This window comes from Bos mutus, chromosome 1 (genome assembly GCF_027580195.1).
Source record: "Bos mutus isolate GX-2022 chromosome 1, NWIPB_WYAK_1.1, whole genome shotgun sequence".
In the NCBI taxonomy this organism is placed as follows: domain Eukaryota; kingdom Metazoa; phylum Chordata; class Mammalia; order Artiodactyla; family Bovidae; genus Bos; species Bos mutus.
Genome location: NC_091617.1, coordinates 138,593,809 through 138,737,987, shown reverse-complemented (window position 1 = coordinate 138,737,987; position 144,179 = coordinate 138,593,809). Strand labels below are relative to the sequence as shown.

At 43.7% G+C, this 144,179-nt stretch overlaps 1 protein-coding gene across 3 annotated transcripts; it reads right to left on the bottom strand.

The window, feature by feature from the left end:
* Window positions 1-39,252: 39,252 nt before the first annotated feature.
* Window positions 39,253-94,092, bottom strand: IGSF5 (immunoglobulin superfamily member 5). 3 transcript variants are annotated; one of them, XM_005894605.2, is made up of 9 exons: window positions 93,731-94,092; window positions 89,862-89,941; window positions 80,392-80,709; window positions 74,033-74,332; window positions 58,220-58,357; window positions 54,778-54,802; window positions 53,136-53,236; window positions 51,936-52,009; window positions 39,253-42,038 (listed from the first exon to the last, which is right to left on the bottom strand). In XM_005894605.2, exons 2-9 carry the CDS (start codon window positions 89,920-89,922, stop codon window positions 41,943-41,945), a joined length of 1,113 nt encoding a protein of 370 aa, XP_005894667.2. In that variant the 5' UTR covers window positions 89,923-89,941; window positions 93,731-94,092; the 3' UTR covers window positions 39,253-41,942. The 3 variants fall into 3 exon arrangements, with proteins under 3 accessions (XP_005894667.2, XP_070232501.1, XP_005894668.1); XM_070376400.1 differs by lacking the exon at window positions 58,220-58,357 and having other exon boundaries at window positions 93,731-94,088; XM_005894606.2 differs by lacking the exons at window positions 58,220-58,357; window positions 74,033-74,332 and having other exon boundaries at window positions 93,731-94,066.
* Window positions 94,093-144,179: the final 50,087 nt, after the last annotated feature.

Genomic DNA, 144,179 nt, shown 5'->3' with positions numbered 1-144,179 from the left:
AGCAGTAGAGCGTGGTGGCCAGCTGCCCTCCATTTATGGAAGATACTGGAGGAAGCTATTATCTGTGGTGACTCAGCAGTCAGCCCCAGCAAGACAAAATAAAGCCTTCTCCCCTTCAGAAGCAGACAAGCGGGGCTGGGATTGTAGCCGAAGGGACTGGATCGGGAGATGATCTTCATTTTTAATTGTCTCAGCCTTACCTTTCACATCAGTTTGCATAAAAGAAATAACTTTTTTCTCAAGCTCCCCAAGTCCCTAATCACTTGCATACAAATGCCACCTTCTGGCCCTCCAACTGGCCGGCAGGTCAAGAAAACCTGAAAGCATACATTGCCTGGGGACAGTGAGAAAATGTTTCCACTTCCACTTCTGCACTTTCCACTGGCAGCTAACTTTTAATTAAAAGGTAAAAAAGACATTAATTATCGGTTAACAAATTTCAATCTCTATTCAGACAAGGGAATTAATGTGTTTAAAAAAGACCTCAATAATTATTTCTTGCCTTTTAGAAAAAGGGTGATGATAAAGTATATCTCTGCCTCCACTCTTCCCTTCTGGCTTCAGGAAACCTGGGTGCCAGGGCAGCCATTCCCAGCTCCTGGTGGAGGGCTCGAGATTTAAAGACCCCACCGTAGTGCCTGACTAGCTCAGTCAGTAGATCGGGAGGCTCTTAAGAGCCCCATTGTAGAAAACTTCAGGAGGAAGGGCACCACTCCCCCAGCAGAAAGGGAAGCTGTTGGTGGGGTGGTCACCTTAGGAAGCTGGTCCCACCTAGACTCCCTTCCAGACCTTTATTTCTGCTTTGCTCAGGGCCCATAGAGCTTGGCTTTCTATACGCAGCTAGGAAGGCCACACAGTCAGCTCCACAGTCAGAAGTTGCTAGAGGGCTTTCCTTGGGTGCTCAGTGGTGAAGAATCCACCTGCCAATGCAGGAGACAAGGGTTTAATCCCTGGTCCAGGAAGATCCCACATGCCAAGGAGCAATTAAGCCCATTTACCGCAGCTACTGAGCCTGTGCTCTAGCGCCCGGGAGCCGAAACCACTGAGTCCCCATGCTGCAGCTACTGAGTCCCCATGCTGCAACTACTGAAGCCTGCATGCCTTAGAGCCTGTGCTCCAAACAAGAGGAGCCACTTCAGTAAGAAGCAGGCTCACTGCAACTAGAGAAAAGCCCTCACAGCAATGAAGACCCAGCACAGCCAATAAATAAAAATAAAGAAGTTGTTGTTGTTCAGTCCCTCACTGTGTCCAACCCTTCACGACTCCATGGACTGTAGCACACCAGGCTTCCCGGTCCCTCACGATGGAGTTTGCCCAAGTGCATGTCCATTGAATCAGTGATGCCATCCAACTTATTAGAGCTCAAAGAAAAACCTTCCCAAATAGGAACACAAGGCCAGCTCTTCTCTCATCACCTTTCGGACCTCACGTGGCAGGGCTACCCAGTGGAGAGTGTTGCTTCTCAACTATGAAGCTGATGGAGCCCTGTCAAATGGCAACATGCTGAGAGGCCATCCACACCATGAATAAATTAAGACCAGGCTCGTATATAGCAAAAACATCTTTTTTCATCTTTTTTCAGCTCCTCCTCTGGACCCACAGCACATTTTGAGGTCACAGGACTGAGGACTCCCCAGGGCTCAAGCTTCACAGACCAAAGGGCTGAGGAGGAAGCTTTGCAAAGGTGAAGCCAGAGGACAGCCACCCACTGGGGTCAAAGACGCGTCCTTCCCTTGGAAGGAGAGAAATGAGTGCAGCTGTGAGTGGGTCCTTCATTGTGGAGCAGCCCCCTCCCCTTGCCAGCTGCCTGAGTGTCCCGTCCACCTCCCCCACCTCCACCTCCTCCAAGACTCTGCCTTGCGTCCTCCGGCTGAGGTCCTCACATATCCACAGAGCCACCACAAGGCAAGAATACTGGAGTGGGTTGCCATTGCCTTCTCCAGGGAATCTTCCTGGCCCAGGAATCAAACCTGAGTCTCCTACATTGCAGGCAGACTCTTTACTGTCTAAGCCACCAGGGAAGCCCTCTAACCATAATCACCTCCCCAAAGCCCCACCTCCAAATACCATCACATCACAGGTTAGGACTTCAACATGTGAATTAGGGATAAGGGTGGACACAAACATCCAGTTCATATCAGAACTCTGCTCCACAAGTAAGCTGTGTGACTTGGAGAGAGCCAAGTGACCCCTCGGAGCCCTGCTCTCTCCTCCTTCAGTCAGTTTGGGTCTGACCACAAGCTCTTGGTTCACTTGGATGGGTTTAACAGAAAGGGGCTTACTACTGAGATGGTGTACCCAACTGTAGGCACATTTAACAAAGCAGCAGAGGAAGTTATCCACCAAGGCCAACACTTAAGGAGACTGTGTCAGCATCTCCCACTGGCTAAATGGAGCAGGGAAGCCTGGTGAGTGGGCTACATGGGCAGCTTCCAGGCTGAGCAGAGGGTGGAGAATGACTATCAAGGGCAAGTGGAGGGCACATGGTGGGTAGGAGGTGGGTTGAGTGGAGACGTGTCAGTATCCACATTCATATCGCTTTGGTATTCAAGTCATGCAAATGGAGTTCCTGTTCAAATAGATTAATATAAAGGAAAATTTAAACATTCAACTAGGTCAGTCACTGGGACACAGTGGGACCCAGAATGAGAGAGACAACAGGGTGACTTGTGGAATTGCATCCATCTGCCCCTCCCGCTCATTTTTACAAAGGGGGCAGAGAAGAGAGCACTCTCTCCATGTCCCAAAATAGAATCAACAGTTCAAAATGGAATCAAAATGGAAAATCAGAAACAAAGAGTGGTACATAGTGTGGGGCTGTGTGTCACTTTTTTATATTCCCTGCAGCTGCCACTGCACAATCACGGGGGAAGATTTGGAGGTAAAACTATCTTACTGGAGCTGCATCCTCCTCCTTGTGAGCAAAGAGAGACCTGTTCACAGCCAGCAAGGAGGCACCTGTAATGGAAGCCAGTCCTGGGAAGAAGCCAGACACGCCTGGGCACAGAGATGCCAGAGCTCATTGTTTTGCAAGAAGGCATGACGAGGTCCTGTAATAGGAGTGACGTGACGTGACGTCACTGGGTGATACCAACTACGTTGTCGCCAAGAAGAAACAGCACTTACCTTGGCGGGGTGCTGGCTTTACAGGTGAGCTAGGAAGGCAGTCACCTGCCCATCTGGCTGGCAGTCAGACTGAGCCAGAGGGGGATGAGTCTGCTTTCCCGTGCACCCTCTGGACAGTGCTGACCCTCCCCTCGTGGCCTCGGTAACAGCAATCTTCTCCACCAGCATCCAGATCAATCTGGAGTCTCTCAGAATCCAAGCTTCATGAAGGGACCACACCGAAGAAAGACCATCCTCTTAAGAGTAAGGGGGCATCTCCTGAAATCCACCTGACCTTTCAGTGAAGAAACCATATCTGCATCTCCATCTATTGCGGTTTCAGTAAAACATGGTCAAAGCCATGTGAAGCTTTACAGCCCCTCTTCCCCAACTCCGAGACCCTCTGGAAGATAAACCAGGGCTTCCCAAAGCAAACGAATGTGAGAAAAAACACAGTGCTCCCAGACCTTGGAGATAGATATATATCTCATCTGAAAAGCGTGACTTCAATGTGTACTTCCTTTCTACTGTTCATGCCCTATATCCTTAAAACATCACTTCATAAAAACTTTATCATCTGTAACTTTGCATACTATCTTCTCCTATCATAAAAGCATTTTTATTGCAAAGCTCTCAAATTATTTGGGCAGCTCCCTCACACAAGACACACACACACACACACACACATCCTATCATCTTGTATAGATAAATGTGAGGCTTTCAAGGCCAAGTAGCATCCTAAATGTGGGGCTTGCATCCTGGAAGCACTCACGAGATCTTCATAACTCTTGAACAGAGACTATACTGTTGCCCGGAAAATCCCATGGATGGAGGAGCCTGGTAGGCTGCAGTCCATGGGGTCGCTAAGAGTCAGACATGACTGAGCTACTTCACTTTCACTTTCCACTTTCATGCATTGGAGAAGGAAATGGCAACCCACTCCAGTGTTCTTGCCTGGAGAATCCCAGGGACGGGGGAGCCTGGTGGGCTGCCGTCTATGGGGTCACACAGAGTCGGACACGACTGAAGCGACTTAGCAGCAGCTAGGGTGGGGGGCTGAGAGGTGTATTCATTCATTCAGTGTACAAGGAATTAGTGCACTACACTCATGTAAATGATACGATATGTACTGGACACACATGGTGTGGAAAGCCATGAATTAGCCTCAGTTCAGTTAAGTTCAGTCGCTCAGTCATGTCCGACTCTTTGCGAGCCCATGAATCGCAGCACGCCAGGCCTCCCTGTCCATCACCATCTCCCAGAGTTCACTCAGACTCACGTCCATCAAGTCAGTGATGCCATCCAGCCATCTCATCCTCTGTCATCCCCTTCTCCTCCTGCCCCCAATCCCTCCCAGCATCAGAGTCTTTTCCAATGAGTCAACTCTTCACATGAGGTGGCCAAAGTACTGGAGTTTCAGCTTTCGCATCATTCCTTCCAAAGAACACCCAGGGCTGATCTCCTTCAGAATGGACTGCTTGGATCTCCTTGCAGTCCAAGGGACTCTCAAGAGTCTTCTCCAACACCACACTTCAAAAGCATCAATTCTTCGGCGCTCAGCTTTCCTCATGGTCCAACTCTCACATCCATACATGACCACTGGAAAAACCATAGCCTTGACTAGACGAACCTTTGTTGGCAAAGTAATGTCTCTGCTTTTCAATATGCTATCTAGGTTGCTCATAACTTTCCTTCCAAGGAGTAAGCATCTTTTAATTTCATGGCTGCAATCACCATCTGCAGTGATTTTGGAGCCCAAAAAAATAAAGTCTGACACTGTTTCCACCGTTTCCCCATCTATTTCCCATGAAGTGATGGGACCAGATGCCATGATCTTCATTTTCTGAATGTTGGGCTTTAAGCCAACTTTTTCACTCTCCTCTTCACTTGCATCAAGAGGCTTTTTAGTTCCTCTTCACTCTCTTTCTGCCATAAGGGTGGTGTCATCTGCATATCTGAGGTTATTGATATTTCTTAGTAGTTGCTTATAGAATGTACTAGTTGGGTCTTCATTCTAGGAAAGTCAACTTTTCATTAGAGACAGTAGAACACCCACAGACGACTAGAGTACAAGATTAAAATTGCCAAATGACACTTGTAGATGGACATTGCTATGTGGATTTTTTTTTTTCTGCAGAAGCAAGAAAAACTTCAAACTTACAGAAAAAGTCAAAGATTACAACAAACACCTTTGACCCCATTTCACCAATTAAATCTTTCCAACATTGGCATTCCCTCTCTCCCCCTCCTTCTTTCTCTCCCCCTACTTATTTATCTATCACTTGAAAGCAAGTTGAGGTAGGATGTGGGAGGGAGGTTCAAGAAGGAGGGGACCTATGAATACCTGTGGCTGATTCATGTTGATGTATGGCAGAAACCAGCACAGTATTGTAAAGCAATTATCCTCCAATTAAAATTTTTTAAAAAGCTAAAAAAAAAAATAGAGTTGATACTTTACAGCTTTTTAAAAAAAGAAAGTTTAAGTCATCATATTTCATTCCCAAATCTTTTATCCCCAAATATTTCTTCTAAAGAAAATGATATTTTCCCCCATAACTTGACTCTCATTGTCACATCCAAGAAATTTAATACTGATAATGGCATCACATATATAATCCATTTCAAATGTCTCAGGAGTTCAAGACCCTGTCAAGGATTATGCAGTGTATTTAATCTTTGTGCCTCTCTATCTATCCTTCGCCTAGAACAGAGCCTTTGTCTATGTTTTTATTTTGCATTTTTTTTTTTTTTGCAGCATCTTTTTTGAGTTCAGGCCAATTGTTTTGCTGATTGTCCTACAGTCTGATTGAGTCTGACTGTGTCCTCAATGTTAGATTCAGGTTAAAATAAATACGACTGAAATGCTAAATATTTGATGCTCTGCCCTTCTTCTTGCATCAGAGCAACAGCCCGTGATGTCAGCTCCTCCCACAACCTTGATGCTGATAGATGCCAGGGCTGTGAAGGGAAGTTTCCCCTTGTGATTAATAAATAACCAAGGAGTGTTATTCTGAGTCTTTGTGTCTATCCAATAGCCCTGTAATTTTTCATCCCATGACTTTCACCCAATTTCATTAGAGCGATAATTGCAAAATAAGGGTTTCCAAGTTCCATCATTTGCCATCTAATTCTGTCTCTTCCTTTTATTTTGTTCTGTCTTGCTTTTGTCACATGGATGTGAAGGAAGGGGAGATTCTGCCTCTAACTGGGGTAACAATGGAGACCTCAGGAAGGATAAGGTATTTGGAGATGCAGGAGGAGACTGAAAAAACCACCAGGGCAAACTGTTGCTGGTTTCTTGGGGTGACAAGAGGAAGCCAGGGTCTGGGTCTCACCCTGTTGAATGGAGCACTCAGTACACCTGGTGCTAAAACTCATCCCCAGATACTATGCATCTCATCCGGGCTGAGTACCCCCACCCACCACCCACACAGCTGTAGGGCATGTGTGCTCGATAAAATATCTGAAAACATCAATGTGACTTGCAAGTTTGGGGAAATACACATTTTTATAGTAAAACAAGTGAGAATAAGGTAAGAATGTAAATCAAAGGGGTAGATGGGAAACTGTAATAGATTATAGGGACTTCCCTGGTGATCCAGTGGTTAAGACTCCATGTTTCCACTGCAGGGACACAAATTTGATCCCAGGTCAGGGAACTAAGATCCTGCATGCCATGCAACAAGATAAAATAAAATAGGAGATTACCCCAAAATGTTGTGTTTTGGCAAGTCCTTCTGGGTTATCCCCCAGAAGCTCAGGGACACATATCTCTCTCTTCTATGAAGAGAACACTGAGAGGAAAATTTGGGAAACACTGTTCAAAGCCAATGACACAGGAAAGGAGCCACAGACCTCAGAAATCAGGGAGGAAGAAAGAGAGAAGACTATACAACAGCAGGTGGAAAACTAACAATGTTGATTTCCTGTTTTGAAATCAATATTATGGTCACGAGAAGGGAGGGATACTAACAACAAAATCTTTAAACATTTTGGTCTCTATAATATCCATATTGACAGTTGCTGTTGTTTAGTCACTAAGTTGTGTTGGACTCTTTGTGACCCCATGGACTGCAACACACCAGGCTTCCCTGTCCTTCACCATCTCCTGGAGTTCACTCAAACTTGTGTCCACTGAGTCAGTGATGCCATCCAACCATCTCATCCTCTGTCACCCCTTCTCCTCCTGTCCTCAACCTTTCCTGGCATCAGGGTCTTTTCCAATGTGTTGGCTCTTCACATCAGGTGGCCAAAGTATTGGAGCTTCAGCTTTAGCACCAGTCCTTCCAGTGCATATTGGTAGAGAGGGCTTTATGTGGTCTCCTTTGTGGTATCCTCCAAATACTTCATGGAACGTGTTAGTAAAGAGAATACAGGTTCTAACTGTTTTTTTAACTGCTTGATTTTGGGGGTTTTATTTTAGGGCTCAAATTTTATATTCTGCAGAGAGACGAACACTCAAGAAAGGAAACCTATCGAACCGAATAAGCATTCCAAAGACTTAGGAGGATTTGGAGGCTGCACCATCATTTCATAAAAAGGAGAAAAGAAATTAAAGCTTTAAAAAGAAGAGAATGAAGTCACTATTTTCACAAAATTTTTAAAAACCCCAACTCAGAGGGCTCAGATTTAGCTAAGCCACCATAAAATGAAAACCAATTAAAGCCTGTAAGTGTACATTTTTATGAAGTAGAAGTTATGCTAATTTTTATCATTACAAAGTAGGAGACTTCTTCGGGTCTGTCTGTCACTTTTAATTTGGGGCACTCTTAAATATTTAGTTTATTGCCTCTTTGGAACTAAAGTCTGGGAAGATAAAACTTTCATGGTGTTAAAAAGCAAGCTCCACTCTCACCGCTGGCTGTGCCAGTGGAGCATGTTAGATAGCAGATCTCTCACTCATGGAGTTTACATTAACAATCCAGGGCCTCTACTGCAGCCTGAGACCTGCTTATTGTGCCCCTGCGCTCTTCCCACTGGGGACCTGTGACGGGTCTCGGAGGATGGCAAGGTGAGTGACTGAGTGCAGAGCCCCACCCACCTCCACACCAGCCAATTCTGGAACCATCGAAGCTGCATCCTTTCTGATTAATCAGTTTGTAATTATGCATTTGTTTGTCTGTCTCCCCAACTGGACTGGAAGTTCCAAGGGGCTGGAGATCATGCCGCTAGTCTAAAGGATTAACCTTTGTTCATAGAATATTGCTTATATGTGGAATATATAAAAATGACACAGATGAACTTATTTGCAAAGAAGAAATAGGGACACAGATGTACAGGGAAAAATGTATGGATACCAAGGGAAGAGGGAGGGTGGGATACATTGGGATACTGGGATTGACATACATACACTTGTTGTTGTGATGTCTCTGCTTTTCAATATGCTGTCTAGGTTTGTCATAGCTTTCCTTCCAGGGAGCAAGTGTCTTTTAATCTCATGGTTTCTCAGTCAGCATCCACAGTGATTTTGGTGCCCAAGAAAATAAAATCTGTCACTGTTTCTACTTTCTCCCCTTCTATTTGCCATAAAGTGGTAAGACTCAATGCCATGATCTTAGTTTTTTTAATGTTGAGTTTCAAGCCAGGGAACTCTACTCAGTGCTCTGCAGTGATCTAAATGGAAAAGAAATCCAAAAGAGAGGAGATATACATATACATATAGCTGATTCACTTTGCTATACAGCAGAAACTGACACAACATTGTAAAGCAACTATAATCAGGTGAAAATTAATAAATAGAAAAGTAAAGCATAAATATTTATTGAATGAATACATGATGGTTCCCACGGAGGAGTCATTGTGTCTCAGAGTCTTCCTCCCTGACTGGTCATCAGTTATTTCACCAAATGGGGAGGCTCCAGACTCTGACCTCCTATCAACTCAGTCATTCATCCAGCTCACATTCTCTGAACACTTCTCATGTCTCAGGTGCTGTGAGGGTTGGAGGGTGTAGGGAAGGGGCTTAGAATAGAAAGATGAACAAGATGCCAACAAATGTGTGAGCTCATCAAGGAAATCAAAGCCTGCCTTCCAATAATTTTTCTTTTCAGGGGTAAGCACACTGAATTTTTTACTCTCAAAGCATAATATGAAAACAGAGAAATTATAAACTTAGGAAGGAAAACAAAAGAGGTAGGAGTCTTGATTCACCAGGATCTAAGCCCAAGAGGACAGGCTCTCTGACGTTACTGCCTATCCCCCAATTTCTCTCCCCTCCAAGCAGCAGTCATTAATAGACCCCCTAAATGCCCTATATGCAGAGACCTCAAGCAAACAAATAGTAAATGGGTTTAGCTTCCAACACCAACTCCTATTGGCTGGTAGTGTCTGCCTGGAGCCACGGGTACCATATGCAAAGATGAAAAAGACCACCACCCATTAGTGATGCAACAGCCACCATGGGTGCCATATGCCATATTTTTGTCAGTGCTGCACTAGGAGGTGGACATTCATACAAGGCAGACGTGGAGGAGATCAGAGGAGCATTTTTCTGACCTTGCTTTAGCCCAGCATTAGGCATACAGTAAGTGCTCAAGAAAACTTTAGATTGAGTAGTCTCTTTAGATTGAGTAGGTCACTTGGTGAAGTGCATGTTACACTTTCTGTACCATTTTGTAGCTGAAGAATCTATGGGAAGTTGATGCCTTTGGGTGGAGACTGCAAATACCCTTTGTTCTGGTTCTCATCTATGATTATCTAACATTCTCCTATTAGACTCATACAATAGAGTCCAAGACATACCGGATTTAATATATGCCCAAGAAGACTCCCTGTGTTTTCCCATGTCAAACAGCCCTTACTAAACACTGTTATGATCATTCATTTATTCATCTGCAACTTCTCCAAAGATAGTGATGATTTCTAATTCATTTTTGCTTCATCAACTCCAAGAAACCATTAAGTAGTTGGACCAGCATGGGACCTGTGGGGACAAGCCAAGTAGCTTGGGGAAGTACCTTATGGAGGTAGAGCTGGCAGGACTTGATGATGGATTTGGATGTGTCAATAATGGAAAGAGAAGAATCAAGGATTACTTCTAGTTTTTTTTTTTCTTATTATAGTGATGGATCAAAAGTTCTGTTTCAGATTTTTTTGGTCTAGAAGTCTAAAAGATATTGAAATAGAGATGTCAAGGGGGCAGTTGCATATATGAGACTAGAGCTCAAAGAAGAATTCAGGGATGAACATAAACTTGGAAGTCATTAACATTTAGATGGCCTTAAAAGTCATAGGACCGTAACAAACCACCTAAGGGGAAAATTCAAATGAAGGAAGAAGAAAGGGCAACCACCAGCAGTTCACCAACATGTCATCTGGTAAAAACCAGCATTAATGAAGGCAATTTGAGGGAGGAAGGAAATTAAGAGAATGAATCATTTTGGAAACTAGAGAAGAAAGAGTTTCAGGAGAGAGAATGAAGTGGTCAACTGGATCTAATACCACCAAGAGGACCTGTGAGGAGACCCATGTGGATCTCTTGGATCCCGACAAGATGGAGCTCATTGGTGACCTTTCCATGAGCTGTTTCTCTGCTGTGCTGGGGACAGAAGCTGGACTGGATCAAAGGAGAACTGGGGAGGAAGGACTATGATTATAAAGTGCTATTATTCACACAGAGCTTGGCACAGAGTAAGCTTTAGTGAATGAGAGGATGTGTCTTTAGCCATAACAGAGCATGGCTCCTGTGCAGCTCCTTGTGAGCCCTAAGCTATATGTTGCTACAGATGGACATTCTAAAGTTAACTTGCACTCCAAAATGTTACTTCATCCAGGAAATGGGTATCAGCAAAGGAACTTGAGCAGAACAAAGTGTCTTTTAATTTTAAAAATGTAAATTTCTATTTTTGAATCATAGTAAAAAAAAAAAAGAAACATTTGATCAAAACTACTAGAAGACTCATGATGTAAAAGAAGGAGCTACAGAAGCTTGAGTCCTGCTGTGTCAGCTAGGTCCTAAAACGTGGGTGGGAGGAAGCATACAGTGATTTGAAGGAGCTCTGCAGGTCAGGTAGACCCAAGGACTCATCTCTGTAGATGAAGTTGTTCTATGAGTATTTTTTTAATATCACATGTTCTGATATCTCAGCACTTCAGTAACGTCATCAAAAATGAGAGATGCTAAATGTGTGACTTAGTTGGCAGGTCATGCTCCGTGACCTCTCTCGAAGGCTGTAACAGCATGGGAGTAGATCATTCTGTATGTCGGAGGAGAGGAGAAGCTTCTTCCAGTCTTCATTATATTAAAAAACTATGTACATTCAGCAGAAAACCAAAGAAGCAAGCAAAATACTACAACCTCTTGCAACTCTGAGTCCCCAAATTCTGAAACAGCAGCTGATCAGCCACGTCAGATGCTCTGCCTGTGTGCCTTTCCCCTTGGGCTCTGAATCTACTGTTTTGAGACATAAGCAACATGCTAGCCCAGTCCAGCTGCACTGCCTTCCAAGCTCTTCAGAGGCCCTTCACCCAGTGAGCCCACTGGCGTGCCGATCTGTCTGGGAAAGAAGTCATCATGTAGAAATTGAGAGCTTCTATCTCCATTCCCTTTCTGAGCACTTGAGGTGCAGATGAGATGAATTCACTGAATCAAAGACTCAGATGCTCTAGCTGCAATCTGCTCTTTACTCTTTTTAAGGTTTTTTTGTCTTGTTTGTTTGTTTGTTTTCTTTTCTCTTTATTGGAGTACAGTTGCTTTACAATGTTGTGCTAGTTTCTGCTGCACAACAACATGAATCAGCCATAAGTATAAACATATCCCTTCTCTTGAAGCTTCCTCCCACCCCCCATGCCACCCTTCTAAGTCATCACAAAAATATGCTGAGTCTTTATTATGCACCAGAAGTGTTCTATCCAGCAAAGCACAAAACAGCAACATGCAAGACAAACTTTTGTGGCCCCTTGTGAAGTTTATTTTCTAGTGGCAGAGACAAGCAATAAACCAGCAAAGGAATGAGACTATAATACTCATTTTGAATACCAAGAAATGCTGTCAAAAATAATATAACAGGTGAAGAAACAGAGGTGGCAGGAGTGGAAGATGGGATGATTAGAGATCTGGCCAAGCAAGAGTCCTGCCCATGCAGATGCCTTGTTAGCACTGAACCAGATGAAACGAGAGGACAAACCTGGTGAATACCTGGAAAAAGAGCAAAGATTTCAAGGAAAAGTTACTGCAAGGATAAAATCTCTGAGGTAGGGATGATCCTGGTCTGTTTTAAAAAATTGCAGGATCAGTGTGTTTGGAGCAAAATGAGACAGAGAAGAAGCATGAAAGAATTTAAGATTCTTGAGTTACACAGGCATCAGATATGTAGAGATGTGTATGTCGTGATAAACAATTTGGATTTTTCCTACATGTGTTGAGAAGATTTTAAAGCAGAAGAATGGCTTTGGAGCAGAATAATGGCATGACCTGGTTTCTATTTTAAAATATTACTTTGGTTATTTTGCAAAGTAAAAGCAACTGGATGGAGGTGCCTTTGATAGGGTGATAGTAACAAAGGTTGTATTAGTTTTCTTTTTTCTTTTTTTTTTAATTTTATTTGGCTGCACTGCACAGCATGTGGGTCTTAGTTCCCCAATCAAGGAATTGAACCTGTGTTCCCTGCATTGGAAACTCAGAGTCTCAACCACCAGACTACTGGAAAGTCCCAGTGTTCTTTTTTTTTTTAACTTTTTATTGTGTACTGATGTATGGCCAATTAACAATGTTGTGATGGTTTCAGGTGAACAGCAAAGGGACTCAGCCATACCCAAACATGCATGCATTCTCCCCCAAACTCCCTCCCATCCAGGCTGTCACATATATCATTGATCAGAGCTCCCTGTGCTGTACAGAGTAAGAGTAGGTCCTTGTTGGTTATTCATTTTAAATATAGCAGTGTGTACATGTCCATCCCAAACTCCATAACTATCCCTGGCAACTGTAAGTTCATTTTCTAAGTCTGTAGGTCTCTTTCTGCTTTGTAAATAAGTTCATTTGTTTATTTCTTTTTAGATTCCACATATACGGGATGTCATATGATATTTCTCCTTCTCTGTCTGACTTACTTGTCTTAGTATGATCATCTCCAGGTCCATCCATGCTGCTGCAAATGGCATTATTTCATCCTTCTTAATGGCTGAATAATATTCTATTGTTGGAAATGGCAACCCACTCCAGTGTTCTTGCCTGGGAAGTCCCATTGACAAAGGAACGTGGCAGGTTACAATCCATGAGGTCACTAAAGAGTCGGACCTGACTGAACATGCACACGCATCACATCTTCTTCATTCATTCTTCTGTTGGTGGGCACCTAGGTTGCTCCCATGTCTTGGCTATTATAAACAGTGCTGCAGTGAACACTGGGGTGCATGTATTAATATTTTTTCAGATCATGTTTTTCTCTGGATACATTTCTAGGAGAGGTCATATTAGTTTTCTATCCCTTCTGTGACAAGTCACCATAAACTTAGTGCCTAAAACTACACTAATCTATTGCCTCACTGTTCCTTAGGTCAGAAGTCCTATATAGTCTAATGATGCAGTCTAATGAGGTATTAGCAGCATTTCATTCCTCTCTGCTGGCTCTAGTGAAGAAATTATTTCCTGTTCAATTAAATTGTCAGAATTTACTTCCTTGTGGCTAAAGACCCAAGGTCTCTGTTTCCTTCAGGCTGCAAAATGAGGGCTGTGCCCAGCTTCTAGAAGCTGCTACATATTTCAGCTCGTGGCCTCTCTTCTTCATTTTCAAAGCCAACAAACATGGTTAAGTCTTTCTCATAATCACGTCTTTCTTACCCCCTTTTACCTTCCTCTTCCAATTGTAAGGACTCACATGGCTAGATTGGGTTGCCAGATAATCTAAAATAATCTTCCATCCAAGGTCTGTAAATTTAATCACATTTACACAGTCCCTGTCGCCATGTAAGATGGCATCCATGTGTTCTGGAGAGGGGGCATTATTCTTTCAATCACAGAGGTGGTCACAATAGGTGGATTCCAGATTTAGTTGAAAGATATTTCCAACAATACAATGGAAGAAAGATGTAAAGAGGAGAACCAAAACCAGATGGCCTGACTCTAGGTGGCATCACTTGCTTAAATGCGAAGCAGTGGGCTTGGGTAGTAAATTGGGTAACAAGTCTGAAGTTTAGGGGGAAAGTCAAGGACAAATATAAAAATGTGGATCAGCTTATACATGCTTTTGAAGCCACAAGACTATGTGAAATGTGAACTACCTAGGGAGCAATTTTAGACACAGAAGGAAATCAAATGCTCAGTCCAGAATGAACCAACATTTAGACATCACAAAAAGAGAAGAATTGTAAACAAGAAAAATCACGGGAAGAGGAGTTAATAAAGCAGGAGGACGAGAAGGGAGCCTCATGGAAACCAAATAAGAGACTTCAAGGAGGAAATAAGCAATGTACCAAATCCCACCAACCGGTCAAGCAAGGTGAAGGCTGCAAGTGTCCATTAGATTTGACAAGATGGTGATTGTTGGTGACCTTGACCACTGTGATCTTAACATGGAAGATAAAAGCTTGTTGGAATTAGAAAGTGAGACAGTGGAAACTGTAATTTGGGCAACTCTTAAGAGTCGGACACAACTGAGCAGCTTCACTTCACTTTTGAGGAGTTTTTCTATAAAGATCAGCAAGTTAACCTGGTGACAGGAGTGGGATAAAACAAGTCAAAGCAGGACAATGTTTTGGTGTGGGATCCAGTCAGCATGTCTGCTGTTGGGGATGATCCAGGAGAGAAGGAAAAATTGATGGTGCAGGGAAGCCACCTACCATAGCCAGAATAGAGAGGATCCAGGGCACCCTGGAGAGGCTGGGTTTAGACACAGCAGACCCTTTATCACAAGAAAGAAGGCCAAGGGCATGAGTCAGGCAGAGGCTACTGCTGGGCTGGCAACTCACTGGGGGAAATACAAGGCAGTTCTCTTTTGATTGTTCAGTGAAATAAAGCAAGATCATCAACTGGGAATGCTTATCCTTCAGCAAATATTTACTCCCCCCAACAGCTCCATCTGAGGAGTGTGTGTGTTAGTCCTCAGTCATGTCTCACTCTTTGTGATCCCATGAGCTGTAGCCTGCCAGGCTCTTCTGTCCATGGAATTTCCAGGCAAGAATACTAGAGTGGGTAGCCATTCCCTTCTCCAGGGGATCTTCCTGACCCAGGGATCAAACCTGAGTCTCCCACATTGGCAGGTGGATCCTTTACCATCTCAGCCACCAGGGAAGCCCCCTTATCTGAGGAATACTTTTCCATCACATTGTGACTTACTTTGGCCAATGCAACTTGAGTGAATGTGAGGTGAACAGAACATTGAAATGACCTTGCCCAGCTCGACCTGGTCTCTTTGTTTCTTCCACTGCTGTGAAAAAAATGTTTCCTGGTCCCCTGGAGCATGAAGAGACACGTGGAACAAGCAACCAAGCTGATCCAGAGATTGTGCTGTGGGCCATGGGGACTTTGTACTCACTTGTTATACAGTAAAAACTGACTGATACAGAAAGATATCAGCAGTTTCAAGGAGAGAGGACAAAGTATGAAATGGTTCTCTCTGGATGTGAAAGAAAGAATTGACCAGAGGAAGTAACAGGGTAGCTGGGTAGTACTGAAGGATTTAGTGAGGTTATGTAATGAATTCAAAGCAGGACCAGTTGTCACTGCTGACAATTGTTTCTCACACATTTGGTTGCTTGGAAGCAGGTGTTAGAGTCAGAAAATTTACTTTAGCCAAGGCTGGAGTTTTGCCAAGCAAAGCCAAGAAAGGCCAAGAGCTGAGGGTGTTTACAAGGGAGTAATTATGGTTAAGGACCAAGAACTCTAAACTGGGTTTTTAAAAAAGAGTAATGCTCAGTGAAAAAGGAGGACAAATAAACGGATGGTCCCAGTATAGACTAAGCATTGTGAGGACATAGCACTCAAGTAAGTAAAGATAAGAAGTGTGGTGTTTGAAAGGAATATGCTTAGAATTAAATTGTCAGAGATCTTAGACAAAGGAGCAAGTGGCTGAGGTGAAACAGGAAACCTTGCATGTGAACAGTGAGGAAAAGAAAGAGCTAAGAAGCCTTTGTGTAAGGATTTGATGTGAATGTGAATCAGCAAGAACCTAGAGCAGAGATGAAGACAATGTGAAGTGTTCAGTATCTATATTTGCTCATATTAAGTTGGTGGGAGATATGAGTTTTCAGAGAAAGAACAAATTAATTTTACTCACCTATCATAACCACACTCTCCTCACATGTCAATCCTCGCCCCTGGGGTGATACAAAGAATGCTACATCAGATGTCCCTGAATACATCCTGCAGTTGCAAGTGGAAATACGCGTCTGAGCAGTTAAATAAGATGGCTTGTATGGTGGCCCTCTTCCCTTTCTTGAAAAATAAAACAAAACTCATCTCCCCTCTAAGGAAAACAAAGAGTTGGACAGGAAAGTGGTAAGACAGATTTTACGCAGAACTATTGCAAAAAGGGAGATGTCAGTACCAGGCTCAACTCTGAGTACAGCATGGGCAATTGGGAGTCACAGCCAAGGAGCAGGTAGAGGCAGTGGAGGGATAATGACTAAAAGGAATCATCGGGGGCCAGGGGAGTTCTGAATAAATTAACCTCTCAGGACTCTTGCTGAAGGCAGTCTGGGATGATCAGGCATTATCTGGGGGGCAGTGGAAAATGAGGAATCTGATCATATGTCAAGGAAGGGGGCTTCTGGTTAAAATAACTTAGCAAGTTTCTTGCCAAAACTGGCTCCTGGAAGGAACTGAACAGATGGATCTAGAAGGTGCAGGAGCCTGAATAAAAATGGTTAAGGAGAAGATCTTTGTCACTCCCTAGGGAAATAAACTCACCTTGGAATGTATCCTGAAATTCTTTCTTAGGAATGTAAATAAATGACTCCAAGGAGGAGAGGAAGTGAATGTCTCCAACTTTAGAACCCAGGGACATGCAAAGCTCCCAAGTCTCACCCCACCTTGAAATAAACACACCCCTCCAGGGAGGCAGCTCTCTCAGGAAAGCCTTTCATTTCCTCATCACCCTTCATCTTCCAAGCATTGATCTTTAGCATAGCTACCAAATTTCATGAAATTTGTTCAAAACACTGTACAAAAATGTAAAAATATATTTTCTACAGTTTCCCAAATAATAAGAAGGAACTAAGTGTTCAAACCTTCAGTGAACAAGAAAGATGGTGAGAAGAGTGTGGTGCAATGGCTGATTTTATGTGTCAACTTGTCTGGGCCAAGGGGTGCCCAGACACTTGGTTAAACATTATTCTGGGTGTGTCTCTGAGAGTGTTTCTGAATGAGATTTTTTTAAGTATATAGGGCTTCCCCAGTGGCTCAGCAATAAAGAATCTACCCACAGTTCAGGAGATGCAGAACACACGGGTTCAATTTCTGGATCAGGAAGATCCCCTGGAGAAGGAATTGGCAACCCACTCCAGTATTCTTGCCCAGAAAATCCCATAGATGGAGGAGCCTGGCAGGCTATAGTCCATGGGGTTGCAAAGAGTCAGACATGACTAAGCAACTAAACGACAACTATATAAATATATATATATATTTATACACATATATATGTATATATATATATGTATAATTTTGCTGTACAGCAGAAATTAACACAACACTGTAAATCAACTCTACTTCAATTAATCAGTTCAGTTCATTCAGTCACTCAGTCGTGTCCGACTCTGTGACCCCACGGATTGCAGCATGCCAGGCTTCCCTGTGCATCACCAGCTCCCGGAGCTTACTCAAACTCATGTGCATTGAGTCAGTGATGCCATCCAACCATCTTATCCTCTGTCATCCCCTTCTCCTCCTGCCCTCAGTCTTTCCAAGCATCAGGGTCTTTTCAAATGAGTCAGTTCTCATTAGGTGGTCAAAGTCTTGGAGTTTCAGCTTCAGCATCAGTCCTTCCAATGAATATTCAGGACTGATTTCCTTTAGGATGGACTGATTGGATCTCCTTGCAGTCCAAGGGACTCTCAAGAGCCTTCTCCAACACCACATTTCAAAAGCATCAGTTCTTTGGTGCTCAGTTTTCTTTATAGTTCAACTCTCACATCCGTACACGACTACTGGAAAAACCATAGCTTTGACTAGATGGACCTTTGTTGGCAAAGTAATGTCCCTGCTTTTTAATATGCTATCTAGGTTGGTCATAACTTTTCTTCCAAGAAGCAAGCGTCTTTTAATTTCATGGCTGCTGTCACCATCTGCAGTGATTTGGGAGCCCCCAAAAATAAAATCTGTCACTATTTCCACTGTCTCCACATCTATTTGCCATGAAGTGATGGGACCAGATGCCATGATCTTAGTTTTCTGAATGTTGAGCTTTAAGCCAACTTTTTTACTCTCCTCTTTGACTTTTCATCAAAAGGCTCTTTACTTCTCCTTTGCTTTCTGCCATAAGGGTTGTGTCATCTGTATATCGAGGTTATTGATATTTCTCCTGGCAATCTTGATTCCAGCTTGTGCTTCATTCAGTCCAGCATTTCTCATGATGTACTCTGCATATAAGTTAAATAAGCAGGGTGACAGTATACAGCCTTGACATACTCCTTTCTTGATTTGGAACCAGTCTGTTGTTCCATGTCCAGTTCTAACTGTTGCTTCTTAACCTGCATACAGATTTCTCAGGAGGCAGATCAAGTGGACTGGTATTTGCATGTCTTTCAGAATTTTCCACAGTTTGTTGTGATTCACACAGTCAAAGGCTTTGGCATAGTATATGAAGCAGAAGTAGACGTTTTTCTGAAATTCTCTCACTTTTTCGATGATCCGATGAATGTGGGCAATTTGATCTCTGATTCCTCTGCCTTTTCTAAATCCAGCTTGAACATCTGGAAGTTCATGGTTCACTTACTGTTGAAGCCTGGCTTGGAGAATTTTGAGCATTACTTTACTAGCATGTGAGATGAGTGCAACTGTGCAGTAGTTTGAGCATTCTTTAGCATTGCCTTTCTTTGGGATTGGAATGATAACTGACCTTTTCCAGTCCTGTGGCCACTGCTGAGTTTTCCAAATTTGCTGAGATATTGAGTGCAACACTTTCACAGCATCATCTTTTAGGATTTGAAATAGCTCAGCTGGAATTCCCTCACCTCCACTAGCTTTGTTCATAGTGATGCTTCCTAAGGCCCACTTCACTTCGTATTCCAGGATGTCTGAGTCTAGGTGAGTGATCACACCATCGTGATTATCTGGGTCATGAAGACCTTTTTGTACAGTTCTTCCATGTATTCTTGCCACCTCTTTTTAATATCTTCTGCTTCTGTCAGGTCCATACCATTTCTGTCCTTTATTGTGCCTATCTTTGCATGAAGTGTTCCCTTGGTATCTCTAATTTTCTTGAAGAGATCTCAGTCTTTCCCATTCCATTGTTTTCCTCTATTTCTTTTCTTTTTTTTCCCTCTATTTCTTTGCATTGATCACTGAGGAAGGCTTTCTTATCTCTCCTTGCTATTCTTTGGAACTCTGCATTTGAATGAGTATATCTTTCCTTTTCTCCTTTGCCTTTCATGTCTCTTCTATTCACAACTATTTGTAAGGCCTCCTCAAACAACCATTTTGCTTTTTTGCATTTCTTTTTCTTTGGGATGGTCTTGATCACTGCCTCCTGTACAATGTCACGAACCTCCATCCATAGTTCTTCAGGCACTCTATCAGATCTAATCCCTTGAATCTTCAATTAATACATATATATTTAACAGGATAGGAGAAATAAGTGTATATGTGAGAAAGTGAGAAAAAATTTGAATGAGTAGTTAGGAGTAAAGCAAGTTGCTCTCCCAGTGTGAGTGGGCCTCATTTAATCTGCTGAGGGTCTGAATAACATAAAATACTGAGTAAGAAAGAATTCCTTCTCTCTACCTCATTGTCTTTGAGCTGGAATAGCCATTTCCTCTTACCTTCAGACTCGAATCCAGACAGGATCTTATAACTCTCCTGGTTCTCATGCCTTTGAACTTAGACTAGAACTTCACTCTCAGTTCTCCTGGGTCTGCAGTTCTCCTACTTCAGATCTTGGAACTTCTCAGCCTCCACAATGGTGTGAGCAAATTCCTTATAGTAAATACACATAAGTATTTTAGAATACATATATAGTGAATTTTAGTGCATGTGTGTGTGTGTGTGTGTATAAAATATATACTATATATTTAAAATAAAACATTAAATATTGAATATATATAATGTTATATTATAATAATACATTTTATTATAGGAGATATAAATATACAAATATATTCATTGGTTCTGCTTTTCTGGAAAAATCCAAGATTAATATACATGGTAATGGCAGTTACCTCAAAAGACCAGAAGTTTTTAAGGAAGTAGGGAGAAAATGGTTAGGAAGAAACAATGAGAAGCAGAAAGGATGCTATCCCACCTCCCATCCTGTGCTCCATGGGGAATGGGAAGAGAAACAGACACCACAAGGACTCCAGTGTCCTCAGGAGAGAGCAGATCTCATTCTTAGAAAGAAAGGAACTTTCTGAGAAGAGATGAGGTTCAGGGAATTTTGTGGATGACAGACTTGATTCCAGAGGACACAAAGAAAGGTTCTGAGTGGTAAGGAAGGGATAGGAGACTGAACCCTATTAAGGGATATAAAGAAACTTACAGGACACAAATCAGACAGGGAAAAAACAGACCACTTTAAGGTGGTCTTAAGCCTTTAGCCTTAAGCCTTTAAGTGCCGAGGACCAGCCCCGGCTGATCCAGGGTATTCGAAGGGGAGATGGCGTCGGCGACTATTTATTTATTTATCAAAGATATAAAGAGTAATAGAATGAGGATAGCTCAGTAGGAAAATTCAGTGGAGAAAAGAAGCTGAGTAGCTTGGTTTATGTGGGAGACCAATAAAACTTCAAGACAAGAAGTTTGCACCACTTACGTAGGCCGCAGGCGCCCTCTCGAATAGCGGAAGGTGCCTCACCCTAGACACCTTCTCGAGTGGGTCTTAGAAGCCCAGGCATAATTAGTAAGCGTGGTGGGTTCCGCGCTCCAGATGGAGACTCAGCTGGAAGTTAAAAGAAAGAATGACATGGGGAGACCAAGCGTTGGTGAGCAAGGCCCGTAGCTTTATTTTTAACAGGGGCTTTTATACCCTAAGTTACACATAGAGGATAATAGGGGATGCAAAGTCAGCAGTCTTTGATTCTTATCAAAAACCAGGGTTTCTTTCCTGCAAATTTATCGTATACAAATGGTTTAGGTGATTTACATCATCTTCTGGCCAGAAGGCCTACTAACATTTTATGACTCTTGACAAAGACTTATCAACAAAGACTTATTTTCTCTAAGAGTAATTATTTTAAGGTTTGGCGCCATCTTCCAAAGATAAAATTGCATTCCTATAGGGCGGATGTGTAATGGGTTTACAACAAAGGAAAGAATTTATTACCTTAAGGGTCTAAAGTTACTAAAACCAAGGCCACTACTTATTTTTTCTACATACCCACTATTAATTAATACATATTCAAGGATACAATTCAAGGGATGTGAAAACTTGGCAATAAACATTGACTCATCAATGAAATCCTTTACTAGTTTATTCTGACAGTTTCTAACTCTCTGAGAGGCTCTAAGCTATTTGAATATCTTAAGCTTCCCGTGCCTCTCGAGGCTGGGAGACTGTAAACAATCGTATGCATAGCTGCAGGAGTCCGGGTAAACTTGTCAGGCGAGTTAGAGAGCCATCAGAGGGGTTTGGATTTAAACACTCCTAATTGCCCAGGAACTTTATTAATTGGAGCTGTAAGTTAACTCTTTGACAGAGAGAGCAAGATGGTGGTAGGGGACAGCCCCCAGTAAAGTCAGAGGTGAGAACACAAAGCAATAAAGTAGGCAGACTATGGTTTTTTGGGGGGTAGATGCTCGAGAATATCCGGGCGGACTCCTGAGGCTCGATCCCGCCTTTGCGTATGCCGAGCCTCCTTCCTCATGACCTTTGTCACGAGTGGAATGCCTCACTGGCTCCCGGCATTTAAGGGCTTAGCCTGCCCGTGGAGACTGACCTAAATGAGATGAATATATAAAGCGATGACATGACCTCTGATGGCCTTTCAGGAGAAGGTGACTAAGCAGCTCTAATTCCATCCACAGGCCAAGAGTCTGGAGAAGGGAAGTCTCCTTAAATATTTCGAGGAAACGTGAGCCCAGGAGAGGCCGCTCCTCCAGCAGGAACCACTGGCTGTGCCCTTAGATGGGGCTGCAGGGACTCTGACCACACAGATTCTGCTCAGGTCACCAGTGAGTAGCCTTACTACCAAGCAAATGGGAAGTAAAACTCAGCACCTTCCATTACAAAATGGAAGATGATTCATGGTCAATGTCCCCTGAAGAGAATCTGGCCATACAAAAGCTCTCCCTGAGATCCCCATGCCCCACAAATCATGGAAGACCAGGCCCAAGGGTAAGTCCTTGGTAATGTTTCCCACCCTGTCCATGCCAAGTTTTATCCTGTTTCTCATAGGAACCAGTTCATCCTAGACCATATGTCTGCTTCCAGAGCATCTCTTGGGCTACATCCAGGTCCATGGGCAATGTTTCTTCCTCTTCCTGCAACTTCTCTCCCCTGGGAGCCATCCCCACTCCCACCATGAATCAGTACACCATCCACCACTTCCTTGACTTTGTCCAGCCTTCCCTTGGGCTTCCTCACTTCATATACCATCTCTCTGTTCATTCATTCAACATTATTAACATTGACAACAACTCCCCTACCCTCTAACAACAACTTTTTCTAGATTGCCTAAACAATGTGTTCTTTGAAAACATGTGTGATGGACTGTTGGTCACAGTTCCATGCCTGAGTCATACTTGGAGTCCCAGTTCAGCCATCCTTGACCCCCACTGTGATCATTATCTCTTCCTAAATGTGAAAAGCCCTTGAGATACATTTTTTTCCAAAGCCCTTATTGCTATTTGACACAACAGCAAAATCTTCCAGCCCCTATTTCCCAAAGTCAACTGTCCTCACTCACGACCTTGCTACTTGGTAATGAGGCTAACATCTCACTTTTTAAAACATTCATTCAAACTTTTACACAATTGATACTACATTATTTAGTCTCTCACTTCATCAGTCTGTTCTGTTTTAATCTTTTAAGAAAGCATCAATCACATCTTTATGCCATGTAGTGTCACATTCAGACAGATGTTAACTATTTCTATCTTGATGAAATAAAAACTTGAGTAGATTTGTACTGGGACTTCCCTGTGGTCAAGTGGCTAAGACTCTGCTCCCAAAGCAAGGGGCTGGGTTTGATCCCTAGTAGGGACTTCCCTGGTGGCTCAGATAGTAAAGAATCTGCCTGCACTGCAGGAGACCTGGGTTCAATCCCAGGGTCAGGAAGATCCCCTGGAGAAGGGAATAGCTAACCACTCCAGTATTCTTGCCTGGAGAATTCCATGGACTTGGAGCCTGATGGGCTACAGTCCACAGGGTCGCAAAGAATCAGACACAACTGAGTGGCTAACACTTTCACTTTCAGGAAACTAGATCCCTCATGCCACAAAGAAGATCAAAGATCCTATGTGCCAAAACTAAGACCTGAAGAAGCCAAATAAATAAGTTTAAAAAAAAAAAAAGTACACTGGTGATAACCCAACACATGACCAACTGCAGCCAACGAGCTCTCACCACAGTCTTCCATTTGGTCATTGAAGCTTAGAGTCATGCATTTTCCAGAGAACAGATTAGCATTTTGCATTTTGCAAGTGGCTCTTACACCTGCCCACGTTGACCCTAAAAAGATAAACAGGTTTAAAGCCTGTCACATTCATTCATTTTTAGGTCTAGTTACTCCCATGGGCCTTGGAGAGAACCATTTGTGTCTCAGTGACAAGGGAAGCACACTCATCAATACCTTTGGGGGCGTCTTCATTCATTTGTTTCCTCAGAACTATCACAATCAAAGAGCAGCTGCAAGCTCTGCACAATTTCTTGGCAGTTTGCCAAAAAAGCAGAAAGACTTGGATGTTCAACTCTGGGGATCAGAGATGTATTCATCAAATCTGAGATTTTCTGAGTCTTCCTCCTCTCCTCCTCCCTGATCTTCACATGTTTGATTGTGAAGTCAATCAATCAACAGGAAAAGGAAAAGGGAGATGAGGCTCCTTAGCATAGATGCCTTCCAGTGCCCCGTGTCCCAGCTCCTCGACCCACTGTCCACCCATCTGAGGAGTTAGGGGAGCCCTCTGACTCATCCTGTGCTTTGCAACCCTCACTCCTCCTGACTCAGGCAGTCACTTTTTATCCTTTCCTGTTTGTGCTTCAGGGTCTTCTCAGAAGCCGGGAGAGAAGGAGGAAGAAACTAACCCTTCCATCGTGGGGATAGAGTAGGGGAATGAGAACTGCAATCTCCTGTCGTTCAGGGGGAGGGGTCTTTCCAGGGGCTCCTCCAAGGAGCTCCCAGTCTGGCCCTTCCAGCTCAGCAGCACCTCGGCTGGCTTTGTAATTGAGACTGGCTTCCCAGGTGGAGCTATTGGTAAAGAACCTGCCTGCCAAAGCAGAAGATATAAGAGATGCAGGTTCAATCCCTGGGTCAGGAAGATCCCCTGAAGATCCCACTCTAGGATTCTTGCCTGGAGAATCCCATGGACAGAAAAGCCTGGAGGGTTATAGGACATAGGGTCACAAAGAGTGAGACACAGCTGAAGTGACAGCATGCATGCATGAAAGTGAAAGTCACTCAATCATGTCCAATTCTGCGACCCCATAGACTATACAGTCCATGGAATTCTCCAGGCTAGAATACTGGAATGGGTAGCCTTTCCCTTTTCCAGGGGATCTTCCTAACCCAGGGATCGAATCCAGGTGTCCCCCATTGCAGGTGGATTCTTTACCAGCTGAGCCACAAGGGAAGCCCAAGAATACTGGAGTGAGTAGCCTATCCCTTCTCCAGTGGATCTTCCTATCCCAGGAATCAAACCGGGGTCTCCTGCATTGCAGGTGGGTTCTTTACCAACTGAGCTATCAGGGAAGCCCATGTTCATAGAGTTTATTTCAAATAAACCCTGAGAGGATAACCTCACAGGACCATGTGGCAGTCTGTTTTAGATCCAGTGCAGTTATGATATAATCATCTGTGTGTGTAATGAAAAATAATAAGGTTGGCAGTCCATTTCCCTACATGGTGAACCGGGGTCTCCTGCAGTGCCTGGCAACATCCATACCTGCATATTGGCTTCCCCTCCCCTGCCTCCCTCTCCCCACTCCCCAACTCCTGACTCCTAGAGTCACCTTCTTTGGCTGTGGAAGAGACTTAAACTAAAACTCTATCCTTCGCCCCATCAGTTTTGTGTAGTCAAGAAACTGAGTGAGGCATTAACTGAATTTATGAGCCAATTTTAAGTGACAATATTGGATTATCTGAAAATTTCCCTAATTCCTTGAAAAGCCCTGGCCTGTACATCAGTTGCAATATAGCCATTCTTTGAAGAAATATACAGTAGACAGACCCAAAAGGCAAAGATGTTTCTGTCTCTTAGATAATATTAGCTCTTATGAGAGACAAAATGCAGGTCCACAAGGAGACCATCATAAGCAGCAGCCAATCTTAAAACAAGACTCTGACAAGCCAGTGAGTTGAAAATTCGATGTGGACAGTATCTCATTCTTTGTGTCCTAAAGAGCCTTGGAAAAATCAATGAATGCTTATTGACTGACTCTTCAGCTTCAATTGAAGATAGCAAATTAAAGGTTCTGAAGCAAATTTGGTTCTCCATTAGCGGGATAATTCTGTAGTCCTGGAGAAGTCTAAGAGCAAGCCAAGGGTTTATCTCAAAAGTCAGATCACCCAGTGATGGTAAGTAAATCCCCCTTCAGCTATTCATTTATAAATTTTATCTATCTCTTGCTTATCATGTTTGCTAATTCACATGGCAGAAAAATGTTTTACCAAACTTTTCCCCTATTTTTTAAATGAACACAAATCATGTCACAACAACAAGTATTTAAATAATAGTCCTTTCTTATTAAGATATAAAAATATACTTTGGAAAATGTCTATTTTAAAAGATATTTATAGAGTTTAAGGAGGAATTCCTGTAACTCTAGAGTGTTTGGTTGGGGGTGTTTGGGGGTTTTTGTTTTTGTTATTTGTTCATTTGGTCATGTGTTTGCTTCCTGATGTGTGAAAGGGATAATCTAAAACAAAAGGAGAGATAAATATCAGAATTAGGGTACGACTTTGTTATTGGTAAGCTTAAAGATACAAAATACATAATTGTGAATTATGGAATACCAGTGTCAGGATCTGACATAGATTTCCAAAAATTATTTAAAGGAGGAAAGTTTATTTGAATATTTTAGGTTTACAGATGACAGAAAAGTCCATTCAGAAGAAAAGTTTCTGTAAATAGTCAGAAGAAAAGCAGATGACTTTTAATGTGAGCTGGGACACTTACAGGTAAGTACAGCATGTGTACAAAGGGGCTGTAATAGTCCACTTAGTCTGCATACACTAGACCACAGAAGGGGTAGCCCTTACCACAGAAATTTATTTTCTCCCAGTTCTAGAGGCTGGGAGTGAGACAGGCTGGGACCTGGGACCCTTTGCGGCAGTGCTGAAGTGTTTGCACCTGGACATACCTCTCCTTGAGAACAAAATAAAAGAAAACTGTATGGGATTAAAAATAGCCATGTGTACGCACAGTTGGGGCAAACTCTGGACCCTAAAGATACAAAGAGACCAAAAAACCACACTGCTACTTTTAAAGAGCCCAGAGCAAAAGCAGAGCACTGTATGTGCCCCTTGCTCTGGACACCACCTAAGGAGTGGGCAGACCCCTAAGCCACCCCTGCAGCCTGATCCCTGAACAAACCTCTACCCTCACCAGGTATAAGCAACAAGCTTGCCACCCCTCTCTCAGGGAGAGAGCAAGCAAGGGAAACTGTGGTTTGTTCTCGTTCCACCCTGCTGCAGCAGCTGCTGCTGCTGCTAAGTCACTTCAGTCATGTCCGACTCTGTGTGACCCCATAGTCAGCAGCCCACTAGGCTCCCCCGTCCCTGGGATTCTCCAGGCAAGAACACTGGAGTGGGTTGCCATTTCCTTCTCCAATGCATGAAAGTGAAAAGTGAAAGTGAAGTCGCTCAGTCGTGTCCGACTCTTCGAGACCCCATGGACTGCAGCCCACCAGGCTCCTCTGTCCATGGGATTTTCCAGGCAAGAGTACTGGAGTGGGGTGCCATCACCAGAGACCCCAGCAAAGCCCTGCCTGAATTTCTTGTGTGGCCTCTAGTCAATTTCTACCAATTGGGAAAGGTGAAGAACCCTGGATGGTAACAGAAGTCCAAGATCAAAGTGCCAGGAAATGTGATTCCTGGCGACCTTTCCTCCTGGCTTGCAGACGGCTGCCTTCTCACTGTGTGCTCCTGTGGCCCTTCCTCTGCTAGGTGTGCTCAGAGTGAGAGAGTTCTCTGGTGTCTCCTCCTCCTCTGGGGACACCAATCCATCAGATTAGGGCCCCACCCTACAACCTCCTTTAACCCTAATTAGCTCCCAAGGGCCCCACCTCCAAATACCATCCTGTTAGGGTCAAGGCTCCAACATAAGAATTTTGAAGTAGACACAATTCATCCCATGAGAGGGGCCATGCCCTTTGATACAATAATGTATCTTTTTAGAATCTATCCCTGGAGGAGGTCACTGGCAACCCACTCCAGTATTCTGGACTGGAGAATCCTATGGACACAGGAGCGTGGCGGGCTACAGCCCATAAGTCGCAAAGAGTTGGGCATTGCTGAAGCGACTGAGCACAGAATCTATCCAAAGGAATGATTCCAAATTATGTAAAAACATGTACATAGAGAATTTTCCTTGCAATAAGACATACATAACTAACCTAAAATGTGCAACAACAGTAAGGGACGTAAGAATGACAAAGCCAGAAAAAGAAATGTTATGTAACCATTAAACATGGCAACTCAAAGATCGTACAGCAACAGGAAAAATATTTATAACGGTAGGTGCTTTTTTAAAAAAGATGAAGGATCAAGTAACTCCGGGATTGAATTGGCTTTGGGTTTTCTCAGTTATTGTTACCATTATGAACTAATTTGTACCCCCCTAAAAAAAACACCAATTTGAGGAAGCCCTAACCCCCAGTAAATCACAACATGACTGCATTTGGAGATGAGACTTTTAAAGAGATGTGTGTGTATATGCATCCTTGTCACTCATTCATGTCCAACTCTGTGATCCCACAGACTGTAGCCCACCAGGCTCCCCTGTCCAAGGGATTCCCCAGGCAAGAATACTGGAGTGGGTTACCATTTCCTGCTCCAGGGGATCTTCTAGACACAGGGATCAAATTCATGTCTCCTGCATTGCAGGCAGATTCTTTATCATCCGAGTCACCAGGGAAGCATTTGAAAGAGGTAATAGAGGTTAAATGAAGTCACAAGAGTGGACTCTAATCCAATCTGACTGGTGTCCTTAAAAGAAGAAGAAGAGGTGCCAGGGATGCTCCTGCACAAAACAAAGACCATCTGAGGGCACAACGAGAAGAAGGCCATCTGCAAGCCAAGGAGCGAGGCCCCAGGAGAAACCGTCCATGCTGACAGCTGGATCTTGGACTCACTGCCTCCAGAACTGTGAGAAAATAAAGTTCTGTGATTCTAAGCCACCAAGTCGGTGGTACTTTGTTATGGCAGACCATAACTGATACTGGTACTTGGTTATGGCAGACTGATCCCATTACGCTCACGGAACCAAAGATTTGAAAACCCCTAAGATGCTCTGTGCTCAGGTAAGAGCTGAAGTGCAGAAAGGTTTTCCTCTGTGTTCAGGCCCTGTCCTCAGTTTTCACCCAACCCTGAATACCTGCCTCTCTGAGTTTCCTGAGCTTCTGGGAGTTCTTGCTCTCTCTCCTGCTCCCTGTCCTTGCTGGGCTGGCAGGTGGTGATTGAACATCTTCATCGCCCAGCCCACCATCAGCCTCAGATCATCCTTTGGGCTTGGAACTTGAGGGTGGAGCTTTGTGGGTATCCCTGATCCTCCTTCCCATGAAGGTCCAGCTGCTCTGCATCTGCAGTGAGTCCTACAAGAGTGCTCCCTGCCCTCTGCAGTGACAGGAGATGCTAGTGGTGTCAGTGTAGGATGCTGGGCCCAGTGCTCTCTCCACCTGTCTCAATGGACATGAGCTTGAGCAAACTCCTGGAGATAGTGGAGGACAGGGAAGTCTGGCATACTGCAGTCCATGGAGCCACAAAGGGTCAGACACATCTTAGTGACTGAACAACAATAACTCCCAGGTAGAGGAGTTGTCTCTCCAGGTAGTGGGTCTGTCTTCTTTCTTTCCTTCAGCATCAACTGGTGTGTACCTACATCTTGGAGGCTACAAACCCCACTGCCTCCTTTCTTATCTGGAGAAGGGAATGGCAACCTACTCCAGCATTCTTGCCTGGAAAATCCTACGGACAGAGGAGCCTGGCATGCTATGGTATGGGGTCACAAAGAGTTGGGCATGACTGAGCAACTGAACACATCGATTTAAGGCTTCAAATGATGGATCAGGCATTAGGGTGGGGTTTACTGTTCCCCTCCCCTCACTCTGCCCCTGCATTGGTATCTAACATAGTCTGCAGGCCTGCATCACCAGTTGGGCTTTCTCCAGCCTACACCCAATCTGCCTGGAGAGTCTCTGATGGAGTTCCATAGGAGAGAGTCTGGGGGTGGGTCCAAGTCCCATTAAGTCTAGGGGTCTCTTTGCTGCCATGTTAGTCCACACTAGGTTTGTAGCAATTAATTAAAAATTTTGCTGACTTCTTTGGAACACTCTGATGATAGGAGTGACTTCATCTCTGTTCTGAGGCAGTACTTGTGACTGGAGGGAAGAACTTTGCCCCTTGAAATTCAGGCTACTCGATTGCCCCTATGATGAGTTCAGGAAAAACTACAACTTTGTGGCTTATCTGGCTTCTTCTCCTGAAAGTCTGAGTTTTGTTCTTTCCAGCTTTCTCCATCCTAGGCAGAAGGGGGACCCACATCCAATTTTAAGTGATGTGTTTGCTGCATGTAAATACTGAATTCAGCACCAGAAGAAATAAGCTTTGCAAACAAGACAACATCAAGTCCAGAACTATAATTACCACGAGGATCTTATATCATTGATAATTCTCCAATACTCAAAATTATTCCAAGGAGAATGTAAACAGTTAAGAAAAACAACAGATGGGAAGAGCTGAAATGCATACAGCCACTATGGAAGACTGTATGGAGATTCCTTAAAAAACTAGAAATGAAACCAACACATGACCCAGCAATCCCACTCCTAGGCATAATTGAAAAATTATGGAAAAGGAAACCAAAATCGAATAAGACACATGTATCCCATTGTTCATTGCAGCACTATTTACAATAGCTAGAATATGGAAATAACTTAGATAGATGAATGGATAAAGCAGTTGTGGTACATATACACAATGGAATATTACTCAGCCATAAAATGGAACACCTTTGAGTCAGTTCTGATAAGGTGGATGAACCTAGAACCTATTATACAGAGTGAAGTAAGTCAGAAAGAGAAAGATAAATATCATATTCTAATGCACATATACAGAATTTAGAAAATGGTACTGAAGAATTTATCTACAGGGCATTAATTGAGAAACATAGAGAATAGACTTATGGACATGGGGAGAGGGAAGGAGAGGGTGAGATGTATGGACAGAGTAACATGGAAACTTACATTACCATATGTAAAATAGATAGCCAATGGGAATTTGCTGTATGGCTCAGGAAACTCAAACAGGGGCTCTGTATCAACCTAGAGGGGTGGGAGACTGCAGGGAGGTTCAAAAGGGAGGGGATATATGTATACCTATGGCTGATTCATGTTGAGGTTTGACAGAAAACAACAAAATTCTGTGAAGCAATTATCCTTCAATTAAAAATAAATTTAAAAGAAAAAAACAAAAAATACACACACTTTTATGTTCATAGCAGCACTATTCACAATAACCAAGACATGATAACAATCTAAATGTCCATCGACAGACGAATGGATAAAGGTGTGGTATGTAAATACAATGGAATACTACTCAGTCATAAAAAAGAATGAAGTAATGCCATTTGCAGCCACATGGATGGACCTAGAAATGATCATACTAAGTGAAGTAAGTCAGAGACAAATATCAAATGATATTACATGTGGAGTCTAGAATATGACACACATGAACTTATCTATGAAACAGAAGCAGACTCACAGATTAGAGGACAGACTTGTGCTTACTAAGGAGCAGAGGGGGATGGACTGGGCGTTTGGGATTAGCGGACGCAAATTGTTATATATAGAATGGATAAACAATGAGGCCCTACTACATAACACAGGGAACTATATTCAATATCCAATGACAAGCCATAATGGGAAAGAACGTATGTACGTGTATAACTGAATGACTCTGCTGTATCACAGAGATTAACACCACATTGTAAATCACCTATACTTTAATCAGATAAATTTTTAACTAATTAAGGTGATATGAAAGGGAAGTCATTTATAAGACTACAAAAATAAGGCCTGGTAGGACCCCTAATGGCTCAGCAGGTAAAGAATCTGCCTGCAGTGCAGGAGACATGGATTCAATCCCTGAGTTGGGAAGATCTCTTGGAGGAGGAAATGGCAACCCACTCCAGGATTCTTGCCTGAAGAATCCCCATGGACAGAGGAGCCTGGTGGACTACAGTCCAAAGAATCGCAAAAAATTGGACACGACTGAGCACACAAGCACAGGATTATACCAGAAGACATCTGAAGTCATCAGGTCCCTGAGTCCACGCTGAGAATTACCGGGATGCAGCAGCTATAAATCCAGACGGATCCCTGGGCATTGTATGAGCAACTCAAATACTCAGAATAGTGGTGCTATTGGGGATAAACTTTTCCAAAATGGCAAACAAGTCTTGAGGAAGCTCCTCCCTAAACCAACTTTAATCTTCTGTTGATTGTCAAGGTAACTGTGTTTATAGAGAAGTCAATGTACCCTACATGCATGATAAATATACTTTATGATTGTATTTATTGTGAGATATTTATAATGAAAAACAGGCTCAGGTTAAATTAATCACTGGATATATGCCCAGGAGCAGGAATGCTGTATCATATGGCAACTTTATTTTTAGTTTTTTAAGGAACCTCTAATTTTAGTTTTTAAGGAACCTCCATACTGTTCTCCATAGTGGATGCACCAATTTACATTCCCACCAACAGTGTAGGAAGGTTCTCTTCTCTCCATACCTTCTGCAGTATTTATTGTTTGTGGATTTTTGATGATACAGATTTATCACTTATGTAGAATGTCTGATGGGACATTTGAACATTTTGCAGACTTTTCCCTAGTGTTGTAGAAATCTAGAAACCCACCTTCAACTGAAAATCTCCAGGAATGTCAATCACTAAGAAGTTCAAACATTGTACCTACACAAGAAGAAGGGCCACACCTTTGACCAAAGAGGCCACAAAACTGAAAAGAGCCAGGCAATGTGCCCAGGGTCACAGGGCAAGCTGGCTGCAAGCCCAGCCGCTTCTTTGCAGGCTGTTTCCCCTGCACCAGGCTTTTGGAGGTCTCTCGGACACGACTGAAGTGACTTAGCAGCAGCAGCAGCAGCAGTCTCCAAAAAAAGGAAAATTTAACTCAGTAATGACTCCCCAAAAATAAAAAAAAAAAATCACAGCAATTACCTTAACTGTGCATCTTTGAGCCACAGTTTGGTGCCTGTGTCCCCTTGACTGGAGATACTGTGGGACCAGCTGAGCCAAGGAAGGGAGAGTGGCCACTAACATGGGCCTTGAAGGCCTGGAGGTTCTGAAAACAAGGTAAGCCACAGCAGAAGTGCAAAACCAATTTCCATGTGCCCAGGCTGCTTCTGAAATGAATCATTCATTTTGCAGGGGTGTATCCACCATGTGGAACACGCCTGCCCTGATAGGAAAGACGCCAGGGCCACAGGGAGCTGGTGGGTAAGGAGCCAGCCCACCTTCTCGGAATTTAACGGGGAAGTAGCCAGTCCGTAATTAATTACACAATTACGTCATTAGTGCAATGAAGGAGACAGCGAAGGTGACATATTAATTGTGTCGAGGCATTAACGCAGCAGGGAAGGAGTCATCAAGGAAGTTCCATCAAGGAAGCAGGAAGCTCCGATACAGAATGTTGTTGTTCAGTCGCTCGACTGGGTCCAACTCTGCGACCCCTTGGACTGCAGCATGCCAGGCTTCCCTGTCCTTCACTATCTTTTGGAGTTTGCTCAGATTCATGTCCCTTTAGTCAGTGATGCTAGCTATCTCATCCTGTCACCCCTTCTCCTCCTGCCCTCAATCTTTCCCAGCATCAGGATCTTTTCCAATGAGTCGGCTGTTCGCATCAGGTGGCCAGGATTGGAGCTTCAGCTTCAGCATCAGTCCTTCCAGTGAATATTCAGGGTTTATTTCCTTTAGGATGGACTGGTTTGATCTTGAAGTCCAAGAGATTCCCAAAAGTCAGAATAAGGGCTTAATCATCAGAATTCCACCTCCCATATCACAGAATATGTTGGGGAAGGAAAGGCCCAGAAGAGGAGAGGTTGGAGGGTCAGAAAAGAGGCCCTAGGCAGGACTTGTGAGGGGAAGCTGAGAAGCCCAGGTGAGCACAGCCCCTGCAGTCAGACCACAGCAGAAGAGTGAGATGTGAAGCAATAGTCAGCAGCCACATGACTAGAACCTGGGAAGAAACACAGCCTTTCTCTCAGCTCTAACACCCCAACACAGGTGTCCTGTAGAAGCCAGCAACCTTCCCTGCAGAGCTTTACACACCTGCCAGGACCCAGAGAAGCAGGCAAAAAGGTCATGGGCAAGCCAGATGAGCTGCAGGTCAGGCAGCAGGCCAGCCTGGGCAGGGGTGAAGTCCAAGGGCACCTGAGCCCCACCCCACCCTTCTTCGTGCATCGTCACTGGGCCTTCATGTCCGCCTCCCAAATTTCAGGAATCTTTCTGTGCGGCCAGCTCCCATCCAGAACCACAGCAGCCAGAGTAGCCAACTAACAGTGCAGAAGCTTCCACAGGCTTCAGCAAAGAGAAGCTGAAGGATCAGCTGGAGTTGCATAAAGTGAAGGAAGGGGGGAGTGGATGATCCGAGTAGGTACAAAGGCCCTGGGGTGGGTGGACCCATAGATCCCTGTGGTACTTTCAGCACTGCAGTGACCAGAGTGTGGGGAGTGGTGCCTGGCCAGGGAGGGTTGGGGGAATACCCAGCTGGGCCTCGGAAGCCATGGCAGGGTTTGAGATTTCATCCTAAGAGCAGTGGAGAGGCAGGGGAGAGTCGCCCAGGACACACAGCAGGCAGAGAACCTACCCTGGAGTCTGAAAGGCCTGGGATCAGAAGGCACACAGGTCTCTCTGGGACTGTATCTTGTGACTTCACTTGGCTCATTGGGACCACACTGGACTAAGCGAGGACTCACTGACATAACCCAGGAAAGTGTCCTTGTGCGGAGGCAGGTCAGCACACTGCTGATTCAAAGGACCACAGAGGGACTGTGTCGGTCTTTGCGGGCCGAATGGGCTCGGTCACAGCTCTTTTCAGCTCTGTCATCAGGCCTGAATGTAGCCACAGAAAACACGTCCACATTGACTCGCTTCTGATAAAACCTCGCTTGTGGACACTGACACTTGAATTTCACATAATTTTCACCTCATAAAACATTATTCTTCTTTCCATTTTTTTCAACCATTTAAAAATGCAAAAACCATCCTTAGTTCGTGGACCATATAGAACTAAGTAGCAGCTGAACTTGACTCAGGAGTTGTAGTTCACTAGCCACCATGGGGGACACAATGCTAGTGTCTCTCCCTTAACCTTGCTCTTTACACAGACATGTACAGACACCATATACACCCACACATACAGACACAAACGTACACACAGGCACACACTGTCAAAACAGCACAAACAGCACTCACACACACAGACACATCAAACACTCAGGTCCACAGACACAGAACACACACATCATTCTCTCACGTGCACAAGCACAGAACACACACGTAAACATGCACGTGAACAAAAACAGCACACATACGTACACACCATAGAAACACACAAACAGCACACACACGTCATACGCTCACATGCATAAACAAAGAACACAAACAGATACATTCACATATACAAAAAACAGCACACACACGTACACACCATACAAATACGCACACACAGCACACACACACACACACGTCATACAGTTACATGCACAAACACAGAACACGCACGCACACACACACAACTGTGAAGAGGCTGCTCTAAGCCTCCAGGCTGACTGCACCGCTTTTTAGTCCAGTCCAATTTGTCCATTCTGAGTGAAACAAACTATACTATATCAACTGTAATTTTTTAAATTAGTTTTTGATTTAGACAATCATGTGCTATTCTTTGAACTACCTTAGACTTTATCAGCCATGAAATTGGAGCATTACCAAGAGTTGCTAAATTAAGTTACTCTGTGAAACATCCTACATTCTTAAGGTTTCTGTAAAGAAATATAATCAATACAGTCTGTGCTACATTTCCCCCATAGACGTTACTATAATCTTATAAATTGTCTGTTTTGTCAACCCAATACAATTATGAGGCCAGGCACGAACCTCTCCGTCTGAAGCCACAGGGTGAGCGATGATTCTCACAAATCTTCCCACCAGCCTGCAGGGTCAGAATCTCATTATAGTCTTAGAAATAACATGTCTCACTCAACAAAAGAAGACGATTGTGGGGTTGTTTCAGCTCTGGACCCAGGCTGCTGCCTCAAATTCTGCCTTTCCCAAGTTGAGAACCCAGGGCACCTGCTTCATAAATGTTAGACCGTGAGCCTCACCCGAGGCTGCGGCCTGCGGCATGATTTACAGGCTGTGCAGGGTGAGAATTAAATATTTACCAACTGCAGGGGAACAAGATTCCTTCCACATGCTGCAGGGATGAGGAAAGTCTGCACGCACTTGGAGCAGGGTGACCTCAGTCCTAAGAAGTGGACCATGTCAGGTGAGGACAGGTCAGGGGAGTGGGGAGGTGGGCATTTCCAGAAGGGACTTCAGGAGTTCACCATTCAATCCCTTTGTTCTACTGATGCATCACCAAAGATAAAACCTACTAAAGTTCAATGCAGCCAAATTCCTTTCCTCCAACCTGTGTCCTCTTGGGGTAAATGGATTCACCCCAAGAAGAAGTGGAACCCTGCCAGGCACAACATCTTTCCCTGTGACATGACAAGCACATTCTTGATGCCTCAATTTCTGTTTCCTAAATGTTAACAGGTGTATTCTCCCTGCCTCTCCCATCCATCAGCCACACTCACCCCTCTCCATCCTACGTGGATGCCAGCAGCAAGCTCCCTGAAGTCCTGGCTCTGGTCAGGCTTGGTGAGCAGCAGAGTGAGGAGACCGTGTCTTTGTTACCTGACTCCTTCCTGGTCAATTGTCCATAGCTTGGCTGTGTCCCCCTACCTGTGCCCCGGCAACTGTCAGGGGTCTTCTCTGTGCAGGCCTGGCCACCTCTCGTGCCCCGTCAGTCCTGTGGATGGTGATAGCTCCTCTGACCTATATGTCCTACAAAGGCCTGCTGGATCACCATCTATCCCATTCTACTTGCCTGAACCCATTCACCTGGAATAGCCCATCTCTTCCTCCGTCTGAGACCCACATTCTCATCTGGGTCTCACCTGGGTCAGTCCACCCACAAAAAGGACTGTCCTACCTCTTTGCATAGGACACATGTTCTATCTAAGGGAATGTTGTTGTTGTTGTTGTTGTTTAGTCACGAAGTCATATCCGATTCTTTGCGACCCCACGAACTGCAGCACGCCAGCCTTCCCTGTCCTTCACTGTCTCCCTAAATTTGCTCAAACTTATATCCATTGAAGCCGTGTCTTCTGTATTGGCAGGGGAGTTCGTCACTGACTGAGCCACCAAGGAAGCCCCTCCAAGGGCATGATACACACTTATATGGTAGGTTCAGATGCTGATGCAGCATATCCTGTATCCTCAACAGCATCCATTCACCTTCAGGTCATCACCACCCAAAACCCAGCATCCCAGCTCTAAGATCCCTAACAGTGTTCCAAGATCAGGGCCACAAAGAGCACAGGAAGTGCTTCTGTTGGACCTCTTCAATTATCTTCGATGTATTGACATTATGACTTGAGTCGTTGTTGTTGTTGTTCAGTCACTAAGTCCTGTCTGGCTCTTTGCAACCCAATGGATTGCAGCACACCAGGCTTCCCTGTCCTTCACTCTCTTCTTGAGTTTGCTCAAAACTCATGTCCATTGAATCAGTGATGCCATCCAACCATCTCATCCTCTGTCATCCCCTTCTCCTCCTGCCCCCAATCTTTCCCAGCATCAGAGTCTTTTCTGATAAGTCCACTCTTCACATCAGCTGACCAAAATATTGGAGCTTCAACTTCAGCAACAGTCCTTCCAATGAATATTCAGGGCTGATTTCCTGAATGAGTTGAGTCCTACTTTACCAGCTGAGCCACCAGGGAAGCCCTAAGTAAACAAAGGAAGATCCTTAACTCCCTGGGGCAGGCTTGGAATCTGACAGTGTAACCAACATCAAAGAACCCTGGAAGGATGGGCAGGTGTGGTCTCCCTGGGTATCATTTTATGACTCAAGGCTCTGAGGGACACTTCTTTAAATGCATCTGTAGCTTCATTGGTCTTTCACTGGCAGAGAGGCATATGTATCTTTCAGAGAAACATCCTTGGACACGATGCTTTAACTTCTCTCACCCCTTCCCCTGAGCCTGCTTCAGCTCTGTGCATTGCAGGAGTGAGAGAAAGATTTATCACATCAGCACAATCCCATTATCAGTTGAGAGCTGCCCTGGGGTTTGCAGGATTCCTAAATAGAAACTGGCAAGTACACAGACATAGCACTGAGAGCAAACACAGATTGCATGTTTGTGTAAAACAGCTCATCCTTGACACACCAAGGTCATTTCCAAGTAGAAAGCTCTAGGTCAGCACTACCCAAAAAGTTTTATGCAGCAATGAAATCTGTAATCTACACGTCCGACACAGCAGCCACTAGCCACACATGGTATTGAGCACTTGACATGTGGCCACTGGGATTGAGGAAATCAATCATATTTCATTTCAAATAATTTAAATGCAAATAGCCACATGTGCCTATGGTATTGCATAGGTCAACTCTAGATAGTTCTGTTTATAAAATGTTTATACCTCTTGTAAAATAAAAACTAGTCAGGGGACTTCCCTGGTAGTCCAGTGGCTGAGGCTCCATATTCCCAATGCAGGGGTACCTGGGTTTCCTTCCCAGTCAGGGAACTAGATCCTCCATGCTGCAATTAAGACTGAACACAGCCAAATAAATAAATAAATTTTTTAAAAAATAAACTAGCCAAGGATCCCTTTGAGAAAACTTACTCATGGAATAAGCTACTGTTAGAACCTATTTACTCATAATATAGGAAAACTTCCCAGAATCCAATGGATGAAAAAATATTATAGACTGATTTACCAAGCATGTAGCAAGTTGGAGATATTTCTATGGAAATCATTTGGCATCATTCTCCAGAGTTTAAAACTTAAAGTTCAATTGTATTCTACATGCAACCCCCCCCAACTCCTAAAATAACCACAAGAATATGATTCTTATAGCAGGCAGATGGCAAATATTCATTATACCTCAATATGCTATCTTTCTCAATATTGAACTATTTGATGTCAGTATTTACTTAATGCCTACAGAATGCTAGATTCTATAAATGTTACAAAAGGCATAAAGGACATAATATTTGCTTTGTCCCAGGATCCAAATTCTGTGGCAATTTAAGGAAAGCAAACCATGAAGTGAAAAATACAGAATTCACTCATCAAACACCTCTGCTTAAAGGGTCTCATGAAAACTCTGGTCTTTCTTCTTTCTCATTCAGGGATGGTGGCGGGAGACAGAATCATGTTTACAGGAAGTAAAGAAGTCTTGATAACAAACAAAGAGTCTCATTTTTAAGCAGTTGTATTGGCAATTAATGTTTCTCATTAAAAACATTTAATGTTTCTCATTAAAAGTTCTCTCAGGAAAGTGATAGTAATATTCATGGCTTTCTGAAATTTTGCACTTTCAGTTTCACCCTTCAAGAACATAGGTGACCAATTCCCTCACATTATGGACACAGTCTTATAAGAGGTATTTTTTTCAGGATCCTCTAAGTAGTGGTGATATTCAAAGTATTTGACAACCTGAAAGATTGAAAGCAGGATGAGAAGGGGATGACAAGATGAGATGGTTGGATGGCATCACCGACTCAATGGACATGAGTTTGAGCAAGTTCCAGGAGTTCGTGATGGACAGGGAAGCATGGCCATGCTGCAGCCCTTGGGGTTGCAAACAGTCAGACATGACTGAGCAACCGAACTGAACTGAAAGCAGGAAAGCCACCCAATCAGAATGGACAGGGTAGATGAGCCAACCAATCAGAATGGTTAGTCTAGGTACGCCAACAAATCAGAATGCATAGTGCATGGGAACCACCCAATCAGAAAGGTATTGTATGTACATCAACCAATCAGAATGGATGATATATGGGAACCAGCCAATCAGAACAGGTACAGAGCAGAACACAGTCCCATGTTGTGCCAGCAAATCTCCCTTGAGTTAGTCATCAATTCATAGAAGAGGGTCTAGGGTAGGGGCTGAATGTAATTTAAGATTTTAAAAAGTATTTTATATCATGATAATATACAGATACACATCATTTTATTATGCTTTGCTTTATTGTGCTTCATAGATATTGCATTTACAAACTGAAGATTTGTGACACCCAGCAGAAGTCTATCAGTGCCATTTTTCCAGCAGCCTTTGCTCACTTCCTGTCTCTGTGTCACAGTCTGGTAATTCTCACAGTATTTCAAACTTTCATTATACTTGCTGCGGTTGTGGATGCAAAACGTTGCCTGCCGTATCAGCAAACAAAGGATGCCGTGGCCATCAAGCCAACAGCCACTGCAGTCGGCCCGAAGGTGAGCCCTGAGGGGACTCAGGATAGGAAAGAACACGATCCTGGCTCCAGACAGCTGAGGTGCACAGAATAGGAATGATTTCAGCAAGCACAGGCTCTTGTATCTCCCCATATATAGAAAAACACTGAATTGCTTAACTTGAGATGTCTGGTTTTCTTTAATTAACAGTCATCTTTTGATGACTATCTGGTCATTGTTGCAAAAACTCTTACATATCCTGTCTCTTCCCTTACTTCTTGGGAGTAATCCCTCGGAGCTCACTAGGAGTCTGCCTTCCAGGCTTGATGTCTTTAGAAAATTTTCCAAATAAAAAAATTCTCAGTTTTTAGGTTGGGCAGTTTTTTTCAATTGATAACCTGTGATCAGTGATTTCTGATGTGACTCTTACAGAAAGTTTGCAACTCACTGACCACTCAGATGGTGGCAAGCATTTTTTAGCAAGAAAATATTTTTTTAATTAAGATGTGTGCATTGTTCTTTTAGACATAACACAAAGGCACATTTAATAGACTACAGTATATGTAAATATAACTTTCACACGCTCTGGGAATCAAAAAAAAAAAAAAAATTGTGTGACTTGCTCTACTGCTGTGGTCTGGAACCAAACCTACAACATTTCTGAGGTCTGCCTGTACAGACTTCTTTGTGGATGGATTAGCACACAGGAGTGTATGATAAAAAACATCATCATCACAATGTATTTGTGTCTTTTACCAGGTAACTCTAAGGAATTTACTAAAATCCTAACACTTCTGAAAAGTCAAATTCTATCTTGACAATAGCATGGTTCGGTCTGGGGGGCGCAGGGCAGTTACTAATTGCTAGCCATCATAGTAATCTGCATCAACCAGCGCAGAGCTCAGTCAAATCATAGTCCAACCTCTACGTTAAATATGAAGACATGGGGTTGTCAGCAAAATACACTGAGAATCTCTACATGAAAAATGAAAAAAGAATTTTTAATAGAGGTCTCCTGTTTTGTTTCTTGGAAAATGCTTGATTCTTAAACTCTATGATTATTTAAACCATTTAAACAGTAAAGAGTTAAGAAGAACAATAAAAGGTTTTTTGGTGTCTTCCCTTTTATTTATGAAAGAATGTATTGCCCATATCCAGTTTTTTCATAGCTGGAGATACATCCCCCAAACAGCAAAATCCACATCTAACTCATCTGAGGACGTGAGAAAAAGATTGATAAGGGAGCAGATAAAAATGAATGTCTTCATGTCAATATCCAATAATAAGATATTTCTCAAGGTGCACTTCTGCTTTAGAATGTAATATTATTTATAACCTACAACTTAGGATTTTTCTGGGCAATTTCACTCATCTAATGGATCCTAATGTTTAATCCTCTTTTTTTCCACAGATAATATGCAATAATAACCATATAGTAAACATACATAAATATTATCTTCAAGAGACTGTAGATAATAAAGATGTCTTCAACGTCACAATGGGATGTAGACATATCTGCCATGTGCTGGGTTAGCAAGCAGGAGTGTTGAGTGATGAGAAGCATTATCATAATGAATGTGCAACTTTTACTGAGTAACTATGGAATTCGCTGAAATCTTGAAATATTTTAAAAGCCAAATTCCACTTTAGAAGCTGGGAAAATGGATTCCTTCTCTCAAAATAAAATATCCATTCTGATGATGACAACATTGCTTCTTCCAGGTCATGCTGCAAAGTGGGAGCCCAGCATTAGAATGACAGCAGTGATGACATCACAGTAAGCAATGATGACGTCATGAGCAATGAGATGTAGGTCCTCAGTCAGAGCCATGTGAAGCCAAAGGGATGTCTGTACTATACCAGAGTCACATTCCTGACCTTCTTAGGACTGGCCACGTAAAAGGAAACCTGTGGGTGATTTGCTGGGCCCAGCTGGCGGCGATCAGACTCCTGAAGACAAAGAAAAAAAGATGCATTGAGTTGCTTGAGATCACCATAAAAGGCACATTTGAGAAGAAAGCTCTACTCATCAGCAAAGGTAAAATGAGGATGCAGAAAGAAATACCAATTGTTAGCATGTGTCCTTCCTTTATGATTTTCAGTACAACACTCTAGACATTTCCCAAATTCAGGGCCTAAAGAGAGATCCAATTCAAAGAATCTAGAATGTGTATGAAGGCAAATTACAGCAAAAATTCACAATTTTGTTTTTTAATATTCCTAAATCTCACCATTATGTGAAAATATAGAATATTTTCAACCTTCTTTAAATAACACTCTCCTTCCTAAAGGAAAGGAGCAAAATTGATGAACTGACTCCATGTAGATCACCCATCTATCTCCTCAGACAGTTTTCCTGGCTCTTACATTCCCCTTCTGAAATGCACTCCCAAGCAGATCACTCACTCCTCCAAGGGGCCAATGCCTGTGGAAGAGTAATTCCCTGTTAGAATACATGCAGTATATCTGTAGAAGAACATGATCTGAAAGGATACATGCATCCCAGTGTTTATTGCAGCACTGTTTACAATAGTCAGGATATGGAAGCAAACTAAATGTCCATCAACAGAAGAATGGATAAAGAAGAAGGTACATAATACAATGGAATATTACTCAGCCATTAAAAAGAATGAAATAATGCCATTTGCAGAACCATGGATGGACCTAGAGATTGTCATACTGAGTGAAATAAGTCAGACAGAGAAGGAGAAATATCATATGACATCCCTTATATGTGGAATCTAAAAGAAATGATACAAATGAACTTACAAAACAGAAGCAGACTCACAGACTTAGAGAACAAACTTATGGTTGCAGAGGAAAAGATAGGGGGAAGGGATAGCTAGGGCGTCTGGGATGGGCATGTACACACTGCTATGTTTAAAATGGATAACCAAAAAGGACCTACTGTATAGCACAGGGAACTCTGCTCAGTGTTATGTGGCAGCCTGGATGGGAGGATGGGTTGGGGGAGAATGGATACATGTATATGTATGGCTGAGTCCCTTCTCTGTTCGCCTGAAACTATCACTACATTGTTAATTGTCTACGCAGGTGGTGCTAGTGGTAAAGAACCCACTTGCCCATGCAGGAGACCTAAGAAATGCAGGTTCAATCCCTGGACCCAGAGGATCCCATGGAGAAGGAAGGGCATGGTCACCCACTCCAGTATTCTTGCCTGGAGAATCCCATGAACAGAGGAGCCTAGCAGGCTACAGTCCATAGGGTTGCAAAGAGTCGGACACGACTGAAGTGACTTAGCACACATGCATACACCAATGCAAAATAAAAAGGTTTAAAAAAATAAAAAATAAATTACATGCAGTGTATTTTCCTGCCCATCCTGAAGATATTGGCTCAGACTGCAGGGCCCTGGAGCTGCATTTAACATCTTAAATAATGTAACTGGCCACCATGAATAATTAAGGTCACAATGGAACTGCAGCGAGTCTTGGGGATGGCACCACTCTGACTCCCGGTCTTAATTCATTGATTCTCGGTCACACAAGGAGAACCTTGTGGCTGACGGGGGCTGCATCGTGCCACAAGGATGGTGCTTCTGTTGTGATGATGCCTGGGGTTTTGCTGTTGTTTGTCTTTTCCCCATGACATGGTTGCACCAACCAATGTTGTTTTCTAAATTTATCAAGAGTTTATTTCTGTTGGTCTCAGCACAGGAGAGATGAGCGGGGAAGACATAACCCAGGTTTCGAATTATTCATAAGCTCATCCCCCAAAACTAACAGACTTGGAAGGAAAGACAGAATTGCCTGAAATAACCAGAAAAAAATGGACTGCCAGTGAGTCAAGGAGAGGAAAAGGAGGATTGTTTGTTTTAAATATTCATCATGATGCGAAATATTTGCAAACCCCATGGTTTTGTATCAAAATAAAAGAAGCTTTCCTTTCTCATTGACTGCAATTTTCAGAAAGAAATTTCTGACTTTATCAGTTTTGTGCTAATGAATTAATGGACAGTGACACCTACATTAACTGTACCTCACCAACAGAAATTCTTGTCTGGAAAAGAACATCAGTGTTATATGTCTTAACTGGAGATTCAACCAGAATAGAAATAATCAGAAAGAAAAGTGTCGTGTTTTGATTAATGCAAATTTTGAAAATCAGTCTCGTTTTTACCTTCTGAGTCTTCCTAAAATTCAGTGCATGATCTGGGATTTCTACAGCCTAAAATCCTCTTTTATTCATTCATATTGAAAGCGTTGTGCCTTCGGACCCACATAAAACATGGGAGATTTAAAAAGTGTTCCCCAACTACGATGCCTCATGGTTATGGAGTACGTCAATGTCAGGCCACTTCCATGTGACCCCCCTCACAGCCCCCAACAAGCATCTTGAATCCTCTGTGCTCTGCAGCAAGCTCCCTGCAGTGGGGTCGTGAACACGGGTCATTTTGAACGCACAGATGTAAGTGAGTCTCCCAAACTCGGGGATGATGTCCCCTTAGGAACGATGCAATGCATGTCTGTTATGTTTTCACGCTGAACCACAAATGAATTTTCCTCAAAGCAGATTGCCCAGGAGCGCAGTAAAAGTGTCCATTCTTCAGCCATATCTCCCAGAGATTCTGGCCCAGAAAGTCTGGAAGAGACTCAGGAGGGAGCATTTTAACAAGCCCCTGAAGTGCGTCTCTGTCCTGAGGACCACTGCTCGGTCCGCTGGTACCCAGACTAACGTGTTTCTAGGTGCCGGCTTCATCTCCACACTCAGCGAGCATTCCTCGGGACCCAGAATACGGGAGAAGCACTCCCCACTTCTTCCAGCTGTGGCAGTAATAAGGACTCTCTCTCTCAGCCCCTGGTAAAGAGTTCCAAGTTTGGGGGGACCCGGCAGGGCAGTGGGCTGAGAGGTGGGGATGAGCATGGGAGGTGCTCCAGGAGGCCACAGGGGGCCACTTCCCTTGATTTAAAAGCCTGCGACTCCCAGTGGACCTGACCTACATCAGCCATGGCCTCTGGTAGCTCCAGAGCACAGTGGCTGGCCTTATGTGGAGGCAACCTCCAGCCCACGGCCTGTCCCCAGTGACACTGCCGCAGAGCTGAGCCCTCCCTGCTTCTGAAGTCCTCAAGGACCGTCACCACTGAAAGAATTGGAGGCACCTGGGGATCTGAAAAAAGGGCTTCCCCACGACAACTATGGCGACCTTCCCATGGCAGTGCGGGCCTCCGGTGTTCTGGACCTTAACAGGGAGGGTGTCGAAGGAGCGAGGGGCTGGTGCCACGGCAGATAGGGTTTTACCCCTTCCTGGACAAAGGAGCCTGGCAGGCTACAGTCCATGGGGTCGCAAAGAGTGGGACATGACTGAGCGACTGTCACTCACCCACTCACAGTATGAAGAGGGTTTCCCTGGTGGCTCAGACAGTAAAGAATCTGCCTGCAGTGTGGGAGACCCGGGTTCAATCCCTGGTTTGGGAAGACCCCATGGAGAAGGAAATGATGACCTACTCCAGTACTCTTGCCTGGAGAATTCCATGGACAGAGGAACCTGAGGTTAGTTCATGGGGTCGCAAAGAGTTGGACATGACTGAGTGACTAACACACACACACACACAAAGTATTAAGGAGCCAGGCTCCTGTTCAGTAATTGCTGAGCGTAAGGTGTAATTAAATTCACGCCTGGTGATGCACGATGAGGACACAGCATGTGGATGCTCTCAGCAGCCTGGGGATAGAGATACAGATGGTAGAACTCTGGGTGGGACTGAAGGGAGGGTGAGACTAACTCCCCAAACAGCCTGCTCCTCGGCGCCTGTGCTCAACTCTGAGCAGGTGTGGTCTCAGACCCCAGGGCCTCCTCTCCTTGTAGCGGGGTCCACATGATGCCAGCAAGAGTGCTGCTGCCTCTTTAGTCACTCAGTCATGTCAGCTCTTTTGCAACCCCATGAACTGTAGCCTGCCAGGCTCCTCTGTCCATGGGATTCTCCAGGCAAGAATACTGGAGTGGGTTGCCATTTCCTTCTCTAGGGGATCTTCCTGATCCAGGGATGGAACCTGCATCTCCTGCACTAGCAGGCAGATTCTTTACCACTGAGCCACCTGGGAATCGCACGGTGTGCAGGCAGCATCGGTCCTGGAGAGCGGCCCAGTAAATCCCAGCCCAGTTCGGTTAACATGAATGTCTTGGGACTCTGAGCATATCATAAGTATTGCCCAGGGTGAAATGACAAAGTAGCCAAGTCAATCTTTGGCAACATCCCACTCTCCCCACCTACAAGGTCATTTCCGTCTTAGGCAATAACCCCTTCAATCCAGCCACGTGTCAGAAACCCCTCCACTGGCTCTAAAATGCAGAGATGCCCAGGCTGCCCCACCACCAGCTGGACTGAGCCAGAAGATCCACGATGGGGGGGACCAGGAACCTGGGTACCCCAAAGGCCACACCGATGACTCTCCTATGCACTGCACCCAGGGCCCTTCAGGCTCCCCCTTCCCTGGATCATTTGAACAAGACAGTCTTGAGGAAGCCCTGAGGGACCAAAATTAGAAAGGAGCAAGATGACCATTTGACCTGGAATCATGCACCTGTCTTCAAGGACCCGAAACAAAACATTGCATACTCATCTACTCCGGTCAAATAGTATTTTTGTCCTGATTGTATTGTGGTGAGCAGTCTATAAGCACTCAGGCTCCTGGTGTCACTTTACTCGTGACAGCGTAATGCTGGGTGTTCTCCAGTAGAGGGAATTAGTGTTTAATGAGCAATCCAGAATGCCATGCCAGACTGCACGGAGTCCACGGCCTCCCACTACCTAAGACCTCCTGAAGATGTGGAGGGTAAGTAAGACATCAGCTGAGATGAGAAGACGGAGTGGGGAGAACACACACAGGTAGACTCATGAGATGCTGGTCTAGTCAAAGGCAAGATGGCCCTGCTCTGAGACCCGCTGACCCAGGGCAGGAGCCTCAGCTGCTCTCACATACACGGCCTATCTCAATCCATGGGACAGGCATCTGACCCAACCAGCTCTGTGGTGAGGAGCCCGGGCCACACTTTTGCTGCAGGCTGACTCACAACCTGAGATCTCTCCGTTTAACTCACAGGCTGCTCAGGACCTGAGCCTAGCTCAGATTTTCCTTACAATTGTGTCATCCATAGTCAACCACCCTGAAGTCTAACCAGCCAGCTCTTGGGCAGGAATCTCACTGGTCACTTACTCTGGGCCCCTGGGGTGGGTGGCGACCCCCCGACAGCAGCACAGACAGCAGAGTGAACAAACTGACTCACAGGGAGGCCCAGGGAGAGGAGGGCAGGACAGAAGGACAAGGGACGGGGCTCTGACTCTCAGCTGCCTGTCCTGGGCCCTCCAGGGAGCAGGGGTCACTGCACAGGGAGAAAAGTTACAAGGAAAGAAATCACAGTGTACTGTCCTTGCTCTGTGGCCTAAGAAGTTCTGAGGAGGGTCCCCACCCCAGCAGAGTGGGCGACGTGGCCACACAGACCAGCTGCAGGCCTGGCTGTGGCAAGTTCTAAAGGAACCTCTCACTAAGGGTGGCCTGGACCTGCTCCTACAAGCTGTGGCTTGACCACCTGGTGGGTCTCCAGGGGCCAGATGACCACATGCAGGACTGTGTCCTCTTTGGAACTAGGACATGGGAGGGAACTACTGAAGGCCCAGGCCTTTCCTCTATGGACCCTCTTCTTCCCGCCCTCCTCCTCTTTTGATTAAGTTGGAGTACAAGAGTGTCATGCTCGTTTCAGGTGTCCAGCAAAGTGATTCACCTGTACATATACTTTTTCAGATTCTTTTTATAGATTATCTTACCCTCATAGGTTATTACAAAATATTGAATATAGTTCCCTGTGTTCTACAGTAGGTCCTTGTTGGTTATCTATATAGAGTGATGTGTATCTGTTAATCCCAAACTCCTAATTTATCCCTCCTCTCACTTCCCCCTTTAGTAACCATAATTTCGTTTTCTATGTCTGCAAGTCTGTTTTGTAAATAAGTTGATTTGTATCACTTTGTAGATTCCATATAGTTGCGATATCATATGATATTTGTCTGTTCCCTCCCTCCTTTAGGGCTTCTGTGGTGGCCCAGTTGTAAAGAATTACCTGCAAAGCAGGAGACCAGAGTTTGATCCCTGGGTCAGGGAGTTCCCCTGGAGAAGGGAATAGCTACCACTCCAATATTATTGCCTGGAAACTTCCATGGACAGAGGAGCCTAATGGGCTACAGTCCATGGGGTCGCAAAGAGTCTGACACGACTGAGCAACTAACACAATTCTTCCCTCCTTTAAGGGCCTCACAGGAAGCATAATCCACGGTACACCTCACGTCCAGGTTTCCCAAATGGGCAATGAGGACACAGTGCCTGGACCCACACCTGCAAGGCACCTTTTGCCTAAGGATCAAAGATGGACCTTTTCAGAAATGTGTTTGTCCTAAGTTCCCCTGCTTAGAAAAATCCAGCTATTTAAAAACCCTTTGTCAGTTTCTAGCTCAGGCAAAAATAGCTCATCTTCCTTGCATCCTTTTTGATCCTTAAGAAACCTGGTCCTCTGGCTGAGGTGCCCTGCTTGCCTAGAAACCTTACAAACACTTCAAGAAGCGTGGGGGTGTGTTACCAGCCCCCAGGGCCCAGCACCTCGATGGCCACTGTTCTTTTTCCACCAATAGATTATCTAACTGGTTACACGTTTAAGAAGAAGAAACATCCTAAATTTCTCTCCCTGTATATTTTTTTCATCATATGTATTTTTCATCGCAGTACCATTAACTTACAATGTTTCAGGTGCACAGTAAGGTGATTCAATTATACATATACACATATATTATTTTTCAGATTATTTTCCATTGCAGGTTATTATAAGATATTGACTATGGTTCCCTGTGCTATACAGTAAATCTTTGTTGCTTGTTGTGCATCTATTTTTTTTATTGGAATCTAGCATTTCATTCATACTAAGTCAAATAAGTGAAGTCAAAATGTCATAAATTTTTTAGTTAGGCAAAAATTCATAAGTTTTCTAAGATATATATTATACATACTATTTATATGTGTACGAAAAAGCTTTTCTACTGTGCTTGAGAAAGAACATCAAAAAAAAAAAAAAGGAAGAGATGGAGAAATTGGAAAACATACTAAATGAAATGTCTCCCTGTATATTTTCAAAACAACGCTTTGAACTGAGTGTCCCCTCAGAGCTCTGAATGCCATCCTCCTGTATACAAGCACACCCATAGTCCCCCTTTCTCTTCATTTATATCAGGGATATGGGACACGACCCACTTCTGTATCTCCTCCCCGCTGCCCCATCCTCCATCCCAGACCTGAGCCCTGTGACTTCTCTGGTGGAAAGACACATGCCATGTAACCACAGGAAGGCCACTGAAGTAATGACCAGCTTAAATGTGTCCTTGGGATGACCATGCTTGACACTGAGGGAGAGCCCCTTCATCAGCACGCAGTGCCCACTCAGGTCTGGTCGTGGGGTCTGGACAGGAAACGCCCATCACAGCTTGGCAATTGCTCCCTTTCACCCACCACTTCTTAAGTCAAGAGACACTGGCCCTTCAAAGGGGAAACTGTTGCATTGCTACAGACAATAGATGCATGTGCCCACAGGAGCAGCTTGATGGGAAGAGTTTTACCTCTCTATTCCCTGCCACCCAGCCTGAGGCAGTAGCTCAAACTCATACCAGGAGCTCACAATTTGTCACGCAGGTCCATCTGCTTCTGTGCCTCGAACCCCTCATACATCTTCCTGCCTGGCTACCTTAGTTGCTGCTAACAGCATCATTTAGCTCCTCTCTATACGTGGCTAAACATCCATCAAGGTCCCCTTCCCTGCACAGGCCTGGGAGGCACATGTCTCTGGCAAGATGTACGTATGGAGCTGGGTCTCAACTGCAGGGAGGCATATTACAGCCGGCAGCCAGCTGGAAGCTGAAGTGAACATCAATGCCAGGAGAGAAGGATGGGGCTTCGAAGGCATGCACTCAGCAGTAGCGCCTCAGGCAGGTACCAACTCTGAGGCCAGAGAGAGCTAAGGCTATGTGATCCATAAGCTGTTGGAGCCCCAAGCTGCGAGTCTGGCTTCCCCAAAATCTAGCAGAGGAGAACACCCATTGGGGATACTAGGGCAGAATCGCATCTAAGTTCTTCTCCTTTGAAGATGCACAAGTTAGAAAATGGCCCTGGTTAGACACACATTTGTATTTTGTTTGTTGTTTGAAGTAATTTTTACTAGGCTATAGTTGCTTTACAATGCTGTGTTAATTGCTGTTGTACAGCAAAGTGAAGCAGCCATGCATATACATACGTGTCTGTATTCAGTTGCTCAGTCATGTCTGACTCTTTGCAGCCCTATGGACTGTAATTTCCCAAGCTAGAATACTGGAGCGGGTAGCCATTTCCTTCTCCTGGGGATCTTTTCAACTCAGGGATCGAACCCATATATCCTATGTCTCCTGCATTGGCAGGCAGATTCTCTACCACTGAGCCACCTGAGAAGCCCACATATACATACATCCCCTCTTTTTTGGATTTCCTTCCCATTTAGGTCACCATAGAGCACCGAGTAGAGCTCCCTCAGCTGTACAGTAGGTTCTCATTAGTTGTCTGTTTTACACATAGTATGAATAGAATATATATATTAATCCAGATTCAGAGAACAACCTATGGACACCAAGGAGGGAAGAGGGGGTGGGATGAATTGGGAGATCAGGATTGACATATACACATTTGTTTAATATAATTTTTGGATATAAAGAACCATACATCCTGCATATGAACTCTAATTCATTCGAGTAATAAGCAATGTTGGCTCAGTGTCAGAAAATGATGAACTGTGTCTCCACGGCTCCTCATGGATGGTTTCCCTTATGTTAATGTCCCTTGGAAGGGCAGTGCCCATCAAAAGTTGCCTAGCAACCAGAAATACCTGCAGTCAATTGTGCTCTTCCCTCACTGTTTACAATAGCTAGGACATGGAAGCAACCTAGATGTCCATTGGCAGATGAACGGATAAGGAAGTTGTGGTACATATACACAATGGAGTATTACTTAGCTATAAAAAGGAACATGTTTGAGTCAGTTCTAATGAGGTGGATGAAATTGGAGCATATTATACAGAATGAAGTAAGTCAGAAAGAGAAACACAAATACTATATATCAATGCATATATATGGAGTTTAGAAAGATGGAAACAATGATCTTATGTGCAAGGTAGCAAAGCAGAACAGACTTTTGGACTCTGTGGGGGAAGGTGAGGGTGGGATGATTTGAGAGAACAGTATTGAAACATGTATATTACTATATGTAAAATAGATGACCAGTGCAAGTTCAATGAATGAAGCAGCACACTCAAAACCAGTGCTCTGGGACAACCCAGAGAGAAAGGGTGGGGAGGGAGGTGGGCAGGAGTTCAGGATGGGGGGGCATATGTGTACTGGTGGCTGATTCAGTCGATATATGCCAAAGCCATCACAATATTGTAAAGTAATTACCCTCCAGTTAAAATAAATATTTTTGAAAAACATATGAGAAAAAATAAAATTTTTTAAAAAATCATGCTCTTCCTGGTGCCCCAGGCTCACACATCCGTCTGCACATCCCACATCTCTGTGTGGACGTCTAACAGACTCCTCAATATTACCAGTCAACAATTACACTTTGGTCTTTTCCCAAAAACCCTGCTCCACAGGGAGAGATACTACGTGTTCTGGTCCCATTCCCCAATACTGTCCCATTGATTCAGAGGTGGGCAAATGCCATATTTGTCCATGGTGAATATAACATAATCGCCTGCCATGAGGCAAAGCTGTTTAATGGCAAAAAAAAAAAAAAAAAAGTCCAAAAGGGGGAGAAGGTCTGAATCACCTGATGAGGTTGCCTACTGCTGCATTGCTCTGGAACACTGGCTTCAGAGGACTTGGCATGGAGGGAAGCCGGCTCTGCAACAGAAAGAAGATGTTTTTAGAGTCAGAAGTGACCCAAACCCCACTGCCTATTCTAACAACTCTGACGCATAAAGAAATACTTTTATGTAGTATCCTGGCATCAATCATTCCTAACCACAAACGGCTTTTTTAAAGTTTACTTGATGGGACATGTTTTTAGAGATTTATCTTTCTAATGAAATAAAAATATAGCAAAAGGACTCAAAATCGACTCCTTTCTTGAGAAGTTAGTCGCATTCAGAAACAAGACGAATCCATAGCTTTAACGTCTGATGGAGGGAAATAGACACAGTGGGAAAAGGGGGCCAGAGAGATTCAGTTTGGGCCACAATTTTGGTCAAGGGACTTGATTCATTGCTCTAAATACTAATGAGTAAATATTCTATCACAGGAAATTTTGCAAGAGACTATGATGGGATTATTCGAGGAAACTGTCCATGCTTGGTGATATTCCTTTGAATCTGAAGCATACAATTTGGAAAGTACATAGGAGGGAGGCACAAAAGAATGGGAAGAAAAGAGCTACCAAGAATAGAGTCCCAGTCTTAGTGGAGAAAACAGTTTTGAGCATCTCTGCAAGAATCGATTAACCAAAAATCTTCCTGTGGAATTTGATTTGCGGGCAAATTGTTAGGGCCAGCCCCCAACTTCTAAGGGGTAATTTGTACAGTCTGTCTCTCAACTGCTTTGAAAAGGATCTTGGTTCAGGTCCTACCTGTGCCCTTCACTAGTGACAGTGGCTTCAAAGAACCCAATATGACTATCAAATTGAAAAGGAAAGATTTCTTGCTGAATTTCAGATTTAACTGAAGTTTTGGGGAAGTAACTCCAATGTATAAAAGTGCCTCCTCACATACTTTAAGGTAGAATAATTTAAAAAAATTTTTGAACAAAATTATTTTTAAAAACAAATTTTCACCTCAATTTCTTTTAACTTTAGATAAACAGGTGGATTTTTACTGTTATTGTCTCCTAGAATATTTCTAGTTCTGGAATGACTTCTTCTAAAAATTACACCCCAAATAATGACCGCCAAGAGCTAAGCAGATGCCTTCAGAAATGGTGTTCGGTGGGCCAGCTCCTCCTCTGACATTCTCCCTGTCCAAACCCAGCCACTCACGTGTGGTCCTTGACTCATCTGAAAGGTAGCCATAGTTTTCATTTGCACTCTTCAACTTTGTCCCAGCAGTGTCTTTGCTTGTCTTCACAGTTGCAGATTTCCTAGAATTAGACCATTTGAAAAAGCCAATGTTCATCAGCAATAGATGTTCGGGTCTCACTGCCCACCCAGTGCATTCACACACAAAGAACTTAACGCAAGGCTGAAGTTCAGGCCCTGGATCCTGGAGGGCGGCCAGCATCAGGATGGACTTTCATACCCACCAGGATGGCTATGTAGACTCCTGTATGCTCACACACTCCCCTTCTGGGAAGAAATGGAACTTTATCATGACAGGTCCATTAACGCCAATCCCCACATGGTTGATACTCAACTCTCAGAAACCAGTGACTAAATAAAGCAGGATTGGCCAGCTGTGACCCACAGACCAAATCTGGGCCCCCATCTGTTTCTATAAATGGAATTTTATTGGAACTCGTCTGCTTCCATATTGTCTATGGCTGCTTTCCTGTTAGAGCAACAGAGTTGAGTAGCTGTGACAGAAAGCATGTGGCCCACAAAACCAAAGAGATTTACTATGGCCCTTCATAGAAAAAGTCTGCCTCTGAAATAAAGCAAAAATTGGTACAGCTTCCCAGGGGAAGGAAGTTTGGCAGTAGATATCCAAAGATTTTAAAATATTTATGCTTTACCACTAAGAATTGATTATCAAGCAAGGGAAATAAGCAAGGGTATGTGCAAATATTTACCTGAAAGGATGTCCATTCATGAGCTAATGATGATTACATACAACTTCCTTCATCACATGTAGCCAGAAGATATTTTAAATTGTAGCATTACACGTATTAAAATTGTCTAATAAGATACTGAAAGCTGGATGTGGTTTTAACACTCCCAACAAAACCACCACTGTCTAGAAATCCCTCCCTTGACTGCATTTATAATTATGTAAATATTGCAGACATTTAAACTGGTTATTATAAGTCCTTGATGTAGTTATCTTAAAAATGCTTGCAGCTATATATGGACAGCTGTGAGAAAGGCAGGAATGTTTCCATCCCTCCCCCGGGGGGGTGAGCAGTGAACACTCCTAACCTGTCTGCCTAGTCAGCTTCATTGCCTTAAGCAACCCAGCTGGTCTCTCTGTCTCCACTGCCCTGGAAGTTCCAGTAGGACCTCTGCCTGATTCTTAAAATGGTCCTCAGATCCCTGCTGCTGCTGCTAAGTCGCTTCAGTCGTGTCCAACTCTGTGCGACCCCATGGACTGCAGCCCACCAGGCTCCCCCGTCCCTGGGATTCTCCAGGCAAGAACACCTCAGAACCCTAGCCATGACTTAAAGCAAGAGGGCACCAGTCATGGTACAGAGTGTCCTCTTGTGGAAAGAGTGGCGAATGCCAGACACCAAGTAAAAATCTACTCCATTTTCCTAAGTGAGTAAGTCAAACACAGGCAGTAGGAACCCACCTATTTTATTCTACAGTTAATATCGCCCTATGAGTTGGTGATTGGCATACATGTTTTTCAGAGTTGTCCACATTTAGTGCCTTATTTTGAGTAATATAGTCCTAAAATCCCAGAGCTGTGTGTGTTGGTTGATTTTCATTTGTTTTTATTTTCAGAAAATTGTGATCTCAGACTTACCTTATTTGACTCTGATAACTGGATTCTGCAAAAATAGAAATAAAAGGAACAAAATTACATTAGCAAAATCAGGGTAGTTATTCTGAAAATAAAATCACATCAATTTTTATAGGCCCCTCATTTTAAACATTCACATTACTGAGTGTTTGTGATCCAACAGGTATTTAGTACCCTGACAGTGAACTACCAAATGACTTCAAACATAAGGAAAGTAGAATTCACTGTTCACTATCATAAATAGATATATTTATGATACTTGGGTACCTGAAATACAGTAGGGGCCGAGTATGTACTTAGTGAGTACTGAATCTGATTCCTGAGGTTATAGAGACTGCATTAGTTCACCATGAGGACTCTGTGTTCCCAGTCTCTGCTGTCGATCATTCAGTGCTTACCTGTCCAGACAGCATGCCAGTGCTATGCAAGGTGTTATTTCATTTAATCGTTACAACAATCCAAGAGGTAAGTGTTAGCATTATCATATTTTTAACAAACTAGATACTATTGCACAAGGGTAACTATGTTTTTAACAGATAAGAAATTATATTGCTTAAGCATTATAGTTCTTCATTCTAAAATACGTTTTCAGTTAATATGTACCAATAGTATCAATTCACACAGTTCTGCCCACCCCTCAAAAGCTCTTGTTACAATGCTAGTGTTTTTAGTCAATGGATTCTTGGGCTGGAAGTAATCTAGCATTTCAACATGGGGAGCAGCACAGCCCCCACAATAGACCCAGCCCACCTGGCTCTAAAACCAGTGTGCTTTGCATCTTCACCTTCCTGTCTACTGCCCCTATGCATCTTGCTTTATCGCGATCCAAAAAATATTCATTTTCCTTGTTTTTTGGATAATGTTCTCACTTATTTTCAGTTCTAACAACATTACTGATTGACACCTCAAATTGAACCTCAGAAGGAATCTTATTTGAGTTGAAAGGAAGAGATTGGTCTCCCCGTGGTGATAGAGGATGTTGTGTTCCAGTCAGGTTCAGTCTGAAGGACAGGGACCCCTGGTCCCACTGCTCTAGAAGCATGGATTCCCAAAGCCTCCAGGCCATGCTGAGTGGGGTCCCCAGCCATCCTCAGTCAGTCCCCAGAAACCAGGAAGAGCACTGAGAATTCTTCAGGCACCAAAAAAGTGGAGCACCAGGAAATAACTTTTTTGTTTTTATTTACTTATTTTTTTGGCCACACCATGTGGCATGAAGATCTTAGTTCCCCAAGCAGGGATTGAACCTGTGCCACCTGCATTGGGAGCATGGAGTCTTAACCACTGGACCATCAGGGAAGTTTCCTGAAAATACTTTTTAAAATCCTGGAATTTTAACAGTTTTAAGCATGGAAATAATTATCATGTGGAAGTCCAAGACTTTGCTGGATCCTCTACGTTTATGTCAAGGTGAAGTGTAGTGTCCATTGTGAATCAGCTTTTCAGAGATAAATAAAAGATAAACTCTAGGACAGATCACATAAACTTTTATTATGTTAATTTCTTTAATTCTCCTAACCAATCTCTGGGCTTCCATGATGGTTCAATGGTAAAGAATCTACCTGTAAAGAGAGAGACGTGAGTTTGATCCCTGGGTCGGGAAAATCCCCTGGAGGAAGAAATGGCAACTTACTCCAGTATTTTTGTCTGGGAAATCCCACGGACAGAGGAGCCTGGTGGGCTACAGTCCATGAGGTCACAAAAAATCAGACATGACTTAGCAACAACAACAGCAACAACCAATCTCTAGGATAGGACTTATCCTCATTTTGTAAATGAGGAAGCTAAGAATCAGAGGATCTCTGGGTGCACAACCCATGTGGACCAGACCTTCTTATTAGGCTGGTGTGGAGCAGACAAAAGCCTAGGAGATTCAGAAGTCCAAATAACCAGAATGTTCTTCAACCATACCACAATAGCTAATGTCAAAAATAATCATCTGAAGGCAACAAGCAATCCTTGTCTGTTTTGAATTAAAATTTGTTATCCATAGTTTTCATTAAAATTCAGTGGGGTTAATAATGGATCTGTGACATACAGGATAACTCCCAAGGAAAAACAAATTTCCATCAAATATGGGTCAACAGGGGTTCACTACTTTTCATTTCTGTTTCTTGGAGAATAAAAGTATGTTGTTGTTTAGTTGCTAAGTCCAACTCTTTTGCAACCCCATAGACGGTAGCCTGCCAGGTCCTCTGTCCATGGAATTCTCCAGGCAAGAATACTGGAGTGGGTTGCCATTTCTTTCTCCAGGGGATCTTCCGAACCCAGGGATCGAACCCGTGTCTCCTGCATTGGCAGGTGACTGAGCCACCACAGAAGTCTGAATAGAGGTATAGCACAGAGGTAATTCTCCAAGGACAAACTAAACCCAACAGGAGCTAAGTCTAGGCAAGTAGCCCAGTTAGGCAGGACAATGCACGTCACGTGAAATATCGCACTAAGAGAGCTAGTCCAAGTAAAAGAGGTAGATAACATGGTGCCTGGCAGACATGCAGAAAGTGCTCATCAAATCATATAGTGCTAGTAAAATTAAAAGTACAATTAAACTGACATGTAGCCAAACATCAAAACTCTGACTTTAAGAAAAAAAATTCAAATAAGAGTAGATGGAGGTTTTAGGAGAGAAAGAAAGACAAAGACGGACACACACTCAACACTTGGGTAGTCCTGAGTGGCACCTTGAGGTATCCCTTGGGTAGTCCTGAGTCCATACAACAAAGTGCCTGTGGTTTCCAAAACCATGAACTTACTCCCACCCTAACACTGATAAACTCACCCTGAGGTTGAGCCTGCCCCCAGACAAGGCCACTGCCTTCACATATCTTGGAGTATCTCAAAAGACTTCATTTAGAAGATGTGTACTTATATTTATTAATTTTATTTGTACTATTTTTGTTAACAAAAGACCATGTTTTTCTTTCTATCACTGCATTGATATTCACCTAGAAAAGGAGAGTCAGAATCCTACAAACTAGAAAATAATCTTTTGATGTGCTCAGATAGGTAGATATTATTTTAGAAAGAAAAAAAGGCATAGCATCTGAATGACACATCAAAATAGCCTTATATCCTTGCAAATAATGAAGTAGGAAATGGCAACCCACTCCAGTCTTGCCTAGAAAATTCCATGGACACGGGGACCTGGCAGGCTGCAGTCCATGGGGTCTCAAAGAGTCGGACATGACTGAGCACACACGCCTTGCAAATAAACACACAACCATCTCTTAACCTTCTCAGGGTGTGAAGATCTGTCTTCTTTGAGGGGTTGGCTCAGGCTTCCTTCCATGAGAAAGTCCTTTCCTTCTCTACTAATTTCATGCATTTCCTTTCAAGGACTCTAAAAGCCAATGTATCTTTTGAAAGAGCAGATGAGCTAATGAACTACAAATCCTTGTACCAAAAATTTAAAAACACATACAAATCTATGTGAACAAAAGTAAATTACCTTCTTTCTCTGTCCTGGAGACACAGCAGCAGAATATTATAATCAGAACAATGATCAGGATCAAAAGCAATGACAATGACACAGCAAGTAGAACTATGGCCCAGGTAGGCAATGATGTACCTGGTTTATCAATACTGTCTATAAGGTAGAAAGGAGAAAAAAATATATTTTAGTGATGCTTGCCATTGTCAAGGGTATGTAATCACTGAATCTGCCACACCATAAATTAGAATACATTTTCCGACAATATTGTAACTATTGGATCTGCTACAGCCAGATGTCAAAGGCCAAGTTCCCTTCAGTGTGATTAAATATTCAATGTTCTACAGTATCTTCCATTACTTTCTCATCCATTTACTGCTACTAATAAATACCTGCCTAGTAACACAGTCCAAACATTCTCTGGTCAATGCCTCTAACATTCCTGAGAGGTGGATAAGCTAGGCTGTGCCACTCCCTAAGGTTGGAACAGTGGTTTCCATGCTCTGATATCATTTACTTACTCAAGAAATGCTTATTGACCAGATACATGCCCAGGAGTAGGATTGCTGGATCAAAACTCTAATTTGAAAAGCAACAGGCACCCCTTTGTTCACAGCAGCACTATCCACAATAGCTAAGACTGGAAGAAAGCTAAATGTCTATCAACAGATGAATGGGTAAAGAAGATGTGGTACACAATGGAGTACTAGTCAACCACACACACACAAAAAAAAACCGAAATAATGCCACTGGCAGCAGCATGGGTGGACTTAGAGATTATCATACGAAGTGAAGTAAGCCAGAGAGAGAAAGACAAATATCATATGATATCACTTGTATGTGAAATCTCAACTACAACACAACTGAACATATTTACAAAATGGGAACAGACTGACAGCTTCAAACACAAACTTACAGTTACCAAAGGGGAAAGGGGGTGGAGGAGGGATGAATTAGGAGTTTGGGAATAGTGGATACAGACTATTACATATAGAATGAATAGACAATAAGGTTTACTATATAGTACAGGGAAATATAATCAAAATGCCCTGTGATAAACCATATACCACCTGATGTGAAGAACTGACTCATTGGAAAAGACCCTGATGCTGGGAAAGACTGAAGGCAGGAGGAGAAAGAGACGACAGAAGATGAGATGGTTGGATGGTATCACCGACTCAATGGACATGAGTTTGAGCAAGCTCTGGGAGTTGGTGATTGACAGGGAAGCCTGGTGTGCTGCAGTCCATGGGGTCGAAAACAGTCGGACACGACTGAGTGACTGAACTGGACTGACCTATTCAGTGTTTCAAGTCATGCCTCATCACCGATTTATTTTCAGGAATGGAAACAACCGGTAAACTCTTGGAGTTGCTGTTATTTTATTTACATTAATGTATCCAGCAGTACTATAACATTGTAAAGGTGCTTCCCCCCAGAAAGTAATGACAATGATGATGTGATTTCCAAGTTGTTCATGGCAAAGTCATGTTCCTTAGAAAGAGTTTTGATGTACACAGCTTTAAATAGGGTTCTGAAATCATGATCATGCAAACTACATTGTGCTAATTAAGCAAGCCAGAAGTAGTAAGAAAATTTGTAATTATTCTAGAAATGTCTAGATAATTTTAAAAAGTGCAATCAAAACAAAAAGGAGAGCTGGGGAGAGAAAGAAAGAGAGAAGAAAAGCCATTTTGATCTTTCATGGCCATGCCCTAGTGGGCACTTTCCAATACATGTGGTATGGTTGTCTAAATTGAAATTTAATCTAATTTAAATTACATACAATTATATACAATTACATACTCAGCACCAGTCATACCAGCACATTTCAGGGCTCAGTTAGCCCAAATAAAGAACCTCACCTTCATCAGGGAGAGTCCAGTGGGATCACACCACCTTCCCAATCTTTCCCTGATGGCTAATAAATGCATGAAAAGACGTTCAACGTTGCTCATTATTACAGAAATGCAAATCAAAACTACAATGAGGTATCACCTCACATTGGTCAAAATGGCCAGCATCAAAAAATCTACAAACAATAAGAGAGGGTGTGGAAAAAAGGGAACCCTCTTGCACTGTTGGTGGGAATGTAAATTGACCAGCCATTATGGAGAACAGTATGGAGATTCCTTTAAAAACTAGGAATAAAACTACCATATGACCCAACAATCCCACTTCTGGACATATACCCTGAGAAAACTATAATTGAAAAAGACACATGTACCCCAATATTCATTGCAGCACTATTTACAATAGCTAGAACATGGAAGCAACCTAGATGTCCATCGACAGATGAATGGATAAAGCAGCTGTGGTACATACATTCAATGGAATATTACTCAGCCATAAAAAGTAAAACATCTGAGTCAGCTCTATGAGGTGGGTGAACCTATAGTCTATTACAGAAGTAAGTCAGAGAGAGAAAAACAAATATCATATACTAGTACATATATATGGAATCTAGAAAGATGGTACTGGTCAATCTATTTGCAGGGCAGCAATGGACACGCAGACATAGAGAACAGATTTATGGACATAGTGGGGGAAGGAGAGGTGGGACAAATTGAAAGAGTAGCATGGAAACAAAATTTTTAAAAATTACCATATGTAAAATAGATAGTGGGTGGGAATTTGCTGTATGACACAGGGAGCTCAAACTCCATGCTCTGTAACAACCTAGAGGGGTGGGACAGGATGGGAAGTGGGAAGGAGGTTCAAAAGGGAGGGGACATTTGTATGCCTATGACTGATTCATGTTGATATATGGCAGAAACCAACACAATATTGTAAAGCAATTATCCTCTAATTAAACATAAATTTAAAAAACAACTTTATAACAACATGTTTAAGTTGATCTGTTTAAATGTGAATTGCTTTTCAAGAAAGTCTGTCACTCAACTCTGGGTGCTTGGGTAGCATCTCAGTGTAAATGTGTGCTATTTTATTAGATATCAGTCATTAGAAAAATATTAAAACAAGAGACTTTCTATGAAGAAAAATAGGATTTGCTTGTAAATCAATGGTCTCCCCACACTTTGGAACCAGAGACTATAGCTGAAAAATGTCTCTTGGATTTTCTTACTTAGAGTTTTCCTTGAAATCATAGTTTAAAAGTTAAAGGCTCAGAATAAGTTGCATGAATGGTTATAGATGATCACTAATGCTTTGATGAGAAGGCAATGGCAACCCACTCCAGTACTCTTGCCTGGAGCATCCCATGGATGGAGGAACCTGGTGGGCTATAGTCCATGGGGTTGCTAGGAGTTGGACACGACTGAGCAACTTCACTTTCACTTTTCACTTTCATGCATTGGAGAAGGAAATGGCAACCCACTCCAGTGTTCTTGCCTGGAGAATCCCAGGGACGGGGGAGCCTGGTGGGCTGCCGTCTCTAGGGTCGCACAGAGTTGGACATGACTGAAGCAACTTAGCACCAGCAGCAGCAATACTTTGGTGTTGACCTCTGGGTGCTGACCTCTGGATGAGCAATGATCCCACTGCAGAATAATCCACAGACTTATCTCAAAACAAGCGCTGAAATCCAGAGAACTCTGAATTTTGAAGAACTATATAATATAAAAAGATATTTTCCATTTGTCCTTCATGCAAAGCTTCTCTGCATTACCTATGATGGCCTTTTTATATTTCTTTCTTTTTTAAACATCTCATATTCAATGCCACCTTAAATGTCTGTGAAACTGGCCACTATAAGGTCCATTCTTCCTATACTTCTCCTTCTATCTAAACTAAATTGTTCCCACAAAGACTGCGTCTTATTCTGCTTATACCCCAGGCAACAGGCATATTAAAATTGGGCATGTTGAACCAATGAATCAATCGATGGATGGATAGATGAAGAGACTGTTTCCTTCTGACTCTGCATGGAGAAGAGAAATCTGTACACTACACTGTCAGCTGCAGCTGAGCCAGAACTGGGACTCACCTTTCTCCTCATATTGAGATGCTTGGACAAGGATTACAGGACTTTAGAAAAGTCAAAACTAATATGTATCTCCACATCAGCCACCATTCTTCTGAGGTAAGCTAGGACAGATAGAGGTAAAAAGAGATTTACCCCCCCAAAAAAATGAAGGGGGAGGTAACAGAATTATCACTCCCCATATCATCCTCCCTAGCCCCATAAATGGAGCTTTAAAACAAGTCAGTCCTTAAATTGGGAGTTTCAGATTAACAGATCAGTCAGTCAGTTCAGTCACTCAGTCATGTCGACTTTTTGCAATCCCATGGACGGCAGCATGCCAGACTTCCCTGTCCATCACCAACTCTCGGAGTTTACTCAAACTCATGCCCATTAAGTTGGTGATGCCATCTAGCCATCTCAACCTCTGTCATCCCCTTTTCCTCCTGCCTTCAATCTTTCCCAGAATCAGCATCTTTTCAAATGAGTCAGCTCTTCAGATCAGGTGGCCAAAGTATTGGAGTTTCAGTTTCAATATCAGTCCTTCCAATGAATATTCAGGACTGATCTCCTTTAGGATGGACTGGTTGGATCTCCTTGTAGTCCAAGGGACTCTCAAGAGTCTTCTCCAACACCACAGTTCAAAAGCATCAATTCTTCGGTGCTCAGCTCTCTTTATAGTCCAACTCTCACATCCATACATGACCACTGGAAAAACCATAGCCTTGACTAGACGGACCTTTGTTGGCAAAGTAATGTCTCTGCTTTTGAATATGCTATCTAGGTTGGTCATAACTTTCCTTCCAAAGAGCAAGCGTCTTTTAGTTTCATGGATGCAATCACCATCTACAATGATTTTGGAGCCCCAAAAAATAATCTGAAACTGTTTCTACTGTTTCCCCATCTATTTGTCATGAAGTGATGGGACTGGATGCCATGATCTTAGTTTTCTGAATATTGAGTTTTAAGCCAACTTTTCACTCTCCTCTTTCACTTTCATCAAGAGGCTCTTTAGTTCTTCTTCACTTTCTGCCATAAGGGTGGTGTCATCTGCATATCTGAGGTTACTGATATTTCTCCTGTCAATCTTGATTCCAGCTTGTGCTTCTTCCAGCCCAACGTTTCTCATGATGTACTCTGCATAGAAGTTAAATAAGCAGGGTGACAGCCTTGACGTACTCCTTTTCCTATTTGGTACCAGTCTGTTGTTCCATGTCCAGTTCTAACTGTTGCTTCCTGACCTGTATGCAGATTTCTCAAGAGGCAGGTCAGGTGGTCTGGTATTCCCACCTCTTTCAGAATTTTCCAGTTTGTTGTGATCCACACAGTCAAAGGCTTTGGCATAGTCAATAAAGAAGAAATAGATGTTTTTCTGGAACTCTCTTGCTTTTTCCATGATCCAGTGGATGCTGGACCAATTTGGTCTCTGGTTCCTCTGCCTTTTCTAAAACCAGCTTGAACATCTGAAAGTTCATGGTTCATGTATTGTTGAAGCTTGGCTTGCAGAATTTTGAGCATTACTTTACCAGCGTGTGAGATGAGTGCAGTTGTGCAGTAGTTTGAGCATTCTTTGGCATTGCCTTTCTTTGGGATTGGAATGATAACTGACCTTTTCCAGTCCTGTGGCCACTGCTGAGTTTTCCAAATTTGCTGGTATATTGAGTGCAGCACTTTCACAGCATCATCTTTCAGGATTTAAAATAGCTCAACTGGAATTCCATCACCTCCACTAGCTTTGTTCATAGTGATGCTTCCTAAGGCCCACTTCACTTCACATTTCAGGATGTCTGGTTCTTGGTGAGTGATCACATCATCGTAATTATTGGGGTAGTGAAGATCTTTTATGTATAGTTCTTCTGTGTATTCTTGCCATCTCTTCTTAATATCTTCTGCTTCTGTTAGGTCCATACCACTTCTGTCTTGTATTGAACCCCTCTTTGCATGAAATGTTCCCTTGGTATCTCTAGTTTTCTTGAAGAGATCTCTAGTCTTTCCCATTCCATTGTTTTCCTCTATTTCTTTGCACTGCACCACTGAGGAAGACTTTCTTATCTCTCCTTGCTATTCTGCATTCAAATGGGTATATCTATATTTAAATAGATAAACAACAAGGACCTACAGTATAGCACAGGAAACTATACTCAATATTTTATAATGATTTAGGGAAGATAATCTGTAAAAGAATATATACCTGGATCACTGTGCTGTATACCTGAAACTAACACAGCATTGTAAATCATCTACACTTCAACTTAAAAAAATAAAAATGAGATAAAATACAGTATATGGTCAAAAAACAAGCCAGTCCCTTAACATCAGTCACAAGCAGAGAGTAACATGACTCATCCCCTTGCTCCACAGAAAGCAGACTCCCAAGCATCACCTGAAATGCTTGCTGTGCTCATGGATTCAGAGCCAGCTCCCTCGATGCCAAGTCAGGGGTACCCCAGGTGATTCTGAGGCAGGTGGTTGGTGATCCACACTTTGAGAATCCCTGAGTGCAGTCAAGATATAAATACTGCCCAAGCAAACTGCCACATTCCAGGGAACCCCTATATTCTCCCTCCCACTGATATGATGACAAAATTATTAAACCCAGAACTGCTTTAGGATATTCACACTCTGTCCACTCTTCAGAAGCCTTGTGACTTAGAGAGCTTCGGGTTCCATGTCAATAGAACAATCAAATTTCATGGTCACCGTGTGTCTATGCTCCCTTTAGCCTGGGGCTCACGTGTTAGTAACAATTCTCAGCCCACCAGGCTGTTCAGAAACTCAAGAGGCACGGGTCAAAGTGCCAAACACTGTGAGGTCCAGCGCGTGTGTTCCAGATTGCAGTGCTCATCTTAAATTCGGTCTGATGAACTCTTTTTACAAACTGAAGTTTGAAAAAAATAGAAGCTTTTATAAGAAGGGAGCCAGCGTAGGTGGGTCTGGTTCAAGATTCAAGAGAAAGGCATGAAATCCTTACTGGAAAAGTCAACACACTGTTGACTTACTCAAACGCTCTATCGGGGCGTTTCCTTTGCTGCTGGAAAAAACTCTCAGCATGCCAACTTGGGTCAGCTGTTTCTTAGCATGACAATCTTCCCCCTAATCTTGTACAGCAAGATAACCCTAGGGAGGGCCTATTTGAAGGAAGGGAGGCCACCTCACTGGCATGGGAGACAGAACCAAGAAAGAGAGAGGGTGATATTGCACCCTGCCTGCCTCTCGTGTCCCTTAGTTTAACCACCAACTTCAAAAGAGGGATGCCTGCACTCACCTAAAAGCCCCAGGCTCTCATCAACATGGCAACTTACATCAGGAACCACACAGCTCAGATTTTTGCTTCCTATTGGCTGTGACCTCGCTACACTGGGGGTCAAATCTCCCACAGAGTTTCCCACCTAAGAAAGATTTATGCCCTCTCTCTGCTCCAGGGGAACCCCAAGAAAAGCATGGGGTGTGCGTTTTAAACAGATGTAATTTAGGATTGGAGCCACAGAGAGGAAACTTCCTTCAGTTCAGTTCAGTCACTCAGTCATGTCCAACTCTTTGCGACCCCATGGACTGCAGCATACCAGGCCTCCTTGTCCATCACCAACTCCTGGAGCTTCTGCAAAGTCATGTTTATTGAGTCAGTGATGCCATCCAACCATCTCATCCTCTGTCAGCCCCTTCTTCTCCCGCCTTCAATTTTTCCCAGTATCAGGGTCTTTTCTAGTGAGTCAGTTCTTTGCATCAGGTGGCCAAAGGATTGGAGTTTCAGCTTCAGCATCAGTCCTTCCAGTGAATATTCAGGACTGATTTCCTTTAGGATGGACTGGTTGGATCTCCTTGCAGTCCAAGGGATTCTCAAGAGTCTTCTCCAACACCACAGTTTAAAAACATCAATTCTTCAGTGCTCAGCTTTCTTTATAGTCCAACTCTCACATCCATACATGACTACTGGAAAAACCATAGCCTTGACTAGACGGACCTTTGTTGGCAAAGTAATGTCTCTGCTTTTTAATATGCTGTCTAGGTTAATCATAGCTCTCCTTCCTTACTTTAATAATAACTTTTAATTGATATCACAGTATGTATATATATATGTACACACATGCATATATATCACAGGTATCTATGTTTAGCATGAGGCTAAGTTTTAAATGAGCAAGGCTTCCCTGGTGACTCAGTGGTAAAGAATCCACCTGCCAATGCAGGAGAGAACGGTTCAATCCCTGGGTCAGGAAGACCCCTGGAGAAGGAAATGGCAACCCACCCCAGTATTCTTGCCTGGAAAATTGGATGGACAGAGGAGCCTGGCCAGCTACAGTCCACTGGGGTCTCAAAAGAGTCAGACACTGCTGAGCAACTAAACAACAACAATTTTTAAATGAGCACATTTACAGTGGGTTGAAAGAAAGAGAAACAATAGTCCTATATTGATAAAATGAAAATCATGACAGCGAACAGAAAACACAATCTTGGAATGATCTCATCCATTACCCAACCCCTTCATCGTGCAAATAAGACACTCAGGATAAAGCTCCATTAAAGGTTAGCCAAGGGTGCTCAGAGCAGGGAAGCCCCAGAGTCTCTGACTCTTTATTCTGCCACGTTGGGTCTCTAATCTGGAAAATTCCTGCCTGGAAAGTTGCAGCCCAGGTCCTATAAGAATTAGGGACTCTCAGTGGACACCAGTCCCTGATTTGTGTCTTAGCAAAGGGTGTGGGCACAATGATTCAAGATGGAAAGCAGATTTGCAGGTACAGATGGATATACTACGGGCCTCTCTGGTGGCTCAGGTGATAAAGGATCTGCTTGAAATGGAGGAGACCCAGGTTCGATCCCTGGGTATATACCTGTTACCTGTTACCCACAAACAGTGACTAAGTAAGGTTACCTCCAAGTTCAACACCACCTGCCTTCCTCCCTACATTCCCTCCCATAACTGCCTGCACGCAAGGACTGCAAGACTGAATTTACAGTGTGACTTTAATCTCAGATCCGAGATTGTCCTTTTCCCATCTGTGAAGAAAAGGAAAATAGATCCCAGGTGCTCTCACAGAAGTGCTCAGAGTTTTAAAAGGGCACATAGACTTTCTCAAAACCAGCAGGATGACTGCAAAATGTCACCACCAGAATGTGCAAAATATGCTCCTATGTGGACCAGAAAGGACATGGGACATCACTGAAGCCACAAATAAATGAGAGCCGTGGCTCACTCTCCTGTCCTGTAGGCTCTGGTGCAGGCACCGGGTGTTTTAACCCACTTACTTCTCATACCAATAACCACTCTAGACGGTAGGGATTATTATTATCTGTTTCACAGATGAGAAAACTGAGGCTCAGAGAGATTAAGTCACCTGCCTAATGCCACACTGTGAGTAAGAAGGCAAGCTGGGAATTGAGTCCACACTGTCTGGCATCAAGCTGTGAAGAGTAGCATCTGATGAGGCTGGGCTGGGAGGCTGAGCCTTAGAAAGTTTCCATTTCAGTAGCTCCTAATCCTGCTTGCTCAGTAATTTGGGAGCTTTTTAAAATAATAATAATAATAAATTCTGGCTTCCAGACTACACAGACTGAGACAGAACTCTGGGGTGGGGCCTGAGAATCAGCATAAGTGTTAAAGCTCCCTTAACAAGCAGCTGAGGAGGGGAAATGCATATCCTATTCTCTTCCCTGCCCCTCATTTTACCCACAAGAAAACTATGCCACGAAGAACTAGGACTCGCCCAATGTCACGCAACTAGTGCCCAAACTCCAACAAGGACGGTCACACCCACCACTCTTGTCTGCTCTCAAAAGGACCACGTCCCACAGAACTCAGATCTCACCAGGAATTACCAGTCTACAAGGCAATCATGTGTCCTAAAACTATGGCTTCACTTGCTCAGTCTACAGCCTGAACACTTGTAAGTTTGCAGAGAAAATGACCCAGACGGTCAGACAGAGGGTTGAGGGAGCTTGGCCCAAGGCAGGAGTGAGGGTGGTTTTCACCTTCTCGCTGTCTCTATGTCTGCGATCTTAAAGTCTGTATTACCTCTATAATCAAGAAAATCAATTTAAAAAGACACCAGCATGCGCCTTTCAATACACTTTTCTTTATAGAATCAATAAGTACTTCATGCAACCTTTTGGCTTAAACTCATCAAGCTTCCTAAGCTGTCAATGTCACTTTCCTCAAGGGCTCAAAAGGATTACCCCCAAATGAACACAAACTCCTTGCACTTTTAGGAAATGGGTGGCAGAACTGATGCTTTTATCTGATTCCTGAGGAAGCTTGAACAAGCACAGCCTCATGCACTCTCGGCTCTTCATAAACGTGGCTTGGCTTCCAGAAGCCAACTCCCCTAGCCCAGGTGGTAACGAGGTCTTCAGCTACTAAAACTTGCATAAAACACACAACACACCACCAGCCACCAGCTGCTCTCGATCTTGATGAATAATTTAGAAACAAATTACCCATCTCCAGATGAGTCCAATAAAATGGGACTCATTGCAATATACACATCACGCTCTCCTCTGTGAAGCTGTTGGATCTCCAGATGCCATAATTAAGCTGCTCACTTCACTGGTGCCGGGCTAAGAAGAATTCAGCCGAGTTAAACCCTATCAAGGGAAAGTGAATGCCCCTCCCCTTTCCCTACAAAAGACAAACTTTGAGAAGCCAAAAGATTCAAAGCCTATGTTAGTTGGATCTGGAACACCTTCAGTCACACCAAACAATGAGACTGTCACTTCAGCAAACGCAGTTTAAATTCTGCGGGCCCCTTTGTAGTGCCTGATCACCTTCGGCAGGATATAGAAGAATTTGAAGCTCTGTATGAACAGCATAGTAATGAGTATGTTGTCCGTAATAAGAAGCTGTGGGACATAAACCCAAAACAGAAATGTTCAACTCTATACGAGTAAGTGTCTTAACATTCCAACTGTTACATTGAGGCTGTCAGTAAAAGATCTTAAGTTGTTTTAAAAAAAAAAGACAAACTTTGCAGACAAGCTCATCTCCAGATCCATTTCTCCAAGGCATCATTAGTCAGACCAGAGCTCTTTGTTGCATTATTGCCTTAATAAAGTGTGTGGTTTGAACAGTTTCGTACCATTTGGTGCTAATAGAACTTTTTTTTTCAATCTTCCCTTTCAAACCCTGGACCATACTTTGTCACATTTAAACTGCCTGAAAGCAAGCTGGGTTGGCTCCTTGGAGAGATGGTCAATTCCAGGCCAGAACAGGGGTAATGCAAAGAAAATTTGGAACATTTTAATGAGCCAAGTGCTCAGAAACTAAGAGGGACACGTCAGGACACCAGAGCCAGCTGGAAAGGATTCCCCCTGGTCAAAATTGGAATATCAAAACGGATAGTGATGGGAGTAAATTACAATGTATTGGATAAAAATGAGTCCACACCAAACTGTAAAAAAAAAAAAAGAAGAAGAAGAAGAAAGAAAAGGAAGAAAGAGACAGCGATGTCTCTTCTTTGCAGAAGAATGTGTGTGCTCATTTGTTCAGTCACGTCCAATTCTTTGTGACTCCCTGGACTGTAGCCTGCCAGGCTCCTTGTCCACAGGATTATCCAGGCACGATTACTGGAGTGGGTTGCTGTTTCCTACTGCAGGGGATCTTCCCAACTCAGGGATGGAACCCGTCTCTTATGTCTCCTGCACTGGCAGGAAGATTCTTTATCACTGTGTCACCTAAGAAACCCATTACAGAAAAATGACAACTAAAAAATATAGAAAAATGGTGGAACCAGAAAATCATTCTTTTACAACCACCAAAGAAATAAGTGATTTGGGCAATGACTTATTCATGAATGCAAATATTATTAGGTGAAAGACTGTCAAGAAACAGATATTCACACAGTACTTGTAGATTACATATTAATTATAAAAGCTAAAATGTACCTTTACAATAAAGAAATCTGGGGGATGGTGCTTTAATCAGATGATCAAACTTATTACCAGTAATCAATAAAACTGGCATCATGCGCCCACATGACATTACTCATAACTTGGCAAAAATATTTGACCTTCATCAAGAATGTTGGGAAAACTCAGACAAATCCATATTGAAGGGCTTCTTGCGATAAAGGTCTGGATCCTTCAAAGATGTTTTTATTAGAAAAGACAAAAAAGGTGGGAGTACCACTGGATATTAAAGGAGACCGAAGAAGACATGACAACCAAAGGTAACACATGGTCTTTAGCTGGATACTGGCTTGGGGGGAGAAACATCTAGAAAGGACAATGGGAGAAATTTGAATATGAACTGAATATTGTATAATAGTATTGTATCAATGTTAAAGTTCCTGACTTGCAAGAACATTGGAGTTAATTAGAATGGCCTTGTTCTTATGATACATATCCTGGGGTATTTAGGGGTAAAGTGTCATAAACCTCCAAGCAAATCTTAAACGGGAAAGAAGGAAAGAAGGGAAGGAAGGAAGGAAAGAGAGAGAGGAAAAAAAATTGTAAAAATAGGGAGGGAAGGATGGACAGAAGACAGGGAGGGGGAAGACAAGGAGGGAGGGAGGGAAAGAAAAGATGAGAGAGAGAAGCAAACGTGAGAAGGTGTTCACATCTGTTGTGTCTAAGTGAAGATACATTGGTACTCCTTGTACTATTCTTGCAACTCTTCTAAAGGTTTTTAATTGTCCAAACTAGTAAGGAAAGCAAGTTAGGTTTGAATTCTAGCTTCCTCTTCATATACATATATAGTCTTAGTAGGAAATAAACTAAATTCTTTGGAGTCTCATAAGCTGAAATAAGTTAACCCTGACTTAAAAAAAAAAAAAAAACCACAGATCTCTGTGATCTTTACCATCAAAAAGACAGATATTCACAGAAGCAGGTCAAAGCTCTGGCAGTCCTGAGCTCCCATTTCTGTTGGCAATCACCAGCTGGAGCTGGTCCACCTGCTCTGTGTGGATAGGGCATGCTGTCTGATTCCTAACAAGCCCCTACAATCTGTCTCCTACCTGACACGTGTATTCACCCATGCTTTCATTTTTGTCGTCTGCCTGGTCTCTGGGGGTGTCTGAGTTGGAGAAAAGGGCCAAACATCAAGAGCGTGGGCTTGTGCTGGTACTACACTGGGGATGATCACCTGTAGTATAAAGTTCAGGGTAACAGGATCCAAACACATTAGGCTCTAAATGGCTTTTTACAGGTTCACAGAGACATCATCTGTTGTGCAGTGAATTGTCTCTCCCCAAGCTTCCCCGGTGGCACTAGTGGTAAAGAACCCACATGCCAATGCAGGAGACATAAGAGACCTGGTTTCAGTCCCTGGGTCAGGAAGATCCCCTGGAGGAGGGCATGGTAACCCATTCCAGTATTTTCGCCTGGAGAATCCCATGGACAGAGAAGAGAGCTACAGTTCAAAGGGCTGCAAAGAGTTGAAAAGGACTGAAGTGACTTAGCATGCACACATGCAAAATTCATTTGTTAAAGTCCTATATTCTAGAGCCTCAGAATGTGACCTTGTTTGGAAACAGTATTGTTGAAGATGGAATTTAGTTAAGATGAGGTCATCTTAACATCACTGGATAGAGTGGCCCCTTATCCAATATGACTGGTGTCTTTATTTTTTTTTTTTTTTTTAAAAGGAAGTGGGTGGAGTTTGGACACAGCCACACACATAGGGAGAACATCATGTGAAGACGAAGGCAGAGATCAGTGGCAGTGTCCATAAGCCAAGGGACACCACAGATGGCCAGCAAGCCACCAGAAGCTGTGTTACAGGGAAGAACCAATTACAGCTTCATTTGGATCTGTTTCTTTAACCTTTGCTTCCTGCTGCTTTTGTTCACTGAAAGGATACTGCCCATACAAAGTGGCTTGCCTCAGAAAACCCTGCCCCTCTACCTGAATGTTAAACCAAAATGTCTTTGTTCAGGCCCCTGTCCACATGTGGGTGGCAGGATGAAAGAAATAAATGCATCCCCTGCCTGAGGATTGCCATTCTAGGAGATATTTACAAGATTAATGGCCTCTTTATACTTTGTTTCCTCACCCAACCCCCTATCTCTGTTCTGTAAAAGAACCTGGCATCCAAACCCCAATAAGATGGTTATTTTGAGGCATTAGTCTGCCACCTTCTCAGTCAGCTGACTTTCTGAATAAAGTCATATTCCTTGCCTCAATATCTCATCTCTTGGATTTATCCGGCTGTTGTGCAGTGAGCAGAGTGACCTTGGTTCAGTAACAGCTGGGGGAGAGGTCTGGAACAAACTGGTCCTGAGAAGAAGCCAACCCTGTCCACACCTTGATCTCAGACACCCAGCCTCCAGAGCTTTGAGAGAAACCATGCCTGTTGTTTAAGCACCCAGTCTGAGGTTACATGGCCCCAGGACACTCACACACCTTCCAGGGCTGCTCACAGTGGGAGGGCAGAGTGGACAGGTAAGCAGATTCGACACACACTGGCAAGGCCACCTCTGCCATCTACTATAAACATGGACATGTTCCAAACAATGCTCCCCTGTCGTCTCATCTTTACAGGAGAATATAACAGCATCCACTCATGAGAAAGCTGTGCAGGCTAATTTGGTTAATATCTGAGAACCACTTAAACTAGTGTATTTAAAGAGGAGATACATTGTTTGGTGTGTATACATATAGCTGATTCACTTAACTGTACAGCAGAAACTAACACAACATTTTTTAAATCAGTATACACCAATAAAAATTTTAAAAAATAATAAAGTAAAACACTGAGCTGGAAAAAAATAGTCTTTACTTAATAAGTGATATGTAATACTGTTTTTTATTTTTGTTATTATTAATCTTGCTATGGCTGTAACTTTGTTCCAAACTTTGGAAGATCTTAAGTGAAGATATTTTCATAGTGGGAAGAGTTATGCAACATGGGAGAACTCATCCTGGCTTCGGGATCCCTCTGTGCCATCAGCATTCGACCTGGAACAGAGTGTAGTCCTTCTCTGGGCCTCCTTTCCTTTCACTTTTCCAAAATGTAGGTGTGAAAGCAAATCTCCAGCCCCGACCCCTGTGCTTTCTGAGCCCAAGCAGGCTCAGAGAGGCCCCATGAAGATGTGTGGTCAGAGTCTGGCATTTGCCAAGGACCCTGTTGATGATGGCATTATCAATACAGTGAACACGTACTTAAGCAAACTCCGAGGACAGGGAAGACTGGCATGCGGCAGTCCATGGGGTCAGGGGGTTGCAAAGAGTCAGACATGACTTAGTGACTGAACAACAAGGACCCTACAGCAGATTCTCTTTGGATCTAAATTTTGCAGGAGGAGAAGGGGACGACAGAGGATGAGATGGCTGGATGGCATCACTGACTCAATGGACGTGAGTCTCAGTGAACTCCAGGAGTTGGTGATGGACAGGGAGGCCTGGCATGCTGTGATTCATGGGGTCGCAAAGAGCTGGACACGACTGAGCGACTGATCTGATCTGATGTCATCTTGTACATTTTTTTAAAAATGCATAGACCTGGTACTTTCAGATATACTAGATTTGCTGTGTAAAAAAAATGATCCCTCCTAATTCCACTAAGGTTGGAAGGAATCCCTGAGAAAATGCACACCTTCCTCAAAAGTTAGAAGAATCCTTTCCTATTGGTGCAGGGGATGGGATCAGACAGGAACAACAGGTGAGAGCTAGAGAAAAACACTGAATTCAAGAATTTATATCTGAAAACTTAATGCTCTTTTTTAAGTAGCTGTCAAGATTCTCAGTGATTTCCAAATGTAAGTAGAAAAGAGAGAAAACACTTGAAGAGGGAATTTAAACGTGAAATTACAGGGTCAAGAAGCTGACACAAGTCCTTTGTCTCCATCACCATCCCTTCCTGAGATCAAGGTCACCATATGATTTTCCTGAGCATCGTTGATTAAGCAGCACAGTACATAAAATGTAAAGCATGCAATAATAATTTACTTTATATGAAGCAAAAAGTCTTCACTTACCCAAGGGAGGCTGAACCACAGTGAGATTGACAGTTACAGACTCACGGACGTCCAGCCCCTTCATCTCAGCCACACAAGTCACAGTGCCATTGCCCTGTGGTGTCAGAGCAAGGACGCTCACTGCACTTTGAAGGTCCTCAGGCTCCAGGATGGAATAATAGCTCGAATGGCTCACGGGAACCCTTATCTCCCAGGAAAGATCTGGGAGCAGGGTCCAGTTCAGTGCACGGCAAGTCACATTACAAGGCTTATCCTCAATGACTACAAGGCTGCCTCCAGGAATGAGCAACTGCCCCATGACTAAAGGAGAAAAGAGAAATGTTCGAGGGAATGATCATGCCTCTCAGAGCCAGATTTTTCCAAAAATTTTCCTTTAGATCACATTGCATGAGCGCTGTCTTCCCCAGCCCAAATTGACTGTGTCTGTATCCGGAAGCCGTAAGTCAGGTTTGATCTGTGTATTAAGCTTACACCTGTCAGGCTCATGGAAGAAGGGGAGGTGGCTCACCAGAAAATACAGATTCCAGAGAAAATGAATAAATAAAAAATCAGGATCCAGGGACTTGGGAAGCATACTTAATTCAAACACTCGTGTTCTCTTTCAACATGTAATTTTTTTCTATTAGTTTTGATTGCATTTCCTCTTTCTGTTCTATTCCATTTATCTAGAATCCCTATTATATGCATATAGAAACCCTGGGACTCATTCTTCAGGTGGTTATCTATTTATATCTCTATTTAATTGTATTCTTTCACCGAATTCTTGGAAATTTTTAGGGACTTGTCTTTCACCTTCACTGATCATTTATTTTGTTGTTAACTATAACAAATCTGTAGTTCACATCTTTCCATGTTTTTTCATTTTTTCACTTAAGGGTTTGTTTAATTGTCTTAAAGCAATATTCTCTGATTGTTATTACTTTTTGAAAATATCCTCGTTAAATTTCACAGGCAATAAACAATAAGCATTTTCTTAAAAAAAAAAAATCAGGACCCAGGGAAATATAAATTACATGGGAAAGATGGGATGAATGTGCCCACCACAGAGGGCTACAGGATCACTGCAGCAGAGTGGCAAACTTGTCCTGGGCTGCCCTAAGAATCAATGCAAAAAGGGAAAGAACCTTTACATTCTTTTCATTGTAGAGAGAACACATCTCAGAGTTTCATGATGGAAGCAAGTCTCTCCTGGCCTTCTTTGATTCATTTTTCTTTATTTTGGGACAACACATTTTAAAATATAATTTCCTATGATATTGCCTTAAAATATTTTTCTAGGTACAAATTAGATACAAATCTAATCTAATCATAGAAATAATTACCTTAAATCCTGTATCAAAATATATTAGATCAATTATTTTAAAGTTTTTAGTAAAGACTCCCTTGCATATGCCAGGGCTCACACTGCAAATAACCCATTTGAAAATAGCACTTGTATGTGCTACTATTACTAAAATAACCTGAGGATTGGCCCCGGAAAAGACACAGCCTTAGTGAATTACATAGACATTGAAACATTCAAATTAAAATTACCTAAAACTCCCTCTCACATTTTATAATGGAAAAAACACTGGACTAAGAATCAAAGAATCTGTTCTGGATCCTGACTTTCCCACAAAATTGTTATCACCTTGGGCAGATCACTGAAATTCTCAGGCTCTCTTTTTACTACCTGGTGAGCAAGAGGCTTTAACTTAGATCAGTGGTTCCCAAACATTTTGGTTTTAATACCTTTCATATTCTTAAAAACCGCTGAGGATGCCAAAGAATTTTGGTTTAGGTGGGGTCTATCTATATTTCCCATATTTGAAATTAGAATTAAATATTTGCTTATTTTCAAACACATATTTTAAAATAACATCAGTAACCCATTACTTGCCAGATGGCTCAGAAGATAAAGAATCTGCCTGCAATGCAGAAGGCCCCAGGCTTGATCACTGGGTCAGGAAGATCCCCTGGAGAAGGGAATGGCTAACCATTCTAGCATTCTTGCCTGGAGAATTCCATGGACAGAGGAGCGTAGGGGACTATAGTCCAAGGGGTCACAAATAGTCAGACACAACTGAGCAACTAACACTTTTGCTGGTTAATATGGATTAACATATTTTTATGAAAAATATATTTAACCCAAAATAAATTAGTAAGAAAAATGACATTGTTTTCTATTTATGCAAATCTCTTTAACATCATGTGGCTGCCTTCAATCTGTTGGCATATATTGCTTTCTTGGATTATATAAAGAAAACATGAAAATCTAACTTCACACAGATATATGGTTGGAGTGGTAAAGAGGTTTTTCAGATAATCATGGCTATTCTTTAATACTACACCAAAACTTGACAAGTAGTGTTTTCTTAAAGTTTAGTTACTCTGTGGAGGGCTTCCCTGGTGGCTCCGATGGTAAAGAATCTGCCTGCAATGCGGGAGACCTGGGTTCAATCCCTGGGTTGGGAAGACCCCCTGGAGAAGGGAATGGCTACCCACTCCAGTATTCTGACCTGGAGAATTCCATGGACAGAGGAACTTGGCTGGCTACAGTCCATGGGGTCATCGACCTTGCAAAAGGTCGTACACAAATGAGCGACTTTCACACACACTATAAACTGAAACCACACAAATAAACTTTTATTCCGTTACATTAGAATTCATTGCTTTAGCTGGCACTTTGAGTGGATCTTTTATCCTTGCATGATTTTGTATTATACATCAGCCACTTGGAAAATGCCGGTCCACTAAATTATGCAGACCTTCCCAGTGTACAGTGGGAAACTCCCTGTACATTCATGACAATGCGTGAGAAAGGCAATAACATCTTAGTATGACTGTGGAAACATGTATTCTCATAAACCACCCTGAAAGAACATGGGAAGACGCTGGGGAGTTTCCAGACTAGACTGAATGGAATCAGCTCTGAAAGCCCTTCTTACTCTGAAATGTTAGATTTCCCATTATTTCTTTCTTGGATAGTGTCTTAGAGTAAGTGAAGCACATTAGTTATCTCAAGGATTACTGTAAATATAATGAGAGAGGAACGGATTTGTCCCTCTGCAGGCTGCAGGGGTTTGTGCTTATTCTTTTCATTTCATTCATTGTTTCATGATGGAGATGTTTAAGAAGACAGGAACTGGAGTGGAATACTGCTGCTTTAGTGATTACAAAATCACAAAATCACGCCAGTCTTAGTGGCCCTCAAAACACCTAAGGTCTAGATTTCAGTGTGTGATTAATTGGTGGATTGGGCAGTAAATAGAAACACTCAATCTGAAGCATTTTCTTTTTCAGTATGTATAGGTGATCCACTTTTTCCCACTCACGGGCTTTCACAAAGGTCATCCAGTGGTGTGAAACACTTTTCACAAGGTGATAGCTAGAACATCCACATAGATTTAGGATGACTCAACATGCAGTTATGTAAGCTCTCTTTATTTTTCTTGTGGATACACGGGAAGAGGAAAAAGACAGTCTTTTGAAGTAAACTGAATGAAGTGCCATTCAGATCATTACAATCAAGATAAATGGATGCAGTTCTGTCTCAATCTGTGGGTTCCTTCCACGCGATCTTGGGGAAGACTGTATCTTCCCTAGATGCTTGTTCGTCCATCTGTGTTAAAAACCAAAGGCCACAGTAATTATCAACATTAAAAAATGCACGTTTGCAGTGTTCAGGCGACTTTATAGATTCATAGCTTCCGGCAAGATGCTATAAAACCACATGGATTTAAGAATCTGATATGCCAAAAGCATAGCAACAGCAAGTCATGTCTTTGACCTTGTTTCCTTGATCCAGAGGTATTTCTCCATTTTGCCTGTTTTCTACAGACCTTCAAAGCACCTCTCATATGGAACCTGCTCCCTGGAGCCAACCTAGAATACTTCATTGAGTCTCTCATCTCCCTTCACAACTTGAACCTGACCTTGTCTCCCTCTCATTGCACTGGCCAGCATCTACACTGCACCGCTGTTGTTTATGCCCTTGCATTATCCACTTTGTTGTTGTTGGTCAGTCACTCTATCGTGTCTGACTCTGTGACCCCATGGACTGCAGCACACCAGGCTCCCCTGTCCTTCGCCATCTCCTGGGGTTTGCTCAAACTCATGTCCACTGAGTCAGTGATTCCATCCAACCATCTCATCCTCTGCCAGCCACCTTCTCCTCCTGCCTTCAATCTTTCCCACCATCAGTGTCTTTTCTAATGAGTCGGCTCTTTGTGTCAGGTGGCCAAAGTACTGGGGCTTCAGCTCCAGCATCAACTCTTTTTTTTTTTTTAATATTTATTTGGCTGTGTTGGGTCTTAGTTGCTGCACACAGGATCTTTGTTGCAGCCTGCAGGATCTTTCATGTGGCACACAGATTCTGTAGTTGTGGCAGGCAGACTTAGCTGCTCTGTGGCATGTGGGATTTTAGTTCCCTGACCAGGGATCAAACCCGAGTCCTCTCCTTCACAAGGTGGATTCTTAACCACTGAACCACCAGGGAAGTCCCTATCCACTTTTCTTGAATTCTTGAGGACAGGATTGTGTCTTATTGCACTTACCTTTGAGTCTTCCTTAAATGCCTAATGCAATGGCATGCTCCTATTGGGAACACAATAAATAATAGCAAATGACTACATGGAGATTGCTCTGAATCAGGTGCTGACCTAAAGGTGTTTATATAGACCTACTCTTTTGATCTCACAACTGCCCTGTGATGAGGAAACTACAGCACAAGGTCACTAAGTAGTATGTTCAAGGTCACACAGTTAGCGATAAAGCTGGAATTTGACCTGGCAGCCAGGCTCCCACGCCTCTGCTGTTAACCCCCAGACTTCTCTGGCCCCCAGCTTCATAGGCAGGAAACTGAAACAGACAGAGCATGGGGGTCTTCAAACCACCCTCAGCCAGTTTTTCATCTGATCCTCAGGGTAAACCTGTGATGTGAGCAGGGGAGCCTTATCTCCACTTTAAAGATAAAGAAATTGAGCCATTCCAGGAGTCTCCAAGGTGGGATGACAACAAAACCAGCACTCATATCTTTGATTCCTTGTCCTGTGCTCTTTCCTTTTACCACAAAGTAATAGAGCAACAATTTCATTGTGCAAACTAAGCCAATAATCCAGGTAGCCTCACACGATCACTTTAGAGAGTATCATTGTACCCTTAATTAAGCCACACAAAATCAAGGACACATAAAAATAAAGATAAAACAATTTGGCTAAATTTAAAAATAAGCAAGTAGAAACAGGTAGGCCTGTATCTCCACCAAACATTATCAAACTTGATTTGATAACAGTGCAAATATAGACCAAATCATCGGAAATTTCTCCTGAACTAACAAATAAATATACATAAGAAAAAATTTCAAAGCCACAATGTAGTCTGTTAAAAGAGATGCTGCCATAGAAATCAGGAACTCTAAAAGCTCCAATACATCTATAAATATTACATAGTTACATTTTCAAGGAATGCGAAATGATTAAACTTTGATAAAGATATTCTGAATCCTTGTAAAGTATCCTTTTTTTGTTCACTATGTAGCATAATCTTCAGCACCTCAAAATTACCTTTGATGCCACAACTTCCCTATAATGAAAATGAACAATAAAAGGAAAAGTAAGTTGTCCATTGTTATAAATTTTGTTACTGTTTTATTTTCTCTAAGAGACATGGTAGGGTTGAGTGAACACGCACCATTGATTTTAAGACTCACTAGGGGCAGGAAAGAGATTAGGAAAATTCAGCCAGAAAGAGGAAACAGTTAAAGCATGATTCAAAGTTGATACATGATTTCAGGTAAAGAAACAGAGCCAGGATATGAAAACCTAGGAAAAGGGCAATGATTGTCAACTCTCTCTCTAAGTCAAAGATGAATGACCACAACTGGCCTTAGAATTCCAGGATACACTTCCAGAAAAGCTGTTCGAACTGAAATTGGTCAGATGGGAAAGTGATTAAAAAAAAAAACCTGTCTTTCATAGCCTTAATAAGAGAAAACGGAAAATAAAGGAATGGAAAGATGGAAGGGGAGGGGAAGAGAAGCAGGAAGAAAGAAAGTAGAAAGACAGTGAGGAAGGGAGGAGAGAAATAAACACATGAGAAAACAACAAACACCAGTCAGTTCAGAGAAATTAGAAGCATAATATCAGCCAAAGGCAAGTCCATACATGGAAGAAGGAAGGCAGGGAAGAAGGGAGAGAGAGGGAGAGATGATAAATAAACAGCAAAATATCCATCAGTTCAGAATAATTCCAAGCATGGTACCAACAGAAGGCTGACCCTAGATGTCCCCACATGACATGAGCTTCAGAAGCTTCTTTGCAACCTGATGTTTTAACCAGAGGACTGCAAGTGCTCCTCATCAGAGTTGCCTGCATACACACCTTGAACAGAAAGGAAGGCGGCTCCATCCCGGTTGCTGTTCTGAAGGCTGCATTTGACTTGCCCGGCATCGCTGAGTTGCACGTCATGAATTATCATCTCAGAGATGAAGTTCCCGCCCTCTTGGTAGCTTGCCGAGGTGAAGCGGTCACTGGTGATGATGGTCTCATTAGGTGTCATGCTCAGCACCACTGTGCCTCTCAGAGCCCACATGACGAGCTTCCAGCCCTGGGAGATGGTGCAGTTGAAGCGAGCCTCCGAGCCCTTCAGGGCTGTGACATTCTTGGGACCTTCTATGATTTCACTGCTGGATCCACAGGCTGAAAGACAACCAGGTTTGCAGGTGGTGAGGGGATGACTCTACAGAGGTCAGCTGTACACTGTAGCCCTTCTGTGTACCAGTCGGGACCATCCAATGGCTCAGACTCCATGTCCTGCTGGTCCCAACACCAGGGCTCCCAGTAGATCAGGAGATGCCAGTGGACAGGAAGCCATGGGGACAGGAAACCACAGCCCTCCTTTCCACACCCCCAACTCCACAGTCTATGGGAAATCCCAGCAAGATTGGGGATGGGGGGAGCAATGCCCCTCCTCCAGAGGGAACATTCCCTGAAGTATCTGACCCCAGCCTGTCCAGAGAGCCACCACTAGCCCAATTCTGTTACTTCAGGTAAGTTCTTCAGCCTCACTATGAAGTGGGAATTTTCCTCCCATTGAAATGGGGAAGACAGATGATTTCCACCTCTGAGATTTCAAGGCTCAAAGCGGGGAGTGGAAGGAAGTGTCTCTTTGCACAGAGAATAGAGACCCTAGCTTGCCATGATCATGGTCCACCACACCCCCCCCCAGCACCTTTAGGACAGACCTGTCACTGAGGCAGGTCTTTTCCAAAGATGAGAAGAGACCCATGTGGGAGACACAGAGAGGGAAAATACATAGAAGGATGTTGGAGAGCAGGATCCCTCAGCAAGAACACTCGAGGGAGGCATTTACAGCCTCATAGAGTCTCACAGCATCTAGTGTCCGGTTTAAAACTCCCACACGTGAGCATGTAGTTCCAGGGCATAAGACTGTGGACTCCGGAGCGAGTCCTGGCCCACTGGGCAAGTTATCACACTTCTCCTTGACCACTCCTCTCACTGTAAACCAGGGGGGGTCACTGGTACTGAAACCCAGAAGGGTGCTGCAGGGTCTCCCCAGGTACAGGTCCTCCCCTCCCCCACCCCCTCCTCCTCCTTGTTTGTAGAAAAGCTTTAGCCTTCTAGGCCTTGCCCAAGTCCCAAAGAACAGATTTAATCAGAGAAGTGAAAACACACACACACGAAAACAGTCAAACAAGACAAAATATTAATAGTTTAGCCATAAAACAAAGTCAAGGACCCTTAGCTCCTCCTCCAGGGCTATTGATCATTTGTTGCTGTTGTTCAGTCACCAAGTCATGTCTGACTCTTTGCCACCCCATGGACTGCAACACGCCAGGCTTCCCTGTCCTTCACTATCTTCTAGAGTGTGCTCAAATTCATGTCCACTGAGTGGGTGATGCCATCCAACCATCTCATCCTCTGTTGCCCCCTTCTCCTCCTGTCCTTAATCTTTCCCAGCATCAGGGTCTTTTCCAATGAGTCGGCTCTTCATGTCAGGTAGCCAGAGTATTGTAACTTCAGCTTCAACAACTTTCCTTCCATTGAATATTCAGTGATTTCCTTTAGGATTGACTGGTTTAATCTCCTTGCAGTCCAAGGAACTCTCAAGAGTCTTCTAGATAATGTTCTGAGCCAAATTCTTGAGTTGTTCTGCAGAGTCCAAAACCCCCACCAGGTGAAAGAAGTTAGCTGCTTGCTGCTCACAAGCACAGAGACCACAGACCAGTTGGAACCAAAAGGCTGATAAAATTGATATCTGAAATACCACCCTGTTTTCTTACCAATCAGAAGAATGTCCATGAGCTGCTCATGTACTCTGTGACCTCCCCGCTTCAACTGCCTTTTAGCCATCAGGGAGTTTGGGTCTTTTGAGCATTAGCTGCCTGTTTGCCTCGTTCAGCACCTGCGATAAATGCTGTATTTTCCTTCACCACAACCTGGTGTCAGCAGTCTGGTTTGGCTATGTGCTGGGCGAGCAGACCCAAGATTGATTTACAGCACCGCAGCAATTAGTTTTAAGAGCCAAATGAGACAACCCATGCAAAGCCTTTACAATGACACTCAAGCATTCAGGAAGCAGTCACTATTATGTGACTTGCAAGAAAACCAAGAAAATCATAGAGGAAAGTAAAATTATTTCCTTCACACTTTTCACAGCATTGTACTTTTCCCTCACCAGATGCATTCTGACACTGGCTTTAACTGAAATGACAACTTCTAACTGGCCTTCCCCAGGGAGGGGACCAAGACCACTCTAGCTCACAGGAACTTGGGCAGAATCACTCAACACGGAGTGTGTTCTGCTCCTGAAGAACTCAAGAATCTTTCAGTCATTTAGTTGATTTTCTTATCACCAGGAAAAGCAAGGTGGTGGCCAGAGTTTTCCTAGACTTTCCCATGTATGTAGTAATAATTCAAAGTAGAACTTGCATAGCAACCAAGAGTCTTCGCGATTTCTCATCTTCTGCCTCTAGTGTGTGCTTGTTTGTTTTCCTTTGTTTTTTTGGATGCACTGGTCTTCACTGCTGCAAGCAGGGACTGCTCTTCACTGCGGTGCATTTGCTTCTCGTTGCAGTGGCTTATCTCGTTGCAGAGCACAGGCTCTAGGCACGTGGGCTTTGGGCTTTGGTAGTTGCAGCATTGGGACTCAGTAGATGCAGCTCTCAGGCTTAGTTGCTCCGAGGCACATGGGATCTTCCTGGACCAGGGATTGAACCCGTGTCCCCCTCATTAGGAGGCAGACTCTCAACCACTGGACCACCGAGAAAACACCCCTCTTATGTTTTAATAGTGAAGAAATGAAGACCAGCAACATCTCGGGATTTGTGAGCACAGGGATGTTGCTGGGACATAAACTCAGTTCTTTGCACTCTGAAGTTTCCCTCTTCCCACTCTTTCCTCTCTGATCTCAGAGTTTATGGCAAACAGAGCCCTGGCAGCCCACACCCTTGGTTTCTTCTCAGCCATGCCTGCCACCATCAGTAAAGACTACATGTTCCTATAACCTTCTGGAACTGTAGGCTCCCCCCTTCCAATCTTACAAGGTCAAGTTGTAAGGAAGATTCTAAAGGAATCTGATTACTGTATGAAAGATTTCTGGGGAGGAACCTCCCTGCCCATCACTCACTGAAGTACCCAAAATGCACTTCGGGGGATGTGCCCACTGCAGGGCCAGGTCCATTGGAGAGGATAGGAGACAGGGACCCAGATGCCTGTGAGGTAGAATCAAGGAGGGGGCCCCCAGGCTTCAAAGAGGCAGAAATAAAAGAAGATCAAAATTAACTAAACTAATCCCAGATGGGGATAAACACGATCACTATTCTTTGTTTTGCCTCTGGGCATGATAAAAAGAGAAAAAGTAAGATCCTAAATAACTGCTCAGAGTGGTTCTTCTCCCTTACCCGTGGGCACATTTCTCTGATCCGTGGATCCCTCTGATGTGGGATTTTTTTTTTAAAGGGGAGGAGGGGCGGGGAAAGCCGAGGAAGGAAAGTCAGAGATTATCCCCCAGGGAAGCCACAGCCGCTGTGCCAACTTGGATCTTTCCATGAGCCCTGAATCTCATCTTAGGAAGAAGCACAAAAGAAAAGAAAGGGCCAAATCTATACTGTGAGGAAAGAAAGACTAGACACACTGTCATACTCCATACTACAATAACACCATCCTTCCCCATTCAGACTCAGGTCCGTGCGAGCAGATTGGAAGACAGCCTGTGGGGCTGGCTGTGGGAGGGCAGGGGGTGAGACCCAGGCTCGCCCTGCCAGCATCTCAGTCCAGGCCACTCCAACAGAATTAAGCAAAGCGTCTGAAACCCTGGTCCCATCACTGCCCGGCACCAGGGAGGTTATTCACTCCAAAACTGCGCTTACTCTAAAACCCTGCTCACTCCAAAACAGTCTTTAAATTCCCTGTGGACTGCAGGTGGGAATAAGAACGCATGAGGGTCCAGACCTTACTGTGCAGGGAAGCAAGAGCAAGGGAGGGACCTGGGCCAAACGGAGACTTCGCATTTGAACTTGGTCTTTAAGCTAAACAGGAGGCACCGAACCCTAATCACTAGACCCCTCTGACATCATTGCCAGTGATCTTTGCTACCACCACAAACTGACTCCCCCCAGCTCTGCCCTGTGACTCAGAAGCTCTATTTTAGGTGACGTGAGGCCCTGAATTCTCACTGCTCCTCACCTGCATCCTATCAGCTGTGGTTTGTGTAACCTGCCCCGCACATGACAAACATGAGAAAATTGTCATCAAACAGTCCCCATCTCGATGCAAAACCTCACCTTCCCCTTTGCTCTTTCAGTTTGTAGAGCAAAGGACCAAACCACAGGCAGAGCCATGGGAACGAACCATCAGTGTCCCCACCCACCTCGCTCGCTGAAGTGACCAGCTCTGGGGGTCACCCAACACCGAGTCCTCCCCTGCCAGAGTTGACCCACTTGTTTGAGGCTTGTCACGTCTACAGCCTTCAACTCCAAATCCAGGGCTCCTGCCCTGCCCCCACCCCGACCCTTTCTCTCCTCCTGCTTTGCAAATCCCGCTCCACCAAGCATCTCCATGTAAATGACTGGCTGCCCCTCAGAATTGAGAAGTTCCCCTTCCAACTAATTGTGTCCTAACTGTGGAGTCCTGCCCCAAGGCCACAGAAGTGGAACCAGAACCAAGGTCACCTCCAAAACTGATTGAACCCTTTTGTAACCATTGCCCAAAACCCCCTTGATCATCACCAACCAGCTCCCTGACCCCACGTTAAGCAAAAGTACCCACTCAGTGCTCACCTATAGTACCCTACTACTCACCTAACACCAACCTTCCAGCAGGAATTTTCTTTGTCTTGAGGTTATAAAAATTGGCTGCTAACCCACAAAACTGTTGACTATCCCTGGTCTGTCAAGAGGTCGCCTCACTGTACTCGCGATATCCACATTATCTCTGCTCTTTGTTCTTAATAAACTCGCTCCCTTCTGAAATTGCCTGTGTCTGGAAACTCTTTTCCAACCCATGCTTGAACTGCCACCACACTAACATCTGCAAAACTAAAATCACTCACACAGGAACATGTGGCCAGCTGCCTGGCCCCTTCCAGTCCTCCATGGATAGATCCTGAACATGAGTACCATTCTTCTACAGTGATTTCTTCTCAGCCCCCTAGGGTAGCAGCTGGTGTCTCCCAAGCATGGGGGGACAGCGGGTCTGCCCAAACCGACCCCTCTAGTCTTCCACTCACCTCTTCTCAAGCTTCCCTCCTGTACCTATAGACCTCTAACCTGCTCCCATCTGTTATTTAACATTGGAAATGAATAGAAAAGCAGACAGTTAAAAGCAGAAGGGAGGGATTTCCCTGGCAGTCCAGTGGCTAAGACTCAGTCCACCCAATGCAGAGGTCCGCCCAGTGCAGGGGGCTCAGGTTCAATCCCTGGTCAACTTGATCCCACATGACACAACCAAGACATAGCCAAATAAAAAATAATAATAATGATAAATAAATAAAGAGGAAAAAAGACAGAATGGAGCAAGGTAAATAAAGTGGAGGGGGTGGAAGGGAAGGGCCCTGGTGAGGCAGCTCCAAAGGTGAAAATGGAAGTCAAAGCATATCAAGGCAGGGGACTTGCCTACTGTTCCAGTGGTTGAGACTCTGCCCTCCAATGCAGGGAGTATGGGTTTGATCCCTCGTTGGAGAGCTAAGACCCCACATGAAAGAAAGTGTTAGTCGCTCAGTCGTGTCCGACCCTTTGCAACCCCATGGACTGTAGCCCACCAGGATCCTCTGTCCATAGGGTTCTCCAGGCAAGAATACTAGAGTGGGTTACCATTCCCTTCTCCAGGGGATCTTCCCCACATGGGGATCGAACCCCCGTCTCCTGCATTGTAGTAGATTCTTTACCACCTGAGCAGGGAAGCCCCTAGGATCCCACATCCCTTGCAGCCAAAAAACAAAACATAAAACAGAGGCAATGTTGTAACAAATTCAATAAAGACCTTAAAAACAGTCCACGTCAGAAAGACTTTCAAAAAAAAGAAAACCAAAAGGAGGGTTGGGCCATCAGAAGGAGACTGAGGAGTGAGGAAGGGGTCCGGAGGTGGATCTGAGCTGCCCGCCGCATCCTGCTGACCACAGCAGGGGGTGCCAGCATCACTGTCGCCACCGTCACCCAAGACTGCTCTCCACGTGGCAGCCAGACAGATCTCAACACGCCAATATGATCGGGTACCCTTCCCTACCCCATCCCAGACTTTGTTTAAAATATTTCCACCCTTTAGAATATAGACCAGATCATCCTTAACATTATCATATCTTAAAACCCTGCTTAGTTTCACATCCATTTCATTTTTCCCCAACTCCACCCTCTGACCACCAGACCATCTTTCATCTATCAAACTTACCAGCTCTTTCTGGCTCCCTTTGCACAGGCAGAGACTGCCTGGAGAGCCAGTCTCATTTACACCTCTGCTCCCAGCCAAGTAGTCTCCCCCTCAGGAAGCCTTCCCAGACCACTTTACACAAGTCAAATTATCCAGAACAGGATTTTGAATCAGTGAAGCACTTGTCACGGCGGTGATTTCGTATTGATTTTTCTATTAGTTGATGTCTAAGCTCTTGGTTAGCAGGGACTCTGCCCGATTTTGCACATCCCTGTGCCTGCAACTAAATGGCACATAAGAGCCCCAAGTGAATATTCACCAAGTGAAGAAACAGGATGGTCAAGTTCTGTATAATCCGCCATGCTGGGTGTAAGGTGGAGAGGAGAGGGCTGGCAGGAGCCCTCTGCGTACACATGGAGGCTGCCCTTAGCTACTCAAAGCTAAGTCTAAAAAAGAAGGAGTCTTTACCCAAAACTTTTCAAGCCTCCTAGGGGGTCAGAATTTTGCAATGGATCCCCACCCACCATGGGGCTCTAGAATTTACCCATAATCCTCACTGGAAGGGTTGATGCTGAAGCTGAAGCTCCAATGTTTTGGCCACCTGATGTGAAGAGCCAACTCATTGGAAAAGACCCTGATTCTGGGAAAGACTGAAGGCAAGAGGAGAAGGGGGCTACAGAGGATGAGACGGTTAGATAGCATCACTGACTCAATGGACATGAATAAATTAAACTCTGGGAGACAGTGGAGGACAGAGGAGCTTGGCATGCTGTAGTTCATGGGATCGCAAACAGACTCGACTTAGCGACTGAACAACAACTTCTGCCCTCTTGGAACAGCCACACCCAAGCCTCAACCCAAGCCAATCCTGCCTTCAAAACAGAGTGAGTGAGTGAGTGAAGTCGCTCAGTCGTGTCCAACTCTTTTCGACTCCATGGACTGTAGCCTACTAGGCTCCTCTGTCCATGGGATTTTCCAGGCAATAGTACTGGAGTGGATTGCCATTTCCTCCTCCAGGGGATCTCCCCAACCCAGGGATTGAACCCGGGTCTCCCACATTGTAGACAGACGCTTTACCGTCTGAGCCACCAGGGTAAATGGCTCAGAAGAATTGTAGATATGGAATTTAACAATTTCCTGCTAAGCCATTGGAAGAGGTTTTTGCCACTGTGACTGAGAAAGTCATGTGGGAGCCATATCCTGGAAATATGGTTGAGCCTGGTTTGCTACTCCCACGAGTCCTTAAGCTCTGCACCCCATGAGTCCCTAAGTTCTGCACAAGCAGAGAAAATGTCTTCTTTCCAGCCTACAGACAAATGCACATCAAGCACCTAAAAAAATGCTTAACACCCTGCACAAGACAGAGGCCGTCCAAACATCTCTGTCCCCAAATACGTGTTAACACCCCAGAGCCAGCTTCCCTTGTCTTAATGTGTAAACACACCCGAAACCAACATTTATGGAATAGTCCTGACTGCACCTCACACACTCTGATCGTCCCTGTACTATTTTATTTCTGTTTTAGTTATGTTTTCACTGCTGTCATAGACAGAGTTTAAAACACAACAACAACATTATCTAGCCCTCTGAAACAGAGTTTATAGGTGTATATCAAAGTCAAAGCATTAGTCACCCAGTCATGTCTGATTCTTTGCAACCCCATGGACTGAAGCCCCCCATGTGCCTCTGTCCATGGGATTCCCCAGGCAAGAATACTGGATTGGGTAGCCATTTCCTCTTCCAGGGGGGTCTTCCCAACCCAGGGATAGAACCTGGGTCTCCCGTATTTCAGGCAGATTCTTTACAGCCTGAGCCACCAGGGAAGCCCATAGGTGTGTTTGGTAAAAGCAAGCAAAATATCTACACAGCTAGAAGTCAGAATAACAGTCTCTCTAGGGTAGGGGTGGGGAGGGGCTAAAGGAAACATTTGTGAAATGTTCTTGGGCTCCTTGTTGATACACAAAAGTGCTCAGTTTGTAAAATTTCATCAAGCTGTACCTTTATGACTTGCACAATTTTCTGTATTCTTCAATACAGCACCTTAAGATCACTGCAGTAAGAATACCCTGAGGAGTTTAGAACTAGCTAGGAAAACATGAAAAACACACCAGAAGCAATGAAATCAGCACAAGACATAGTCAAAAAAAGCTGAAGTATAAACTGGTTACTTTAAGCACCCCAGGATCTGCACTCTCCATCTACTGCGATGCAGAATCTGACTGGGAGACCCTGGTCTGGGACACCTGGAATTCATTCTGATTGACACCCTGGGAAAGTTCCAGGCTGAGAAGGAGCTGTTGGGAGGACCAGGAGGTCTCACAGGCGATGGGCCCCTTACTCTGTCATTAATGGGAAATAGGATGATTGTCCTGAAAACTGCAAGGTCAGGAAGGCTTCAGAGAGGAGGTGATGCCTGAGTCAGGTCTTCCTTGAAGACCAGGTAGAATCAGAGGAGAAAGTTCAGGCAGGAGAATGTAATGCTCTAACAAGAGCAGTGACTTTGGGAAGGGACCACAGCAAGACTCCCAAGGCGAGGACCCCGCAGTGGAGGATTTGTGGGCTCACAGGCACATGAAGGACCTTTCTGGAGTAGGGCTGGCATGGCAGGCAATGGACCCCTCTGAGTGGTAAATAATCTGCCTGCGATGCAGGGGACTGGGTTCAGTGCTTGGGTCAGGAAGATGCCCTGGAGGAGGGAGTGGCAACCCCCTCCAGTATTCTTGCCTGGAGACTTCCATGGACAGAGCAGCCTGGTGGGCTACAGTCCCTGGGGTCACAAAGACTTGGGCACAACTGAGCACACGCAGGCACAGGCAGGAGGAAGTGGAGGGAGGACGGGAACCCATTGCGAAGAGCTCAACAAAGAATCTTTGGGCAGCCATGCTCCCCAGTGGCCCACTCCAGGTGCCTTCTGCCCACTCCAGGAGGATACCCCAGAACATCCCACCAAGCTCCGTGGTCCCTACCTGCCAGCACAGCCAGGACCACCAGCACTGCCAGGACGCCTCTCTTGGCAGCTCCCTCCATCTCACATGTTCCTCCTCACCTGGGAAAGCAAAATAGGCAGGTCACAGTTGGTCCCCTTGCAGAGACCCAAGAGGACCCTCCCAGTGCGCATGTGTCCCTGGAGAGATGAATCAGCACTTCTCAGCCTGATCAGCAGGGGCACCAGCCTCATCTGGGAACTTGTCGGTGGTTTGATTACCTGGTGGTGGTGGTTTAGTTACTCAGTCGTGTCCGAGACTTTGCCCCATGGGCTGTAACCCACCATGCTCCTCTATCCGTGGGATTCTCAAGAATACTGGAGTGGGTTGCCATTTCCTTCTCCAGGGGATCTTCCTGGCCCAGGGATCAAACCCACACCTCCTGCCTCGCAGGGAGTCTCCTGCATTGCAGGTGGATTCTTTACTGCTGAGCCACCAAGGAACTTCTTAGAAAAGCAGATTCTCAGGCCTACCCTGGACCTACTGGATTAGGTCTAGGGGTGAGCAGGAAGAATTCTGCCCAAAGTTAAGCATGGGACCAATTCTGGTACATACTCATGTCTGAGAATCACTGTATTAAGTGATCTTGCTCCCAAGCCCATGCATAAATCATGGAAACACCTACTATGCTCTACAATGACCACAGAATCACTGACTGAGAGGTCTGAGTGTGGGTTTACTGTTATTCCCTTCCATTATATGGATGGGAATGGATGCTCTAATCACTGAGAAAAAACAATCCTACCCACAAGTTTACATTATCAGAATAAAAATAGCAAAATGAAGACCTAGATCATAAGCTTATTAGAAGGTGTTAAGAGGTATGAAGACAAACAGTGGAGAGGAGTGTGTGTGAGGGGGTGTGGGGGATGTGCTGGCTGATGGTTCAGAGGAGAGATCGGAGAAAGGCTCCCAAGAAGGTGTCCCATGAGTAGGGAAGGTGGTGAGGTGACAGGCAGGTGGGTAAGTGCAGAAGGGCCTCCCAGGCTGAACAGCAGGTGCAAAGGCCCTGGGGTGAAACTGTGCCTCTGTGTTTGTTTGCGGAACTACAGAGAGACTCTGGGGCCTGGGCAGAGAATGAAGGTGAGTGGAAGGGGAGCGGTCAGCATAGAGCAGGTGAGGCCTTGCTGGCCCCTTGCAGCACAAGGCGGTCTTGTCATGCACATATCTCAGCCCATCCTTTTTTCTGTGATAACCCTCTTGCTCACTCCCTGTCCCCTCATTTTTAGTTTTATTCTTTCCTTCTCCCTGGGACAGGCCTGTCCAAGACTGTCACCAGCACTGCTTGGAGCATTTTAGTCGTCCACTGAATGTATTCTGAATTGTCTCTAGAAACACCTGCTCCTCAGCCCCAGGGAAGGGGCTCTTTATTTCACCCATCCTTAGCACAGTGACCTGACCTGTCAGGAGTTTTCACTCTGGCTTTGGCATCCACACAAATTTCAAACCTCCACTTGGGGGATACAACCCATCCCCCCAAATTGGGGGGCAACAGGTTCCATCAGAGACCCTGCACAGGGTTCTGTGATGAACTGACCCACCCACCCTGGGATCCATCCTGTCTTCTTTTACAGGACGTAGGAGGCAGGCCCCACAACAACGCATAAGCAGAAATACGAGAACTGAAATAGACACAGGTAATAACTGCATCACCTCCACCTGTGAAAGGCGCCACATACAAGCTGCTGAATCAGAGTTGGGGTGGGAAGGTTTGAGGACCCCCGGGCCTGTGACCCCCTTTTTACATGGTAGCATGTCACTGGTTGCTCACGAGATCACGAGAAGGAATGTGGGATTTCCCCCTCTTTGTTTTCTGATGACTTTGGAAAGTAAATTTCAGCCTGTGTAGGAAACCATGTCCACTTGTGTGCAATTGTGTCGTGTAAGGGGTCATGGTACATGTGCAGCAGGAGCATCCCACCTCAGCCTCTTCCATCATCGAAAACAGACTCAGCAAATCCCTGCAAATATGCTTTGATTCCAAGCTTCCGGAGAAGGGCATGGCCACCCACTCCAGTGTTCTTGCCTGGAGAATTCCATGGACAGAGGAGCCTGGCAGGTCTACAGTCCCTGGTGGTCCCAGAGTCAGACATGACTGAAGAACTAACACTTTCACTTTCACCAAGCTGTCCAGCAGCTGAACACAAACTAAAATCATAGGCTTCCCAGATTGATCCAAGATCCCAAATTACCAAGCACCAAATAAATCATTTACTAATTTTTTCAAGGTTCGATGAACACAAGTGGACAAGTCAGTTGCTAGGCGAGTCACCTAGAATCTAGGCCAGAGCAGAGGATGGAGGAGAAATTGAGCTGCCAAGTTATAAAAGTCACACATTTTACCAAAAGCAATAAATGTGAAGTGTGGACCCAGCATCACTGAAACTGCAGCAAGAGCTTAAGGTCCACCATGAAGTATTTCTAATCACTGATGGTCAGGGTCACTTGAGCTGCCAACTAGGACCAGATGACAATTCACTTATTCTCTGTGTGACAGAATGAGGCCATTCCTAAAAGCTCAGCATCAGCCCCCCGGCTGGGGTATGGGAACACCCCAAGTGCTACAGGAACCCAGATGTGGATTTGTGAGCAGACCCTATTCAAAGGGTGGGTATAGAGAAGAACTGTCATCAGGTTGATTTCAAGTTGTAACTGAGCTCAGACAAGTCCCTTTAATTAAAGGAAATCTCTGCCAGGTAATTTGCAAGTTCATATCTTGGTGGAGTAATTTGAGATTTCACTTCTTATTCATTTTATTACAGAAGACTTGCATTACCTGCTTTTAGTTGAAGAACTGCAATGTTAAAAGTCTCAAATCTTATTAAACTGCATCAGGACAGGATTTAAATACCAACCACTCTTTACTGCCCAGACAAGGCAGAAACACTGAGCAGACCCATCTGCACCCAGCAAGCTCGTCATCTCAGGAAGGAAATTGTTGAATTTGATCATCTGATTTATTTACCCATAACACACACACACACACCTTTTTGGCTGGGTTCTTAGAAACAGCCTGATACCACAAAATTCAGGGGCTGCAGACATCCTGTCTTTAGGCATCAACATAAATTCTAAACCCCAAAACAAGGAAGACAGTGAGAATTTAAATGCACACAAGGGGCTCTCTGCAAACCTCTGTGCACATACAAAGGCACCAAGGCGCCTCCTCCACCCAGTACCTCAGCTCAGGGCGCCCCCATATTCAGAGGGGCGCTTACTCTGCCAGCCAGATGTGGGGAGTCTTAGAACTTCCAGAGATTTAGAGCAATTTCCCTTCCATCAACCCTCTCACTGGGGAAAGATATGTGTGTATGCTCAGTCACTCAATGGTGTCCAACTCTTTGCGACCCCATGGACTGTAGCCTGCCAGGTTCCTCTATCTGTGGTATTCTCCAGGCAAGAATATGGGGTGAATTGCCATTTCCTCCTCCAGGGGATCTTCCCAACCAAGGGATCAAACCTGAGTCTGCTGCATCTCCTGCATTGCAGAAGAATTCTTTACTGCTGAGCCACTGGGGAAGACTTGGGGAAGAATAAACGGCATTTAAAGTCTGTCCAATGAATAACAGGCATGCCAGGAATTTTCCAGCGGAGTCTCAGCTTTCAACGCAACCCAAGAACAGCTCCCAATGAAGCTAGAATTGAGAAACAGTCTAAAATTCCTACACTCACAGGGCATCCCGGTGTTTTCATTTTAACTCTGTGGAATTTGGGAAACAGATATGCCTCAGATTGCTCTTTCCCCCAAGGCCAGCTAGCGGGCCTCCAGGAGCTAAGCACCAGCTCCCCGGAGGAAGCCGGTACCTGCGGGGAGTCCACTGGCCACACACCAGGCCCACGGGGTGTCTCACCTGTGGCAGGTGGATCTGGCCCTCAGGCCTTCAGCGAAGGTTCTCGGTCCCCTCTTTCCTGCCTCCGAGCTCTCCCCACACAAACGCAGGAACAAATCTGTCGGCCACTAGAGAATCTGGACGGTGCTCAGCTGTTACCAGGAAGTGGCTCACGTCACAGGCCGGAGCACACAGAGGTGGCCTCCTGCCTCGGGCCCAGAGCAGCAGACTATCAGTTAATCATCAGCCAGCCCGAGGGCCGGTCAGACGGACAACGCCCCGCCTCAGGGCCACGGCTGCCCTTCCACCTGGCCTCCACCCCTGGTTCCCGCCCACGAGCTTTCTCACATCCAGCAGAGCCAGGCCCGAGCCCTCCTGCCCCAGCGGGAGGACAGCAGCCCCTTTCTGCGCATGGTTGTGGATATAGATATGGACGCGGACCCGGCCGGCCGCCAGCCAGCCTTGCTCCCTGGGCTCCGGCACAGGCTTGGGGCTGGCAAAGCCGGTTCCTGCTCCCAGCCAGGTTCCTCCACGTCCACAAGAACAGGTTCTTTTGTGAAAGAAAAAAAACAAAGTCCTGAGGGTGAAGTCCTCTGGAGTAGAGCCAGCTTTAAAAGTCAAGTCCTGTTTCCCATGGAGGGTTCACTGGAGAACTGCTAAGAGGTTTTCTACAGACGTCCCAGACCCCAGCCCCTTGGAAGCGAATCAAGGAACTTCGCTTTTCGGAGCACTGATAATTCCTAAAAAAAAGTCATCCCCCAAATCATGAAGCAACATCGTACCAAATTGTCTACTCTCTTACAGTTCTTTCTGAGTTTCTGGCTGGTCTCCATCACATTCTAATCCAGTCATGGAACTCAGGGCAAAGGTGTGGATCTTATACTGAGAGTAAGACCCTGGAAAGCAATGAATATGGGAGAAACACTGTGCCTTCCAGATGAAGGGATTCGGAACACACCACCCCAAAACATGCCACTTTGGCATAAAGATTATTTTTAAGCTGAAGATTGAGATTCAACAGATGCAAAAAAAAGACAAAGGGAAAAATAACCTTCTCAGAGCTTTCCTTTTCTGATTGAAAACAGCACCTTCTGGGAAATTAGGTTGCCATAAATTTCTCTTCAGGGTAGGTCTACTCCCAGAAGAGAAAACACAAATGACCTACTCCAAGTCCTGTCTCCAGGGGAGTTTATGATGCTAAGGAAGACAGAAAGACCACTCATGCCTGTGTAGACAAATGTCACCACAAACTTCTTAACTCCCATCTATCCTAAAAAAAACTGTGTTTTTTGCCTAAGATGACTTTTCTCAACCGCTTCCTTTCTCCTAGTAAGTTAGCTATGCAAGTCTTTAACCATTCAATGAGACAGTTACCTCCTTTGTTGGCTCCCATATGCATACAAAATAAACATTTCTCCTCTTAATCCAGCTATAGTCAGTTTAATTCACAGCCCTCAGGCTCAGAACCTAAGAGGATAGAGGAAAAGATTTTTTTTTTTTTTTTTTTTTTTGCTTCTCAACCAGGCTTTGGGGCTAGGAGCTGGTCAGAAAAATGGTAAACAAGCAGGTAGACCTGGAGAGTCAATATATCTGTCAAATATCTCACAAATATACACAGGATTAAAGCATCTTATTTAGGAGCTGTGACCCTGAAGGACTGAGATAATTCAAAACTCAAATGATTCCAAGGCAATGAGCCACAGGAACCAAAAAATCAAAGGCCAACATAGCTCATTTTGCCCAATGTGCTTTTTTGTTTTCTTGGCTTCATTCCATCCTGACATTTAGAATATCAGTCACCAGGCATCCTTTATATGTGGCATCCAAAAAGAAATGATACAAATGAACTTACTTACAAAACAGAAAGTGATTCACAGACTTAGAGAAATGAACTCATGGTTGCTGGCAGCAGGATGAATGGCTGGAGGCCTGGTACCCTGAAGACATTGAAGAGCCTTATGGGACCTGAATGCAAATAGGTGTGGGGTCAGGGGAGGGTGTAGGGGGGGAAGCCTTGGATGCAGAGGAGAGGCAGGGTCCAGACCGAGGATTCAGACAAGAGGTTTGTCTTTAACTCTAATACAGAAAGAAACATCAAGAAGAGTGGTGAAAACTTTGAAATGGGGAAAAAAGATTATGGGATTATCTGATTTAATAGGACCTGAGCTGTCTCTGAGCTTCTGGAAACTCTAAGTTTCTTAATTTTATGTGTCAACTGGATGGAAGCACATAGATAGTTGGTTAGACATCTTTTTCAGTGTGTCTGGGAAGGCACCTCCGAAAGATGTTGGCATTTGAATCAGTAGACTTGAGGAAAGCAGATTCCTTCCCACTGTGGGTCACATCATCTAGTCACTCAGTGGTGTCTGACTCTTTGCAACTCCATGGTCCATGAGGCTCCTCTGTCCATGGGATTCCCAGGCAAGAATATTGGAGTTGGTTGCCAGTTCCTTCTCCAAAGGATCTTCTTGACCCAGGAATTGAACCTGGGTCTCCCATATTGCAGGCAGATTTGAGCTTCATCTAACCTTGTTGTTGCTGTTCTTGTTTAGTCATTAAGTCATGTCTGACTCTCTGCGACCCCATGGACTGCAGCACACGAGGCTCCTCTGTCTTTCACTATCTACCAGAGTTTGCTCAAATTCATGTATATTGAGTTGGTGATGCCATCCAACCATCTCATCCTCTGTCTCTCCCTTCTTCTCCTGCCTTCAATCTTTCCCAGCATCAGGGTCGACTGCTTAAAAAGAACAGAAAGTGGAGGAAGGATGAATTTCCTCTCTGTCTGACTATTCAGCTTGGACATCAGTCTTCTTCTGATCTCAGAAACTGGCCCTCTTTGGTCTCAGACCTTCAGACTCAAACTGGAAGTTAGACCATCAGTCCTTTAGTTCTCAGGGTTTCAGATCTGGACTGAACCACACCACCAGCCCTCCCAGGTCTCCATCCTACAGACAGACGGTCAAGGGATTCTTCAGCCTCCATAATCACGTGGACCAATTTCTCATAATTGATTAATGAATAAATAACTTATTGGTGCTGTTTTTGTAGGGCACTGACTAATACAAAGTTGTAAGAAACTGAAAGTAATATAAATGATTCTAGTATTTAGAAATGCAAATGAACTTCGACCAAAGATGCAATTGATTTTTGCCCTGAAGCTACTGACCAGTTCTGCATCTATTTGTAAAATTTTTTTTAACATTCATGATGGCACATAGATGTGTGTCCCTTGAATCATCCTTTGAATCTGTTGTAATGTCTTGCTGGTTCCCTCATTAATTAATGAGTTAAATAAAATCTGAGACATATGTTTCTTTTCAATTCATATGAGAGCTATGATTTTAGACCCTTTAACAGCCCTTTGAGAAATTAAGTGAACTGGTGGCATGATCTCTGTGGAATATTTTTAAAATATTAAAAGTAACAGGTCAAATCATTAAAGTTTTACTGAGTCTAAACTCATACCGCTTACCATACAAGAGGTCAAAAAATCAGATGAGTTGTTGTGGCAAGCAACTTTATTCAGAAAGCCAGCAGACTGGGACTATGATGGACTAGTGTCCCAAAGAACCATCTTACCCAAGTGAGAATTCAGGCATCTTTTATACTAAAGGCAGGGCTGGTGGGGGTGGGGTTGTTGTAAACTTCTTGGTGCAGGAATCCTTTGTTATTGCCCCTGTATACAAAGGTCTGGTCACAATGTAACAAGATAAATGTTTTTCTCTGTTCTGCAACTTTTTATCTCTATAAAGTGAAAGTGAAAGTGAAGTCGCTCAGTCATGCCCGACTCTTTGAGACCCCACGGATAGTAGCCTGCACCAAGCTCCTCCATCCATCGGATTTTCAAGGCAAGAGTACTGGAGTGGGTTGCCATTTCCTTCTCCAGGGAATCTTCCCAACCCAGGGATCGAACCCAGGTCTCTCACATTGTTTTATCTCTATAGGAATTTTTCAAAAAATGTTATACCTTTAAAGGTCAGAGCCTTGAGAATGGACTATCCTATATGTTTCAGTCTATAGGTAAAATTCTTTTAGTGATCAATTTTTAACAAAAACAATATAACACAAAGATTAAAGAAACAGATCCCAAAGGCAATCAGATTTGTTCTTCCCTGTTACAAAAGTGCCCACATTTAACTGTTTTTCACTTACATAAATAACAATTTCCTATTCAGATCAGATCAGTCGCTCAGTCATGTCCGACTCTGCGACCCCATGAATCTCAGCACACCAGGCCTCCCTGTCCATCACCAACTCCCGGAGTTCACTCAGACTCACGTCCATCGAGTCAGTGATGCCATCCAGCCATCTCATCTTCTGTTGTCCCCTTCTCCTCCTGCCCCCAATCCCTCCCAGCATCAGGGTCTGATTCATTGGAAAATGAATCAACTCTTCTCATGAGGTGGCCAAAGTACTGGAGTTTCAGCTTTAGCATCATTCCTTCCAAAGAAATCCCAGGGCTGATCTCCTTCAGAATGGACTGGTTGGATCTCCTTGCAGTCCAAGAGACTCTCAAGAGTCTTCTCCAACACCACAGTTCAAAAGCATCAATTCTTCCGTGCTCAGCCTTCTTCACAGTCCAACTCTCGCATCCATACATGACCACAGGAAAAACCATAGCCTTGACTAGATGAACCTTTGTTGGCAAAGTAATGTCTCTGCTTTTGAATATGCTGTCTAGGTTGGTCATAACTTTCCTTCCAAGGAGTCAGTGTCTTTTAATCTCATGGCTGTAGTCACCATCTGCAGTGATTTTGGAGCCCAGAAAAATAAAGTCTGACACTGTTTCCACTGTTTCCCCATCTATTTGCCATGAAGTGATGGGACCGGATGCCATGATCTTCATTTTCTGAATGTTGAGCTTTAAGCCAACTTTTTCACTCTCCACTTTCACCTTCATCAAGAGGCTTTTGAGTTCCTCTTCACTTTCTGCCATAAGGGTGGTGTCATCTGCATATCTGATGTTATTGATATTTCTCCTGGCAATCTTGATTCCAGTTTGTGTTTCTTCCAGTCCAGCGTTTCTCATGAGGTACTCTGCATAGAAGTTAAATAAACAGGGTGACAATATACAGCCTTGACGGACTCCTTTTCTTATTTGGAACCAGTCTGTTGTTCCACGTCCAGTTCTAACTGTTGCTTCCTGACCTGCATACAAATTTCTCAAGAGGTAGATCAGGTGGCCTGGTATTCCCATCTCTTTCAGAATTTTCCACAGTTTATTGTGATCCACACAGTCAAAGGCTTTGGCATAGTCAATAAAGCAGAAATAGATGTTTTTCTGGAACTCTCTTGCTTTTTCCGTGATCCAGCGGATGTTGGCAATTTGGTCTCTGGTTCCTCTGCCTTTTCTAAAACCAGCTTGAACATCAGGAAGTTGACGGTTCACGTATTGCTGAAGCCTGGCTTGGAGAATTTTGAGCATTACTTTACTAGTGTGTGAGATGAGTACAATTGTGCGGTAGTTTGAGCATTCTTTGGCATTGCCTTTCTTTGGGATTGGAATGAAAACTGACCTTTTCCAGTCCTGTGGCCACTAATATAAAGAAGAAAACAAAACCCATCTGAAAATATCACCCCTAGATAAGCATCATGATTTTTACTGTATAGCTTCTGTTATTTTCCTCATTAGAAGTGGTAATATAAATTAACCATAGAAAAATTAGAAAATTCAGGTAAGCAGAAAAGGAAAGTGAAAGTGTTAGTCACTCAGTCACGTCCAATTCTTTGCTGCCCCATGGATTGTAGCCCATCAGGCTCCTCGGCCCATGGAATTCTCCAGGCAAGAATACTGCAATGGATAGCCATTTCCTACTCCAGGGGATCTTCCTGATCCAGGAATCAAATCCAGTTCTCCTGTATTGCAGGCAGATTATTTATCATCTGAGCCACCAGGGAAGCCCAAGTAGAAAAGGAGGAAAATTTTTAAACCAAATTTCTCTTAAGCCCAACACACAAAGACAAGTAGTCGATAGCATGGCATCAGATCAGATCAGTCGCTCAGTCGTGTCCGACTCTTTGCAACCCCATGAATCTCAGCACACCAGGCCTCCCTGTCTATCACCAATTCCCGGAGTTCACTCAGACTCACGTCCATTGAGTCAGTGATGCCATCCAGCCATCTCATCTTCTGTCGTCCCCTTCTCCTCCTGCCCCCAATCCCTCCCAGCATCAGGGTCTTTTCCAATGAATCAACTCTTCGCATGAGGTGGCCAAAGTACTGGAGTTTCAGCTTTAGCATCATTCCTTCCAAAGAAATCCCAGGGCTGATCTCCTTCAGAATGGACTGGTTGGATCTCCTTGCAGTCCAAGAGACTCTCAAGAGTCTTCTCCAACACCACAGTTCAAAAGCATCAATTCTTCCGTGCTCAGCCTTCTTCACAGTCCAACTTTCACATCCATACATGACCACAGGAAAAACCATAGCCTTGACTAGAAGAATCTTTGTTGGCAAAGTAATGTCTCTGCTTTTGAATATGCTATCTAGATTGGTTATAACTTTCCTTCCAAGGAGTAAGCATCTTTTAATTTCATGGCTGCAGTCACCATCTGTAGTGATTTTGGAGCCCAGAAAAATAAAGTCTGACACTGTTTCCACTGTTTCCCCATCTATTTGCCATGAAGTGATGGGACCGGATGCCATGATCTTCGTTTTCTGAATGTTGGGCTTTAAGCCAACTTTTTCACTCTCCACTTTCACTTTCATCAAGAGGCTTTTGAGTTCCTCTTCACTTTCTGCCATAAGGGTGGTGTCGTCTGCATATCTGAGGTTATTGATATTTCTCCCGGCAATCTTTTTTTTTTTTCTCCCGGCAATCTTGATTCCAGCTTGTGTTTCTTCCAGTCCAGCGTTTCTCATGATGTACTCTGCATGTAAGTTAAATAAACAGGGTGACAATATACAGCCTTGACGAACTCCTTTTCCTATTTGGAACCAGTCTGTTGTTCCATGTCCAGTTCTAACTGTTGCTTCCTGACCTGCATATAAATTTCTCAAGAGGCAGATCAGGTGGTCTGGTATTCCCATCTCTTGAAGAAAGATTTTTAAATGTTCTTATTTTATCTAATGTTTAGAAGCCAGGTTTTACTTACTTACCATGTTAAAAGCCTCTTCCTCCAGTTGGTAAATATTCATATGTTTAATAACTAAGCATAATTCCATGAAAGGAAGGTGCATCACTTATCTGAAGAAGATTCCTGCTATTGGATGTCGTATGACTGGCACTTTTTACCATTGTACACAGTGGTGAACGTCGTCATAGCTGGATCAGAGCATAAATGTGTAATTATTTCCTTAGGATTGGGTCTGAAAAATGCAACAGCTACTATGGAGACAGTAAAAAGATCAGCGACTGTGGCCGGGGAAGGGGGACAGGTGGGAGGATAAAAAGGCAGAGAAGAATATTTTTAGGACAGTGAAAATATTCTGCATGGTTCTATCTCAGGAAATGCATGTCATTATACATTTGCCAGAATGTATGGAATGTACAGGGGAAGGCCATGTGATAACAGAGGCAAAGAGGGTAAGGATGCAACTAGAAGCCAAGGAATGCCCAAGACTACACACTGGGAGATGGAAGAGGCCACCTTTATTTAAGACCTCCAGCCTCCAGAATTATAAGGCAATGAAGGTATGCTGTTTCGAGGCACCTAACCTGTGGTACTTTGTAACAGTTGCCCTAGGAGACTAATACTCCTAATTAACCAAACGACTTAAATGTTTTTCCATAAATTTATGCATTCTTATGAAATAATTTTAAGCAGTTAAAAAGTGTTATGTTTAATGGGTGGACCGTAAGTTATTTAAATAATTTATTATTGAACATTAAGTTGTTGCTCTATTTAAAATGGATACCCAACAAGGACCCACTGTATAGCACAGGGAAGTCTGCTCAATGATATGTGGCAGCGTGGATGGGAGGGCAGTTTGGAGGAGAATGGATGCATATATGTGTATGGCTGAGTCCCTTCACTGTTGTCCTGAAATTATCACAACATTGTTACTAGGCTATACCCCAACACAAAATAAAAAGTTTTAAACAAAACATTAAATGCATCTATATTTTAACTGTCAGAAATCTTTTACTTGAACCACCAAATACATTTCATGTATTATATAGAGAATATGTTGTTGTCTATACAATTTTGTATCATTTTGGCCTTTTCATTGTTAATTTAGGCTGGTTGTTTCCAGGGTGATGCAGAACTTGCTAGAGACAATGAATCCCACAGTCATACACTCATGACGTACCTCTGTGTCCATAAAATGAGTCCTTGGTTTGAGCTGACATCATGCAGGTTCCTATTTGATGACTCTTTCATCCTGAAGCTCTCCAATGATGGTGCTGGCAGCACAGGAGCAGGAAAGGCAAACCCATGTTAGGTGTCAACTCCAGTAAGAATAACTGACCTCCCAGAGCAATTGAGGGACTGATGTGATCAATTTGCTACCAAATGACTGCTGGTCCCCCTAAGGCTGATAGCAGGGCAAATGGAGCCAGCATTCAGCAGAGGCGGGGGCTAGGTCAACCTTGGCGAGGGGGCCATGCATAACCTTTTCCATCCCTGCCATCTTGGCTACACCCATGGGCCATTGCACAGAACTGGGTGATGAGGATGGACCAGACCATCCTCACTGGACCCCACCAGACCAGTCATCCTGTCCCACTGGTTGCAGAGCAACAGAGACCCTCCATGAACATCACCATGAGACACAAGGATTTGCATGTCCACTCCCCAAAGCCCACACACATTCGTTTTCCTTGGGCCTCCAGTGTCTTTGGCTGCTGGAGCTGATATGACAAAATACCATAAGTTCATCTACACCACTTGCATAGCACAAATAGAGATACAAAGACAGAGAACCAAGGTGTGGATACTGAGGTGGGGCAGAGGCGTGGGATGGATTAGGAGACTGGGGTTGACATATGCACTACTAAAAATAAAGTATATAACTGATGTGAACATACTGTTCAGCGCAAGGAACTCTATTCAATGCTCAGTGCAGTGCTTAGTCGTTCAGTCACATCCAACTCTTTGCAGCCCCAAGGACTATAGCCTGCTAGGTTCCTCTGTCCATGGAATTTGCCAGGCAAGAAAACTGGAGTGGGCTGCCATTTCCTTCTCCAGGGGATCTTCGCAACCCAGGGATCAAATCTGAGTCTCCTGCATTGGCAGGCACATTCTTTACCACTGGCACCACCTGAAGCCTACTCAGTGCTCTGTGGTGGCCTAAATGGGAAGGAAATCCAAGAAAGAAGGGATATATGTACACATGTGGCCAATTCACAGCAGAAACTAACACAACATTGTAAAGCAACTACACTCCAATTAAAACAAAATTAGGGAAAAAATATCATAGACTGAGAGCAAGGAGCATTTATTTCCCACATTCAGAAGGCTGAAGTTTAGAGTGCAGGCATGGCTGGGTCCTGAGCTCTCTTTCTGGCTTATACATGGTCACTTTCTTACTATGTCCTCACAGAACAGAGAGAGAGCTCCCTGGTCTCTCCTTATGAGCCGCTAATCCATCATGAGGATCCCCTGTCATGACCTCTTCTAATCCCAGTTACCTCCCCAAGATCCCGTCTCCTAAGACCATCACTTTAGGGGTCAGGGCTTCAATATATGAATTTTGGAAGGGGAGGTGGAGACACAAATCAGTCCATAGCACCCCATCTCTGGTCTGACAATCCTTCATCTTCTAGGTCTCACCAGAGGTCTCCATCCAGTTTTTGAATTTTTGGTTGATGTTTTAATTTGCTGGTGGCTCAGACAGTAAAGAATATGCCTGCAATGCAGGAGACTCAGGGTTCAATCTCTGGGTCTGGACGATCCCCTGGAGTAGGGCATGGCGACCCACTCCAGTATTCTTGCCTGAATAATGTCATGGAGAGCAGGCTACAGCCCATAGGGTTGCAAAGAGTCAGACATGCCTGAAGCGACCTAGTATGCACACACAGACTAAATGAGAGGGAAAGCTCTCAGAGTCCATACCTGTAGGTCAAGATCTTTCCTCTTCATCTCCCCTACTCTAGCTCCCTTTCTGCACCAAACCCTCCCCTCTGAGTTGAAGGCACACATGAGAACATGCACACACACATGAGCACTTGCACACACACACACACACACACATGTTCATGCTCACACACATAAGGTTAAAAATCCGTGTAATGAGACAGAGTTAGGCATCAGATAACATGCAGTGGAGGAAAATCACAACTTGCCCCCTCCATGTCATTCTCTTATCGAAGTGAGTCTCATATTACAGATTTTAATCTCCTTTCATTCAGATATACTGATGGGACTTAAAGGATGGACCAGTCCCTGGGGCCCTCCTTGTCTGCACTCCTTCTGAGATCCCTCAGGTCATCTGAACACATAGACTCTTGCCATCTCTTCAAATTTTACCTTCTGTGGGGTTCAGTGTTCTGAAACGGCAGCCAACATTCACAGTCAACATTCACTTAATGTTTTACTGTAACTTGATTTCCAGCTTAAAACACCATTACCTACTTTAGTCTCACTCTAAATCATAATATATGTGGAATTAAGACCATGGTTTTCTCATAATGTTTTTTTACTGATTGACACTGAAGTCCTAATTACGAAAATTAAAATTGAGCTTGTGCTTCCTAGAATCTTCTAACAGACTGCTTGTAAGAAAACAGTCATCTGGTCAAAAGACAGATTTTAAATATTTAGTCCTGTGTTATCTCTGCAGGAGGAAGTTGTTTTCTTTTGGATCCACTGAAGTGTTTAAAACTCGCATTTTGGGTTCACATTTCGGGGGTGTTAGAAGCTTTATTTCAACCACAGCAGAGAGGAAAGAAATAGCATTTTCAAATGCTGAAAACCACTTGGGGCTTTCTATGTCGGAGAACAAAGGTGCCTGACTTTACACAACAAAAGAAAAAATATTCTGGTTCCTTTTTGAGTAAACCCAGTGACATCTGACATGATTATCACCAAGTAGTATTTATGAACTGACACCATTTCTCATGTTTAATAACTGCAAAAAGTAATATTTAAAACATGTTTAAGCATCTTGGCACGCACACAAAAGCAGAGTTTTACATTCCAGACAGGTAAAGCAGGCTTTGCAATAAAGCCACCAGGCAAGTGAGTCCTGATCTTTTTATTTGGAAGAGCGGAAAAACATGAGCAATAAATCAGATATATTTGGCAGAAAAGAAAATACAGTCTGACCAGGGCTTACTGAACACCTTGCCTCATTGCTAACCCGATGAGATGGCAAATTGGTTCTTTATGACACATCCCTAGGTTGTAAATATTCCCTATTGCGGCAGGATTAGCTGCAGCCACATATGCTTCAAATATACAGGAGAGAAACCCCAGCAAACAGGGGCTCAGGCACATAGGTGTTTTCGATTGTAGAAAAAAGTCCAGAGGCGAAAATTCTAGACCAGTTCACAGAGTCCTTCCTTCCTTCTCCTCTGCAGCCTGAGCTGGTGGCTGGAGCAGCAGAAAGGGTGCACTGAGCAGTTGAGCCACCTCGCTGGCTTAACTGAGACACCTGCTAACCAGGCGCGACACCTTCCCAGGAGGCACCCATAACACAGTGGCCAGAATTCAGTCAAAGGTCCGCTGGACCTACAAAGAAGGATGAGAAATGTACTCTTTTCTGTAACTTTTTATTTTGTGTTGGGGTATAGCTGATTAACAATATTGTGATAGTGTCAGGTGAACAGCTCAGGGACTGGGCCATACATATACATGCATCCATTCTCCCCTAAACTCCCCTTCCATCCAGGCTGCCACATAATGTTGAGCAGAGTTCCCTGTGCCATATAATATGTTCTTCTTGGTTATCCATTTTAAACAGAGCAGTGTGTACATGACCATCCCAGACTCCTTAACTGTCCCTTCCCCCTGGCAACCATAAGTTCACTAAGTCTGTGAGTCTGCATCTGTTTTGTAAGTTCATTTGTATCATTTCCTTTTAGATTCCACATATAAGGGAGAGAAATGTACTGTTTTAACTGGGCATATTTTTAGCCCAAGTAAAAGGACTTAGGACAAAGGTGTGAATAGAAATATTTTCACTGGCTTTTGTTATCAGCATAGAGAGAAAAATGATCACCTTATCTGAAGAAGCAAAGTACTCTTTGATCCAAGCAATTTTTTTCATAATTACATGCTATCAAAAGTTTATTTCTTTCTAAAAATAAATTTAAACTTTCTGATCTCATTTGTTTTAAAAAGATGTATATTAATCAGGGACATAATTCTGACCCTAACGGGAATAAATTTAATGTTTGCATCTTGCTTAGTGGGGCTTCCCTGGTGGTTCAGTGGTAAAGAATCTGCCTGCCAATGTAGAAGATGTGGCTTTGATGCCTAAATTAGAAAAATCTGCTGAAGAGGGAAATGGCAACCCACTCCAGTACTCTTGCTTGGGGAATCCCATGGACAGAGGAACCCAGTGGGCTACAGTTCAAGGGATCACAAAGAGTCGCATATGACTGGGCTTCAGTCCACGGAGCTGCAAAGGAGTCAGACACGACTTAGGGACTAAACAACTTGCTTAGTGAACGAAAACTACTTTTTGATTTGTAATCACCTACAGCTTGAGTAATGTCTCAGTGAGGTAGGTTCTGGGGAGCATGGTCCTTACCACTTACCTCCTACGTGACCCTGCATGAGCAATGTCCCTTCTCTGAACTTACAAGTCCTTGTGGCAGGCAAGCTCCCAGATAGTCTCAATAACCCCTGCCCTCCAAGTGTCCTGGGCTTCCCTTGTGGCTCAGCTGGAAAAGAATCTGCCTGCAAATGAGGGAGACCTGGGTTTGATCCCTGGGTTGTGAAGACCCCCTGGTGAAGGGAAAGGCCAGCCACTCCAGTATTCTGGCCTAGGGAATTCCACGGATTGTATAGTCCCGTGGGATCACAAAGAGTCAGATACGATTGAGCGACTTTCACTTTCACTTTCTTTTCTGGTGTGCCCTGTGTAGTCTCCTCCCTTTGAGTCTCCTCCCTTCTAACCAATAGATACAGCCAAAGTGATAAGGCATCAACTCTGAGAGGGTAGCAGGTAGGAAGGCCAAAGGTCCCCAAGCAGCAGGAGGAAATAAACTGCAAGTGGCAGACATTTTTTCTCCCCTTCTCTGTTGATGAAACCAATTCCGCCTAAGACTAAATTTTTTTCTCTTCTCAAACCTGGGGCTGATAGTGCCTCAACAAACCAATATTCATGTCGATCGTTTTATGGCCAGGGGATGACATACCTCATGCCATCCTATCTCAAAAATACACATTGTGGGAGAGTGGCCTGGTGAAACTCCCTCAGCCTTGAGGTGTCTTTTACCTGCTTAATAGCTTTCTGCTGCTGCTACTACTGCTAAGTCACTTCAGTCATGTCTGAATCTGTGCGACCCCATAGATGGCAGCCCACCAGGCTCCACCGTCCCTGGGATTCTCCAGGCAAGAACACTGGAGTGGGTTGCCATTTCCTTCTCCAATGCATGAAAGTGAAAAGTGAAAGTGAAGTCACTCAGTTGTTTCCGACTCTTAGAGACCCCTTGGTCTGCAGCCCACCAGGCTCCTCCATCCATGGAATTTTCCAGGCAAGAGTACTGGAATGGGGTGCCATTGCTTTCTCCTAATAGCTTTCTAACAGACATAAAACACCTTGCTAAAACCAAGCAAGGGGGCACTCTTTCTGTCCCCTTCTGATGTCTTTGTCAGAAGCTTTCCTTATCTCTTTTATACTTTAATAAAACTTTGCTACACAAAAAGCTCCAAATAGCCAAGCCTCGTCTCTGACCCCCAGATGGAAATCCTTTCCTCCAGAGGTCATGAATCTCAGCACAACACACGGCTCGAAGAGCAACCTTTCACCTCTGTGATTGAAGATGGTGGTAACTTCCACCTTGCTAGCCAATGCTTTCCATCTCCTTCACAGCTGGCACACTTTGATAAAGCTAGCAGCCAGGTTGGAGAGATCTATCATAGGGAACTGAGACTGACAGTAGACTCCAGCCAACAGCCTGCAAGGAAATGAACTTTGCTGGCCACAAATGAGCCTGGAAGTGGATCCCTCCTCAGGCAAGTCTTCAGATGAAACCTCAGTCCTGGTCTAACCTGCAATTATGCCATATCTCATCTAGCACTCACTCTGCTGTACACAGTGGCACTATGGTAAAGAATCTGCCTGCCGATGCAAGATGCGGGTTCTATCCCTGGGACAGAAAGATCCCCTGGAGGAGGAAATGGCAACCTACTCCAGTATTCTTGACTGGAGAATTCAATGGAGAGAGAGGCCTGGAGGGCTGGAGTCTGTTGGGTCACAAAAGAGGTGGACACGACTGAGCACACAGCATACGCTGGAGGAGGTATTATTAGCCTTACTTCTCCTTGTAGGTGAATTGTTCTCATTTTACTTATAAGAAATGTATTTGTTAGCTTTTTCTGTGTAGTAAATTTACCACAAAATAGCTTAGAACAACACACTTCCCAGGGTTTTCTGTAAGTGAGTTTCCCTGCTCCCCTAGATGAGTATGTCACCCGGTGTAGCAAGGTGGAGAGAAACACAGTCTTTGTATTTAAGCTGCCTCATAAGACCCAGACCTGTCGCTGTCAGGAGAGGAGTGTGGTCTATAGGGGAAAGGACACCCCATTGTTTAAGCACCTGGCTACTTTAACCATATTTTATTTAACTTATATGCAGAGTGCATCATGAGAAATGCTGGACTGGATGAAGCACAAGCTGTTATCAAGATTGCCAGGAGATAAGATACCAAGATACCAATAACAAGATACCAATAACCTCAGATATGCAGATGACACCACCCTTATGACACAAAGTAAAGAACTAAAGAGCCTCTTGATGAAAGAGGAGAGTGAAAAAGTTGGCTTAAAGCTCAACATCCAGAAAACTAAGATCATGGCATCTGGTCCCATCACTTCATGGGAAACAGATGGGGAAACAGTGGAAACAGTGACAGACTTTATTTTGGGGGGCTCCAAAATCACTGCAGATGGTGACTGCAGCCATGAAATTAAGACACGCTTACTCCTTGGAAGAAAAATTATGACCAACTTAGACAGCATATTAAAAGCAGAGACATTACTTTGCCAACAAAGGTCCCTCTAGCCAGATCAGATCAGTCACTCAGTCGTGTCCGACTCTTTGTGACCCCATGAATAGCAGAATGCCAGGCCTCCCTGTCCATCACCAACTCCCAGAGTTCACTCAGACTCACGTCCATCAAGTCAGTGATGCCATCCAGCCATCTCATCCTCTGTCGTCCCCTTCTCCTCCTGCCCCCAATCCCTCCCAGCATCAGAGTCTTTTCCAATGAGTCAACTCTTCACATGAGGTGGCCAAAGTACTGGAGTTTCAGCTTCAGCATCATTCCTTCCACAGAAATCCCAGGGCTGATCTCCTTCAGAATGGACTGGTTGGATCTCCTTGCAGTCCAAGGGACTCTCAAGAGTCTTCTCCAACACCACAGTTCAAAAGCATCAATTCTTCCGTGCTCAGCCTTCTTCACAGTCCAACTCTCACATCCATACATGACCACAGGAAAAACCATAGCCTTGACTAGATGAACCTTTGTTGGCAAAGTAATGTCTCTGCTTTTGAACATGCTATCTAGGTTGGTCATAACTTTCCTTCCAAGGAGTAAGCATCTTTTAATTTCATGGCTGCAGTCACCATCTGCACTGATTTTGGAGCCCAGAAAAATAAAGTTTGACACTGTTCCCACTGTTTCCCCATCTATTTCCCATGAAGTGATGGGACCGGATGCCATGATCTTCGTTTTCTGAATGTTGAGTTTTAGGCCAACTTTTTCACTCTCCACTTTCACTTTCATCAACAGGCTTTTGAGTTCCTCTTCACTTTCTGCCATAAGGGTGGTGTCATCTGCATATCTGAGGTTATTGAGATTTCTCCTGGCAATCTTGATTCCAGCTTGTGTTTCTTCCAGCCCAGCGTTTCTCATGAGGTACTCTGCATAGAAGTTAAATAAACAGGGTGACAATATACAGCCTTGACAAACTCCTTTTCCTATTTGGAACCAGTCTGTTGTTCCATGTCCAGTTCTAACTGTTGCTTCCTGACTTGCATACAAATTTCTCAAGAGGCAGATCAGGTGGCCTGGTATTCCCATCTCTTTCAGAATTTTCCACAGTTTATTGTGATCCACACAGTCAAAGGCTTTGGCATAGTCAATAAAGCAGAAATAGATGTTTTTCTGGAACTCTCTTGCTTTTTCTATGATCCAGTGGATGTTGGTAATTTGATCTCTAATTCCTCTGCCTTTTTAAAACCAGCTTGAATATCAGGAAGTTCACGGTTTACATATGGTTTTTCCAGTGGTCATATATGGATGTGAGAGTTGGACTATAAAGAAAACTGAGCACCGAAGAACTGATGCTTTTGAACTGTGGTGTTGGAGAAGACTCTTGAAGAGTCCCTTGGACTGCAAGGAGATCCAGCCAGTCCATCTTAATGCAGATCAGTCCTGAATATTCATTGGAAGGACTGATGCTGAAACTCCAATACTTTGGCCACCTGATGCAAAGAGCTGACTCATTTGAAAAGACCCTGATGCTGGGAAAGATTGAAGGTGGGACGAGAAGGGGATGGCAGAGGATGAGATGGTTGGATGGCATCACCAACTCACTGGACATGAGTTTGAGTAAACTCGGAAGTTGGTGATGGACAGGGAGGCCTGGCATGCTGCAGTCCATGGGGTCACAAAGAGTTGGATACAACTGAGCGACTGAACTGATTTTAACTATAAATTAAAGCCTTGTGGATTAAAGTTTCTTCAATTTGGAATATATGATAATTGGAAATATACTGGTAATTTCAATACCAAACTTGAAATTAATTAACTGTTGTGAACCAAGTTAAGAAGTAAATAAAATGCAGAAATTTATTGCAGAGGGTGTAATTTTTAAAGGACTTTAATAAATTATTGGCAGGCAATTATCTTTAACAAGCAATAAAATATTGAATTGGTGTTCCAGTTTTAGATAGCAGACATACTAGAAAGAAAACTAATTCAATCAAGCACATTTTACAAACAGAATTTCTCTTTCAAGTGTGACTTTCCTGTGATTCCCACCTGTTATGGGGCTTATGATTGGTGAGACTGCCTCCCCTGGTCCAGCACTGTGTCGGTGGCAGTTTCCATGGTCTTATTTAACCAGCCCAAGAGTCCTTAGAGGGGGCTTTACACCCATTTTAGAGGTTAAAGCTGAGACTGTAGATTGCCAAGAGCCATGCCATCGGTGAGCCAGGAGTTCTGCCTCTGTCTCTGACACCAAAGTCTCCTTGTTCTCTTCCCTCTCTACTGGGCTGTCTTTTTATTAGGATGCTTATGATACAGTTTATAAGGTGCTTCACTAATCCCACCCCTCCTGAGGACAACTGCCATAATAATGAAAGATGTGATTTCAGCTGTCTGTCTCCACAGCTTGCATTGCTGCCACCTGCAGTTCAGTTCATCAGCCACTTTATACTAAGATTCTTCTCTGTTAAGGTGACTGTTGGACTTCCCTGGTGGCTCCATGGTAAAGAACCCGCCCCCCAATGCAGGAGACAAAAGAGACCTGGGTTCGATCTCTGGGTCGGGAAGATCCCCTGGAGGAGGAAATGGCAACCCACTCCAGTATTCTTGCCTGGAGAATCCCATGAACAGAGAAAATATTTCCTGCCACATTAATAAACAAGAAATGTCAGAGCCATCAGCCATTTCTGGCCTCCAGACATGAATGAGGGCTCCCAAAACTGCGATCCACCAAATGCTACCACCCCACCATGGTGACCATTTAGGAGCTTTGTTGTTTCATCGCTGTGTTCGACTCTGCGACCCCATGGACTGTAGCACGCCAGGCTTCCCTTTTCCCCAACATCTCCCAGAGCTTGCTCAAACTCATGTCCACTGAGTTGGTGATGCCATCCAACCATCTCATCTTCTGTCATTCCCTTCTCTCCCTGACTTCAATCTTTCCAAGCATCAGGGTCTTTTCCAATGAGTCGGCTCTTCACATCAGGTGGCCAAAGTATTGGAGCTTCAGTATCAGTCCTTCCAATGAATATTCAGGGTTGATTTCCCTTAGGATGGACTGGTTTGATCTCTTTGCTGTCCATTCCTCCTTGCTGAAGAGCTAGGGAAAAGCTAGAAGCAAGGTGAACAAGCAAACAGGACTGGCCCCCAGATAGCTAAGGTGTATATGAAAGAAATTAATTCAGTGAGCCCAGAGGCTGCACCTTCCCATACATAGGATGCTAAATTCCTTAACTTGATACCTGATCTTTGAAAGCCAGACTGCCTGCTCCCTTTGTTGCAAACTTGTATATAGCCTGACTTCCCCCTCCTGCCTTCTTAGAGCAGTTTTCTCAGAGCTATTGAGATGCTGTCTCCCGGGCTCAGAGTCCTAAACATTCCCACAAATAAAATTATTATTTACTTTCAGTTGAGACTATATTTTTTAGTCGATAGACTTCTGCCTCCCCACCCAAAGGTCAGTTTTCATTCCAATTCCAAAGAAAGACAATGCAAAGAATGCTCAAACTACCGCACAATTGCACTCATCTCACATGCTAGTAAAGTAATGCTCAAAATTCTCCAAGCCAGGCTTCAACAGTACCTGAAGTGTGAAATTCCAGATGTTCAAGCTGGTTTTAGGAAAGGCGGAGGAACCAGAGATCAAATTGCCAACATCTGCTGGATCATTGAAAAAGCAAGAGAGTTCCAGAAAAACATCTATTTCTGCTTTATTGACTATGCCAAAGCCTTTGACTGTGTGGATCACCACAAACTGTAGAAAATTCTGAAAGAGATGGGAATACCAGACCACCTGACCTGCCTCTTGAGAAACCTGTATGCAGGTCAGGAAGCAATAGTTAGAACTATACATGGAACAACAGACTGGTTCCAAATAAGAAAAGGAGTTCGTCAAGGCTGTATATTGTCACCTTGCTTATTTAACTTATATGCAGAGTACATCATGAGAAATACCGGGCTGGAAGAAGCACAAGCTGGAATCAAGATTGCTGGGAGAAATCTCAATAACCTCAGATATGCAGATGACACCACCCTTATGGCAGAAAGTGCAGAGGAACTCAAAAGCCTCTTGATGAAAGTGAAAGTGGAGGGTGAAAAAGTTGGCTTAAAGCTCAACATTCAGAAAACGAAGATCATGCCATCCGGTCCCATCACTTCATGGAAATAGATGGGAAAACAATGGAAACAGTGACAGACTATATTTTTCTGGGCTCCAAAATCACTGTAGATGGTGATTGCAGCCATGAAATTAAAAGACCCTTACTCCTTGGAAGGAAAGTTATGACCAACCTAGACAGCATATTCGGAGATGGCAATGGCAACCCAGTCCAATTCTCTTGCCTGGCAAATCCCATGGACGGCAGAGCCTGGTGGGCTGCAGTTTGTGGGGTCGCTAGGAGTCAGACACGACTTAGCAACTTCACTTTCACTTTTCACTTTCATGCATTGGAGAAGGAAATGGCAACCCACTCCAGTGTTCTTGCCTGGAGAATCCCAGGGACGGGGGAGCCTGGTGGGCTGCCGTCTATGGGGTCGCACAGAGTCGGACATGACTGAAGCGACTTAGCAGCAGCAGCAGACAGCATGTTAAAAAGCAGAGATGTTACTTTGCCAACAAAGGTCCCTCTAGTCAAGGCTATGGTTTTCCAATAGTCATGTATGGATGTGAGAGTTGGCCTATAAAGAAAACTGAGCGCCAAGAATTGATGCCTTTGAGCTGTGGTATTGGAGAAGACTCTTGAGAGTCCCTTGGACTGCAGGGAGATCCAACCAGTCCATCCTAAAGGAAATTAGACCTGAATATTCATTGGAAGGACTGATGCTGAAGCTAAAACTCCAATACTTTGGCCACCTGATGCAAAACACTGACTCATTTGAAGAAACCCTGATGCTGGGAAAGATTGAAGGAGAGAAGGGGCCGACAGAGGATGAGATGGCTGTATGGCATCACCGACCCAATGGACATGAGTTTGAGTAAACTCCAGGAGTTGGTGATGGACAGGGAGGCCTGGTGTGCAGTCCATGGGGTCGCAAAGAGTCAGACACAACTGAGCAACTGAATTAAACTGATATATCCTCTGGAAAATCTGTAAGCTCCATGCCTTCAACTGCAAAATGAGGGTAATTGAATTTCCCCTTCATGAGGTTACTATGTGGATTTGATTAAATAATGCATGTAAAGCTTTGGTATATCATAAATGGCTGATATATTAAAAGTATTACCTTTGTATCTAATATACAAAAGTTTGTCTTTGACAATCTTATGTATGCCTGTTGCCCCTGGGAAATTATTTACAGTTTCCCTTTCATATGCAAAACTATCCCAGTATAGATGATAAGTTTTATGATCATCACACGTGCATGCATGCACGCTCAGTCCTGACCCACTCGTAGCAGCCACATGGACTAGCTCACCAGGCTCCTCTATCCATGGGATTTTCCAGGCAAGAATACTGGAGCAGATTGCCGTTTCCTTTTCTGGGAGATCGTCCCAATCCAAGGATCAAACCCAGGCCTCCTGCATTGACAGGCAGATTCTTTACTGCTGTGCCACCTTTGAAGCCCTCTTCTCAGGTACCTGCTGCATGCTTAGTTGCTCAGTTGTGTCCAACTCTTTGTGACCCCATGGAATGTAGCCCGCCAGGCTCCTCTGTCCATGGGGTTCTCCAGGCAAGAATACTGGAGTGGGTTGTCATTTCCTTCTCCAGAGGATCTTCCCAACCCAGGGATTGTACCGAGGTCTCTTAAGCCTCCAGATACAAGGGCCAAATAATTGTGCTACAACGATTTTAGTGTACCCGGGCATGTTTTTCTTCACTTCAACCACCAGATGGCACTGCAGGGTGATAAACTGAATGGAAAGACTGGTACATAAAATATTATCTTAGTAATATCCCAGGGTTGGTTCTCTTCCCACCCCAATAAACACACACACAAGCTTCATTTTATTCGTTGAGATTGGATGACTCAGTGATTCTATGAACACTCACCCTAAAGTTGGAATACGAGAAGATTGTAACACTAATTCTAAAACCCATGAATGATTATCCTCAAGCCATAATTTGTTCTTGAATTGAATAAAATTGTACTTCTACTTTCATAATCAAGGCTAAAATTAGCCAGAACATTCATTGTACTCCACAAGAACAGGGATGTGTTTTCTTATTTGCTTACAATGTCTTGTTAGCCTCTAGAACAGTATCAGACATAAATAAATGCTCAATGGAGAATGAATGAATGCCAGGGCTGACATTGAGAAGGTACATATATGGACTTCCATAACTTGAACTGAAATTTTCTGGAAGCTGGAATTATGTGGCCCAGTTGAAAACAAAAGCACATATTTATTTACATTTAGAAAGAGGCTCACAGCACCAGAGATTATCAACGTGATGTCTTAAGGGAGAATGCTCTTTTCAAAAAAAAAAAAAAAAAAGGTCAACTAAAATATAAAGCTACAATTTTCCTCAGCTCTATTTTTACTTATTCTACCCTCAAGATGAAAATAAAGCTTTCCTTTTCCCTTTACTGTAAAGGACAGACAGTCACAATCAAGAGAGATTTGCCCACTTTCAGGAGGCAGCATAATGCCAAGCAAGGAAGTAGTCAATGATAAAAATATTTTTCCAAGCCAGTACACCAAGAAAAGCATTAATAATTTCTCTTTCAGCTCTGTTAATAAGTAAGGCACACACCCCAAAAATGCATGTTGGGCTGGCCGTGTGGACTGCACCGTGGTGATGGGCAAGGACGGACAATTCCTAGAAGAGTTCAATGTACTTGGACGGTTCAGTCCAAGTGCAGTAGTGATGCCCCTCACAGACAGTGGACCTGGATGAGAGCCCCCCGAAAGGGAAGCACAAAGGGACGGTGGGCACAGAGGCTGTGGCCAGGCGCAGTCAATCAGTACACTGGAGTTCAGTTCAGTTCAGTCATCAGTCACGTCTGACTCTTTGCGACCCCATGAACTGCAGCACACCAGGCCTCCCTGTCCATCACCAACTCCCAGAGTCCACCCAAACCCATGTCCATTGAGTAGGTGATGCCATCCAACCATCTCATCCTCTGTCGTCCCCTTCTCCTCCTGCCCTCAATCTCTCCCAGCATCAGGGTCTTTTCAAATGAGTCAGTTCTTCACATCAGGTGGCCAAAGTATTGGAGTTTCAGCTTCAACATCAGTCCTACCAACGAACACCCAGGACTGATCTCCTTTAGGATGGACTGGTTTGATCTCCTTGCAGTCCAAGGGACTCTCAAAAGTCTTCTCCAACACCACAGTTCAAAAGCATCAATTCTTCGGCACTCAGCTTTCTTTATAGTCCAACTCTCACATCCATACATGACCACTGGAAAAACTATAGCCTTGACTAGACGGACCTTTGTTGGCAAAGTAATGTCTCTGCTTTTGAATATGCTGTCTAGGTTAGTCATAGCTTTCCTTCCAAGGAGTAAGCATCTTTTAATTTCATGCCTGTAGTCACCATATGCAGTGATTGTGGAGCCCAGAAAAATAAAGTCAGCCACTGTTTCCCCATCTATTTCCCATGAAATGATGGGACCAGATGGCATGATCTTCGTTTTCTGAATGTTGAGCTTTAAGCCAACTTTTTCACTCTCCTCTTTCACTTTCATCAAGAGGCTCTTTAGTTCTTCTTCACTTTCTGCCATAAGGGTGGTGTCATCTGCATATTTGAGGTTATTGATATTTCTCCTGGCAATCTTGATTCCAGCTTGTGCTTCTTCCAGCCCAGTGTTCCTCATGATGTACTCTGCATAGAAGTTAAATAAGCAGGGTGACAATACACAGCCTTGACATACTCGTTTCCCTACTTGGAGAAACACGACAAAAGACTGATGGTGCTCAGCCAGCAACTTAAGACAAAGGTGGGTTGGGAGTTTGGGATTAGCAGGTGGAAACTGCTACATATAGAATGTAGCATAGAGAATGGTACATAGAGAATGGATAAACAGGGTCCTGCTGTATTGCACAGGAAACTATATTCTACATCTTGTGATAAACCATAATAAAAAAGAGTATGACAAAGAATGTATATATGTGTATAACTGAGTCACTTTGCTGTACAGCAGAAACTAACATAATGTTGTAAATCAACTATAATAATCTTTTTTAAAAAAGAGAAAAAAAAGACTAATGTGGAAACTGGAGGTCCTCTTTGGCTGTGTGTAGAGCAAAGAGACTGGCGTCTCCTGCACTGGAGGTTTGAACCAGCTGAGGATCAGGCCCAGGAATTAAGTGTAAGGATAACAACCCTGTGGGAAAGGTCAGCTTCTCCATCCCCGCAGGGCTGGGATGGTGAGGAGAGGGCCCTGGTGGAGAAGGATGGGGACTTAGAGACTCAGGATGGGGACAGCTGAGTCAGTATGAAAATTCTAAACCCTCTGGGTTGATTCAAGCAGTCAGCTCTTCTCTGATTAACATATCACCCCCTATCCTTGCTTAAACACAGTGCAGAGGCCCTTGCCTTGTGGCAAACGTGTGTCCCCCATCCCCTCCCCAGGTTCAACTCCAAACTCACCACTCAGCCAGCAACTTAGGTTTGTTGTTGTGGTTCAGTTGCTAAGTCATGTCTGACTCTTTGTGACCTCATGGACTGTAGCCTGCCAGGCTCCTCTGTCCACGGGGATCTTTCAGGCAAGAATACTGGAGTGGGTTGCCATTTCCCTCTCCAGGGGATCTTCTGGGACCAGGGACTGAACCCATGTCTACTTCACTGGCAGGTGGATTCTTTACCTCTGAGCCAGCGGGGAAGCCCAAACTGGGTTTACTTGCCACGTACCCCAGCCAGGGAAGGATAAGCTAAGGCACAGAGGTACTCTGCCCACTGGGGCTGCAGAACTCAGCTGACAGGCACCAGCAGGAGCTTGTCCACAGCAGTGACCACACAAGCTGGGTTCTTGGCACCGTCTGAAGAGAGTGGTAAGGAATCTGCCGGTGAGAGGCCACCAGAACTGTTGGGAAGTTAGAGGGTGACTGATGCCAGGATGCCGTGGCAGGACCAGGCTTCCTGGTGGGAGGAGGAAATCCACAAAGTACAGAGGGCTGGGACCAGCAATTCCCCATCACCAGCCACAGGGAGCCGATGACAGTGACGGACAGCACATTGGAGGACAGGCGGAGGAGACCGCCCCTCAGGGAGCCCTGACATGCAAACTAGGACAGCGTTCTGAAGAGGAAGATCGGGGGGCAGACAGTAAGGAACTGCCCTACCTCTACAACCAACCAAAATCAAGGTGATGGGGACCCAGAGGACAACCACCAGTGACAAGTCCTGCCCACTTCTATGCCCAAGCCCATTCTCAGAGCTGAAGCCCACTGACTAAAGAAGAAGCTGAATCTCAAGAGGAAGGCCCCTCAACACCTCAGCAAACGCACCTGGTCAGGATTCCCTAGTCATTCCCCAAAGGGACCCCAAGCCCCTAATAGAACAGGGACACATACAGCCTGAGGGCTGCTGTACATGGCGGTTGATACTCGGGGATTTTAAGCATCACCAGGGCGCCCTGCTGGAGTAGGGGGCACATTGGGGTTTGATAATAAAGACAGACTTAGAGGACTACCCTGGTGGCCCAGTGGTAAAGATTCACCTTGCAGTGCAGGGGATGCAGGTTCAATCCCTAGTCAGGGACCCTAACACCACATGTCACAGAGCAACTATGCCTGCATGACTGAGCCCATGCACCATGAGTAGAGAGTCCATGCACCGCATCGGAAGACCCCACATGACATAGTGCTGCAACTAAGACCCAACGCAGCCAAAGTAATTAATTTTAAACATATATAAACTACTGGAGGAAAAAAAAAAACTACCTGGACAGACTTGGTCCCTTCAGGCAGGTACACTGACTCACCCAGTGCTCATTTTCCCATCCTCCGTGTATAACTGGAATGCAGTGACTTAGTAAGTGGCAGAACCCACACACTATGGCTTGAACAGTATCCCCAGAACCTCCCATGTTGAAATCCCAAGCCCAGTATCTCAGAAAGTCCCCTGGGTAGGAAATGACAGTTGCAAATGTAATCAGTTAAGGTCATTAGGAAAGGCCCTAATCTAACATGATTGGTGTCCTAGTAAAAAAAAAAGATAAATTTAGACCCAGAGACATATAGGGGAGAACGCCTCAGAACGATGGAGGCAGAGATTGGAGTGATGTTTCTACAAGCCAAGGATCACCAAAGACTTCCAGAAAACCACCAGAAGCTAAGGGATAGACACTGGGCAGGGGACAGAGTCTCCCTCACAGCCTCGGATGGAGCCAACCCTGTCCTCACCTCGATCATGGACTTCTGGCTCCAGAGCTGTGAGAATATAAATATTTGTTGTTTAAACCACCTGGCCGGTATCTTATTATGGTAGCCCTAGGACTCTGCTCCATCACGTTTGGATTTCTTGGCCTGAGAGGTAAGAGCGATCACAATGGGAAGGAAAAGCAGAAACTCATGCAATTGACTTCAGACCAAGAGTATAAATCAAAACAATATTCCCCAGAGAGATGGAAGACTTTTAGAGACCAGTGTGGAGGGTGGGGGGCAGTGGGTTCTGTCATCTCCTTCATTTTATTTATTAATTGAGCCCTTTCAAAGTCGTGGAGATTTTAGAAGATGAATATGATCCTGGCGTGCTGCAGTCCATGGGGTCACAAAGAGTCGGACATGAATGAATGAACTGAACTGAACTGCAAACTCAGCCCCACAGAGGCCCTGAATACAGCTGTTGTGGCAGGTGTGGCCTCTATTCTAGAGTCAGTTAGTGTGGGAATGATGTGCAGCCCTAGATTTGATGGCTGCATTACTCTTCATCTTTATCAGGGAGGAGGATTAGAGCCATGTACAGATGGACAACAGTATTTATTTATAGCTCTGCCCCAGGGCTGTTAATGTGCCTGCCTTCTGTCATAATTTAATCTGAAAAGACCTGAGCCATCTGGACTTTTCCCAGACCATCACACTGGTCCACTTTATAGATGCTGTATGAATACAGAGGCAAGTGTACTGAATGAATACAGAGGCAAGTGTACTGGAGGTTTCTGAAAGACAGAAGTGCTCCAGAAGGTGGGAGAAAATGCTGTAAAGATTCAGGGACCCAGGGTATTCAGGAAAGTTTTAAGGGTCCAATGGGCTGGGGTTTGCTGGCACAGCCCCTGTAAGTCAAGAATGAACTATTGCATCTTTAACCTTCCACCCCAAAGAAGGAAGCACACCTGTTGCTTCAGGTTCTGGAGATAGAGTATTTCAAATAGGAACACTTCTCAACACATTTACCATATGATGTGAAATGTGTAAGACTTCCTAGGAGGTGCTAGTGTTAAAGAATCCAGCTGCCAATGCAGGAGATGAAGGTTTGATCCCTGGGTCAGGAAGGTCCCCTGGAGAAGGAAATGGCAACTCACTCCAGTATTCTTGCCTGGGAAAATCCCATGGACAGAGGAGACTGGTGGACTACAGTCTATGGGGTCACAAAGAGTCACACTCGACTGAGCACACACATGGAAGGTGCCATCTCTCAATGACAGTGACAAAAGGAAAAGGCATCACAGCTGGTCCAGGCTGTGGTTCAAGTGAGCCTGCTGCTTGGCCATGCACCCTGGTAGATCCTGAATATCTGTGGTGGGAAAATACATCATACACAGCTTAAGACAAATCCCAGCAGGCATATCACAACCTAAACCTCTAGGATTCTAGAGCGAGACCATGCCAGCTGCAGCAGAGAGATATATACTTCCTGAAAAGAAAAGTATTTGTCCTGTGCCAGGTCCTGATTGAGAATGATGACCTGACCATGACCACCAAGTGACCATGTGGCCATCACTGCTCATCAGAACCCTCACACTCACAAGCCCAGGCAAGCAATCAGCAAGAAATTCTTAACAATGGAAGTGGAGCCTACAGATGAGGCATCAGTGGGCCAGAAGGCACAGGTAAGTGGCACCTGCAGGTGGCCTAGAGATCTGTCACTGACCACTGTTGCACCTGCCTCTCTCCTGCAGTTCACATCTGTGGCCACAAGGATTAAGGCTGTGCCTTGTCACCTGCTAAAGGGGAGGTTAAAGGCTAAGCTTTGGTTTATTGATGAGTCAGCTTGCTACCTAGAGCCCCCCCCACCCCAAACCACCAACCCTGAATATGGACTATGGACGCACTGCAGCCGCTGAGTGCTCAGGGAGTGGAAGCTGGGCTGAAAGTCCTGGTGATGGAACGCTTCCCAGTGGGAAGAGCTTCAAGCGTCTGTTACCCATTTGGAGCAGAAGTGGCCTGAGGTTAGAACATATATAGACTCATGGACAGTGGTCATGGCTCGGCTCCCTGTTCAGTGGTCTGGAAGAAGGAAGTTTGAAGATTAGGGACAAAGAGGGCTGTGGATGGTCCTGTAGGAAGGGGCATTAAATGCAAAGATCTTTGTGTCTATGTCAGCAGCCACCAGAGAGTATTCACCTTGCAGCCAAGTAGATAAAATGACTTTGCCAACTGAGGTCAACCTTCCTCATTCATGGGTCACTCCAGTGCTTGCACAATGGATTCATGAACAGAGTCACATGGTAACAGAAGGAAGCTATGCAAGGGCCCCAAAGTGTGGGCTCCAACTCACAAAGGCTGATTTAGCCACTGTATGCTGAATGCCCAACCCGCAAGCACTAGAGTCCCACCCTGAATTCTCAATATGGTGCCATCATTCAGAGACCAACCAGCCATCCTGGGAGGAAATGATTCAACAGTCACATTGGCCTACTTCCCACCACTTCCAGTGACCTACCTGGTGGCTCACGCTTCCCGTTGTTGAAACTCGGGACTCCAGTTTTAGCTTTCCATAGATGGAGAGAAATTTGACCCAGGATGGATCCTACCCAGAGTCTCCCTGATACTTGAGTTCAGTGGTTTAGATAATGAAATTTGAGACTTTTGATCTGGTAAGACAGATAAGATTTGGGATTTGAGTTGATGCTGTAGTCATTTGACAATCTGGGGTGGGGGTGGGGGTGGGGCTCTGGGACAGGGTGACTATATTTTGCACATAAGATGGGCAGGAATCTTTGGAAGCTTGAAGCAGACTGTAGTAGACTACTCACTAGTGAGTAGTCCCTGAAAGATATCCAGATTCTCAACCTCTGCCTTCCAAGACAACCACTATTCTATTCTTGGTCATTGTAGCTGAGGTTAGTCTTTTCTAGAATTCATATCAACAGAATCATACAGTATTCGTGCTTTTGTGTCCAGCTTTCCTTTGCTCTGCAACCTGTTTTTGAGACTTATCCATATTGCATGTATCTGTTGTTTATTCCTTTCCTACTGTTGAGCAGTGTTACATTGTTTGTATCAACATTTATTTATCCATTTTTCTGTTGGTGGATATTTGGGTTAGTTATAGCTGGGGCTACTCTAAATAAAAACTGCCGTGAGTATTCACGTCCCAGTCTTTGGGTGGGCAGACAAGTGCTATTTTTAAATTTGAGAAAACAGAACAACAGAAGTGAATTGATAAGCAAGCGATCCGCACTCAAGCTAGAATCACATGAAAAGACTGTACATCTTCTTTAAGGCTAAAAAATAATATAACCCATACAAGATATAATTAGTGTTTCTACAAATACTCTTTGAAAAACACTCATTTGCATAATTTGGGTGCGGTTACATCAATCTGAATATTCTCAATTATAGAATAACATAAAAAAAACTTGCTTTTATGATTTCTCAGTGTATAAAATAACTAAGAATCTGCCTGCAATGCGGGAAACCTGGGTTTGATCCCCGGGTTGGGAAGATCCCCTGGAGAAGGGAAAGGCTACCCACTCCAGTATTCTGGCCCGGAGAATTCCATGGACTGGAGAATTCCATGGGGTCGCAAAGAGTGAGACAAGACTAAGCAACTTTTATTTTCACTTTCACTTTAAAAACAGCTAAGATTATTTGCCTTCCAAGGTGTTTCTAGGGAAAGACCCTGGGGCATTTATTTAAATAGTAATTATACTCTATTGTAATTTACCTTTGACTAATCACTTAAACATTCTCCCTGGGATCTCGGATTACACTGTTAATTTGCTTAGCAAACACTTCCTTCTGAGTATAAAGGGAAGCCTCAACTAAACACTTAGAGGTATAGCCAATCTCTGGTTAATGAGACCCAATTGATGAAACTGTAACTTCAGGTGACATAACTGGGATCTCACCGGCTCAGCCCAACAGGACGGACCAGTCTCTACAATCCAAGCAAGAGGAAGGTGAGGATTCATGGAGGAGAGGCACCCTCCCCAGCATCACTAACAGACAGCCTTGGTCAACCCTGCGTGCCCAGCCCATTTTAGTTCAGACACTCCCTAGTGGAAGAATTCCTTAGGTGAACTCCAGCATAAGGAGATAGCTTGTGAAACGACCAAAGGTAGAAGTAACTCATCATAGTTTTGAACATGTCAGATCGTCCTGGGGTGGATGATCAAACACAACCCTAAGAAAAACAAGTCTATTAAATCCACCACACACACAATAAATTACAATAAAGATGATGTGTTTCATAATCTAGATGACAGACACACACGCAAAAATGGAAAGATGGTAGAGCTCTGGGGCTTGGAGCTAGTCATCAAAAGCCTTGTATCTAGTGAAGTGTGTTTAAGGTTCACCCTTCAGGAAATGATTTTTCCAAGAGCCCTGATATTATCTTTGGGGGCCCTGAGTCCCAGAGGTGTGCTGCACATGGCATTCAGGACCACAGGCATCAGTTGTGTACATCTTTATTGGAAGTGTGTAATCACCTTGATGTCACTATTTACACCACAGAAATGGGATATACACCAATGAGGTCCTGCCCACCCCTAAGCATTGACCAGCACACCACAGCCAGCTGTGTGACTGACTGACAGCTCCAGAGCCAGAGCACAGCTGATAGTTAAGTTCTCAGAAATCACTTAGTAAATGTAGGAGATTTAGGAGTTTAAAGTAAAATGAACTGCAGAACATAAAATATTTGTCAATTACCTTGAATGTGAAAAGTGAAAGTTGTTCAGTTATGTCCGAATCTTTGTGACCCTATGGACTGTAGCCTGCCAGGCTCCTCTGTCCATGGAATTCTCCAGGCAAGATTACTGGAGTGGGTTGCCATATCCTCTTCCAGGGGATCTTGCTAGCCCAAGGTTTTAGATCTCCTACATTCCAGGCAGAGTCTTTATCATCTGAACCACCAGGGAAGCCCTGTCAATTACCTTACTGCTGTGGAATGTGCACATCCTGCTCCTAAAGCATTAGCTGAACACAAGCGAGTTTAAGAACCCTCTCGTTTAATTACACAGAAGCGTGGGAGCGGATTTTATGGAGATTAGTAAACTCAGAAAGAATATGCCAGCCCCAAATATGATTGATTATTTTGAGTTAAAGGGATTTGAGAAACAACTGTTCCAAGAACACTCTGTCTTCCTGGAAGTAGAAGATAAATCTCCCAGGTGAAAGGAGCCCTCCCTGTACCAGGAAGATAGAAGGCATCTTCATCATCAGAGCCTGGAAATTTAGAACCGATAAGGCTGTGTAAACAAACCTTTTTATTTTCTCACCAATTTATTACCCCAAGTCCAAACCCCTTTGTTTTATCAATTCTTCACAAATGTATTTTCTTTGTCTAAAAGATGTGAGAACTTCCTGCTTTTATCACTTCTTTGAGTCTCATATTTTTATCAGACTCTTGTATATGTGTATGTAATTAAGCTTTTTAATTGTTACTTTTTTTTTTCTTGTTTCTTGTTACCCAATGGTCCAGTGGGTAAAGATTCTGGCTGCAATGCAGGAGACACAGGAGATGCAGGTGTGATCCCTGAGTCAGGACGATCCCCTGGAAGAGGAAATGACAACCACTCTAGTATTCTTGCCTGGAAAATCCCATGGATGGAGGAGCCTTGTGGGCTGCAGTACATTGGGTCGCAAAAAGTCAGATGTGACTTTTTTAATGTGAGAAAGTAGATAAACAAATCTCATGCCCAGAACTCAACAATCTTGAAGTCTGGAAAGCATATAGCATGTATTACTTCTGGAAGTAGAAATAAAATACCAAAACACTATTTAATTTTCAAAGTTAGAGAAAAAGTTGTGCATATGTGCAAGCTAAGTTGCTTCAGTTGTTGTCCTACTCTTCCCGATCCTATAGACTGTAGCCAACTAGGCTTCTCTGTCCATGGGATTTCCTTGCTTTGTCCTCCTCCAGGGGATCGTCCCAACCCAGGGATCAAACCCACATTTCTAATGTTTCCTGCATTGGCAGAGAGGTAAAGAAGTTCCTTACTACTTAGCGCCACCTGAGAAGCCTGAAAAAGTTGGTAGTGAATAAATAATAAGATATCTGAAAAGCTAAATCAATTATCCACCAGAAAGGAACAAGGACTGCTTTCACTTTCTGCCTCTAGAGGGCGGCATCACCCCGCTGGCTCCGCTGGCAGGTCTGGCAACATATTAGCATCACCAGGAGAGCTTTTAAAACTCCCCAGGCCCAGGATAAGCAAAGCAATTAACTCAGAGTCCCTCCAGAGAGATCCAAGCGTCAGTATTTTTTAAGGTTCCCGGGTGATTACAGTGTTCAGCCTGGGCTGAGAGCTACTCTCGAGATTAAAAGGTTTTCATGAGATTTATATTTTCTCAGCATCCTTTACGTTATTTTGTGTGTGTATATGTAATGAGAGACTCCTCATTGGCCATTTTTCCCACTATGATTAGGAAAAACAGGAAGAATTAATAAAGAATATCTGTGTATTTAAAAGTGCCCTCATGCCTAAGAACAAGGTTGGTAGTTTTTTATAAACAAAAAAATCTATCAAAAAAAATAACAGGATTTAACCATTTCCAACCTCATGTTCTTTTAACTGTGAGGTTTGTCTCATATAATCTAATTGCTGCAGTGAAGCTTCAGCCGATGTTATCTTTCTTGCTTTGCATCGTTCACTGAAAGGTCTTTCTGCATAGTTGCTATTTATTTGAACTGTGAAAACCCAAGCAAAATAAGTTTACAAGTGAAGTGCTTAATGTGGAAATAGTTTGGGGTGGAGGTGTTGAGAATGGAAATGATGAGAAGTAAGAATCCCAGGGACAGGGGAGCCTGGTGAGCTGCCGTCTATGGGGTCGCACAGAGTCGGACATGACTGAAGCGACTTAGCAGCAGCAGCAAGAATTTCAATACCCGGAAAGACATAAAACAATTCCTTCTAACTTTTGGCAGCCAAATTTTGGTTTCAATGTACACTCTGTCCCTAAAATTTCCAAAACTTCACTAACTTTTTTAAAGCTCTCAGATTACAAGATTATGAGATTCCACTACATATTGCAATTATGGTCCTTTTTTCTGGGCTTCCCCAATAACATCAGCTATAGAAAACCCCTGTAATCTTAAAATTATTGTATTTTATTGAATGTATGTCTCACTGGGCAAAGATCATATTAAATACGATGTAATACATGGCAAATTGGGGCATAAATTCTCCATGTTTACTATATTTTCTCTTTTCTAATGATTTTTTGTTTCATATAACAGTGTCTACAAATGGTTTTTTAAATCAATTTATTTATTTTAGTTGAAGGATAATTACAATATTGTGATGGCTTTTGCCATACATCAACATGAATCAGTCACGGGGGCACATGTATCCCCCCATCTTGAACCCCCCTCCCACCTCCCTCCCCACCCTATCCCTCTGGGTTGTCCCAGAGCACTGGCTTTGAGTGCCCTGCTTCATGCATCAAACTTGCACTGGTCATCTGTTTTACCTGCAGTAAAGTACATGTTTCAATGTTGTTCTCTCAAATCATCCCACTATTGCCTTCGCCCACATAATTCAAAAGTCTGTTCTTTATATCTGTGTCTCTTTTGCTGTCTTGCATATAGGGTCATTGTTACCATCTTTCTAAATTCCATATATATATGTTATTATACTGTTTTGGTGTTTCTGTTTCTGACTTACTTCACTCTGAATAATAGGCTCCAGTTTCATCAACCTCATTAGAACTGACTCAAATGCGTTATTTTTATAGCTGAGTAATATTCCATTGTGTATATGTACCACAACTTCTTTATCCATTTGTCTGCCAATGGACATCTAGGTTGCTTCCACATCCTGGCTATTGTAAACAGTGCCACAATGAACATTGGGATACATGTGTCTCTTTTAATTCTGGTTTCCTTGGTGTGTATGCCAAGGACTGGGATTGCTGGGTGATATGGCAGTTCTATTTCCAGTGTTTTAAGTAATGTTCACACTGTTCTCCACAGTGGTTGTACTGTGGTTGCCTTCCCACCAACAGTGTAAGAGGATTCCCTTTTCTCCACATCCTCTCCAGCATTTATTGTTTGTAGACTACAAATGGTTTTTAAAAATCAAATAGTATGAAAGGTTACATCATTAAAAAGGAAGACTCCCTTGATCCCTAACCCCAGTGTTCTTCTGAGAGGTAATCACTATCAGCATTTTCAGGGTATACTTCCAGAGATGGGTTGGGCAGGAAATTATGTATTTTCAATTCCATTTCAAAATCCAACCAAACTAGCAACAGCAATGTGGGCAAACTGGGCAAGATATCAATGTGACAACATCACGTAAGCAGGACGCTAAAAATTTCATCTTTCATGCACAGTTTCTCTGGAAGCAACAGAAGGATGTGCCCCACCCATAAAAGAGGGCAAACAGGGTCAAAGGAGGCTTTGGTTCCAGGAAATGGGATCCAGCCTGTCAGCTATGCAGCCTCCCTACCAGGTCCAAGAGGAGCAAGAACTCCGAGGGGGGCTCTGGGAAGAACTACATCAGGAAGGTTACCACTTGGTGCAGAGAGCTGACTCATTGGAAAAGACCCTCATGCTGGGAGAGATTGAGGGCAGGAGGAGACGGGGGTGACAGAGGTTGAGATGGTTGGATAGCATCAACGACCCAATGGACATGAATCTGAGCAAACTCCGGGAGATGGTGAAGGACAGGGAAGCCTGGTGTGCTGCAGTCCATGGGGTCACAAAGAGTCGGACTTGACTAAGCAACTGAATAACAACAACAAATATGTAAACTTTGCAAATGAAAAATAGATGAATTCCAGCAGTAGAAGGAGCTTTCCTGAACAAAACTGTAAGCACCACACAGTACTTTTCCTAGCAGTTAATGATATTTACATGGTCATAAATTTGTTGTTGTTCAGGTGCTCAGTCGTGTCCAACTCTCTGTGACCCCTTGGACTGCAGCACGCCAGGCTTCCCTGTCCTTCACCATCTCCTGCTGCTGCTGCTGCTAAGTCGCCTCAGTCATGTCCAACTCTGTGTGACCCCATAGACGGCAGCCCACCAGGCTCCCCCGTCCCTGGGATTCTCCAGGCAAGAACACTGGAGTGGGTTGCCATTTCCTTCTCCAATGCAGGAAAGTGAAAAGTGCAAGTGAAGTCGCTCAGTCATGTCCGACTCTTAGCGACCCCATGGACTGTAGCCCACCAGGCTCCTCCATCCATGGGGTTTTCCAGGCAAGAGTACTGGAGTGGGGTGCCATTGCCTTCTCCAGAGAATTTGCTAAAACTCATGTCTACTGAATTGGTTTTGCTATCTAACCACCTCACTCTCTGCGGCCCTCTTCTTTTGCCTTCTGTAAGGTAAGGGAGTTAGAGGTGAGGTTCGGAAAAAGGAGGAGACCGGCACTTTACAGGAACAGATCACCTTTAATGAGGCAAGAAGGGGCAGCAGGCAGATTAGTGAGCTGCTGCACTAACCCAAGAAAAGAGTAAGTATATATAGGTATATAAGTGGAAATCTACTGTCTTAAGGAGGACTGTTCTTCTCCAAGGTCATTTGGGTTAGTTATCTCTTAAACGGCTGGGACAAGGAATTCTGGAGATCTGCCAGAGGCTGGGACAGCTGGAAACTGGGCTTAATTAACCTTAAAGTCCATTTTTTACTTCAGGTGAGTTCTTTGTTTTGCATAGAATGGTGGGGAGGACCCAGAGGGGAGTTTTAACTCCAGGCTATTTTGAGCTGTGTAACTTTCCTTCACCTTCAATCTTTTCCTACATCAGGGTCTTTCCCAAACAGCAAATAAAGTTTCAACCCCAAATTGTGATATAACGATAAGATGAGGGTGGTTAGTTGGTGGTAGGATGGGTGAAGGGGCTGAATCATTTTCTGCAGGAAGTCAACAGAAAATGCCTGAAGCAATGTAAGCATATTATAATAAGCATAGAATTATTATTATTATTATAATAAACATAGCAGTTTAAGTGTATTATTTAGAAATAGTGACACAAATACCAGAAGAAACAGCAAAGGGGATCAGTTTGGCAGGGGAGGTGGGGTAAAGGACTACTCTTTTCGTTACTTAAAGCCCTATAGCACCAGTGGCCTTTTACAGCATGTACACATATCATTTTGTTTAAAAATAATTAATTTTTCAAACGTGTCTATAGGAAAATTCATATAAATTTAAACATAGGAATGACATTGCTCATCTCTATGTGGTTCAGCATCCCAACTTCCGAGCTATTAATTTCTATGGATTCTTCAGCACACAGCTCTTAATCATATACTTAGAAGGGCTGAAAAGTAACTTTATTAATCAAGATAAGATGTTTGATGAAACAGCTAAATAAACCCTGAAATGTCGAGCACTGAACACAATAAAGGCTGACTTCTCACTCGTGGAATGTGGGATTGAGGTCATGACCTCCAAAGTCACTTCTGTGGACAAGTGTGGACACTGTCTCTTAGTCACCTTCTGTCTTGGATTGTTGGTCAAAGGAGTTGGCCCCAAATGAATCACAAGGAAACTGACAAGACTTCCAAGATTATTAGGTGAACGTTCTCAAGCTTGACCAGTATAACAACCCAGAAAAGGATTATCTGTTAATGGACAAACAGGAGAGGAAAGTGGAGCACCATGTGAGAGGGGATAGGTGTAAGAATCTCACCTGTCTTCCCAGGAAATGGGGATCGAATCCCTCTGCCCACCTCCCAGAGCCATCCTGAGACGTGGCCTAGGAGAACAGGCTCTGTAAATGATTGACAGTCCACAAACACAGGGTGTTAAATTGGATCATATCCACAGGTAGATATGAGTATTCTTTGCCAAACATATGTTCTATAACACATTTATTATTTGTAAATTGCATAATTACTGGGAGAAAAATTCCCTTATCACTTACTTTGTTTTTAAAGGTCTTAACTAAGGATTGTATATTATAGCTAAAAAAACTTTGAGAGCACAAAGGGCTATGGGTCACCTGCTTGTTCTCATGCTCTCTGCCCCTGTTGGGCACAGAAGGCTTGCCGTGCCATCCTCTGTAAAATGAGCCTGCACACCATCATTCTAACTGAAACCAAGGCCTCCTCTATGTACAAGTGTCAAGTACACGGCTAACATCAATCTCTAACCTACATCTTATCTTCCTAATCCAGTTATATTATTTTTGTCCCATCTTTATTATTCTCCAAAGGTACATATATTGCTTAGTCTCTACACCTTTTACCTTTTGCTAAGCCATTTTTTTTCCTTTAATGGCAGTAAGAATCTCTGATAAGAATGTAAGATATATTGGTATCAGACTATAGAGAAAAAATATATATTCATCTGAATATACACCCTTGCTCACCATGATACTTTAAGATTTTATGGAAGAAACACACAATTTCACAGTTTCCTTAAATCAGTGTCTGCTGTTACTACTATCCAATGGGACTTCTGTGGTTCCCTGAGACATAAGCCATCTCCAAACAGGAGCAATACCATTACACAAGTTGCCTCGAAACTCACCATCAACAGTGGAGAAAAGGCCTGAGGAATCCACACCTGTTCTTTAATGCTTCAACCCGGAAGTCACACCTGACATTTCTGCTTACAGCCTATTGGCTGGAACTGGTCACATGACCTCAGCCTAGTAGCAGAGGAGCCACTATCTTCTGTTTTACCAGGAAGAGGAAACTTAAATAAGATTTGGTGACATTGTGTCTATCTTAATAGGGAAATGCAAAGGTTCCCTGAGAATTCACAACTAGAGTCCACAGGTTGATATAGGAACTCAGCAAGAAGGGCTTCAGGAAAGAAATCCCAAAGCAAGTGCCTATAACAAGATACCTTTACATTTATACCCCAAGAATTAAGTGTTTCTGGAAACAAAGTGGATTTATACTTGTCTTTGTCTTAATTAAATAGAGTACAGGAAAACCTCAGAGATATGAGGCAGTTTGCTTCCAGACCACTGCAAAAGAGCAAACATAATAAAATGAGTCACACAAATTTTTGGTTTCCCAGCACATATAAAAGTTGTATTTACCCTATACTGTAGTCTGTTAAGTGTGAAATAGCAATGTCTTTAAAAGTACATACGTAATTTTAAAATATTTTATTGCTGAAAAAATGCTACCCACCAGCAAACAACACAGGGTTGCCATAAATCTTCAATTAAAAATATACAGATGTCCACAAAGCAATATCAAATGAAGCACAGTAACACCAGGTATGTCTATATTCTGGGCACAACTTAGCTTTTCTCTGGTGGCTGCAAAAGCAGTTTAGTGCAGTGGTATTTTTTTTTTAAAGTTAAATTTCATTCTCCATCTTGCCAATCAACTAGAAAACATTAAAGCAAGTCAGGGTCTGCTGCGTCTCAATTAAATTCTTCAGCTAAAAGGGAAAAAAAAAACTATTGTTCTGTCCAACTCAAAGGCTGTTGTGAAGACGAGACTATGCATGAAAGTGTTCTGTGATGATAAAGTGCTATCTTTAATTGATGGAGGGTTTTGTTTTACCAAGTGGTTTCTTTTTATATAACTCACCATGTTACAGTTTGGCTTTGAAAATTAAAAAATTAATTAGGACAAACAAGTTTTACCTGTGGTATCACCTTGTAATAGTTTGTCTTTCTGTTTAATGCTTTAGATGCAATAAACAGAGTTCCCCATGCTGTACAGTAGGACCTTGTTGGTAGAGCTCTTCTTTTAAACATAACCATGATACAACCATGACAACTCAAAATTAATGATAATCCCATAATATTGTGAAATATTCAGCATGAGCTCCTACTTCGTTATCTCCACCATGTTTTACTAGAGTCTCTGTGTGACTGGTTCCAAATAGGAAAAGGAGTACATCAAGGCTGTATACTGTCACCCTGCTTTTTAACTTATATGCAGAGTACATCATGAGAAACCCTGGACTGGAAGAAACACAAGCTGGAATCAAGATTGCCAGGAGAAATATCAATAACCTCAGATATGCAGATGACACCACCCTTATGGCAGAAAGTGAAGAGGAACTCAAAAGCCTCTTGATGAAAGTGGAGAGTGAAAAAGTTGGCTTAAAGCTCAACATTCAGAAAACGAAGATCATGGCATCTGGTCCCATCACTTCATGGGAAATAGATGGGGAAACAGTGGAAACAGTGTCAGACTTTAATTTTTTGAGCTCCAAAATCACTGCAGATGGTGACTGCAGCCATGAAATTAAAAGACACTTACTCCTTGGAAGGAAAGTTATGACCAACCTAGATAGCATATTCAAAAGCAGAGACATTACTTTGCCAACAAAGGTCCATCCAGTCAAGGCTATGGTTTTTCCTGTCGTCATGTATGGATGTGAAAGTTGGACTGTGAAGAAGGCTGAGCACAGAAGAATTGATGCTTTTGAACTGTGGTGTTGGAGAAGACTCTTGAGAGTCCCTTGGACTGCAAGGAGATCCAACCAGTCCATTCTGAAGGAGATCAGCCCTGGGATTTCTTTGGAAGGAATGATGCTAAAGTTGAAGCTCCAGTACTTTGGCCACCTCACACGAAGAGCTGACTCATTGGAAAAGACTCTGATGCTGGGAGGGATTGGGGGCAGGAGGAGAAGGGGTCGACAGAGGATGAGATGGCTAGATGGCATCACTGACTCGACGGACGTGAGTCTGAGTGAACTCCGGGAGTTGGTGATGGATAAGGAAGCCTGGCGTGCTGCTATTCATGGGGTCTCAAAGAGTCGGACACAACTGAGTGACTGAACTGAACTGAACTGTGTTTGAATCAGAAGGTGAAAACAGTCATAAATTACAATTGGTCAAAATGCTCCTTTATTCTCTTTCACTCCATTACATCCTGCCCTTGCCACCATCTTTATTTCTAACAATGTACTTATGGAAGAGAGTGGATTGTGTGTCCCAAAGAGTTAGTTTCCCACCATATGGGACTTTACTGTGTGCTGTGTCATCAGGCAGGTTCTTCTGTCCCCTGTGTTTCCTGCCCACGGATAGTTAGATTAAAAAGGTTTAATCCCGTTAGAGTTGTTGTTGTTGTTGTTGTTATTGTTTTGCAAGTATACGTCATGGCTGGTTTTGTTCCATTCTATCAGAAAGCCATAACATCTAGTGGTCTCTCTTTTCTCTGAAATAAATGTGTGTACATGCATGTACACGTAGTCACTAAGTCGTGTCCAACTCTTTTGCAATTTCATGGTCTGTAGCTTGCCAGGCTCCTCTGTCCATAGGATTTCCCAGGCAAGAATACTGGAACAGATTTCCATTTTCTTCTCTGAAATAAGTAGTCATTTATAATTATTGCTTTCTTCCATCCTTTGTAAACCAAGAGTTGCTAATGACGGCACTCTCAGTTTAGGGCTCTTTTACTTCCCATCTTCAGTTTTAGTTACTCAGTCATGCCCAATTCTTTGTGAACCCATGAACCACCCCACCATGCTCTTCTATCCATGGAATTCTTCAGGAAAGAATACTGGAATGGGTAGCCATGCCCTTCTCCAGGGCATTTTCCCGACCCAGGGGTTGAAGCTGGGTCTCCCACATTGCAGACAGATTTGTCAGGCGAGTGTATTCTCTTCGGTCCTGTCTCATCACAACAAAGATTTGGAGTGACGGACATTACAGCCCTCAGCGCGTCACAGCTCTCGGGTCTTGGACAGACCATGTTATAGCTCTTAGACAAATCAGTGTTACAGCTCTATTTTATTTAGAAAATAGCAGGAAAATCCATCCTCGAGGCCTAAGGGCATGTCTACCCAAAGACGTGAAGAGAAGAGTGCCCCAAAGCCCGGGGGCAAGAGAGAGAGCCCTTTGGCTCCTCTTTTTATATGTTTTTTTTCTCCCCCTGGGCCTGCCCTATGTATGTAAATTGGGCTAGCCAGGAGTGTTGTTTGTTCTACCTGAGGTCCTCACTCAGATCCTCAGACCTTCCTTTGACCTTCCTTTGTTCTATTTTCGCGAACTTTTCCTTACCTTGTCTGTTAGCCACCGCCATTTTGGACTCCTGTTTGCTACTCTAACTACCTAACAGATTCTGTACCATCTGGGCCACCAGTCAAGTCTCTCTGATCTTGAGTACAACTATAAAAAGAAACTTCCCCCTATCACAAGCAGTCAACCTGAACTGGGGCCAGATGGTAAGCACTTTGAACTCTGGGGTTCACACCGTTTCTGTTGAGCTACTCAGCTCCACCATTGCCACAAAAAAGCTGCCCCAGACAACCCACAGATGGAAGTGGCTGTATTCTGACAAAACTTTATTCCCCAAGCAGTACACAACACTCCAGTAATTAGTCATTTGGGGTATTGGCCCAGGTAGCTTTGGGATAGATCCCCAGAACTGGGATTTCTGATGATTTTGTACTTTTGGTAGATTTGTGATTTTGGTAGATCTTGCCAAGTTGCTCTGCACAGGCCTCCTCTAAAGTGGAGGTCTTCCATAAAAAAATCTGGGCAAGCTTCCATGTAACAACTTAATGAAGCTACCATCTTGTTTCCCAACATGCCCTTTCATACTAGGGCTCCAGGTTGTTGTTTAGTCTCTGTCATGTCCTACACTTTGCGACCCCATGGGCTGTAGCCTGCCAGGCTCCTCTGTCCATGGAATTTCCCAGGAAAGAATAACGGAGTGGATTGCCATTTCCTTCCCCAAGGGATCTTCCCAACCCAGGGATCAAATCTGAGTCTTCTGCATTGACAGGCAAATTCTTTACCACTGAGCCAGCAGGGAAGCCCCAGGCTCTGGGTAGAGGTGGTGAAATTGGAATTTGACAAAGTTTGGAAGGATACAATGGAGCAGCACTATTACATTCTGCAGGCCCTCAGGGTCAGAAACAGTGACAGACAGACAGACAGACACAGATATCCTGGTGTATTCCAGCTTGTCCCACCCCTCCTGAGCCTCTTGTCCAGCTCCTCCCTGCTGACCATTCTCTCCAAGGCACACGGTCAATCATCCATCTTCCCAACCGGCCCCCCTCAGAGAAAAAAATTTGCTACAAATGGTCTTTGTGGTTTTTCGAGGTTTAGAGTTGAAACAGCCTATATTCAGACCCTACCTGAGCCACCCACCACCTGGGTGCCCTCTGATAATGGTAAATTCCTCCATTCTCATCTGCAACATGAAGGGACACTATTTAGAGCCTAGTGGCAAGTTGCCAGGGCATATGGTAACAGATGAGGGATGTGGTTCTGGTCACCCTTACCCTGGTCAGCCCTGAATCTGTTTTCAGAAGAAGTAATGGCAAGGACCAGGAAGTACTTTAGTCAACTCTTCCCACAGTACACAGAGGCCTTGGTGGTTATGCCTTCAGTGCACGACAAAATCATTTCTCCAGATGAAGACAAGATTTTTGCAAAGCACTGGTATTGAGCTGCATTTTAAATATGTCCAAATAATTCCCAGGAGCTTACCACTCAAAATATATAATAAATAGACAATAGATAGGAAGATAGATCAATCAATAGAAAAAGATATAGGAATAGATAGATAGATTTAGATATAAATGATAGTATATAAACAAGGGACAGAGCGATATAAATGATAGATAGACAGACATGATAGATGGATAGATGGATAGAAATAATAGAAGTATAGATAGAAATAAAAGAGATAGATAAGTAGAAAGATAGAAATAATAGAGATATAGATAGATATAAATAATAGAAATATATAGATATAAATGGGGCTTCCCAGGCGGCATTAGTGGTAAAGAACCCTCCTGCCAATGCAGGAAACATTAGAGACTCAGGTTCAAGCCCTGGGTCAGGAAGATCCCCTAAAGTAGGGCATGGCAACCCACTCCAGTATTCTTGCCTGGAGAAACCCATGGACTGAGGAGCCTGGTAACATACATCCATAACATCACAAAGAGTAAGACACAACTGAAGCAACTTAACATGCACACATAGATCTAGATAAATGTTAGGTAGATAGATAGAGCCAGACATCTAGGTTTGTGAAGTCAAGTGGGCCTTAGGAAGCATCACTATGAACAAAGCTAGTGGAGGTGATGGAATTACAGCTGAGTTATTTCAAATTCTAAAAGATGGAGCTGTGAAAGTGATGCATTCATTATGCCAGCAAATTTGAAAACTCAGAAGTGGCTACAGGACTGGAAAAGGTCAGTTTTCATTCCAATTCCAAAGAAGGTCTATGCCAAAGAATGTTCAAAATACTGCACAATTGCACTCATTTCACATGAAAGCAAAGTAATGCTAAAAAAGTCTCCAAGCTAGGCTTCAATAGTAGTTGAACTGAGAACCTCAAGATATTAAAGCTGGATTTAGAAAAAGCAGAGAAACCATAGATCAAATTTCCAACATCCATTGGATCATCAAAAAAGCAAGAGAATTCCAGAAAAGCATCTACTTCTACTTCACTGACTACACTAAAGCATTCACCTGTGTGGATCATCACAAACTGGAAAATTCTGAAAGAGATGGGAATAACAGACCACCTTATCTGTATACATGTCAAGAAGCAACAGTTGGAATCGGACATGACAATGGACTGGTTCCAAATTGGGCAAGGAGTACATCAAGACTGTGTATTGTCACCCTGATTATTTAACTTATATGTGGAGAACATTATGAGAAATTCCAGGCTGGATGAAGCATAAGCTGGAATCAAGGTTGCTGGGAGAAATATCAATAAATATGTAGATGACACCATCCTTATGGTAAAAAGCGAAGAGGAACTAAAGAACATTTTGATGAAGGTGAAAGAGGAGAGTGAAAGACTGGTTTAAAACTCAACATTCAAAAAGCAAAGATCACAGCATCCTGTCCAATCACTTCATGGCAAATAGATGGGGAAACAGTGACAGAATTTATTTTCTTGGGCTCCAAAATCACTGCAGATGGTGACTGCAGCCATGAAATTAAAAGATGCTTGCTCCTTGGAAGAAAAACTATGACAAACCTAGACAGGGTATTAAGAAGCAGATACATTACTTTGCTGACAAAGATCCATATAATCAAAGCTGTGGTTTTTCCAGTAGTCATGTACAGATGTGAGAGTTGGACCATAAAGAAGGCTGAGCACGGAAGAATTGATGCTTTCCAACTGTGGTGCTGGAGAAGACTCTTGAGAGTCCCCTGGACTGGAAGGATACCAAACCAGTCAGTCTTAAAGGAAATCAGCCCAGAATATTCATTGGAAAAACTGATGCTGAAGCAGAAACTCCAATACCTTGGTCACCTGATGTGAAGAACTGACTCATTGGAAAACACCCTGATTCTGGGAAAGATCAAAGGCAGGAGGAGAAGGGGATGACAGAGGATGAGATGGTTTGATGGCATCACCATCTCAAGATATGAGTTTGAGCAAGCTCTGGGTGCTGCTGAAGGACAGAGAGACCTGGCCTGCTGCAGTCCATGAGGTCACAAAGAGTTGGACACAACTGAGCGGCTGAACAACAACAACACATAAAATAAATGCTGTGGATATTATATTCCAAAAAAAAGTTAATAAAAAAGAAAAAGAAATAATCATGGATTGAAGGGAAGCCAAGGTCAGAGTGAGTGGGAACATGGAATTCTTTCTGTCAGAATGGGACAAGCTTGCCCATACTGTACCACATGATGTCAAGTGGACTGTGTGCATATTGGGGGCAGTGGGGTGGAGCTGGAAGAGAAGTGGAACTGTATGTTGAAGAACCACTGGATTAAGCAAATTAAACAGGCTTCTTTACTGCAGGACTTTTGGGAAACTACAAAGTCCATGGACAGAGTGAACCTCAAGAGAAGATTCACAGGCATGGTTACCCAAATTTCTCTGATCTTTGAACACACTGCCACAGACTAATGAAAAAAATTGAACAGATAAAGAACAGACTGACTAAGTGGTATTACAGCCTGGATGGCGTGGGTCAGTAGGACATCAAAGGCCATCAGTTCCTTTTGAGTAACCAACCACATGCAAAATGCCTTTCTGACCTCAGAATGCTTTTCTAACCAATTCAAGTTTCCTACATGATGGGTGGAAGAACAGGTTTTCATTAGCCTGAAAAAAATTCCTCTGTTTTACTTGATGGAAAAACAATTAGAGACTACAGATGAACCAAGAAGGAGCCTCAATTAGGCCAGCATGAAGAACATGTCAGATGTCAGCAAAATAAGAACCTGGAAAAGTGAGTGTAAGATATTGGATGTAAGTGCCACAGCCTAAGTCTAAAATGGGACATGTAAATGAGTGACTCAGGGAAAATTTCACATTTTGCATGCAGCTTAGTTAATTTTTTTATATATGTATATAAATGATGTTCCCCCATGAGAATCAGTTGGTAAACTGACTCTCAGAGTAGAAGCAAAAGCAAAATTTACAAGAGAATGAGAGGGGAGGCGATCCTAAGATGGTGGAGGAATAGGATGGGGAGACCACTTTCTCCCCCACAAATTCATCGAAAGAACATTTGAACGCCAAGCTAATTCCACAAAACAACTTCTGAATGCTGGCAGAAGACATCAGGCACCCAGAAAGGCAGCCCATTGTCTTCGAAAGAAGGTAGGAAAAATATAAAAGATAAAAAGAGAGACAAAAGAGATAGGGACAGAGATCCATCCTGGGAAGGGAGTCTTAAAAAAGAGAGAAGTTTCCAAACACCAGGAAACACTCTCTCTGGTGGGTCTGTGGCGAGCCTTGGAATCTCAGAGGGCAAAATAACCCGGAGGAAAAATAAATAAACAATTAAAACCCGCAGATTACGTGCCTAAAGGCAACTCCCAGAGGAGCAGCAGCCCGAACGCTCACATCCCCCACTAGCAAGCCGGACAGGGAGGCGTGGGTTGCATTGTTTAGGGTAAGGATGGGGCCTGAATGCCCTGAAGGCAATCTGAGGGAACTAGCTTGAGATAGCAACCCAGACTGTGGGATAGTTATCCCACCAAAAGCCCTAATCTAAGACACTGCCAGGCCCGCTCACAGAACAAAGGACTGAGCAGAGCTAGCTAGCTGCAGACTGGCCCATCCCCCGCCGGAGACCGGCAGGTGAGAGCAGCCAGAGCCAAAAGAGGGCAATCCGGCCCCAGAGAGTCATCCTATACCAAACTGCAAGCAGACTTCATTGCTAACCAAGACTTCTTGGGATTCTGGATGGTTGACATCTGCTGAGAGGGTTGCAACCAGAGATCAGCTCCCCAGAAGAGACACACAGCACACCTGAGAAGGCACACCTGTTGTACACCCAGAAAACAGAGCAGCTGGGACAGGGGACGTGATAAGACACAGCCTTCAACTGGGGGCAACTGTGCTCTCCAAGCACCTGGTCACCTGAGCTGCTCGGACCTGGGATGGGCACAAAACGCAGGCCCAGCCAAGTCTGCACTTTTGTGGAGTACCCAAGAACCTGAACCTAAGCGGCTTAGACCTGGTGAGTGTGTGCAACCCAGGGCCCTCATCAGACAGTTCCCAGCAGAGCAACCTAGAGCCTGAGCAGTGTAGACTGGGAAAGCACACACACCGCGCAAGCGGGGGCAAACCCAGTGTGGCTGAAACACTGTGAGCACTCCCCACACACACCTGTGATATTTGTTTGCAGTGTTCCTCCCCACAGCACAACTGAACAAGTGAGCCTAACAAAGGTGACCACCACCGCCCCCTTGTGTCAGGGCGGAAATTAAACACTGAAGAGACCAGCAAACAGAAGCTAAAATAGAGGGAACTGCTTTGGAAGTGACAGGTGCAATAGATTAAAACCCTGTAGTTAGCACCATCTGCATATAGGAAGGGGCCTATAGACCTTGAAAAGTGTAAGCCGGATCAAGGAACTATCTGAAAATGAACTGACCCCACACTGTCCACAACAGCTCCAGAGAAAGTCCTAGATATGTTTTTACTATTATCATTTTTTAAATTTTTTTAAGTCCTCTATTATTCCTTTAATTTTTATAACCTACTATTACCTTGCAAAAAAAGAAAGATGTTATTTTTAAAGCAAAATTCATATATATATATTTTATAATTTTTGTGACTTTTTTTTTTTTTTTTTTTTTAATATTGTATTTTTGAGAATCTAACATCTACTCAAGATTTTCAATCTTTGCTTTATGGTATTTGTTATCAACTTTGTACCTTTAAGAACCGAATCTTCAGTACTCATTTTCACTTGGGAAAGATATCACTGGCTTGATTGCTCTCTCCCCCTTTTGACTCTCCTTTTTCTCCACCAGGTCGCCTCTATCTCCCCCTTCCTCCTTTTCTTCTCTACCCAACTCTGTGAATCTCTTTGTGTGTTCTGGGCTGTGGAGAACACTTAGGGAACTGATTACTAGCTGTGTCTCTCTCTCTCCTTTTGATTCCCCCTTTTATTCTCCTGGCCACCTCTGTCTCCTTCATCCCTCTTTTCTTCTCTGTGTAACTCCGTGAACATCTCTGAGGGATCCAGACGGTGGAGAGCACATAGGGAAGTGATTACTGGCTAGCTTGCTCTCTCCCCTTTTGATTTCCCCTTTTCTCCTCCTGGTCACCTCTATCTCCCTCCTCCCTCTTCTTTTCTCCATGTAACTCTGTGTACCTTTCCAGGTGTCCCTCACTGTGGAGAAACTTTATCATTAACCTAGATGTTTTATCATTGGTGCTGTATAGGTGGAGAAGTCTTGAAGCTACTGTAAGAATAAGACTGAAAACCAGAGGCAGGAGGCTTAAGTCCAAATCTTGAGAACACCAGAGAACTCCTGAATCCAGGGAACATTAATCCATAGGAGCTTATCAAATGCCTCTATACCTAAACTGAAACCAAGCACCACCCAAGGGCCAAAAAGTTCCAAAGCAAGACATACCATGCAAATTCTTCAATAACACAGGAACATAGCCCTGAACTTCAATATACAGGCTGCCCAAAGTCACACCAAACCCACTGACATCTCAAAACTCATTACTGGACAATTCACTGCACTACAGAGAGAAGAAATCCAGCTTCACCCACCAGAACACTGACACAAGCTTCCCTAACTAGGAAATCTTGACAAGCCACCCATCCAACCCCACCCACAGTGAGAAACCTCCACAATAAAGAGGAACCACAAACTGCCAGAATACAGAAAGGCCACCCCAAACACAGCAATATAAACAGGATGAAAAGGCAGAGAAACACCCAGTAGGTAAAGGAACAGGATAAATGCCCACCAAACCAAACAAAAGAGGAAGAGATAGGGAATCTACCTGATAAAGAATTCCGAATAATGATAGTGAAAATGATCCAAAATCTTGAAAACGATATGGAGTTACAGATAAATAGCCTGGAGACAAAGATCAAGAAGATGCAAGAAATGTTTAACAAGGACCTAGAAGAAATTAAAAAAGAGTCAACATGTAATAAATAATGCAATAAATGAGATCAAAAACACTCTGGAGGGAATCAACAGTAGAATAATGGAGGCAGAAGACAGAATAAGTGAGGTAGAAGATAGAATGGTAGAAATAAATGAATCAGAGAGGAAAAAAGAAAAAAATAATTAAAAAAGAAATGAGGACAACCTCAAAGACTTCTGGGACAATATTAAAAACCCCAAATTTCGAATCATAGGAGTCCAAGAAGAAGAAGACAAAAAGAAAGACCATGAGAAAATACTTCAGGAGATAATAGTTGAAAACTTCCCTACAATGGGGAAGGAAATAGTCACCCAAGTCCAAGAAACCTAGAGAGTCCCAAACAGGATAAACCAAGGCAAAACACTCCAAGACACATATTAATGAAATTAACAAAGATCAAACACAGAGAAAATATTAAAAGCAGCAAGGGAAAAACAACAAATAACATGCCAGGGGATTCCCATAAGATAACAGCTGATATGTCAATAGAAACTCTTCAGCCCAGAAGGGAATGGTAAGACATACTTAAAGTGATTAAAGAAAATAATCTAAGCCCAGATTACTGTACCCAGCAAGTATCTCATTCAAATATGAAGGAGAAATCAAAAGCTTTACAGACATGCAAAAGCTAAGAGAATTCAGCACCACCAAACCAGCTCTCCAACAAATGCTACAGGATCTTCACTAGACAGAAAACATAGGGTGTATAAACTCGAACCCAAAACAATAAAGTAAATTGCAACAGGGTCATCAGTTCAGTTCAGTTGCTCAGTCATGTCTGACTCTTTGCGAGCACATAAATCGCAGCACGCCAGGCCTCCCTGTCCATCACCAACTCCCGGACTTCACTCAGACTCACATCCATTGAGTCAGTGATGCCATCCAGCCATCTCATCCTCTGTCATCCCCTTCTCCTCCTGCCCCCAATCCCTCCCAGCATCAGAGTCTTTTCCAATGAGTCAACTCTTCACATGAGGTGGCCAAAGTACTGGAGTTTCAGCTTTAGCATCATTCCTTCCAAAGAAATCTCAGGGCTGATCTCCTTCAGAATGGACTGGTTGAATCTCCTTGCAGTCCAAGGGACTCTCAAGAGTCTTCTCCAACACCACAGTTCAAAAGCATCAATTCTTCGGCGCTCAGCCTTCTTCACAGTCCAACTCTCACATCCATACATGACGACAGGAAAAACCATAGCCTTGACTAGACGAACCTTTGTTGGCAAAGTAATGTCTCTGCTTTTGAATATGCTATCTAGGTTGGTCAGAACTTTCCTTCCAAGGAGTAAGTGTCTTTTAATTTCATGGCTGCAGTCACCATCTGTAGTGATTTTGGAGCCCAGAAAAATAAAGTCTGACACTGTTTCCACTGTTTCCCCATCTATATCCCATGAAGTGGTGGGACCAGATTCCATGATCTTCGTTTTCTGAATGTTGAGCTTTAAGCCAATTTTTTCACTCTCCACTTTCACTTTCATCAAGAGGCTTTTGAGTTCCTCCTCACTTTCTGCCATAAGGGTGGTGTCATCTGCATATCTGAGGTGATTGATATTTCTCCTGGCAATCTTGATTCCAGCTTGTGTTTCTTCCAGTCCAGCGTTTCTCATGATGTACTCTGCATAGAAGTTAAATAAGCAGGGTGACAATATACCGCCTTGATGTACTCTTTTTCCTATTTGGAACCAGTCAGTTGTTCTTATCAGTAATTACTTTAAATGTAAATGGGTTGAATGCTTCAACCAAAAGACAAAGACTGGCTGAATGGATGCAAAAATAAGACCCCTATATATTTTGTCTACAAGAGACCCACTTTGAAACAAGGGACACATACAGACTGAAAGTGAAGGGCTGGAAAAAGATATTCCATGCAAATAGAGACCAAAAGAAAACAGGAGTAGCAATACTCATATCAGATAAAATAGACTTTAAAACAAAGGCTGTGAAAAGAGACAAAGATGGATATTACATAATGATCAAAGGGTCAATCCAAGAAGAAGATATAACAATTATAAATACATATGCAAAAACAAGACCAGGAGCTGACTGTGGCTCAGACCATGAACTCCTTATTGCCAAATTCAGACTTAAATTGAAGAAAGTAGGGAAAACCACTAGACCATTCAGGTATGACTAAATCAAATCCCTTACGATTATACAGTGGAAGTGAGAAATAGATTTAAGGGCCTAGATCTGATAGATGGAGTGCCTGATGAGCTATGGAATGAGGTTCGTGACATTGTACAGGAGACAGGGATCAAGACCATTCCCGTAGAAAAGAAATGCAAAAAAGCATGCAAAAAAAAAAGAAAGAAAAGAAATGCAAAAAAGCAAAATGGCTGTCTGGGGAGGCCTTACAAATAGCTGTGAAAAGAAGAGAAGTGAAAAGCAAAGGAGAAAAAGAGATATAAACATCTGAATGCATAGTTCCAAAGAATAGCAAGAAGAGATAAGAAAGCCTTCTTCAGCAATCAATGCAAAGAAATAGAGGAAAACAACAGAATGGGAAAGACTAGGGATCTCTTCAAGAAAATCAGAGGTACCAAAGGAACATTTCATGCAAAGATGAGCTCGATAAAGGACAGAAACGGTATGGACCTAAAAGCAGAAGATATTAAGAAGAGATGGCAAGAATACACAGAAGAACTGTACAAAAAAGATCTTCACGACCCAGATAATCACGATGGTGTGATCCCTGATCTAGAGCCAGACATTCTGGAATGTGAAGTCAAGTGGGCCTTAGAAAGCATCACTACGAACAAAGCTAGTGGAGGTGATGGAATTCCAGAGAGCTATTCCAAATCCTGAAAGATGATGCTGTGAAAGTGCTGCACTCAATATGCCAGCCAATTTGGAAAACTCAGCAGTGGCCACAGGACTGGAAAAGGTC

Coding starts and splice junctions, on each gene's coding strand:
- IGSF5 (XM_005894605.2), bottom strand. CDS start 89,922: ATGGAGGGAGCTGCCAAGAGAGGCGTCCTGGCAGTGCTGGTGGTCCTG. Junction 54,803..58,219: donor CTCCAGGACAGAGAAAGAAG/GTAATTTACTTT, acceptor CTATTTTTGCAG/AATCCAGTTATCAGAGTCAA. Junction 42,039..51,935: donor GCAGTAGGCAACCTCATCAG/GTGATTCAGACC, acceptor CTTTGTCTTCAG/GAGTCTGATCGCCGCCAGCT.